The sequence below is a fragment of the Zootoca vivipara genome, chromosome 3 (assembly GCF_965207765.1).
Source record: "Zootoca vivipara chromosome 3, rZooViv2.hap1.1, whole genome shotgun sequence".
In the NCBI taxonomy this organism is placed as follows: domain Eukaryota; kingdom Metazoa; phylum Chordata; class Lepidosauria; order Squamata; family Lacertidae; genus Zootoca; species Zootoca vivipara.
The window spans coordinates 96,610,509-96,754,687 of record NC_142586.1 but is presented as its reverse complement, the minus strand read 5'-3'; the positions used below and the strand labels follow the sequence as shown (position 1 = coordinate 96,754,687).

The 144,179-nt window shown below is 45.1% G+C and overlaps 1 protein-coding gene across 1 annotated transcript; it reads right to left on the bottom strand.

Annotated features, from left to right (window-relative positions):
• Positions 1-25,149: 25,149 nt before the first annotated feature.
• PKDCC (protein kinase domain containing, cytoplasmic) lies at positions 25,150-72,240 on the bottom strand. Its single transcript, XM_035111230.3, has 7 exons — positions 70,136-72,240; positions 51,482-51,604; positions 48,316-48,587; positions 44,546-44,625; positions 43,723-43,830; positions 29,308-29,481; positions 25,150-27,922 (listed from the first exon to the last, which is right to left on the bottom strand). Exons 1-7 carry the CDS (start codon positions 70,868-70,870, stop codon positions 27,837-27,839), a joined length of 1,578 nt encoding a protein of 525 aa, XP_034967121.3. The 5' UTR covers positions 70,871-72,240; the 3' UTR covers positions 25,150-27,836.
• Between the last annotated feature and the right edge of the window lie 71,939 nt (positions 72,241-144,179).

Genomic DNA, 144,179 nt, shown 5'->3' with positions numbered 1-144,179 from the left:
CAAAACCCTGGTGTGCAGTTTGTTATGTCAGCTCGCTATTTGAAATAGTCCTCCTGATCTAGCTGTCAGCTACATGGTCCATGAAACTTATCCAACTGAATTACATTCAGCCTAGACCCGCTGAAATTAAGTTAGTAGTCTACTCATTTCAACAGGTCTACTCTGAGTATGTCTGAATGTGTTGGATACACCCCGTGCTGATTTTGGCAATAATTTTGTCTGTTAATTGAATAAACTTCAGTGCGGTGAGAGTTTCACGACACGCAAGTGTGTGCAAAGTCATAGTCAACGTCAGAGCAGCAGATCATAAAATGATGGTTATTGGTCCATCATTGGACCGTGGTTGGTTTTCTGGTGGGCCTTGAAGCTATGATGAACCCAGAATGGAAATGTTGGAAGTCTTTTCCAGAGCAATAAGAAATAAGATAAATTAAATTAAATTCTTAGTAATGTCTTGATAGACAGGCTTAGTAACAAGAATACTCACAATCCCAATGAATACTTCCCCAATCTTTTTATCCTGTACTCTCAGTAGAATTATACGGGAGTCTTGAAGGAATACAGGCCCCCATCTGCACTATACATTTAAAGAACTATGATAGCACTTTGAACAGTCACAACTTCCCCAAAGAATCCCCGGGGCTGGGAATTGTTAAGGGTGCTGAGAGTTGTTAGGAGAGATCTACAATTCTCGAGAGTGATTTAGCTGTCAATCCCTCTTCCCAGGGAATTCTGGGAATTGCAGCTATAAATTTTTCATCACATACACATTTATGCAGATTTATTTATTTCACTGTCAAGTAATTGACTTAAACCCAAAAGTCAAATCCCACTTTCAAACAACTCTGGGAACAATTCGGCCAAAGCCTTTCGCTTTGGATTTGCTATTTCCCATGTCATGTTGGTTTCAATGGGAAAGTTCAAGTGTAAGCTTTCACATCCCTACCCTGTAGAAGCATTTTATCTGCTGGTGTTACGTTATTCCTTTTTTTTATTCTTCTTCTTCTCATTCTTCTTCTTGAAACAAATGGGGAGGCAATGGTTGCAAAAAACAGTTTAAGAATAGTAAGGGAACCCCACATAAAATAAAAGTGATTATGCTAAGATCAAACCCTTTAGAGCAATTAGTAGACCTCTAAAGACTTCCTTAACTTTCTGCTGTTTTCCCCCACCTTCCTTCCACTTCATAAACTGTGCAGCATTTTTTCTTTTCTTTTAGAAGTTTCACGATCATAAATTTAAAGCTGTGGGATCTCCCATTTTCATTCTTCTGTGGCGGCACTCTTGGAACCATGTATCATGAGACTGTCATGAGACTGGTGATGTATGACCTGTGAGTATGGCACCAGCCAGGAAGAACAGGTCAAAAAGAGTTTTAATTTAATGTTTTGCAGCTATAGATGGGATAGATATACATACATAGATATGCAGATCATGATTCATGAATGGAAGAGAGGGAATATTAAGGGGAACGAAACATCAGGAGCTATTGACAGAGTTGTTTCAACTGACACACAATTAAAAAAAAACCCCTTCTAGTAGCACCTTAGAGACCAACTAAGTTTGTCATTGGTATGAGCTTTCGTGTGCATGCACACTTCTTCAGATACACAATAAGTTTTGGTGTGATGCCAACCTGGAAATAGCAAGTCCAGATAGCAATAATAATGAAATCTGGCCCAAAAACAACACCTAGTTTGCTCTTCTTCTAATGTTCTCCACCGGCTTTCTGTCACCCTACATCCCTGATTCTGGAGGTATCAGTCAAAGATGCTGACCTCATTGTGACCTCACTTGCTGGCCTCCAATATATGCTGTTCGTTGCCACCACTGCCCTTCAACTTGCAAAAGGGGGGATAAGGGGAGACAGGCTTCAATCAGGTCTGCCCACCACCCATTTAGCCCGGCCGACCCTGCATGCTGCAGCCAAGTCAGCCAGGAGCGTCACCCACCCTGTCCCCTCCCCTTAGTTGCCTTATGCCTAACCCAGGGGTCCCCAAACTTACCCAGCTTCGGGCTGGTGTCTGCTGCGCGGATCGCGCGGTGGGCCAGAGGATGGGGAAGCGCATGTGAGCGTGCGCCCATACGTTATTTCTGGTGCACTTCAAGGTCGGAGGAGCAGCAGAAATAGCTTGTGTGCATGCACACAGACCCCCTCCAACCCGTAAGTGCACCAGAAATGGTGCTTGCGCATGCACGCAAGCTATTTCCAATGCACATCTGACCCGGAAGTGGGCAGCCGCACCGCTAAGAGCGGGCGGCAGCAGCAGGCGGCGGGGGGCATCACGGGCCAGATAAAAGAGGCCTTCAGGCCGTATCCAGCCCATGGGCCATAGTCTGGGGACCCCTGGCCTAACCATTTCCTTTTCAGCTAGGAGGGCTTTACTGTGGTCTATGGACAGTTGCCATATTCAGGGCCAGGAAGGAATTTCCCCTGCACTTCAGGTTTCACTTTCCCCATAGACACAACTTTGGTGGTTTAGGCCTTGGGCGGAATCCTGTAGTCTTTCATCCAATCAGGGCACGGTGAAGTGGTAACTCACCCAACCCTTTTTCTCTGCACCTGCGATAACAGGGTACCCTGTTAGAGGGGTCTGGAGGGAAGTCTCTATCCCAAGAGTCAGTTGCTTAGTGTTAGCAGGCCATAGAGCTTCCCTCGGCATTCAGGGGCCATCCATATGAACCAGAGTTTTGCGATGGATCCATCCCCAAATAGACCCTGTCATGCCTCAGTCCCCGTGGTGATGGAGGAGCTGAGAGCGATATAAGCCCAATGCCTAAACCAAGGCTTCCTACACCTGAAATCAACAAAGTTGTAGCCAATTTGAGTCCCAGACAGTTGTCATGTCCAATTATTTCCCACACACCTTTTAGATTAGGCACGCCGGTGGGGGGCTCTGTGGCTGGGCACACAGATGCTGCTTGCTGCTGCCACCACCCTTCATCTTGCAAAAGGGGGGAATAACGATATTGACCTACCTTAAAGGGTTGTTGTAAGCACTGCAGCAAGGTAATCTGCAAGAAGTTATTTGAGCACTTGCAAGTGCTTTTGGAAGCTTAAGTGTGATTAAATATTATGCCTTGTATCATAGCAACTTCATCTCTCCTAAAAACTATTGCCCATCTCTATTTCATTTATCACATTCTACACACATCTTAATGTATCTTCCAAAAAATACCTACAAGATTATTTCCATTTTCAAATCTGTCTATGGGCACAAAAGGTTGGTGACTAGGGCTGCCATATGTCCTGATTTTCCCGGACATTACTGGAATTTCAAAGGCAGAATTGATGTCCGGAGGGAATTTCCAAAAGATTTTGTCCTGGATCTTGGGCAAGTCAATCGAAAAATCAGCGGTTGTTTTTGGCATTTTTGGGGGGAAATAACTCAACAAACCTGGGGTTTGTCAAAGAAAACCTCGACAATTTTGAGGTGTTCCTTTAAAAAAGCTCAATAATTTCAGTGGTTTCCTACCTAAAAAAAAGAAAGAAAAGCTCAACAACTTTCAGGGTGTCCTGGTTTTTATACTATTGGTGACCCTTAACCCCAGACACTAAAGCATCTCAGTTCCAAGAATTATCTTGTGAATGAGAAATCAGTCAGTTGCACAATGTCTTTCCCCATGAATGCTGGTGAAAACGCTTGCCTCCTCCTCACCCCTACACACTGGTTCATCATGCGTCACATCTTCCACTGCATAATTTTTTCTGGTTTCATATTTTCCAGATCAAATGCAATTGCTCTTCTTGATTCAGGCAGCTCTCTTCCCTTTGAAGTTTTGCACATTTGGCAAAGGTCAGGGCCCTCTCCCCTCTCCTTCCTCCTTTGGCTTCTGTATTCAGTCAAGGAACTCGGGGGTTTGTCCATGCCTGGCACAATGAATCAAGCTTCCCTCTCCCCGTCTCCCTGCTTGCAATTGCTGCTTTTCATGCTGCTCCTTGGTCTTTCATTCATTCATCTTCCCTGACACACCAAAGAAATTGGGCGGCAAGAGAGATTATTTGTATTTGAAACTAAATTGATTGCACATTATGTTTGGGCACAATCTGGCAATCCGAAGCAACACTGATACATCACAAACATTTCCAGCTCCACCGCATGTATTCATCAGGGCAAAAATCAACTTGTCTCCACATCCTACTGCTTGTCAGCAAGGGCCCCATTACAGTCTTTACAATGGTTTTGCCTTCTAGAATACAGGGTCTAAATATCATCCCTTGGTTTCTGGAAGGAACTTGATGTCCTGCAGATGTTATTGAACTACAATTCCCATCAACACCTGCCTGCATGGCCAGTTATCAGGGATGATGGGAGTTTCAGTCCAAGAATATCTGGAGTGTCAATGGTTCCCCATCCTATATAATCATAGTTTTGGTGACTCGGAAATGTAGGAAGTTGTCCTATACTGAGTCAGACTATTGGTTCCTCTAGCTCAGTATTGTCTACACCAGGATTTCCCAAACGTGGGTCTCCTGCTGTTTTTGGGCTACAACTCCCATTAGCCCTATCTAGCAGGACCAGTGGTCAGGGATGGTGAGAACTGTATTCCAAAAACAGCTGGAGACCCAAGATTGAGAAGCCCTGGTCACTGATCAGCAGTGGCTCTCCAAGGTTTCAGGCAGGGTTCCCTACCTGGAGAAGTTGGGGGTTGAACATGGGACCTTCTGCATTCAAAGCAGATGCTCTACACCTGAGCTGTGGTCCTTGCCCTAAACCAGGAGTGGGGGAACTCATGGCATTCCAGAGGCAGTCAAATACAACATTCCTTGTTTTCCTAGAGTGGACATGCAAGTGGATGTTTGGTCCAGCCAGTCGAAACTTCCTGTTCCTCCTGGGCTGGAGCATCCTTCCTTTGCATGTGATTGAAGGTGGGCATGACCTAACCTGTCCAGGTAACAAAATGTCGAGTTATGCAGCACACCTCTCTCTTTTTCACTTCCTTTGTCATTTGACCAGCTTTTAGCTAGGACTGCTCTGCTAGCTCTCAGCTAGAAGAAGCACTGGGATTATCCCCCCATATGGGGTAGATCCACATGTACATATTTGTAACTAAGTCTGCCTTCAGGGATCTAACTGTGAACTGATGTAAGTAAATTTCTTTTATTGACAGGTTGGTCTGCTATAGTCAGAACAACAACAAAAAATCCTTCCAGCAGCACCTAAAAGACTAATTAAGTTTGTCATTGGTATGAGTTTTCATGTGCATGGGAACTTACAAGGAATGTACAATTCAATCAGAAGACAGATTGAATTGTATAATAGTGAGAGGCTTACACAAGCCTGCAATCAGCTATCTGCTGTGCATGTAAAAGAGGAATGTAAACTCTGCTAAGTAAAGGAACTTGCTAGCGCAAGTTAAGAAGGATATTAATAAACAATATATCCTCTCCTGCCACCCTGAACATTCCCACAGGTAGTAGTTGGAGTCCACTAACATCTGAAAAACCACAGGTTCCCCATCCCTTTCCTATAGAGAAGCTGCAGGAGTTAAGAAGTATAAGACACCCCCACCAGAGTGGTTCCACTCATTCTTAGCAAGGTGGCCCCAAAAATAGTGAAGGGCAATCACACGTTATCTGATTACAGTCTTCCGTGTAAGTTGCTGCAAGGTACCAACTTATTTCTCTTTCTGCTCTCTTTCTGCAGCTCTCCTTCAAAATTCACACTTGTCCACATTTAATGGTGCAGTTCTCCAACCCCAAAGTGAAGGGAAGTAGTAGAAATGTGCTTTAAATGTACAGGATGGGTGTAACTAGAAGAGGGAAGGAGGGAGAGAGACAATATGAAAGGATGACTAAGGCTGTTCCCTTGTATCTTGGTACCTTGAAGTGGAAAATCCAAATTAATTCAGACAGAATCTACCAGGAAATTCTCCGGCACGGATGCTGGCAAAATGAATTCAAACTTCTGGCAGCACAAAAGCTATTCATCAATTTGTTGGCTCTTGATGAGCAACATGAAATCATCCAGCTATGTTATATTGCTTCTAGTGATTCATTTCTACAGGTCAAGAGGCAGTTTTATGGAAACATGATGGCAAGTGAAACATATCACACATCTGTGTTCAGCCATCATTTAACAAAAGGGTGGGGAACCTTTTCAAGTTCCAAGGCTGACCCTGCCAGGGGTGGGTGTGGTCAAAACAAAAGCCAGGAGGTGGCAAATCCCATCTATAAAAGAATGGGAGCAGGCAATTTGGCATAGGATTCTACTGTATAATAATATATACAAATGAGAATGAACTTTAGGCAAGTGCAAAACTCATTAAAATCTTGGTAAACATGTAGCGCTTATTGGCACAATAAAGCAGAATAAAAATAAAAAATCCACAAATACTGGGCAAGTTGTCTGAGAGTAAAATCCCATGCTATAGAATCATTAAATAGAAGAAGAAGAAGAAGAAGAAGAAGAAGAAGAAGAAGAAGAAGAAGAAGAAGAAGAAGAAGAAGAAGAAGAAGAAGAAGAAGAAAACACCATACACAGTGCTTTATTCAGGGGGTACTCAAGGGTTTGATGTTTTGTTTTTTATATATATATTCTGTTGGGAGCTGCCCAGAGTGGCTGGGGAAACCCAGCCAGATGGGTGGAGTATAAATTATTATTATCATTATTATCATCTTCATCATCATTATTACCGGCACCTCTCTTTTTTTGTTAAAAAGTGTGGCACTTACTGTAACAGCTTCATGGTGAGTACCAGCACCTATTTTTCAGGGGCGGGGGAAAACACTGACCATATGAATAACATTTCCTCTAGTACTGTCTAGAAGAGGGGTAACCAGCCCTGCAAAAGCTGTTGTACTCCATGTCCCATCATCCCTGACCATTGGCCATCCTGTCTGGGGCTGATGGGAGTTGTGGTCCAACAACATCTGGAGGGCATTGCAGAACAGCTACCACGCTTCTTTTCTCTTTGGCTCTTTATTCATTTATCAAGATTGTTTTCCTGTTAACAGCGAGTTGTTTTAAACTGGGCTTAATGTTGTGTTCTAATGCTGTAGCCCAGCCTGGGTCCTTGGGGTGAAGGTTGGGTAATTAATAGTAGCAGAAGTAATGGCTCGCACATGCTGCAAATGCTTGTGAATGTTAATTTATTGTCAAAAACTAAAAGAAAACAAGCATAGGTGGTGCAAAACTAGCTGAGATGAGCTGTCCATGTGCCGGGCCACCCCACAATTTCAGACACACGCATGCACCATACACACATGCAACAGAAGCGTATGTGCATACACACACCAATACACACACACACTTACGGACAACTCCATTATAGACCTGTAAGATCCCTTGGATCCACTAGATAATTTTTTACACTGAGCTCTACATGATATCACAGAGGGGATGACCCGAAAAAGGCATCTCCCACCATTGTCCCTGCATTGTGGGATCCACTTCATTCTGCCATATGTGAAGCATCAGCCATCAGTTGCTTCATGTGTCTTGAAAAGACATATCTTTTCACCCCAAATTTCCCTGACCTGTAAGACTGGCGCCTGTTATTATATCGGAATTCCTGTTTTCTATCTGTTTGCAGAGCACTGCTTTACTGGTTTTCATGTTACATCTCTGTTTTTATGATCCTGTTTTATAGTTTCTGTGTTGCATTTCTATATACCATTTAGAGATGCTTGAATATTCAGTGGTTTAGAAACACTTTTAAACAAAGAAGTAAATAAAATACATGCGCGCACACACACACACATACACACCAGTCCAAGGACTTCTTCCACCCATAAATTTTAATAGCTACTTTTACAGTGCAGATTCATGATGGAACTTGTACAACGCAGAGAAATGAGTACTCATTACAACCATTCTATCCCTGGGAAATGAGCAACTCAGAAAAGTGTATCCTGTGGCCACTCTCATTTTCCAATTTTGACATTTCTGCAGGGGGCAGGCGAGATTGAACTGGGAAAGCAAATGCAAACCATTAACCGTCAGCCCTTTAGATAAAATCCCAAAGTTGGCAATTTGGGGGTTGAAATTGTAGACTAAGAGCATGTTTCTCATTTCAGCAAGCTGGAATAAATGGCTATTTTTCAAAGAGGCAGTTCAGAGGGGGGCGGAGAATATAACTGCACCTTTTGAACTTTCAGCAAATACAGCTAGACTTTGGAAAGCTGAGTGGATAAAGATTTTTTTGCCCACAATGTTTCTGATAAGACTGTTTCTCGCTATGATCATAAAAAAAAAATGATAGTGTGAAGTAAAGCCATGATGAATTCCCTTTGCAAAAAATATTTGTAAGAAATCCAGTTGGTCTGCATGGATTCCCATAACAAAGTTCACTTCTAGGACCCTGACTTGCTTAATTACTGCAGACCTCGAACCTGCAAATTGGTCAAGTCCAAAGCCTGGCTACACATTTGACATGTTCTGCAAGGTTTGTTCATCACAAACGTCTGCATTCTCAAAAGTGAGCAGTGGCAAACTTGTGGAGGCAAGACAGAGTGCCAAAAGAAGTTAAGTCCAAAATACGATATCATTGGCACTTCCTGACTGTTGCTATTTTGGAGTGAGATTTAGTCACAAATCGGCACATTCAAGCTGCACAGTGAATGTTGATTCGGAGCTCCCCCGCCCTGCCTAAAGCATGTTTTGGTTTTGGTTTGCAGTACGGAAAGTGACAGGGAATTGTACTGGAAAGTGTGAGATGACGTTTCTTTGGTGCAATGTCATTTAAACTCCTTCAAAACAAATCAAATGTTCAATCAACAGGTCACCTGGAGGCAACTACAACTTCACCCTTGAGTGCCCTATAATGCATTTGTAGTTCCCTGGACCTCCAGTGCCAAACTCTCCCTGGCGTGAAATGCATAATTACATCTAACGTGTAAGGTTTTTAACATGCTAATTGCATCAACTTGAGATTAGGAAAGGGACGTGGGTGGCTCTGTGGTCTAAACCACTGAGCCTAGGACTTGCCGATCAGAAGGTCGGTGGTTCGGATCCCTGTGACAGGGTGAGCTCCCATTGTTCGGTCCCAGCTCCTGCCCACCTAGCAGTTTGAAAGCACGTCAAAGTGCAAGTAGATAAACGGCGTTTCTGTCTGCTGCTCTGGTTCGCCAGAAGCGGCTTAGTCATGCTGGCCACATGACCCGGAAGCTGTCTGTGGACAAACGCTGGCTCCCTCGGCCTATAGAGCAAGATGAGCACTGCAACCCCAGAGTCGTCCATGACTGGACCTAACAGTCAGGGGTACCTTTACCTTTAAGATTAGGAAAATGAGGAGCTGAAAGGAACTACAGCAGATGGATTCACTTTTACAGTTCAGAGTAAAAAGTGTCCCCATAATCGCACGTGAACAGACCCTTTATGGGTGCTGGGAAAGAATGTGCCCTTTTGTGCACTCCCTGCCTCGTTTTCCTTCATTGTTTAAGAGGCAGCTACCAGGTGGTGAGGTGAAGTTTCCTACCATTGATGGGCCCAAAAACAAATTCCTGGCACCTGCTGGAGAAATAATTGGAGGAGCCCTTTCTCTGCTGGCAGCCTGGTTTATGTGGGCTTTAAAATCCTAGTCAGATGTGGGAGTGTTACCTTCAAAGCGTCCTGATAAATTCCATTCCTGGGTTAATTCCATTTGTATCTGTGTAATTATTTCTCTCTAATCTTCATTTAGGAAGGTTGGGTGGTTTATACACCAAAGGATTGGCTTTAAAATAATAATCAATGCCAAAGAAAAACAAATTGCGTGCTTACAGTATGCAAGCTATGGTCTTGGAATACAAGTCCTATTTTCATACTGACTTCGGCCATTGGAACCAGAATGAACCATGCTCCTAAGAGCAGAATGGAATGACAGGCCTCCTGGATCAGACCTTTGATTGCTTTAGTTTCCTCCGGGGGTGGTATCCCTGGGGAGAGGCCACATTTGGCCCCTAGGCCTGAGGTTTCCCACCCCTGCCTTACAGCAAAGATGAAGAAGGACACAACACTTCCTGTCAAGAACGCACTGCCTCACTGAGCATGATTCTCCCAGTGAGAATAAAAGGGGGGCACATACTGCTGTATCTAAAGAGCGCGTTAACAGCGCACAGGGCAAACACACTCTCCAGCATTAATCCCTACAGGCATGCCTAATGCTGTTCTTCTTTATTCACCTGAATTCAACCTCAAGTGCCCTGGGAGGTTGGGGAGTGTTAGCTGATTCCACTGGTACATTTTATTACCTGCAACTTTCAGAAGATTGCAATGGGGTTGAGCAAAACTGCTGAGGACAATTTTTTAACCGTTTTGCAAAAAGAAAAGCAAAAAGTAGGGGAAGCAGATGTTTTGCTGCAAACGAAAGGCAGATACATTAGCTGGCCAAGAATCCCGGCCAATCCAACAGCCACCTCCCTTCTTCCCTAGGCTAATCGGGTGGCTTTTCTGATTGTGGAATCAGCCCTCTTTTTGGAGGCAGGGTTGGGGTGGAGCCCCAATACATGGCAGGACTATCGCTTCACTTTACAGACTGCAGCAGATTTTAAATATGGATTTGTTTATTCCTTCTTTCCCCCTTCCATTGCAATGTTTTGGTTGCTTCTCATCCCTTCCACGACTATGTTTTTCGGGATAATCAATGGATGGCAGGTATGGGCGTACCCAGCATGGGGCAGGGGGGGCAGCTGCCCCCCTAGAAGCAGGGCAGCCGGAGAGGACAGGCAGGGATGCTGCCTGCTGTGCTCTGCCTCAGCCTGCTTGGCTGAAGTGAAACGGCAGCAGTGGCAGCGAAGCTGCCTCCGTTGCAAAAAACCTGGACCTGGACCAACTTCAGCCCACACTCCTTCAAGTCACAGCGAGCACAGCACAGAAAGTGCTGCCCCACAATGCTCCGTGGCACCTCATTTGCATACATGAGGAGCATTGTGGGGCAGCACTTTCTGTGCTGTGCTCGCTGTGACTTGAAAGAGTGTGGGCTGAAGTTAGCCCAGGTCCAGGTTTTAGTCACCGCTGCCATTAAAGGAGCGGGCAAGGCAGGAGTGCAAGCGCGGGTGGCTCCGTGTGCTGTCTTGCAAACGGCCCCCTTTCCTCTGGGGGGCGTGGACGTTGACCATGCCTCTTGGGGGGATCCTGGCCATGTCATTGCCAGCTAGCCAATCGGGTGGCTGGGGGCGTGGCTTGTGTTCCCCCCTAGCTTTGATCCTGGGTACGCCCATGATGGCAGGAGTGCCAGCTTGGCCCCACGACCATGGGTGCCTGGGGCTATGGATGCCATGCACCGTGCAGGGCCCTGGCACTGAAATTTGTGGGTGCCCACCGCCCAGCCCTTTCATGGGGAATTTTGTGGGTGCTCGGGCGCCCAGGAACCCAGGGAGTTGGCACATATTATGGATGGTGTTTCATTGCTAATGAGTTTTAAGGACTGCCCATTCCTTAATGTGTCATCAATAGTGACTCATCGCTCCCTCTCCCCCAGTTCAAGGCCCTAACATTAGTTTTCCTTTCTGTTCTAGAAGGCTCTAATCTGAAAGCAGGGTTTGCTGAGGATATCGGGAGAGAGATAGTATGTCCCCACAATGCATACTCTGCAACATGTCCAACACAGAAAGTGGGATGCTCATCTTCCAGCCCGCAGTCCCATACGACCTGCGCAAAATCAGGGCAAAATCGCAGAGCCCAAATGGCCTCCATGCTCTCACACAAAAATGGGATGTCCCAGTTTTTCCAGGACAGTTAAAGGGTATGCACAATGTCCATTTTGTTGTATGTACAACACCTCCAGAAACAAACAAACCAATAAAACCACTGAGTATTAGAAATGAAGAAGAGCCCTTCTGGAACAAGCCAAAGGCCCACCTCGTCCATCATCTTGTTGTCACAGTGGCCAACTAGATGCCCGTGAGAAGACCATTAGTGGAACCTGCACACAACAGCACTCTCAGCAATTCTCAGCAACTTGTATTCAGAAACTAGTGCTATCAAAGGTAAAAGATAAAGGACCCCTGGACGGTTAAGTCCAGGCAAAGACGACTATGGGGTATGGCACTCATCTCCGCTTTCAGGCCAAGGGAGCAAAGATGGTTGAAGGTATCACAACCTGATCTTCACTGAGGTATCACGCACTCTGGCTGCAGGAGTTCTGAGGAGTTTTCCTCCTGTATCCTTTGGGTTGAATGTCTTCCTGCTGTGTACAAGGCCCAAACTAAAAAAAGGTAAAACCTCTGTTCCTTTCTCCTCAAATTATACACTCCCTTTGTTCAGTTTGCTCAGCAAAGTGTTATCTGAATTCTTTTCCCCTGGATTCCATTCGCGGTATTTAAGTTTCTTTGCTAACACTAGCTCTCTACTGAAGGCCCAACCAGCCAAGGTCTCATTTTACACCTTTCCCCAACCTCTGCTCATTTATCATTTGATACAGAATATTTACACGATGAATACAAGCAGGTTCAAAGAATGTACAGAAACACAGGATGTTATGGGCATGAGGGTGACAGAACATGCTCTCTGTGCAGTGGCTAATGCTGCAGTTGGTTCAGTCCTTAAGTATATCTAAACAGTTGACCCACAGTTTATCTGTTATCATACACACACACACACACACACACACACACACACACACAGCCTGTCAGTTGGGTTCACTAGTGTTAGGGTACCTACTTTTCCTTCTGTGTCTCCACATTCAAGGCAGGAATACACCCTCCATTAGGTTGGTGTTGTGCATGGTAGGCCAAAGGCAAAGTCTGAGAATCAAAAGCAGTTGCAATGAGATTTCCTCATAGCTCCCATATAGTCGAGCTTCCTCCTTTTAAAAAAAAAAGCAATGGGAGAGGGAGCAAATTTAATCAGAGCAGCAGCACGCAAGAGAAAAAGTTCAATCCATAGGTTGCCAATGGGTAGCCACATGGGCATGTATAGAGGTCTTCCTTATTGCAGATATTAATATTGTGCAGCTTTAAACAATAGGAGGCATAAAAACTGACTCCTCTTGGAATAAAAATTGTCCAGACCCATAAAGATAATTCAATTTCTTACTCACAGAACTTTTTCAAAATGGAACATAAAGCAATCAATTAGTTTCAAAACCTATGTCCAAGCATAGGTTTAATATCTTCTTATAAATATTCCGAAACTCTAAACCTAAAATCAAATATCTTTCTCTCCCTACAGCCTCCATTAGCCTGTAGCTGTTTTTTCTCTCAGAGAGACTCATCTGTGCATCTCCCACTGTGGCTGAGAACAACAACAAACAAACAAAAAAACAACCAAAGGCAACTCCCTTCAAAATGGTGATTTGCAACTAAACACTTTATTCATGTGATCTAATGTTAAACATCACGTGAAAGAGCAGAGAACATCAACAGTTAATTATAAACCAATCTAAGTGCTTAGAGCAGGCATCCCCGAACTGCGGCCCTTCAGATGTTTTGGCCTACAACTCCCATGATCCCTAGCTAACGGGACCAGTGGTCGGGGAAGATGGGAATTGCAGTCCAAAACATCTGGAGGGCTGAAGTTTGGGGATGCCTGGCTTAGAGAGCTCTCCTTCGCTTTAGTGTACCCCAATATAATTTTCCACTGTTAAACCCTTAGCAATACACATACAGCCATTTTCCATTTCAATGTCAATTAAACAAATATACAGCAAACCCCCATTTCTTCCCAGCTGAAATTAAGCTTGGAAGAAACTTTGTGGTGTGGGATGGGCATTTTGGGGAGGGTCATAGATGTCGAGGCCATTACCAGTTTTTTGTTCCCTCCCCCATTGCCTATAGCCTCATCCACTGTCAGGTGCCAGCCCCAATTGACTCTTCCAATGGGTTACTGGCCCTTCATAGAATAATTTTTTCTTGGCCTTGTCATAAAGGACTGAACTGACTCAGGAGCAAACCCTCAGTAGTTAACGAGCTGTTGGCTAAACCATGAACCTATGAATCCTTCTGAATTTAATCATTGCTCTATCTTGCTCAGGATAGGCAATGTGGTCCCTTCCAGATGTTGTTGGACTCCAACTCCCACAATCCCTGCCTATTGACCATGTGGGCTGGGGCTGATGGGAGTGGTGGTGCAACAACATCTGGAGAACATATGTCGGCTACAGCTGATCTAGTCCAGCAGTGGCTCTCTAGAGTCTCAGGCATGGATCTTTCTCAGGATCCTTAAATCCTTTGATGTGAAAATGTCAGGATGCAAACCCAAGACCTCCTGCATGGAAGCACAGTCCATGCAGAGAAGGGCCATAGCTCAACGGAAGAACATTTGTTTTGCATGCAAACGGTCCCAGTTTCAATCCCCAGCATCTCCAGCTTGGGCTGGGAGAATCTCCTGCCTGAATCCCTAGAGAGCCACTGCCAGTCAGTCTAGACACTCCTGAGCTAGGTAGACCAAAGATCTGACTCCGTATGAGGCAGCTTCCTAGATTCCTACAGGTTTTGAAATATAACCAAAATGCATTGCTTTTAATAACCAGCCTACTTTCACCTTTAATAACCGGCCATAACGGAACATTGCCATGTTTCATTTTTAATAACCAGCTTAGTGTTTTTAAGGCCCCCTTCCCCTATTCTCCTGATTCACAAAGGAGACCTTGGGCCAATTCAATTCATTTCTCAGATAATGTAATTGATGCTCCTGCCTATAAAATGAAGCACAGAGAGATGATGTCTGTGGAATCAATCATTTCCCCCCATTGACAAGTCTGGTTAAATTATCAGGTTGTATGTAATTTTATTTGAGTGTAGGAAAATGAGTGTTACAGCCAAGAGCTTGGTGGGGTTTTCTTTCCTGAGACAATGATTTATTCTTTTTGGCTCCAATAGCTACAGTGTCAGGCATATTTTATGTATCTCCAGCTTTGACACTTCAAACATTTGATTTCCCTTTGCAACTTCCAAGCTAAAACATGTTTCCCATTATGGGATATTCAAGCGACTGCCATACACACACTGACTCATGAAGCTGTTTTTTATTCTCACAAAATATATAACCCCATTTGAATAAAATACAGATGGCCTCCAATGTGTTAAACATAGCAAATTTGCCATTTTCTTTTCCACCGGTCTCTCTCCCTGCCTCCCCCTGTTCCCAGCCCAAGACTTTCTGCTTGACAGCAATATGAAATCTTATCACCCTAAGCTAGAATAGATCAGAGATATAATGACAGCACCATGTCTGAAATGTCATTAATATTTTGTCTGCAGTACAAACTATCATGTATAGGTAAAAATGGGTGGGGGGGGAGAATGTGAAGACTTTATTTAAGATGTTTTGGGATAGATTCAGATAACAGGGTTCTTTTTCCACTCTGCATCAACATAAATGGTTATTGCAAATGTCAACCTATTAGAAAGGCTACAGCTCCGTAGAATAGCATGATCTTTGTGTGCAAAAGGGCCCAAGATTCATCCTGGCATCTCCATTTTAAAAAAGGAATTAGGTGTGTATGTGGCTGGGACTTTGGATGGGGGAGAATTCAGTTCACATTAAAATGCAAAGCTACCTAATTTGGGCTTTCCAGAACAACACAGAAACCGAAACGCAGAATTTGCACTTCTACGAATTTTCCAATGCAGTTGTCCAGTCAAGTAATGTGTACAAAAATGCATACACTGAGGTAGCATGCATAAAAATGCATATATTAGCAAAATAACATACAAAATTACATTGTATTATTTTGCAGTTTCTTTGCAAAAATATGTGCATGCGGGCAAATTTGCAAAGAAACATGCGCATGTTGTGAGAAATTTGCACTAAAATGCAGGTGGGTTTTCCGGAGGACTTAAAAAAAAAACAAATAAATTGCAAACTGTTGTGGAAATGTGAACTTAAGTTGAGGAAATGAGCAGCTGAGAACAACAGAAATTTCCAGGCTCACCCATCTCTACCCAAGATGCAGTTAGAACAGACTTTACTGGGCTGGTTCTAATGCTGCTATTGGGAATCGAGTGAAACGAGGTTGTCTGACCAAGTCCTGTGTACAATGGACTGTATACTCAAACATGCATTGGGCAAGCAAAATATTCTCAGTTTGTTCAGTCACGTAGTACAATAGATAATTTTAGACTCTGAACTTAATGGTCTAAAGTCAGCCTACTTCTTTACAAGGTAGCATTCATTATTTTGCTTCCTTTGGAATGTGACCAGTAAGCCCCCCTCTTGCCAATTTTGCTGAGCGGAGCCCAGGACTTCTACCCCAAATCCTGCCTTGGCATCACCACTGTGCGTAGCTAACACTCTCTGAGGAAATCCCGCCATTCCTATGAAATCACAAAATGGAAACCTTCAGTTTGATTTTACAGCTTTAGAAGGAATTTAAGGATTCGTCCACACTTTCACTTAACCTGTATTTTGATCATATTGCAAACCGACTGATTTCCCTTGGGCCCAAAACCTTTTCTCTCTGTTCCACAGCTGTGCCTTGTGAAAATCCAATCATACCAGTTGAAATGAAGCTCGTCTAAACAAAATCTTTCTTCAGGTTTTCCACATATCTAATAAGTTCTGATTCTGCGCATAAGTTTGGATTTTTCGCAAGGCACAGCCACAGAGCAACAAGGAAAGCTATTGGTCGCCGGGGGAATTGACTACGGTAGTACACAATATGATCAAAATACGAGTCAAGCGAAAGTATAGATGAGCTCGAAAACTGAATCTCTCCATTTGCCAGTTTGGGACAAAGATTAGACTCCTGCTACTTTAACTAGGTAGTGAAGTGTAACGGTTAGGCCCACTCTGCGTCTGCTATGTGGAAAGAATGATATTGGGGTCTCAATGTTGTTGTAAGGATGCTTAGGCAACATATTCACAGCTCATTGGGTATGTAAGAAAATGCAGCATAGATACTATTGTAGTGATGTCTTTAAGTCTTCAGATGAAATACATTGTACACCATATTAAACATCCAGTCAGAATTAAGAGCACAGCAAATGCGTGTGAGAGAGATAGAGAAAAAGATACCCAAGGCTTTCCCATGTATTATGTGTGGGATGGGTTTTAATAGGCAAGAGAGGATATATTAACTGCAATTTACCCCTCCAGGCGCCCACATGTGTGGGTTGAAATCTCACATGTGAGTTTTAAAATCCCATCCTTGGCAGCAAAATTTAAAACATAGGAATGTAAAACCTTGTTTTGAGCAAGTCCAGCTATGAAGTACGCTTCCTCTCCTTTTGTTACCCCACTTAATAAAGACTCAAGCGACAACTTGGGAAGCAAGTTTAAAAATAAGATTTGCTTACTTTACAACCACACATTGGTTCACAGCAAAGGCAGCAGTAAAAAACTATGCAGGCAAACTACATATATTTAGAGTATAACCAGCTTCATGCTTGTGCCTAAAAGCTAGAGCAAGTAGAGGCATGTCTACATCCAATACTGGGAGAGAGAGAGGAACAGGAAGTACTCTGTGGTCCTTCCTACTCAGCCATGAAGCTGACAGGGTGACCTTGGGCCGGGCACTGCATCTCAGTCTAACCTACCTCACAGCACTGTTGTGGGAATTAAACAAGGCAGGGGAAGAACCATTTATGCCACCTTATTTATTTATTTCTATTTTGAAAAAAAAAACCATTTATATCCTGCTGTATCTTAGAGATACATCACAACAGTTTACAACAATATAAAGCCATACAGTAAAATCATGAGTAGTTAAAAACAACTTAAAAGCAAAAGATTTAGGGGGAAAAACATCAGCAGACCATTGTAGTACTTTGAGCTCCTTTGAGTAAAAGATGAGATATCAAATCAAATCAAACTTTATTTGCATAGCCGACAGGCCATAGCATCAAAAGGACAAACACGAACAAAAATACATTACATATATGGTTACCAATAAAACCTATCGAACCTATTAAAACCCAAGGTATAAAGATGAGATAGAAATGCAACACATAAACAAATAATTAACATTGTTTTAAATTTACTTTTATCTACCCATATGAAACACTCATTTTATTTTATTTTATTTTTAAAGTATAAGCAAGGTGAGGAAAGGGCTTCTGCAGTTTTAGGACCCTTTTAACAAAATAGGAACCGGCTGGGAGCAGACAGAGGGCTTCTGGGTAGCCAAGTTAAAAATGATATCTGAGCAAGGTGTTATTTGCATGCAGGGAGCATAAAGTATCCAGAGATTGGAGCCGAGAGGAGCAGCAGGATTCAGGAACCAAAAGGAGTGTAAACACAGACAGCCCTGGACTGCAAAAAGGAATGAAGGAAATTCTTAAGGAGTTGGGAACTGAAACAGCATGAGCTGTGCTGTATCCTGATTTGGCTTTGGGGAATTAAAAATTAATCCTTCCTTGAGTCTCTGAGTGGAATTTCTGGTACTGTTTCTGTCATGCAGCCACAACCAGTTTAGCACATGGAGCAAGCATCTACCATGTCTTTGTTCGGGCCTGACTGATATATTTCTTATTTTGACACTTTCTATTCCCTTTTTCCCTTTACACATCACCTGCAGGATTAGATCTGTTTGCCAGCTTGTGCCAGAAGCATGCTTTTCAAGCACTCATATCCTCCTCGGAGGTAGTGTGCGCACATGAATACAAAGATGCTAGTCTTCTGCTGTTACGGGCAAATCCTGTGTAGCTTCCCGCACAGCTAAAGCTGCCAATGGCAGTACATTGCTTCGCCTGACTCCCCGTGGCAAACCGCTCAATATCAGCAGAGGAAGGCTGCAAAAATCGCCACAGGGATGCTGTGGGCAGTGCCTCCCTGCTGAGCACACTATGCACTATGGGAAGCAAGATTTCACAACCACTTGGAAATAAGGAGGTGAGAAGGGGGAAAGATCAGTTCAAAAGATGAGTCAAAGAACCAGTGTGACATGGTGGCTAGAGTGTCAGGCTAGGACCTTGCAGACCAGAATTCAAATCCCCTCTCAGCCATGAAACTCTCTGGCTGATCGTGGGCCATTCACTCTCTCTCTCAGCCTCACCTACCAAATTGGATCATTGTGAGGGTAAAATGAATGGGATGTCAGGGTTGGAGTCACATGCAGGTCAGCAGAAACAGTCTGTTGTCAGTGAAGTTAACTATTTATTCAAGGAAACAGCATGCGACTCTGCAACACTTCCTCTATAGAGCAGTTGCCAGGACTGAAGGTCCCTGTCTTCCACTCTCTCTGGATGTTTCCCAAGCAGTCTCAAACTGCACATGTGCACCTCTGGTCTCTGTTCTGCCTTCCTCGTTATCTTCAGTGGTGTAGTCATAGGGGGTGGGGGGCAGCAGGCTGGACAGGGCTGACCACTGCCGACGGCCGACGGACGTGCAACGCGGCCGCTGCCATGGAGGAGAAGCCCTGACGCAAGCGAGACTGCCTCACTCCACGGCTTGCTCGTGGGGTTTGCCTCCTGTCCGTCGATGCATGCGTGTGATGGACACCCCGCCCCCTGGCGGGGTGCCTTCGCATTTGCCGCCCCGGGCAGCCAGGCAGCTAGTTACGCCACTGATTATCTTGCATGTGCTTAGAGACCAGAACTCGCAGCAGGAGAAGGAGACTCCTTGGATTCTGCAGGAGCCTCTTGACACACACACCCTCCTCTGCTTCAGCCTCGGAGTCTGAATTGCTCCCTGTCACAGGCTCTCCCTGCTCACTAAACCCTGTTGCCCCTTCAGCATCTAGCCCCTCCTTCCAATCTTCTCCCTCAAGACCTCTCTTCCTCCACCGCCAATCTCATAGCTCTGAACCTTCCTCCTCTAGAGTTTCTCTTGGGGGTTTTCCGGCTGGTGCCTCCCACCACTCCTCTGCTTCCAGCCAGTCCTTGATATAGGAGGAGAATCATGCGCTCCACCTTGAGCTCCTTGGTCCTGCTTGTGACACCCCCCTAGACACCCCCCTAGGGATGTTGTTGGCCAATGTGAGACCAGGAAGCTGGACTAGATGGGCCTGATCCCACAGAATTCTTCTTACATCCCTCACCTTCCATAGTGCTGAGCAAGACATATCCCTGGTCAGTTATTCCATTACATCACTTAGTTTACTAACTTCACTTTTTGAGAAGTAATACGCCTCTGAGCATCAGTTGCTGTGGAATGAGACCAAGGGAGGGGTAAGGCTAGAAGAAGAGGAGGAAGAGGAAGAGCAGGCACCCCCAAACTTTGGCCCTTCCTGACCACTGGTCCTGTTAGCTAGGGATCATGGGAGTTGCAGGCCAAAACATCTGGAGGGCTGTAGTTTGGGGATGCCGGAGGAGGAGGAGGAGGAGGAGGAGGAGGAGGAGGAGGAGGAGGAGGAGGAGGAGGAGGAGGAGGAGGAGGAGGAAGAGAAGAAGAAGAAGAAGAAGAAGAAGAAGAAGAAGAAGAAGAAGAAGAAGAAGAAGAAGAAGAAGAAGAAGAAGAAGAAGAAGAAGAAGAACAACAACAACAACAACAACAACAACAACAACAACAACAACAACAACAACAACAACAACAACATGGTTTTTGTACGCTGCCCATCTGACTGGGTTGCCCAAACCACTCTGGGCAGCTTCCAACATAATATACAAAACAACAACACCATAGAATATCACACATTAAAAGTGTCCTGATACAGGGCTGCCTTCAGATGTCTATAGAAGGTCATATGGATATTTATCTCTTTGACATCTGACAGGAGGGTGTTCCAGGATCCGGCCCTCTTTCAGTACATGTATGACCCCTGCCCCACCCCCTCAACAGAGTCTTGGGGCAAACCTATGAATCCATAGGTCTAGTTCACCGCCGATTGGGTAGTAGAGAAAAAACCGCGAACAAGAAACCCAAAGTCTGTGACATACTGAATGCTCTTTGAACTTACAAGCTTATTTTCAAAAGATACTGGTTTTGAAAATAGACTTCTGTTAAACATTAACCTATAGCATGTGGTTCTGTGACCACAGAAAGAGAAGCAGGATGAATGGAGTGGCTCAGGAGTGGTGATTGCAGCTGAAACAGATACCAGAGGAGAACGTTGAAACTAATGAATGCAATCCATTTGGGCGCTGCAGTTTTGAATCGCGCTCCAGCCCTCTTCAGTCTTCTGTGTTAAATCAGCCACATGAACAGAGAAAGGGGGGGGGGATGAGCACACTAGCTCCCTCCGCCTCGCAGGAGTGCCTCTATTCGTCTCCTCAAACTGGAAGGTGGCTGTCTGAAGTATCAGGATTGTACATCATGCCAGGACCCTCCATGGGTGCAGCAGGGTCCCCATCTCATCTGAACGCCCTCCTCCAGCTCATGGAAGTGTAGGGTGCAGAGCTAGCATAGTCATCCTTGCTCTTTGTGTGTTGATTGAACACAGAAGATGAAGCCATGAGTCGGGCTTCCCTAACTGAGGCACTACAGGCACTTTGGAGGACAAGCAGAACCGGAACTGTTACAGGTGCTGCATAATACCTGTTCCACACCTGTAAAAAATCAATCTTCTAATGGGGTGGCACCCACACTCTGGAATTCCCTGTCTATGGACATCAGGCAGGTGCCGTCACTGTACCATTTTCGGTGCTTGCTAAAAACATTTTTTAAAGACAAGCCTATACAGACATGTAAAAAAGTTGGCATGTGTTTTAATCTGATTTATAGCTTATTTTTCAATCTTTTGGGGGATGTTTTAGATCAGGCACGTCCAACAGGTAGATCGTGATCTACTGGTAGATCACTGGATGTTTGTGGTAGATCACTGGTAGATCACTGGCTCCCCCCAAAGAAGCTCAACAACTTTGGCTCCCCAAAAAAAGCTCAAAAATTTTGCCCTGCACCCCAAAGAAATGGGGCTTTCCTTCCCCCTATAAAAGCTCTACAACTTTGACCTGAACCCCTAAAAAATGGGCCTTCCTCCTTCCTAAAAAAAAGCTCAACATTTTTGACCTGAACCCCCCAAAAGGGGGTAGATCACCACCAGATTTTAACTCTGTGAGTAGATCACAGTCTCTTGGGAGTTGGCCACCCGTTTTAGATAGATGTTTTAAACTTCTTCTTTTTACTGATAATTTCGTTGTTTTGTTCTTTTCATAAAGTGCTCCGAAGGTTCAAGTGTTATATAGATTTTATGAAATAAACAAAAATAAATTTCTCCAAATGCCCCCCCTTCCACAATCATCTGAATACCCCAGCCTTCTAATAATGAAATTTGCAGTTAAACTCCTTCAAATCAGAGCACGGCTGACATTTCTGAAGACAAAACTTTACCTTCCCCTCCACTCCCCCTGTCCCCTTCGATAAGTTGCCCGCCAGATTGCTCATTTCATAAGTTGACAGTTCCTTTTGCTCTCTGTAAATAATATCTCTGTGTTCCGATCTCAGGAATTTTCTCTCCCCTTTATCCCGAGGATCAATTGTTTAGAGCAGAGTTGGTGTCTTCTTACATTTTCCTACCTTGAAGCTGCAGGAAGTTGTTTAAAAGAAGCCAAGGAAATGTGTAAACCAGCTAGAACTTTGAACAGATGATTTTTCATACACACACACACACACACACACACACACACACACACACACACTTTTAACCACAAATAAATCATGTAGTGCTCTGTAGTGAGGGGGCAGCAACTGAACCGATCCTTCTCAAAACAGAAGGGCTTGCTGCATCAAGCCAACAGCCCAGCTAGTCCAGCGTCCTGTTCGCAGAGTAGCTGACCAGAAGCCAAGCAGGAACTGAGAGCAATTACACTCTTCCCCTCATGTAGTTTCCAGTTACTGGTGTTCAGGCACTGATAGCCTTATCCTCCATGTGTCCAATCCTCTTTCAAAGTCATCGAAGTTGGCATCTATCACTGCCTCTTGTGGGAGGGAGTTCCACAGTTTAACTCCCCACGGTGTGAATAATTATTTTCTGTTCTCTGCCCTGAATCCAGCACTGTTGAATAGGGTGTCCTTGAGTTCTAGTGGAGGAAGACAAAAACAACTCTCGACCCATTTATTTTAATTAAATTTGTTATAGACACCTTTTTTGCCCGAGGCAACTCAAAAAAAGGTAAAGGACCCCTGACAGTTAAGTCCAGTCGCGGATGACTCTGGGGTTGCGGCACTCATCTCCCTTTACTGGCTGAGGGAGCCGGCGTTTGTCCGCAGTTTTTCCGGGTCATGTGGCCAGCATGACTAAGTCGCTTCTGGCGAAACCAGAGCAGCGCATGGAAACGCCGTTTACCTTCCCGCTGGAGCGGTACCTATTTATCTACTTGCACTTTGACGTGCTTTCAAACTGCTAGGTTGGCAGGAGCTGGGACTGAGCAAATGGAGCTCACCCCATCGTGGGGATTCGAACCGCCGACCTTCCGATTGGCAAGCCCTAGGGCTCAGTGGTTTAGACCACAGCGCCACCCGCGTCCCTGAGGCAACTCAAAGCAACAGCTAAATGAACAACCCTCAGCATAAGTACATTAAAACCAAAGGTGGCAGGGAATCTTTCACCATACCGTGCATAAGTTTATAGGCTTCTATCATGTTCTCCATTACTTGCCTTTTCTATAAACTAAAAAGACCCAAAGTCTGCAACCTTTCTTCATAAGGGATTAGCTTCTGACAATCTGAGGTATCAACATTACATCTCCTATGGGCATCACTGATATTTTGATGTCCCTGGGAACCAGAGTAAGCTGTAATTAGAAACGGCTTGAGTCCATCAAATACTTTTTTGCCACTCCCACCTGATCTTCTCTATCCACAATTCTAAAGAAATATTGATTTTTACATAGGTTTCCAAGCTAAACGTTTCCGTAGGTTTCCAAGCTAAAACGTTTCCGTAGGTTTCCAAGCTTGTGTGCAATTGATCCTAGTCGACACCTGCTAGGTGACACCATGCATAACCCACCTTTCCTCCAAAGATCTCAAGGCAACATACACGGTCCCTTCCATCCCATTTAATGATCCTCACAACAACTTTGTGTGGCAGGTTAGGCTGAAAGACCATGATTGGCTCAAAGTGAGCTTCATGGTTGAATGGGGATTTGAACCTGGATCTCCCCAATCCTGGCCCAGCTCTTTAACCACTACACTGCACACACCATACCAAACCATACCAAAGTTTGACTACAATTTAATCCTGCCATCTCTTACATTATGCCACAGTCGGCAAGGGGTTTGATACGGTGTTGCAGAGGGCCTTTGGGCTATGTCCAATGCCAGGCCTAGACACATTTCCATCAGCCACTAGCCATAGCAATAAAATAAAACTTAACTATACCAAAATACATTTTGGAGGTTTACGTCAATAATCAAATAATAGATCTTATTCTAATTGCCCCTACTATTTTTATTTTATTTTTTGCAGTTTTTGATGTCAGCTGGTTATCTTGATCTGCTAGAATAAAGGACACAGTAGCAATGGTTGAGTGGCCTGGCATGGACAATAATAGAGGGGTAAAAAAAACCCTCCTCAAATCTTTATAAAGAGTGCAAGCCAGAATCACATGAGCCACTGACTCAGTGCTGCCATCTCCACATGGACATAACCATTTTTCCAGTGGAATTTTTTGAAATCGCCCCTCAAGTACAGCCGAAGGCAGAATATTCAATCCTGCATAAGTGAAAGCGCGTCTGTATTTTGGAATTGTTAAATTTTGCAAATAGGGTGCTAGCGTTGTCAAAATGACTAGGTGGGAAATAATCATACGAACAAAATTTCCTTATTGTGGCCAACTTATTCTGTCGTTCAGTATCATATGGGCACTGTCTAATTATGTGCTTTACTGAAGCCCAGCGTGAAGAACTGGTGTGGTGATAAACCGGGAAAGTAAAGCATTTGGTTGGCAATTTTAGCCGAAGCACTAAGTGTGTAACTTAGGTTCATTAGTGAACTTCATTGACTACAAGCCCCACTATACATTTCCAGAGTTCCCTGGGCAGAGGGATCAATTCTTAAACCTTTCTGTGAATTGTAGCTCTTGGAAGAGTCCCATTAGAGACAGCAAAGACAATTTTATTGATTTTCTGCCTGTATTCCATCATGGAACCCCAGGCAGCATGCATGTGGTTCCAGCTGGCCCCCCATCCAGGCACTGACCTGGCCCAAACCTGCTTAGCTTCAGCATGAAGCAGCCTAAGGCACCTTCAGACCAAATCTACAGCTCTGGAGCAAATCAGTTATAAGGATCAAAGATCCAAAAACAAAAGAGGGGGGGGCATAGCTGTCAAGTTCTCCCCTTTTTAAAGGGAAATTCCCTTATGCTGAATAGGCTTCATTGCGAGAAAAGGGAAAACTTGACAGCTATGGAGAGGGAGAGGGAGAGGGAGATATATATTAAATCACAGCAGTAGCGAAAAAACAAGTCCATCCATTTCATTTCTTTTTATTACAAAAATAAACAATTTAAGAACCAAAGTACAAAAGATTCTGAATGTACAAACTAGAAAACAGTATGACATTTGTCACTTTTAAACATTTTCTCCCTTGCTTTCACTGAAAGCATATTATTTAGACACACTCTGCCCATTTTTTTTAAAAAAGATTTTGCTATTTCTATTGCATTTATTAAGGCTCGGGTTCGTTTGCTGTCAAAGGTTATTTGTTCTTAAAGACAGGAAAGCAGCACCTTCAGAATGCAAAAAGATACAGCAGCAGAAATGTACCTTTTGTCGCAACTACTGAAAAATTGTGCTTTTTGAATAGCGGCTCTGCTGATGGGCCAGGGATACACTTCTCTGTGGCAGTCCCAATGTGACATACGGGAATCAGATGCAATGCTTTCCTTCAAGCGCTCTTCTGAACATGTACATTTGCAGAACTTTGGTCAGCATGAATTAGCTACACGGCTTCCTAGAGGGCGAGGATAGGGAACCTGTGAACCTCCAGCTATCATTGGACTCCAACTCCCATCCAATAGTGAACTCTCTTCCATTGGAGGTTTTTAAACAGAAGCTGGATGGCCATTGGTCAGGGATTAGTTCATTGCGATTCCTGCGCTGAATGGGGTTGGACTAGATGGCCCTCGGGGGGTACCTTCCAACTCTACAGCTCTGTGGTTCTAACCCCAGCCAGAGTGGCCAATGCTCAGGGATGATGAGACTTGTAGTTCAGCAGCATCTGGAGGAGTGCAGATTTCCCATCCCTATGACAGAGCGATCCTATCGTATCCATTGCAGATACCAGCAATCCAGAACATCTTCCGGAGTCAGAGCTGGCCTGGGGGATTTTGCTGCCTAAGACAAGAGTACAGGGTGGCATTCCACATACAGAAGCAAATATGGCAGGCAGCTGAATCTGACTTCAACTGGGTGATGCAGTAGTGCCTTCGCTGCACCTGAGGTAGCAGGTCTGATGAGGAAGCTCAGGACATGTGGCGGCAAAGTGGAATGGCTGGGGAAGCTCAGGAGGAATAGCCAGGGGCTGCAGATGCTGTGCCACCTGAGGCATCTGTCTCACTGTGCCAAACAGTAGAGCTGGCCCTGATCGAGTCCCCAAGAAAGCATGCAAGAAAGCCCATTATTTCAGCCTGTTAAATTCACCCAACGCAAACTAGAGACGTTAGGCCAATGTAATGAAATATCACACGAACCTAGATGATACTACTCATTGGTTTTGAGATAAGCAAACAAAACTGGGACAGGCTTTCAAATTAAGACAGCTGCTGATGAGCTTACCCAAAAAACCAGTTCCTGGGTTTTGCCTCTTGGTACTCCACTATCCTGTTCTATTGGGATCAAGCCAAGAGAGCTGTGCAGATAAGGACAGGCTTGATTGTCAATGGCTCCCATTAAGTGATATGGGATAATGCAAGCAGGATACATTTGTCAAAAACTGATTAAGGCAGGGACAATATCTTCCTCCCTTTATATGGCAATAATGGGTAGGGTTGGCTCCTAATAGCCTCAGTGCTGTCTTACACACTTCTACTTTATCCAAGAGCATGGCTCCCATTCACTTGTATGGGAAAAATAAATAGCCACAGTTAGGACTGGGGCACCATTTGATGCATTGTTAGAGACAGATGCAGTGTGTCTGTTTGATTAATTACAGGCACACACATTGGTTCTCTGTAGCAAGCGGCTCTCTTCTCCTCCATCACAACGATGGGCATCTCGCTAGTTTATTTTAAACTGAAAAATGGCTATGTTATTGAATCTGTAGATAGTCTGGCTGCAACATTTAGTCAACTAACCAATTAGATTTCTGTTTCCTCCTATATAAGAGAGGAGGGTTGTTTTCCCCCAAACAATGCCTGCTGCAACATGCACATGTATCATTTTTTTTAAAAAAAAAGTTGTCCTCTTTTTGAACTAGTGCATTTTCCCCCTCTTAGGCAAATAATGCAGATTTATATCCATTTAAGCTGACTTAACATAAGTTTTGGGGAATGTATGACAACTTTAACAGATGCTGTATCGTTCCATTGCACAAGGACAACCATAATTATTTTTGGTCTTGCATATTTGGTTCAATGAACAGAAGTACTGATTGTCTCCCAGGAGGTTTCATCCTTAGCTTTGGAACTCAATGAGGCTTTTAACAATGCTGCAGTGATTGTACTTGCCTGTATAAATATCTGAACTGGAAGTTCCAAACTCCCTGTGAAAATGAACAAGAATTTCCAACCAAAGCCTATGCAAACCCTATACATAGTGAGAAAAGCACACTAAAGGTGGCTGCTCCTTTTTAGCAACCTATAGATAGCCACACAGTGTATCACATTTTGGATTTCATTCTGCTTCTTCAAAGTCACATCTTAAAAACGTCATCCTATTGCACATTCGTCCTGGTCATTCTGGTCTCTTCTTTTAAGGTTTGATTTCACACTCTGCAGATTAGAAGGAGTGATAGTGCAATTCCCTCTCCATCCTCAGTTTCTTTGCGTACAACAGCAGTCTCTACATTGGTGTGTTGACTGCAATCATATTTTACCAGCTTGCAACTAGGGCTGCAATCCTATGCATGCCGACTGGAGAGTAAGCCTTGCTGAACTTCAAAGGAGACACTTCTGAGTAAATTTGCACGGAATTGGGACTTGTAGGCCAGGCTAGCTTTCAATTTATCACTTTCACATAGGCCGTCTTGTCATGATCAGATGCAATGGAAGTGGATCCCATCTTGAAGTAGACCAGCTGACGACCTGGGCAGAAAACAAAGAAGAATGGTGATTTTTTAAAAATCAAAACACTGGAGCTTTTTCAGATTAGGAAGTGATGGGAGTCAAAGAGGCTGCAGAGAACAAGTTCATCGCCCATGGCCACTTTGCAACAGTAAGATGAGCTCAAAACTCTGCACCCACTGGAATTCTGAAGTGCCCTGAGAATGAGGCAGAAAAATGGAAGCACATTTTGCAGAGGGTGAAAATTTACAAAGAATTGGATGAGAGATTTCAGAACAGCACTCCAAATAATACTAAATACCCAATGTTGAAATTTCAGGTTTCATGTTGAAAAGGGAATAAATATCACATGTTGCAGGTTTCCAGTACTGTGCATAATTTACCGGTAGGGTGCAATCTTGCAACCCTCTTACTTGGAGGTAAGCACCATCGAGTTCAATGATACTTACTTCCAAGTAGAAAAGCATAGGAGCTCCCTCTAAACCTCAACAGTGCAAACCTGCATGTTTTTAATTGGGTTTAACTCCTTGAAAGTTCCTCTCCTAGGCAGGAAAGAGGTTTTTTTTAATGCTAATATTTAGTAAGATTACCAGAAACATGCATGACCTCTAATGTATATCCCCACAAAGATCCCAGAGTTCATTTGAGGCTTCCCTTTGAGTAAAGTAGCATTTGTTAGCATCTGCCAGTGCCTAGATGGGAGGGCAGAATGCTCCGCTTGTCCAAGGAAGATCCTGCTCACATTTCATCCAGCTGGAAGCGGTCATCCAGCACACACACTAATCTCTATGGCACTCGTGACGACCGATAAAGGCAAGGTGCTGGAATGCATTTTGCAGGATTGCTTCTGCAGCTGCTTGGCTGCTTTCTACCTTCTGCCTAAACTGAATACAATTTCTACCCGTCTCTCAAGTGCTTCCATCAGCAACATAATGTTGTGCTCTGGACACTGCCAAGAGAGATTTTGTTATGCTCAACAGCTATATGGAACTCCTGGGAACCAAAATGTGATCGAAAGCCAGGAACATAGGTCACATTGCATAGGGTCACCATGAAGACACTTACTGTAGAAACATTCCATAAACATTTGGAATGCTGAAGAGTTCAGGGGAAATAAAAAGTTCCTCAGTGAAATTGGCACCCTCTAGGTGGACGAGACCCCACCCCACCCTTGCTTTCACCATTTTTCTAGGGGGGGGGAGAGGGAAAGGCACTCTCCATGCAGCAGGGTTAAAGGCTGCTATGGCATCAGCAGCAAACAGACCAATCACTTTCCTCTTATTTTGCACGTATGAGATCTGAAAGGAGAACAGGGCCCTGGTGCCCATTTCAAGCCAATCCCATTCCTTGGTGGCCATCTTGCTAGGAGGGAATGATAGTAACTCCAGTCTGCCGGCATTTATTACCTGTCCACGTCGTCTGATTGGTGAGCACAAAAGCTTTGCACTGGGAATGACTCTCGCAAACCTCTATGGCTTCACTAACGTCAAACACGGATAGGAGACATTCCTTGTGATGGTAGGACGGCCAACACCTGTAATTCTCATCGGTGATAGTGGCTTCAGGCACCTTTCGGTAATCTGTAGGGGGAAAGAAATGCAAATATTCCACATGTGCTATTTTTAAGGAAAGTGGGTCCTCTCCAATGTAGTCTTAGAAAATGTTACTGGCCCTCTTCTCTGTTTCTGAAATATATTGCTGGTGTGTGTGTGTGTGTGTGTGTGTGTGTGTGTGTGTGTGTTAATCATGCACAAAATATCTACCAAAAGGAATATTTTGCTATGCTCGTTTTGGTGGAGAAGAAAAGAAAGAAAGAAAGAAAAAAGTTTGCCAAGAAACTGCATCTGCCCCTAAAATTCTATCCCTCGTCTCCTTCCTGCGTACTGCAAAGCCTTTCATTTCGTCGAGCCCTTTATAGAGAGAATGTTCTACTGAGCAAACAACATCCACTTGAATGAACAGGCGACTCAGCCATCATTTGCTCTGAACAGGGGGCTGAATTGTCAGGGCAAGACCCGATCAGGCGTCTCGGGCCCTCCTTCTGAGCCAGGAGAGCGTGGCTGTTTTTCTCTGCTTTTGTGAAGAAAAGACGGGTTTTTAATTAAGCAAACTTTTTTATTTCTTCCTAGGAGGAATACAAAGGGGCAGTTTGCTTGATGGGCCCCCTGAGATAAAGGCATTGGGCGGGGGGGGGGGAAGGAATGACATGGAGTTGTTTGGGGCTTGCCCCACTGCGGCAATGCCTGTGGATTAGCTGCCCCCATTGGCTGCCGTTCAGTCTCCCTTCCTTCTCTGAGCGCCTTTCTCTGTCTTGTTCCCTGTTCAAGGCTCTAGGCCGTTTCCCAGCTGCCTGCAGTCTCCGGTTTATGAATACATCAGGCAAACCAAACTAATCATTTATAAACATTTCTACTTAGCCGATGGACTCACAAATCGCCCGTCTGGTTTTTTTAAAAAAAAGAAAAGAAAAAACCACGCGCTTCTAATTGTACCCCTTAAACAAACTGTAAGCTGAATTTCTAGTTTCACGGCCTCGTGTTTTGTTGGAGTCATTTCAGTTCAAGAGGAGGGGTTTTTTTTTTTGGTTTTTTTGCCTGCAGCTATGAAATTACAGCCTGTTGATATTTTGGAACGGGGCTTTGTTAAGGATGCTTCCAACTCGACAGTCGCAGAGTTAACTTTTGGCTGCGATTATACACAGGCTTACCTGAGAGGAGGCCTCACGTCCTGGGGACTGTGCACAATCTAACAGACAACAGATTGGTTTATATGAAAATTGCTCCCCACGCCATTAAGCATGCATTCCACACACCATCTCCTTGGAAAGTATGTGAAATATTTAGTAAACACACGTTGGTTTCACACAGCCCTTGGCTTCTTCTCCTCTGACAACGAGGAAGCAAAATGCAAAACCACATTCAGGAAGTACTGTATATTCCTGTGTATAAGACTACTTTTTAACTCAGGAAAATCTTCTTAAAAGTCGGGGGGTCGTCTTATACGCTGGGTCGTATTTCTTATACAGCTCCTAGTACGTATATTGGCTCCCAGTACGTTTCCGAGCACAGTTCAAAGTGTTGGTGCTGACCTTTAAGGCCCTAAATGGCCTCGGTCCAGTATACCTGAAGGAGCGTCTCCACCCCCATCGTTTTGCCCGGACACTGAGGTCCAGCACCGAGGGCCTTCTGGCGGTTCCCTGGTTGCAAGAAGCCAAGTTGCAGGGAACTAGGCAGAGGGCCTTCTCAGTAGTGGCGCCCGCCCTGTGGAACGCCCTCCCATCAAATGTCAAAGAGAAAAACAGCTACAGTACCAGACTTTTAGAAGACACCTGAAGGCAGCCCTGTTTAGGGAGGCTTTTAATATTTAATCCATTATTGTATTGTATTTTTCTGTTGGAAGCCGCCCAGAGTGGCTGGGGAAACCCAGCCAGATGGGCGGTTTATAAATAATATTATATTATTATTATTATTATTATTATTATTATTAGTAGTAGTAGTAGTAGTAGTAGTAGTATTATCCCAAACTCTATATTTTAACTGGAAAAGTTGGGGGGGCGTCTTATACGCCCAGTCGTCTTATACGCCGGAATATGGTAGACTTCTGCATTCTCGACAGAGCTTGGGTTTTGAAACAAAATTAAAATTCTGCACAGACGGATCTTATGGCCTGTATTAGGTTGCAACCCTATACCCATGTACCTGAGAGTAAGCCTCAATGAAAATCAACAGGACTTACTTCTGAGTAGACCTACGCAGGATTGTGCTGCAGGCTGTCCATCTTAAGGACAGTTACACACTTTGCATGCCACTTGTGGGAGAGAGACATGAAGCTATGCAGGGCGCTAAAACTCTATGCCGCCCACCCCCAATCCATAGAAATCTTACTCAAGCAGCATACACAGACACCAGGAACTGCCCACTAAACTTATCACCTGAATTCTAAGGGATGGGAATTTGCTTTTGAAGACCCCCCCCCAAAAAAAAAATATGGTGGGGAAAGCCAAGAGTTCTCATGCTGTCAGCAACCACTTTTAAAAGCAAAATCCAGACAAAAACAGCTTCACCACAGAGGTTCTCAAAATAACTTGCCTTCTTAATTCTGGACCTACACCCTGATATTTGACACCTTTCCTGGGTGCTGAGAAGAAGGATAAAATCCCAGACCTTCAGACCTTCAACTCCCAAGACCCACAAAACTCAACTAATCCTCGGTATTAGTTGCATTGCAGGGGGTTGGACTAAATGACCCTTGGGCCCCGCCCAACGTATGCCGTAATAACGACAAGAGACCCTTAAGGGGACTTAGGCAGAATGGCAAGAGCACTGAATCTGGAATTCAGAATGAGAACGATTGGTAACCTGAGTCTGGGGTTAAACTAGTACACTGATGTCTCACTGCTCCTTCCTGCAAGGAGCAGGTGAGATTCCCCCAGCCTCCTGGTCCTTTTTAACCAGCTCTGGCTCAAAGACTCAAGAGTGTAAGCTGAGCGCTGTTTTCCAGCTCATCTGACATGCAGCCCCAACTCATTCCTCACCCACTGAAGCTCCAGGTTGCAGCTCAAAGCCAAAAGGAGAAAGCTGTCATGCTAAAGCAACTCCTGTTGAATCCCAAGGAGATGCCTGGGGGCCAGCCTTCATAGAATCATAGCATTGGAGGGTCAGAAGGGGCCACAAGGGTCATCCAGTTGAACCTGCTGCATCTTTTGGTCCGGCACTCTGGTGCGAGTCAGGTGGGTCACACCAGAGTACTGGTCCAAAAAAGGACTGGCTTCTGTAATTCCTGCTTAAAATGGGGCAGTTGAATGGTATGGCGTTGCTGGGGGTTGGACTAGATGACCCCTCGGGGGACGTCCTGACCCTAACATTCTCTGATTCTATACAGTACAGTCATACCTCTGGTTACATTCGCTGCGGGTTGCATACATCATGGGTTATGAACGCGCCGAACCTGGAAGTGCCAGAATGGGTTACTCCCTGGTTCGGCGATTCGTGCATGTGTAGATGCGCCGAATGACATCACACGCATGCACAGATTCAGCACTTCAGGTTGCGTACTGCTCTGGTTGTGAACAGGGCTCCAGAATGGATCCCGTTTGCATCCGGAGGTACCACTGTATCTGACCAATTCGTTATTATCAAATAAGCAACGTCTGCATAGCTTGTACTTTTTGCTGCCATTAATTCTGGCCCTACTGCTCTGCCTGCTTGGAAATGTCATTACCAGAGATAGACTAACGGTCACTCTTCTCTTCCCCCCCCCCCCCGCCAGCCCATGCGAGTTCAGTGGTCTAAATAAAGCTCTTGTAATATTACCTAACGTGTTCTGTTCCTGCGAAAAGGTTCAGGCAAATAAAGTAAATCTTTCCACTCCTGGCAGCTTGCAGAGGTATGTTGCACAGACCCATCTGTCAAATTCCTAGAGCCCGGAAGCCACAGAGGTCTCCGGGCTCTGGACTAATATAAATACTATGTCATAACATATTTAGTAAATGGCAACGCAGGCTGCACACAAATGTGCAGAGAGGAGGGGGACTAGTTGGGTCCCGAGATGAGTCGAGAAAAAAATTTCTAGTCTCGTTCTAATGAGAACCACCCAACTCATTCCCACTTCCCGAAAACTATATGTGGAGTGAAAAATGCATCTACCCGTTGAAATTCACGCTTCTCCCGAATTTTGCATTGCAGCTCCCCAACCGAAAAACGAGTCCAGAAATGTGTGTATTAGGATTAATGTGCACGAAAATGCTATGATATTTTTTGCAGACTTCTTTTTCTTTTAATAGCAGCAACGCATGTGGAAAATCACAACTGGAAAAATGAGAAGGGGGGGCGGGGGCTGAATTTGACAGATTCATCCATCCCTACCAAGATGAGGAAGTTGCTGAACAGGAGGGGAAAGGTAGAAAGCTGCCATCTGAGAAAGAGAGAGGTTTGAGAAGCACCACAGGAGGACAACTGTAAGGGGGCCCTCTATGAGGACACAGGGCCTCTGTTTGGAACAGTTTTTGGCAGATTCTCAAGACTAGCACGGAACTTGGAAGAGCCACCGATTTCAACAGTTGTTATTCTCCTTCCGTCTGCATGCTAGTTTAAAAGAGAGACCTGTGGGAGAACGGAATGTGGTGCTCCTTCTCCAGGAAGGAGACAGTGCCCCACACAGAGCGAGATGAGTATCAGCTGACCTTGTCAACACAGAGAACATCGCCCGTAAACAGGAAGAGGCAAATGCTGTCAATGTCCCAAAACTATCTGTAGCAGGAGTTAGGAAGCCCAAATGTGGCCCTCAAGATCTTTCTATCTGGCCCTCAGGACTCTCATAGGCCCTGACCTTTCTCTGCAGGCTGTACCCCCCACCGGCCCTGCTCTTTGGCTGCTTTGATCTGGCTGAAGTGTGCCTTAAACTTATGAAGTCTGTCTTTCAACTCTGATCATTCCCATTGCTTGCCTCGGTAGAGGATGGCTGGGATTTAGTTCATTGCACAAAGGTAAAAAAAAGTCCCATCCATTGTTGTGACACCTTTTGCCTCTGGCCAGGATGGAATGTGGCCCCACGGCTGAAAGAGGTTCTCCAACCCTATAGTCACACAGGAGGTTATCTCATGCCAAACCAGACCATTGGTTCCAAGGGGTGATCTGAAGTCCCATGAAGCTGAAGCTAAACAGGGCTAAGTCTGGTTAGTACCTGGACTGATTCAGAACCATAGGTGCATCACCTTGGGTTCCAGGATGGAAGAGCCCAGATAAATGAAATGAAATATGTAAAATAGATCAGTATTATCTACAAGGAGTCGTGGCAGGTCTCCAAAGTTTCAGCCTCACCAGATGCCAGGGATTGAACTGGGGATATTTTGTACACAAAGCATGCACCGTCACTGAACTGTGACCCTTCCCCTTTAAATCACTGGTATTCACCAGTGATTTTTTTTTTGGACTTTTACCTATACAGTCGTACCTTGGATCTGAAACACCTTGGCTCCCGAACAAATCGGCTCCCAAACGATCGGAACCTGGAAGCGAGTGTTCTGGTTTTTGAACGATTTTCGGAAGCCTAGTGTCCTGCGCAGCTTCCATGGCTTCCAATTGACTGCAGGACACTCCTGCAGCCAATCAGAAGCCATGCCTTGGTTTTTGAATGGTTCCGAGAGTCAAACGGACTCCCGGAACGCATTCTGTTTGAGAGCCAACTGTATCTATTCGAGAACGACTGAATCTATATGCATGGGTTTCTGGCGCTGCATGCTGAAGTCCTGACAACATTTTCACAAATGGATTGTGGAAGATTCAAAATCCTAAATTTGCAGTTTGAACTGCAGAGCAATTACTAATGTTTAAAATCAGCTTTGTGAATAGCAACTTCCCTAGTTGCTTATGGCAAAAAGCAGGTAAGTCCAAGTGAGCATGCAAAACTCTACAGTGGAACCTCAGTTTACGAATGCAATCCGTTCCATGGAGGCGTTTGTAAATGGAGGCATTTGCTCCCCGAAGGCATGCTTTTGCACGTGTGCGAAGTGCCAATCTGACACCGCAGAACCTGGATGTAAACACTTCCGGCTCCGTGGCGTTCATAAACAGAGGTAGTTGTAAATCGAGGTTCCACTGTAGTTTATTAATTAAAAAGTTAAAAAGCACAGGTCTCAATAGCAATTCTCACTTTCTATTTCCCCATTGTGATATGACAGGAACTATCTGCACTTTCTGGAAACAACTGATGACATTTTTTGTTCCAGCAATACTTCTCAACTGGATGAATGGGTCTCTCGAGCATGGGTGCCTATTTTGAATCTTACACTGTTTTATTCTAAATATATTTGCTTTTTTATTATTGTACTGTCCATTTTTTCCTGCTCTCTGCTTCCTGTTTCTTAACCACTTCCCAGTCCTAACAGGACCTCTCCTCTTATTCCACGACTGCTAAGCTGACTCGCGGGGCTTTCTCAAAAGCTTTTTGAAAAGCTGCTTTCGAATATCGCAGAGGTGACATAAGTCTCCATCACGGTCTCATCCAACGAAATCAAGCTCAGTAGCACTGCTCCGGAACATCCTGTCACTCACTGAAGTGGGGAACCACAACAGCCTTAAGAATCTGTGAGGTACCTGCTCATTGTTGCTTTAGCAACTTTCTAAGATGGGCCTGCATCATTCCCACTAAAATGATCTGCCAAAGCCCACCCACTGAGTTCATGGCTGAATGAAGGTCTGAAGTCAGGTTAAAGTCCAGTACTCTGTCAAGTGGACCACACTGGCTGACAATTGGCAGAACACCCGGTGGAGGAAAAGAACGCAACATTATTTGTCCTCTCTGTTTTGCTTTGCTTTGCCTTGCCAGAGAGGAACGGAAGAAGCGAGTGGAGAGCAGGCCAGCCAATGGAAGAAACACACACACACACACACACACACACACACACACACAAAACGCACTATGCAGGCTGGAAGACAAGGCCCAGGGGATCCATAAACCCGTCAGCACATGCTAGAAGCCTTGACGCACAGCACAGATGGATGCAAACTATTAGACAAAGAGAAAGAGATGCTGGCTGTAATGGCTTCTTAAGAATTAGGCCCACTTGAAACAAGAGCTTTATGAAGAACTCATTAATATCACTAGAAACCTATGGCAAGTGTGCCTCTTGGGCCTTGGAGAACTATACTCTAGTCGCATGGGTATTTAAGGTATACAGAAAAATTGAACGGGGATCCTTTGTGGGTGGATAGTACATGCAATTAAAGGAGATAAGTAGGTTCAGACTGGAACACCAAAAGACTAAAGTAGGCCGCTCTTCACAATCCACACTTCCTGTTCCAACCTGGCTGTTGCCATAGCAACAGGTGCCATGGCACATGGACTCTGGGTGGTGGAATATGTGGTCTTCCTGTCTTTGGTTTCATCTAAATCCAGCAACTTGAGTGGGTATTTGGGGAGGGGGGGGTGTATAAACTCTACTACAGGAGTTACAGACCCTCCTGTCCCTGTTTTCCAGGGGTGTCCTTGATTTAGAGAAGCTGTCCTGGTTTTGATTTGATCCCTTAGGACGTCCCTATTTTCACTGGCGAAATATTGGAGGGTATGGAGTTATCCAACCCTCGAGCCGTCTGAAGTTAATTTTATCGTTTAAAGCAGGCACGTCCAACTCCCAAGAGACTGTGATCTACTCCCAGTATTAAAAAAATGGCAGTGATCTACCCATTGTCATTGGAGGAGTGTGCGTGGGGCGGGGGTAGATTGCCCAGAGTTATTGAGCTTTGGGGGGGGGGGGTAGGATTGCCCAGGGTTCTTCAGCTTTTGTTAACTTTCGGTAAACTTTATTTAATCCTACAATCAATAAGGGTCCCACGATCTACCAGGATCAGCCAGGGATCTACCAGTAGATCACGATCTACTGGTTGGACATGCCTGGTTTAATGTTTTATTATGTTTTTATATATGTTGGAAGCTGCCCAGAATGGCTGGGGCAACCCAGTAAGATGTGTGGGGTATAAATATTAAAATTATCATTATGGAACAGAACGTCCTTATTTTCATCGGAGAAATGTTGGAGGGTATAGAGGTAGAGAAGCAGAAACTGTAATCCTGTTTCTGTATGTGTCCCTCCTCACTTCTGAACATGCCCCTCGGGCACAGTTCTCACAAATGACAGATGTGCAACGCCTGTGTAATTCTTTGTAACTAGACTGTTCAACTTCAGTCTAGAAGCAGGAGTTCACATGATATCTGAAGATGGCAATCGTGTCACCTTTTAATCATCTCTTCTCTAAGCTACACATACCCCTTCAACTTTTCCTCATAGGACTTAAATTCCCAAATCCCATATGATCTCACCATCTTTGCCGCTCTTCTCTGACCACATTCCAGTTCGTCAATATCCATCTTTAACTGCAGCCCTCAGGACTGGACACAATGGTCATGATGATGGCAATGGACTGTTAGTTTAGGAAATGCTCTCCCCAAGAAGGCCTGTCTGGCTTCACCTTTGTCAGCATTCTGGCACTAGCATTTCTTTTCATAGACCTTTGGGCAAGACCAATGATTTGGTATTGCATTGTTAAATCTGTTTTGAATATGTTGATGTGATTTCAACATTGTATTTTTACTTGGTTCTAAATTGCTTCGGGACATTATTAAGTGGGAAGCAATACATAAACTGAATAAACCTAAAACCATATTTTCTTCTTCAACTATTATTTCACCCCAAAAAAACTCCTGGTAATAGGATGCCATTTGGCGACACAGGCCTTATTTCTATTCAATGTACTCAGAACTAAATTTAGGAATTCCACCACAATCACCCCACTTAGAAAGGTTTGGTTCAAGCCAGGATTGTTTTGTCTCGCCAAAACTTGAAACCTGCTCAAATGGTGTCCATGGAATTTGAAGACTCCTTGTAGCAACTCACATCATAAAAAGGTCAAAGTTCTGCTCAATTTCCAGACTAATGGCGTTAAATACCTATAAATAACCTGCCTAATACTATAACAGTGGCAATAAATTCACACATTCAGCTACCTACACACACACACACACACACACACACACACACACACACACACAGTTTGGCATGGCATGGCTTAAAACTACCACTGTAATGTCACATTATAGAGATTACAATGTATTCATCATCCTAATCCCAAACTCTTATTTCTGCCTAAAACTATTATTGTAAAGTTCACAAGACAATCAATGAAGTGAGGGTACTCCCGCAGTGCCAAAATTTGCCCTCCAATTTCTCAATAGTTTCCATTTTCCTAGCTAGCAGACCCTCCAAGTGTTCCTATTTTCCAGGGACAGTCCCAGATTTACAGGAGCTGTCCTGGTTTGTGATTTGATCCCGGAATGTCCCGCTTTTCCTTAGGGCATCCCTATTTTCATCAGAGAAGTGTTGGAGGGTATGGAGTTATAGGACCCTCGAGACAAGTAACTATACAACCTTTAGAAGACATCTGAAGGCAGCCCTGTATTGGGAAGCTTTTTCAATGTTCGATGTTTTATTATGTTTTTAAATATGCTGCAAGCCACCCAGAGTGGCTGGGGCAACCCAGTCAGATGTATAAATAATAAAATTGTTATGTTGTTAAATAGGACTCCCTATTTTCATCAGAGAAATGTTGGAGGGTAGGAGCTAGTTCTCAGGACAAATTAAGAGTTTTGAACTTACCGGGAGGGGGGCGGTGGCGAGAGAGCAGCAGTGAGATGCCTTTTTCTTCGTCCACCATTGGTTCCAGCCACGTCTTCCACTGGCATGTGGCCTCCAACAGGTTAGTATCAAGAGAATGCGCCCCCCCCCCGGCAGTGAAAACCGTTCCCCCCCACACACACACCTGGAGGCAGAGACACCATTCTCGTCATCTGTTTTTAACTGGTATTGCTGGGGGCTGAACTTGGTGCCTTTTGCCAGCCCTGTTGTACCCCATCACAGTGCAGCAGTCTCTCCCTCTTCTTACTGGTAAGCCAAAAAGCCACCGTGGCTCTCTGCGCTCAGACAGGCATGCCAGCCTCTCCCCAGCCTCAGTCGCAAGCATACGCTCTGGGGCGGCAATTTAATATAAATTAGGTAAAACAGGTTGCGGTTTCGTCCTTTTAGCTTGCTCGAGTCACCCTCCACCTGAATTTAATCAGTCCTAATGGCCATTTATTTCAGCCGCAGCAGCCCAATTGGGAAGGGGGGGGGTTATGTGTGTTTTACTACCAACTGTAGCTACCAGTTGGAAAGCTGCCCAGTCTGCATTTCTATTTATCACCTGCCAATATGCCCTGGTCCAGGGACACAGCTGTGGCAACGGGGAGCCTCGACAAAGAAAACGATTTACTCTCCCTGCCGCCACCCATCTGTTGTAATGGCAAATTAAATACCAACAGCAGGGCCCAAAGAGAGAAGTGGAAGTGATTAGAACTTATTTGCAGAATGGCACAACATTATAGCTAGGGTAGCCGCTGAGGCGGTGCCAAAAGGGATGGCAAGGATTTGCATAATAATAAATGTTACATATGCTAACAGATATGCCTAAATACAAATTCATAAATCATGTGACTAGAAACACAATGCATCTCAGCATACAGGGAAAAGATTGTGACCAGGTGGCCTGCTCAGTTTGCTGGTGGATGGGCAACTTCAATGTCCTCCCAGCTCTCCTTTCTTAAAGAATCATAGAATCATAGAGTTGGAAGAGACCACAAGGGCCATCCAGCCCAACCCCCTGCCAAGCAGGAAACACCATCAAAGCATTCTTGACATATGCCTGTCAAGCCTCTGCTTAAAGACCTCCACCACACTCCTCGGCAGCAAATTCCACTGTTGAATAGCTCTTACTGTCAGGAAGTTCTTCCTAATGTTTAGGTGGAACCTTCTTTCTTGTAGTTTGAATCCATTGCTCCATGTCCGCTTCTCTGGAGCAGCAGAAACAATATTTCTCCCTCCTCCATATGACATCCTTTCATATATTTGAACATGGCTACCATATCACCCCTTAACCTTCTCTTCTCCAGGCTAAACATACCCAGCTCCCTAAGCCGTTCCTCATAAGGCATTGATTCCAGGCTTTTGACCATTTTGGTTGCCCTCTTCTGGAGATGATTTCCATCTTCAAGGTGGACTTGCACCAAACAGCCCTTCAAACAGTGGCTGCCTCAAAACAGAGGACTGCCCTCTTTCTGTGAACCAGGACACATGGCCACCCTATTTACAGCTACTAGCTTCCTCTGGAGTAAAGAGTGGAAAGACTTCAGAAACAGCGTCTGTAGCAGTGAGAGCTAATCGACGAAAACCTCTCTCCTCCTTTTCCGTTACAGGATGCCACTATGGCAGTGGTTTTCAACCAGTGTCCTGTGGTAACCTGGGGTGCCTTGAATGCTGGTTGGGGTGCCGCAGGAAACACTGGCCTCTGTGCCTCTTTCCCCTTCCCTTCGTCCTCTGATGTCCTCTCGTGCTTCTGCCTGCCAAAGGCTTGCACAGCTGTTTATTGCAGCAGCCCTGGCTGCTCTCTCTTGGCCTGATCCAAAGCAGCCTGCTGGATCAGGCCAAAGGCCCATCTAGTCCCTCATCCGGTTCTCACAGTGGCCACCCACTTGGCTATGAGAATCCTGCAAGCAGAACCAGGATGCAACAGCAGTCACAAACAGAAAGGTTTCTCCCATGCTTGGAAGGGCATCTTCAGATACTGCCCGTTAATATCAGGGAGATGAATTTTCCAAATGGAAGCAGTATTGGCAGTATTTTCTAAATAAATATACATAAAAGCTACTCACAAGCCATTTTTGCCAGTATACTCCTGTTGATACTATCAAGAGTAAATATGGGAATAAGCAAAATAAAGAACTGGAACCCTTGTTTCTAAAATTTGGAATATCTGTTTCTAGCTGTTGTGCCACCTATAAATATATTCAAAGGCAGGTGGTTTATATTTTGATATACAGTCTTGTTTTGCTTCAGAGTTTATTGCAACCTGTATATTTTTTATATTAAAAAAAAAACCGTAGAAGAATTCTTGAATTCAGCATCATTTTAAATAGCCCAGCATCCAGATAACAAACTTCAATAATGGGATGATTTATGATTAGGGAAAACACACAACTATTAAAGTCCCCACCCCCACCCCCACCCCGGCCACACACACACACACTTTGTTTCTGCGTCACTAAAGCTAAGTCCAAAGTAGAATACAATTTATGGCACTATAAAAAGTTTTACAACCAAAGCACAGTGAAAGCTTAAGACCCAAGTCCTTCTGTAACATGACCAAGATTTATCTTGTTAACGTTTATTTATGGGAAAGCTCAGATTGACAAGAACTTTCATGAAGCTGCTTTTCCACTGACACTTTCCCTTACAAACTGGGCATGGGAAAAGGCTTTGGGAAACAGTTCAGGCTCAATCGCGAGGCTCTTCTAAGCAATTTTTACCTATACAGTGGTACCTCGACTTACGAAGGTGATCCGTTCCGTGGCGCTCTTCGTAAGTCGAAACCTTCGGATGTCGAAGCGTCCATTTTGCGCATGCGTGAAGCGCAATTTTGCACTTTGCACATGCGCAGAATGCGCACGCCGCTTCTGCGCAGGCGCAGAACACGCGTGCGGTGAAAATACTTCTGGGTTAGACGACTTCGTAAGTTGAAACCTTCGGAAGTCAAGGCATTCGTAAGTCAAGGTACCACTGTACATTGATAAAGAACCTTCAGTCCAGCAGCAGCAGAGGGCATTCTAGCGTCGAACAGGAAAGGCAGATTTGCTGCTGCCATTTATATAGATGGGATAGCCTGCATGATAGCAGGTAGGATTCTGGACCAGGGATGAAATGTGCAGATAATTAAAAACTATTTTGATTTAAAACCCAGCCTCTTCTGGCAGTTCAGGGAGAACTATCGTAATGGTTTCTAAACAAAATGGATCTCAGCCAGTGTCAAAGCAGAGGTAGTTGGATGCTAACAAGTTGCTGTTACATGAGGTACAGAATAAGAAAAACCAGGTCGGAATAGATGTTACTCCAGCTAAATATCATTGTAGCTTTGCTCCATCTTAACAGGCCAACACACTGTTTCTGTTAGAACAGCATTCTAATGATGCTGTTAAAACTGGATTCAGCAGACACCCCAGAATAATTCCCGACATCCTGGCACTCTCCCAACAAAGGATGGATTGTGCAGCTGAAATGCAACTGGGCCGTGTTGACACTGTCACTCAGCAAAGTGCGTGATGGAAAATGACAAAGTTAAAGGAGCACCTGTACCAGCCTTTCCTGCCAGTTTCTTACTAAGAGGTTGACCCTGGAGGTGTCCACACTAGCAAGCCTCATCTCCTCCCTAAGTAATTATGGAACCAAATGGAAACCCAGTCAAGAGCTCTGGACTTTCCCTTTTAGCCTGAGGGTGGTTTCAACCCAAAGACCAGGATTGGAACTACTCCCACAACAGCCCCCTCCCTTACTGAAATTTCTACTTTGTTAATCCCTCTGGTCCTTACCCGTACACAAAGCCTACCCATAGAGTGGTTGGGATGCTACTTGATATTACTTCTGTAGTTCTGCTACCCATATGATAGCACCACACAGCCAAGAGACCTCAAGCCAGGATAAAAAGACACAGATAGATTGATGCTCAATCACCATTAGGAGTCTGAGACCCCAAATCCAATGACACCTTTACCAACCCCACCCCTGAGCTGTCAATGAGCTACCAGAAGGTGTATTGGAAGAAGCAAAGATCACCAGTGTTGAAGCAATGATTCTTCGACGTCAATTTCATTGGACTGGTCATGTTGTGCAGATGCCTGATGATCGTCTTCCAAAGCAACTACTCTATTCCGAACTTAAAAATGGAAAGCGTAATGCTGGTGGTCAACAAGAGTTTAAAGACTCTCAAGGCAAATCTTAAGAAATGTAGTATAAACACAGACAACTGGGAACACACTGGCCTGTGAGCGCTCCAGTTGGAGAACAGCCTTTACCAAAGGTGTCATGGACTTTGAAGATACTCGAACTCAGGACGCAAGGGAGAAACGTGCTAAGAGGAAGGCACGTTTGGCAAATCCACACCGTGATCAATTTCCACCCAGAAACCAATGTCCTCACTGAGGAAGTACGTGTGGATCCAGAATTGGTCTCCACAGTCACTTACGGACTCACTGTTAAGACTGCGTTCATGGAAGACAATCTTACTCGGCAACAAGTGATTGCCAAAGAAGAAGATGACCAGAAGGTGATACTCCTTTGAGTTCTCACCCTCCATCAAGACCCATGTGGGATTGCAACAAAACAACCAGGCCCCTAGCCAGAAAGGCAGTATGCAGCCATCCTGAGTCAAGACTAATTTGCTGCCCCGCAGGGAGCGATTCTTTACCTGACCGGGGTGTCCGTGTAGAATTCTGGAGATACACGCCACTCTTGTATAAATGCAAAACTCTTTCAAGCTGAGCAGCCGTTTCGTCTATTCCCCACTGAAGTTCTCCTATAACAAGGGAAACAGCTTAGAGACAGAAAGAAACCTTGTGTACAGCAACAGCTAGGGGAGCTTTAGAGAGGAGAGGTGGAGGCTAATAGGGGGCATTGTAGAGGCTAATAGGGGGCAAAATGACAGAAGTCAGGGGCAATAGATGGGGCAGCAAGGGAGAACAAATGAAACTGTTATTAATCACACTTCTGTCTTTCTCCAAAGAGCAGCAAATGGGGGGCCCTGGCAAGACTCTTCCTATGTTCTTAACTTTCACGTCCCCCCCCCCACTGCATTCCAGTTGCTGGAGGGTGATAGACTTCTCTGTTGCCTTCAAATCCTGCATCCGGACTTCTTGAACACAAGAACAGCCCTGATGGATCAGGCCAGTGGCCAACCAGGTGCCCATGGCCACAAAGCAGGATTTGAGCGCAGCAGTGCTCTCTCCCCCCCCCCCCCCCCGTCATTTCCAGCAACTGGTATTCAGAAGCATTACTGCCTTTTAAAGTCGCCCATGTTGGCGGCCATCACTGTGCTTCCTGTGGGAGCAAGATCCATAGTTATAACTTTGTGCTGCACAAGTCTCTTCCCTGTTCTGGATCTTCCAGCGCTCAGCTTCATAGGATGCCCATGAGTTCTAGTGTTCTGGCGGAGGAAGAGCATCGGATGCAGGATGCTGGAGAGAAGGGAAGCTTTTAGTTTAATCCAATGGAGATCATGACACATTTCTTACCTGTAGCATTGACAATCGCATCGAGCAACGGCCTCAGGGACGGAGGGGCACTGTGCGGCAGAAGATAAGTAAAGAAAAACCTACAAAGAAGTGAAAGCTGTTAGTTTTGCGAGTTTAGTAACCACAGGACATCATAAATGAATAATAAAATTCCAGTAATTTACAAGTCTCTGAGCTATGCAGGAAATAGAATCATATTCTATAATTAAATATAGAGCTGCGGCTATATTCACACAGCTGCTGGGTGAAGCATAGACAGAGCTGCTTTGGACAAGGCCACCTTGTAACTAACTACCTGTAAATACTTTATTAATGTAGAAATTTGCTGTTAAAAAACACACAAAAAACCATGGATTTGATCTATTTGTAAAGCTGTCTGTCTCTGCTTGGACAAGGTTTTTTATTTATTTAAGGACCGTAAATTCAAAACGTCTTTCACGTGTCCAATCCCAAAAAGCAACCAGCCAGATTGACATCAAACCACTAATATTTTTCAGTGCTTTTCCAGCAAAAGTATCGCACATATGACACAATTTATGCAGGGAGCAGAATTCAGTCGACAGAACTTGGTTTATAATTCCAATTCACATTGTTAGAATTTGAGTTACAATGCCTCAAAATAGTTTTCTTTTTTTCCTTCTCTCTTTTTTAATTGAGCCCATTTTCATTAGCGGCTCTGCATAATTTGCTACACAAAGGCTCCAAAGTCAGGCAATAACTTTATTTGGACCAATCAAAATGTCACTAAAGTAGCAATTAAACTTTTTTGAGTTGTCCAGAACTTTTCTGGAGGTTTGATGTTAATCAAACTTGTGGGCTGAATAGGAAAAGTTGAGCAAGATTTGTAAGCTGAAAGTCTGGAGCTTATAAAAGTCTCAAGATGGGGTGCAGGTAATGTTAAGCAGAATCAACTAGACTAGACTCCAGAAGAAGTATAGATACAAAAACTGATGGAATATGCAGAAATGGCAAAACTTACTGGAAAAATAAGAAATCAAGATAACAAACTTTTTATAAAAGAATGGAAATGGTTTATTGAATATTTACAAACCAATTGTAAACGGATAAAAACATTGGCAGGATTATTGTAATAACCTGCAGTTTCATAAGAGTATATATTTAAAGCAGATGAATGAATGAACAAATTAAGTTAATTAGGATATGCAGAAACTATTAATAATAAATTTAAGGAACCGCAGAAAGAGGGGGAAGGAAGTCACGTTTTGAAATGTTAAAATGGCTGTAAAATTATTGAAATGTATAAACCTGAAAATTCCAAATAAATAAAAAAGATTAGACTCCAAGTTCCCATCTCCATTGTGTGTTTAAAGCAGTGTTGTACAGCTTTAAAGAACCATGGCTTCCCCCAAAGAATCCTGGGAACTGTAGTCTGTTAAGAGTTCTGAGAATTGTTAGGAGACCCCCTATTCGCCACACAGAGCTACAATTCCCAGAGTTCCCTGGGGAAAGTAATTGTTAAACCACCTTCCACTCTTGGTTGGGGTGAGTGGCAGCGACTCCACTGCTCTGTTCCAGCTTCTCAGCCAGAAATAGGATTACTCTGTGGGAAGTGCCCTGCTGGATTAAACCAAAGACCCCTCTGATCCAGCATCCTGTTCTCACAGTGGCCAACCTTATGGGATGCCCACCAGGAGAATCTGAGTGCAACAACACTCTCCCCATTTGTGAAACCTAGGAAGTGGCATTCAAACACATGAATAAAAGAGGGAGCGGGACGCTGTAATTTTTAAACCACAATGGCATGATTTATCAAGGGATATGAAGTTTGAATTTCTTCTGCCAATTCCATACTACCATTGCAGTCTATCAAGTCTCCTTTCAGAGTGATTTTTAACAAGACGGACAGTATAAACAAACCCATGAGACGTAAATATTAGGTCATGGGCAGATTGGAAACATAAATAGGACATTTCAACGGATGCTGCCCTGTCCCTACGTCTGTCCTGAAAAGTCAGGAAGAACATTTTCTCTGCATACATAGATCCTGCTGTCAGTCATATTTAAAAGTCGCTCACGTCCAGGGGAGAAAATATAAACACTTGCTACATGTGTATTAAATGATTCATTGGTTTGCAAATAGAATACGGAGCTGGGTTCAAGTTAAAAGTCCTTCTCAGCTCTGATGAGTGGTTTTGTATGAGCCACACTATAAAGAGTTGCTTTATTTTATAGGGTTCCCAGGCAGTCTCCCACCGAAGGGACTGACCAGACTTAGACATGCTTGGCTTCAGTAGATTGCTACATCGCATGCCTTCAAACCATGCCTTGAGAACATGAAGACACATGGGGAGTAAACTCAGAATCCTGATCAACCAAATGAACCACAGAGAGTCAAGGCCAAACTACACTTTGCAATACTCACGCTTTAAAACAAAATGCTTTTTCAAAAAACATTTTCAAGAAAAATCAGCTTCAAGGCTCATGTCCAGAACATGTACCCAATTACTCACTGCTGAAAATCACCCAGTTGCTATTCCCCTCCCCTGCAAATTGTACTGTTTGTGGCAAACTTCACCTTCAGAAGCAAAAAGCTGTGGGGGGGGGGATTTTTTTCCCCAGCAAAAATCTGTGGCTGTTCCCTATTTCGGTTTGGGAGTATGTTGCAGATCAGCGCCCTGCAGCTGGTTTTTCTTCAAAACAAACAGCTTGAGGGTGTTTTTTTGGAGAAAGTGTGAGTAATGTCACACATTAAATTTAGCATTTATTTGGCCTTCAGAGACAGGCTGTGTTTGCTGTGCGTCTTTAAAAGACATCCCTTCCAAATGTGGTCCTTCTGGATAATCGAGAAGAAAATAAGTCGTGAGGAAGTTACGCCCCCTGTCCTAATTTCATGCAGCCCACCAGACACTGCGGGGCTCTCCAGGCCACTCTTTTTCCAGGGTCTCTTTCTCTCCTGTGTTTTGTGTGAGCAGAGGCGCAGAGTTTCATGTGAAATGGGGGAGAGCTTGTCGTGTGTGTGTGTGTGAGAGAGAGAGAGAGAGAGGTCAAATGTATTGAGGGGAGGCCACAAGGCCTATCATCACTACGACCGGGCCCTCAAGATTCAGGGGTGGGGGGCTCAGCATAGCTGCCAAGTTTTCCCTTTTCTCGAGGAAGCCTATTCAGCATAAGGGAAAATCCCTTTAAAAAAAGGGATAACTTGGCAGCTATGAGGCTCAGTCTGCATACTTTGGACGGCTGAGCTGTCATCACAGAGTTGGTGCCTATGTGTATAAGAAAGTAGGTGAGAAAGGGGTGAGACCAAGAAGGGAATATGACCGCTCCATAGTGAGTCAGATAGTGAGCCCAGTGTGCAACATTACCCTGGAGACAGATGAAGCTGAAATGGGCAGGCTGGTGGAAGGTGAGGGTGAGAGATGAGATGGCACAGAAAAAGAGGGGATGCACTATGCAGTGGTGCCCACTTTGGGATCTGGTGTTGCTGACTGACAGCATGCAGGTCCTAAGGCAAGAGTGGAGAACCTTGGTCCTCCAGGTGTTGCTCATCTATAGCTCCCATCAACCCTAACAAACACAGTCAATGGGCAGGGATGGTGGGAGTTGTTATTCAACAACATCTGGAGGGCCACATAGGGAATGTAACATATGATAGGGTTCCCCACTCCTGAAATAAAACCATCTCTAACATTTGGAAGGGCTCTGGAGTTGGATCCCAACACTCCCAAGGAAATGTGAACCCCAACAGGGGGGAATCAAAGGTTTCCCACTCCTGACAGCCCATGGCCATTCGTTTCCAGCTGCTTCGATACCTGTAGGCATTGTAAAGATTCCTCTTCTCGTTCATACTTTGGCATTTGCCCTCAAGAGAACAAGGCAGGCTGAAGTTTCTCGCCGGGAACTCCATGAAACAGTCCCTGCTGCTCGTGCAGGAGGCTTCCTCAATGCTGGCGTCATCCAGATCCGTCACCTTGAGCTCTCCGTCCACAATCACAAACTGCCGGGGTCGGAAATCCAAGAGAGTCACAGAGCCAAGGGGTGAGTGGGCCAGATAATGCAGAAGCTGAACTAAGCTGAAGCAGATCTGAAACAACAAAAGCCACGTCGTCACGCCTGGCTTCCCTAACAAGGCCGTCCTAGAAGGATCTGTTTATTGTTGCAGAGCATGAAAAAAAAAAGACAACAGCTCTTTCATCATTAGAAACAGATTGGGTGGTTACAAGATCCAAGTGCACACACAAGAGGATCTCTCCAACATTTTCCCTGGTCTTCAGCACACAGGTTTGTCCCCTTAGATGTCCCAGGTGGAAATGTAGGCTTACTGCATAAGTGCACACATGAATCGTTGGAAAGCTAACACACCATTGCAAGACCTGTTGCAAATCCCATCTCTGGGCTTGGCTTACTGGAGGAGTGAAGAGCCAGTCATGACCCATATATTGTTGGACTACAGCTCCCATCATCCCTGACCACTGGCCATGCTAGCTGAGGCTGGTGAGGGGCTGGGGACCCCAGCAGCATCTGTAGGGCTAGAGCAAGGTTTCCCAAACATGAGTCTCCAGCTGTATTTGGGCTACAGTGCCCATCATCCCTGACCTGCTAGCTAAGGATGATGGGAATTGTAGTCCTAAAGCAGCAGGATACCCAAGTTTGGGGAAACCTGAGCTTGAGCTTTGGAGGAAACTGCGGAGGCACCACAGTTCAAGAAGGATACTGACAAGCTGGAACGTGTCCAGAAGAGGGCAACCAAAATGGTCAAAGGTCTGGAAACGATGCCTTATGAGGAAAGGCTTAGGGAGCTGGGCATGTTTACCCTGGAGAAGAGAAGGTTAAGGGGTGATATGATAGCCATGTTCAAATATATTAAAGGATGCCATATAGAGGAGGGAGAAAGGTTGTTTTCTGCTGCTCCAGAGAAGCGGACACAGAGCAATGGATTCAAACTACAAGAAAGAAGATTCCATCTAAACATTAGGAAGAACTTCCTGACAGTAAGAGCTGTTCGACAGCAGAATTTGCTGCCAAGGAGTGTGGTGGAGGTCTTTAAGCAGAGGCTTGACAGCCATCTGTCACGAATGCTTTGATGGTGTTTCCTGCTTGGCAGGGGGTTGGGCTGGATGGCCCTTGTGGTCTCTTTCAACTCTATGATTCTATTATTCAGAAGCAGCATCCTCAGGCAGCTAGGGGCTCCACGTGGGGCTCCACGTGGCCCCCTTGCTGTGCTGACACTTGCCCTCGACCCTCTACATCAGTTAGCTAGGAGCTGCCATTAAAATTGCCCACAACACAGCATCACCCAAGGGCAGGGGAAGCCAAAGGTGTACCCTCCAGATGTTTTCGACTACAATGCGCATCAACCAGAGCCAGCATGGTCAATGGTCAGGAAACATGGGAACTGGAGTCCTCAACATCTGGAATGCACCACTGTGGGAGCTCAAAGTTGCTCCATGCTGATCACAGTGCTGCCACTTGCCATTGTTACGTAAGCCTGATATACGAGAAGGCCCAGCAGAAGTAGTGCTGCCACTTCACCCAACCGGCTGCCTTTGAGATAGTTTTGAGACAGCAGATGTGATTCTCAGAGCTGACCCTACCATTGGTCAAAGTGAGACAACTCTCACAGGGGGCAAGTGGCAGCCTCTAGTCTATTCCTCCTAGGGCCACTTTCCCTCTGTTGGAAGACGCAGCTCTGTATGCTTTATGGTCTGTCCCAGCCACCCCAAACCATAGCTGCCAAGTCTCCCGTTTTTCGCGGGAAACCCCCGGATTTTAATCTGTTTCCTGCTGTTATCCTGAATAGAAAAAAATCCTGTAAATCCCCCGGTTTCCTACCTGCCAGGGAGGCTCTTTCTGCGCATGTCCGGACATGCACAGAACCGATTTCAGGTGCCGCTCTGCCCATGTCTGGGCACCGAAAATTGGGCAGAGCAGCACCGGAAGATGCTTCTACACATGTCCAGATATGCGTAGAAGCAACTTCCGGTGCCGCACTGCTGCTGATCCCGGATTTTTCAACAGGAGACTTGGCAGCTATGCCCCAGACCAGGGGTTCCCAACAAAATTTTCTCGAGGACCCCTCATCGAGCCGCTATTGTGACAAGGACCCCCATTAATTCCTAATCCTAAAATTAAAAAGTGAGGGCCAAATTAAGAGTCTTTTTATATTTTATATTTATACGTTTTTTACAGTTACGATTTAGGTTCAATGGACACTGACAAGATCGGTTCGAGAGTCACTGACTTACTTGCTTGAACATCAAATGCATTATATTCCTCTTCATCTGTAGGCCTTTGTCGTTTTAACGAACCACTTTTAAACCAACGGTCCATTTTTAACTACGCGAACTGTAGCTTCCGCGAAAAACAACGCTTTGTTTACAAACACTACTGTATTGCAAAGAGGCAGCGTGCGCCAGGGAGGAGGGAGGGGAATGGAGTAGACAGGGTACCTGCGCAGTAGCGCACAAATGAAGCCGACGCACGCAAAGCATCTTGGGGAGGTGAGCGTTAGTAGAATGCGCGCGCTGCCTCTTTGCAAAACAGTAGTGTTTGTAAAGCACCACCTAATGGCATACAGCAGAACTACTGCCTCTATCTAATTCTAGTTTTGCGCTAGACTCTGCTCATGCAGGAAGCGGCCAAAACAAAAAATCTGTTATCATACAAAATATATTTAATATATTTTTTATTCTAATAGCATCTTGCGGACCCCTCTGGCACAGCTCGCGGACCCCTGGGGGTCCCCGGACCACCTGTTGGGAACCACTGCCCCAGACTATCATGCTGCCTTAGGTGCAGTGATGTTATCCTACCACAGGGGGCAAAGTAAGATTGGGCTGCCAGCCCTGCATGGAGTGGGGAGGGGGCACCACCCGTCTTGCACTGTTCCTGGGGATCCTGCTCCACTCTGCACACATATTCTGAACCTCCACCAAGGGTGAATGCCTCTTCAAATTGCAGCTTTGAAACTCTACTTACGCGGAACCTGTCCTCCCAGGAAATCTGTAAAAGCTGGATCATCTCCAGGGGTGAGCCCAGTTCTGTGATGGCAGTCAGGGTGTCTGCGATGTCATTGCTGTCTTGGTAACAATATCCGTGAAGCTGCAAAGGCGGATGGGGGGGAAAGCAGGCATTAGTACATTATTTGAAAGTATGCATGCTTTTAATTATATATATATATATACCATCAATGCATTGAACTCCCCCTCTGTGGTGTATTAGAGACTCAGAGGCACTCACCTGACAGTATGACTCTTTTGGTATACTTCAGTTTAGGCAGAAGGAAGGGGGGTTGTTTGCTTAAATCTGCTGCTACCCAAAAGGCCCCCCCCCACACACACACAGGAAGAAAGCTAGTATCTCAAGGAGGGTGGAGTGAAGGCTAGTCTAGAAATTTTAAGTGCTTAGATGCAGAGAGGTTTTTTTACAGGGGGAAGATAAGCACCATCAACTTACAGGCTGCATCTAGAAGGGATACCTTCCCACATGTTAGGCGATACCCAGCACATTAGCTCAGAGCCTTCAGCCTCCAGATGTTTTGGGCTACAACTCTCAAGCAGCTGTGCTGTCTGGAACTTATGGGAGTTGTAGTCCCAAACATCTGGAAGGTAAAAGTTGGGTGAGGCTGGACTAAATAATAATAATAATAATAATAATAATAATAATAATAATTTATTTATACCCCACCCATCTGGCTGGGTTTCCCCAGCCACTCTGGGCAGCTTCCAGCAGAATATTAAAATACAATAATCTATTAAACATTAAAAGTAAAATACAATAATCTATTAAACATTAAAAGCTTCCCTAAACAGGGCTGCCATCAATGAATCCCCACCCACCCCAAATGCAGGTTGACAGACAAGTCACAAAATTTATTTATTGATATATTTTTCAAAATTTAAAAAAGAACCCAAAGGAAAAAAAAACAAATAAAACTTGTGCTATGTTCATGCACTGGTATAATACAGGAGGGAAAAAAACTTCAACAGCAAATAATTTATAAAGGATTCCCCTTAGATTGATAGTGGGGTGTTTTTTTTTCCTTTTCAAACAGCATGTCAAGAAACCCTGGGGTTTGTTCAGAAGCGTATCTGAAATTCCTCAATGAGAAGATCAGCATTTATTTTCTAAAAACGGTTATCTCCTGCCTTTTCAAAAGTTAGGTCCTTGGTACGGTTTGCTGACATAATATGAAACAAGTGGAACCCACAACGAAACCTTGCAGTGTGCAGGGCTTCCTGTTCAGTCCAGCCCATCCCCCCCCTGCTTTCCTATGCCCCTCAACATTCAGGTAGCATTCTGGGACCACTGAACATGCTCAGATCCCGCTGAGCTGTTGTGGGGGTTCCCTCCCCCCATAAACCTCAGGATTTTGCCAAGCCTGGCAAAGCCATTTATACATACATACATACATACATACATACATACATACATAATTGGGAGGGGGTGTTTTGGGAGTGCACAAAAAAGTGGGGAGTCAGAATTGGACCATGTATAAGCCACCTCTATTTTAGATACAGTATTTCAATGCGGTCTGACCTATTTACAATCCTGAGCAATTACACAGTACTGGAGGAGATTGCCAGTAGAACCAGGGAGAGAAAGGGAAGGAGAAGCCGCCACAATCCTTCCTTCTGTTATAGCAAGAAAATTTTACCATGAAATGCTGTACAAAGGGGTTTCTGTGTCCCCTCCCCTCTTTTTTATTGCCCTAGATACTTTTATACTTTGCCCACACACATTTTGACACACAGCCCTTTGGGTAACTGATCAAGTTTTAAGGTGGCACTCAGTCTGAAAAGGTTAGCCACCCCTGCTATAGATGTCTTACTCAGAATCAAATGTTTCCAGTGGAACTTATTCCCAAGTAAGTGTGCACAGGACTTGCAGCCGCTTTAAAATGTGCAAATGAACGTTCTCCAGCTTTGACTCTTGCAACCCCCTGCCAGAGATCTGTCACTGTCTGGGGAAACCGAGCATTTCAAAAAATGCATGGTTGTATGAAGTAATTACTCCTTGTCCGAAATAAGTGCCTTTGCACATCAAAACACTGTTTTTAGGAAAGGGAGCATCGGACAAATGGGAATGTTAAAGGGGGGGGAGGATACTGAAACCAGCAAGAGACACTTTGGCATCAGATCTGTACTTGTGGCAGTTTTCTTACACCTTAATTTCTGGGGCAGAGAACTGGGAAGGGAGTGTTAAGCCAAGCAAGCGGGGGGGGGGGGGAACAAAAGTCAAACAGAAGCAGGAGGTAGCTGGCCTTTCAGGTGGGGAAAAAGAAGAACATTAGCAGTGGGAACTGTGTTGAGGAATTGCCTGGAGTCCACCAGGACAAATTAGAAGTGATGCCAATTCTGGGATGGAGGCCTACATATAACAGCATGAAGATTAGCCATTAATTCCAGTGATTCCTACCAGTAGCAGTTTTCAATGCCAAACGCTACTTGTTACAACAATGTGAAGAAGGCAAAATCCTTTGGCAGTGTGCACTATTTGCAGTGACCCCAGATTGTCAACCTTTGTTCTGGAGAGTTTGTTGGGCGTAGTCTGCCAAGGGCCGAATTCCAGTGGGCGAAGCTTGCAAACCTGCATCTCGCTCGCTCGCTCTCCCTCCCCCTTGTTAATTTAATTTAATTATTATTGCATGTATATTCCCCCACCCTTTCCTTCAATGAGCTCAAGGTGGAATATGCAGTTCTTTACCCCCTCCTCATTTTACCCGCACACAACAACCCTGCGAGGTAGGTTAGGCTGAGTGACTATGGCTTCATGGCCAAGTGGGGGTTCAAACTCTGGCCTCTCAACTTCACTCTAACCCAGGGGTTCCCAAACTATGCGGCCCAATCACCTTCTCAATCCGGCCCGCGGACGGTCCGGGAATCAGCGTGTTTTTACATAAGTAGAATGTGTCCTTTTATTTAAAATGCATCTCTGGGTTATTTGTGGGACCTGCCTGGTGTTTTTACATGAGTAGAATGTGTCCTTTTATTTAAAATGCATCTCTGGGTTATTTGTGGGGCCTGCCTGGTGTTTTTACATGAGTAGAATGTGTCCTTTTATTTAAAATGCATCTCTGGGTTATTTGTGGGGCATAGGAATTTGTTCATATTTTTTCCCAAAATATAGTCTGGCCCCCCACAAGGTCTGAGGGACAGTGGACCGGCCCCCTGCAGAAAAAGTTTGCTGACTCCTGCTCTAACCACTATAGCTCTCATTTCCACCACTTTCCGTTGCATCCAATTCAGGGTGGGTCTTTTTTTCTTCCTCCCACCCTTCCCTTCTGCTTCCCACTCATCTAATTCTTCCTTGGGCACATCCAAGCAGTGTCTATCGGCCACATTTTACCACTGCACCACTAGCCAGGCCTTTCCCGCTCCTTCAGACTTCTTTTGAAGGTGGGAGAGAACGACAAATGACAGCCACGAGAAAGAACCCTTTTTCAGACGCCGCCCCCCCCCCGCCCAAACAGAAGCCAAAGGTCAGACAGGACACAAAACCCGACATGTTCGAAACACAAAATAAAAGACCCCTAGTAAGCTGTCCTCAATGGGTAGAGATAGACAAACAGAAAACGCTTTCTGGCTTAAGTGAGATTTCCAAAGCTGGATTTGTCGAAAAGAACACATGCCAAGAAAAGGCCTTAGCAAAAGTGTTGCTTTTCTGTGCCCAGAGAGGAGGAGGAGGAGGAGGAGGAGGAGGAGGAGGAGGAGGAGGAGGAGGAGGAGGAGGAGGAGAGATGGACAAAATGTTCCAAAAAGAGAAACAGTTAAAAGCCAGCTTCTATGTAGCAAGGATGATGCAAGTCCAGAATAATTCACAGAAAGGCATTTTCCCTATAATCCAACCCGGCACTGCAAGGAGATGTTCTGCTCTACTTACCGCCTCTGACCACTCTCCCTCGCTGCTCCAAATGCCTGGAATTCCCCCAAGCCTCTACTCTCTCTCTCTCTTCCAACCCAACCTTAAAGCCTACCACATCCACAGATGCTTTGGGCTTAACTCCTCAGCTTTCTTCCCCCAAATGAAACAAACCTCGAGACTGGGACCTGGGAGACTCAGGGTTCGAATCCCCACTCTGCTGTGAAGCTCACTATGTTAGGCCAGTCCCTGCCTCTCAGCCTAACCTGCCTCACAGGGATGCTGTGGGGCTTAAATGAGGAGGGGGAGAGCCATGTACGCCACCTTCAGCTTCTTGGAGAAAAAGGTGGGATAAAAACACAATAAATACTCAGAGTAGACACGACTTAAGCTAAGTTCACTAATTTCAATCATTTGGTTACCTATACTAGTTTTAAATGTTTCCCAGATTTTATCTGCATGTGTTTTCGTTGCTGTACAGTTACATCAATGGTTTTGTGTGTATTTTAGCTGTGTTTTCTTGACAGTTTAGTTGTGTACACAGCTTAGAGAGTTCTGACCAAGTGCTCAAAAAAATCTTGCTAAATGAAAATAAATACACACTTGCACACAGTGTAAATTTCAATGGTGAACGCCTGCCTTTTGCTTATATTACTATGGAAGCGTCATTTATTCCAGTGGCACTTTATAAATAGTAATGGAACTAGGGAGGTCTGACAAATTCCAGAGGGTGGGGAGGATCCACTATGAATCTGCCCTGCCCCATAATGCTGAGCCCCAGTTCTCCTCCAAATTGGCTCACGATCTGAGCCACGGAAGAACACCTTGGCTGTGCCTAGGCACTCCCTGCTTAGCCTGGCTGCAATACCGGTGACAACCCTAACGTAAGAACATAAAAATAGCCAATGGCCCTTCTAGGCCAGGATCCTGTTCTCACAGTGGCCAACCAGATGCCTGTGGGAAACCCGCAAGCAGGATTCAAACACAAGAGCCCTCTCCTCTCCTGTGGAATAACAGCAACTGGTATTCAGAAGCATTACTGTCTCTGACCGTGGAAGCAGAACACAGTCATTCAAGTTGCTGGCTATCACTGCCTCCTGTGGGTGGGAGTTCCACAGCTTTAACAACGTGCTGTGTGAAGAAGTCCTTTCTTTTATCTGTCCTGAACATAGCTGCCAAGTCTCCCGCATTCCCTGGGAAACCCCCATTTTTCCAGCCGTTTCCTGCTGGCAGCCCGGATTTTTAAAAACCCCGTAAATCCCCCGGATTCTTACCGGCCCAGGGAGGCTCCTTCTGCACATGTCTGGAGTCTCTGGACATGCACAGAAGCGATTTCTGGCACTGCGGCAATTTTGGGAAATGGGCAGAGCATGCGTAGAAGCAACTTCCGGTGCCGCTCTGCCCAGTTCCAAAATGGCCGCAGCACGACTTCCGGTGCCGCTGCCAATCCCGGATTTTTCAATCTGGGAGTTGGCACCTATGGTCCTGAATCTTCCAACAATCACTACCTGGACTGGAGATGCCAGAGAATGCAAAGCAGATGCTCTAGCACTGAGCCACGGCCCTTCCGCATGTTTGAATAAAGGGCTTAGCAAATGCCACTGAAAAATCTTCTATTACTCCACTTCACATACTCCAGCACTGAGCCATCCTGGCTCACCCTGAGAGGCAGCCAAGTTACGAAAGATGCAAGGATGTTGTTAGAGAAGAGCGAGAACATTTGGCCCGACTCGGCATTTCAGATCACATTCTTTATTTGGATAATTATCTCCTGCCTTTCCAAGAGGGAATCAAACTAAAAAGGTGGCTTAAAATAAAAATAAGTTGTTGGGTGTGTTTTTTCATTTAAAAAAATCACAAGAAAGGAAAGCTAACAAAGAGCAGTTAAACAGCATCACATTAACTGTAGTCAACAGCAGCGGATGAAAAGCCTATAAGACATGTTGCTATTCCTCAAGATTTTCTCCCTGCTGCTCCATCCGCTGGAAATCCGTCCGGCTAACTTCCTGATTCCCCTCACCTGAGCCGCTGCTGTTGCTCTCACTGGGCGAAGTGCTGGTGAACAGGAGAGGGGGAGGTTCCCTGTAGGAAGGTCCCCTGACACTTCCCAAGAAGCATTTCAAATATATTTAATTTCATTAAATTTAAAGGTAAAGGGTAAAGGGGCCCCTGACCATCAGGTCCAGTCGTGTCCGACTCTGGGGTCCCTCTATAGGCCGAGGGAGCCGGCGTTTCTCCGCAGACAGCTTCCGGGTCATGTGGCCACCATGACAAAGCTGCGCACAGAAACGCCGTTTACCTTCCCGCCGGAGCGGTCCCTATTTATCTACTTGCACTTTGATGTGCTTTTGAACTGCTAGGTGGGCAGGAGCTGGGACCGAGCAATGGGAGCTCACCCCATTGCAGGGATTCGAACCGCCGACCTTCTGATCAGCAAGCCCTAGACTCTGTGGCTTAACCCGCAGCGCCACCTGGGTCCCTAAATTTATGTGCCGCTTAATTGTAAAAAAAAAAAGCTTAAAAGCAGTTCACAAGAAGGATAAAACACAAGTATGAAATCATCAGTAAAAAAATAGTTGAAAGTAACTATTTAAAACATTGAAAACATAATTAAAACCAACAATAAACAAAAAATATATTAACACGCCTGCCGGCATTCTACATATCTTGCCAGAATGAAAATGGTTTTTGCAGGTGCCAGAAAGAGGACAGTGAAGGCGCCTGACGGATGTCAATAGGCAGGGAGTCCAAAGTTGCCACACTAAAAGACTCATTTTCTTACAAATGTGGAATGAGTGTGATGTAGCACCTGGAACAGTTGTCAGTTCCACAGATTCAAGCGGTCAAGTGGGCATCTATGGGGTAAGGATGCAGTTAACAAACTCCAACGCCCAGAAACCTTTGGGGGAAGAAACCATGTATTCTACCGCTTTAAATGTGTAGCGTAGACAGAATCATCGCGAAAGTGCAAAGAATTCAGAGTTAGGAATCCCTGGCTCTCCTTGCATAACTTCCTACAGTGCTCAGTGTTCCCGGGCTGGCGAAACGGAATGATCTCTTCAACCAGCTCTTTAGATGCAACCCTTTACATCTTCGGCCTGTTCCGACATAAAACTGCCTTCTGTCGTAAACCTCCGTTGTTTCGGAAGGGTACTACTGAAATTAGTCACAACGGGTCCAAGAACAGGCCTTTTGTGGTGTGGATTTTGAAGAAAAAGCAGATGAGGGTTGCAAGTCACCAGCTCCTATTAAAGAAACAGCAAACTGGAACAGACCCCTTAGGGAGTGATTTACATGAGACGAATAATAGAGGGTGTCGAAAGACGCAACTTGATAAATTGGGCTGCATTTATTTTGAGAAAGGGCAGTTTGGAAAGGGAGGGAGGGAGGGAGGTGGGGCCTCTTAGCTAACATTATCGGGTACATTTTTACCCCCTTCCTGTTAAAAACTACACCGGGCCTCCCCTCGCCTCCCCCAATTTCCCCCTAAATCGGAATTTGCAGTCCAGCCCTTTCAGAGCAGAGACCTCCGGCACTCGTCTAATAATGACAGGGATAGTTATGGCTGGTTTGCAATTGTATCAGCTCTGGGCTTCCAACAGCAGCAGAGTTCTTGCTAACAGATCCTTTCCTCACTCTTAAAGGCTCGGGATAACATCTGGGCCTTTGGGGAAGCATTCTCGCAAGAAAGAAGCACTTTGTGTAATTCATCTTTCCACACCAAGCTGCATCTGTCTTCCCCTTCAACCCACCTCCTGTCTCCTGCCAGCCCCCTCCAGCAACCTTCCTTGGACCGTGGTGGAGGGAAGAGAGGACAACCACCTCCAGCAAATTGCCAGGAGCTGGCATTGCTTTGACCTCACCATCTTGCTTCACCCTCCATCAAGAACCAACCAGGATAATAATAATAATAATAATAATAATAATAATAATAATAATAATAATAATAATAATATACAGTACCCCACCCATCCAGCTGGATACATGCATCACCTTGAGATGTCTTGTCCACAGCAAGAAGACAAGCAACCTTCAGCGAGAAAGGTTCTGCTGGGGCCATCATGAGTCAGTGCAAAGAAAAGAAGAAGGAGGAGGAGGAGGAGGAGGAGGAGGAGGAGGAGGAGGAGGAGGAGGAGGAGAAGCAGCCTGCAGATGCTCCAGTGGGTTTAACTCAGGCACCCCCAAACTGTGGCCCTCCAGATGTTTTGGCCTACAACTCCCATGATCCCTAGCTAACAGGACCAGTGGTCAGGGAGGATGGGAATTGTAGTCCAAAACATCTGGAGGGCCGAAGTTTGGGGGTGCCTGGTTTAACTTCATGGTTACTTATCACAGAGAATTTAACTACATTACCACCTACTTTTAGCATCTTTGTTCCCTGTCTTTTCTCCAAGGAGGTCCAAGCAGAACATAGGGCGTCGACCCCACATTTTGTCCTCATGTAACCATGGGAGGTAAGATTAGGATAATGATTTATCCTCACCCTTCTTGAATGAGCAGAGATTTGAATCGGCATGATAACACGCCTATTCATGACATCACAAGGGGAGCAATAGTTTGATATCTAGTCTGTGGTTGGACTGGGCCCTATGTGTGTGACTTTATTGGCAAATCAGAAAAACATTTATCGTATTTAATCAGTAGCTATTCTACTAATACAGGCATCCCCAAACTTGGCCCTCCAGCTGTTTTGGGACTACAACTCCCATCATCCCTAGCTAACAGGACCAGTGGTCAGGGATGATGGGAATTGTAGTCTCAAAACAGCTGGAGGGCCGAGTTTGGGGATGCCTGTACTAATATGTACCCCAAGGAGGCTTTCAGCAAAACAAAAAACCACCACACTAAAGAAACACAAAGACAAAAATTATGACTTTTTCCATTTTTTCCCATTCCCAGCAACATTCCAGATGTATACATCTAGGGTTGCCAAGTTCAGCCCCTAAAAGCTGGAAACAGATGAGCAGAAGCCCGTTTTTATCAACATGCACCAAAGACACACACACCCCTCCAATAAAGTCTTCACTGGCCGGTGGAAAAAAAGCTGGTTGGACAGACCCCGTTCCCAGGGAGCCTCTACAGAACCCTAAGAGATATACACCACATTTCCAAAGTCCCTTGACGGTTGCAATCAGCTTTCCTTCCAGTTGGCTCTAACATCACAAGAAGAATTGTTTGAGACGAGCTGTTTATGACCGGCTGAGCCCACATGAGGCTTATAATTATGTTTGATTACAGTAAATCAAACATCGCTATTGTCTCTTTACAATCACAGCCATTGTTTGAAATTAACAGCTAAGTTACTGCAGTTACCACCATGCAAAGGATTTCTCTGTCTCCCCCAGACTGGGAGGTGGCGGCAGGTACAGAGTCAATATATGAACATGCCCACTGTTTTCCACAGTATTATATATAATTTTTTTTAAAAAAAAAATCCAGGACTTTGGTATTCTGCCCCCTCCCCTCCCCACAGGAGAAAAGAGATAGACAGGCCATCAGCGGAGTTTGATGGAGGAGGGCTGCAAAGCAATTAGTGGGGCTTCTAAATCTTCAGATACAATAAGTCAGTGACCCAGATCCCCCCCCCTTTCTCAAATGCCCCTCATTATTAAATCAACCTTAATGAGAGACTCTCCTCCGCTGCTGCTGCTCCTCCACCACCTCCCTTCATTCCAGAACAAAAGACATTCTCATTTTGATCTGCAGCTGCCCATCACAATGGCTGGCGGGGGTGGAACCACACTTGGTGCGAGATGTGGAGGAATTGAAATTGACAAGCAGCTTGAAATGCCCCATAAGAACACTTTTGTTGTTCTTATTTAGAAGCAGTTGTTGTTATTTAGAAACAGTAGCTGTTAAGGGGGCGAGCCAGGTCATGTATTTTCTTTGCAAAGATGTGTTTTTTTGGTACAGGCAGGCCTTCCACAGCTGAAGTCTCCCCCATATCCCTTCATCTTGTTCTCTGTCTTTCTTCCGATTTTCTCAGTGTCAATGGGTCTGAGAGCAACGCCCTTATAAGAAAAGGCATGGGCTTGTTTAGTTTAGAAAAAAACAAGGCAAGTAAGCGGGGGACATCACAGAGGCGTGATTCAACTGGATTCTGTTTTTCTCCCTCGTAATACTAGGACTCTGGCCATCCAATGTTGGAAAACTTAGGACAGACAAAACCAAAGAGCGCATACATAAGTCACAGGGTCTGCTACCACAAGGTGCAGGGATGTTGACAAAAACCGTGGAGGATAAAACTGTCAAGACAATGGCTAGCCTTAATCAATCATAGTTGGGATGGTTATGGATGACCTCTGGTGTCGGAGGCGATATGCTTCTGAATACCCCATGGCTGGAAGCATAAGTGGGGAGGGCGCTCTTGCCCACTGGCATCCGAGGAGAGGATGTTGGGCTGGACAGGCCATTGGCCTGATCCATTGGGGTTCTTCTTCCATTCTTATTTGGCACATCTGGACTCCTGAAGGTGAACGCTTATTTTTTTTTATTAATATAGGTTTGCGCCTGTCAAAATTTAGTGCACAGAAAAGGAAAATATGGTGGAATTCTTTCTTTTTTAAAACTCACTTAAAAAAAAAACCAAATCAATTTGCTTACATTTTAGGGTCATCATTCGACTAAAGGCATCCATGCTGATTCAAATTGCAATCGATCACTCAATTACATTTTCTTATAAATTAAACAGCTGTTCTGAAGCATTTGTGCGTTCAGTCTATTTATATCCCATTAAATGCTTTAAGAAAAAAGGGGGGGGGTGAAAGACTTTATTTTTAGAATATGAACTAGCTATTATTACCTTTAAGAAAAAACCCCAAGAGTCAAAAACAGACATTTATCTGCCTGTCTGCACCCCAGCTGAAAAACAAAAGCGGTTTGTCCATGTTTGCATAATGTGACATTCTAATTTCTAGGCGCCAGGCAAAAAACATTCCTCTTTAACCAGGCCTTTGGTTGACTGACATCCTATGCCCTTTTAAAATGGGGGGTGGTGGTTTGCGGGGGGTGTTATTGGGTTGTTTTTATTTTGATCATGTATTTTCCGGTTTTATATTCTGATTTAATCCTGTGAACCGCCCTGAGACCTGCAGGTATATGGTGGTATATAAAATCTAATAACAATAACAATAATACATTTATGCCTCCTGTCATCTGCTGCCATTCCCAGCTGGCAAAAGAGGTGTTTGGATTTAAAAGAAATCCACTCTTCTGTGAAGAATCACAGAAAACGTATTCAGCCAAAAGTCAACCTAATGAAACTGCTCTTGAAGCCAGTCTAATCTCTGTTGGTAGGAGATTACAGTTTTGGAACTGCCACTGTGAGTACCCAACCCTAAGACATCTTAGTTTGTTCTTCCTGCAAATATAGACAGCCCATATATTCAATGATGTACCTTGACAGGTGAGTGAACTCATGTGGATTATGGGGAGAGAGAGAACATCCTTGAGATACAAAAGTCCCAGGATATACAAGGCCTTCAAAGTTCAAACATGCACTTTGAATTGGGCCCAGGAGCAAACTGGTAACTGTCACAGAACAGGATGAGTATCAGAAGGCATGCAGCAGTTTTCTGCACCAGGTAAGGCTTCCAAGTCACCTTCAGGGCCAGCCCCACAGAAACTGTGTTGCGGTGATCAAGCCTCGACCTTCCAGAGGCATGGGTCACCAACAGAGCAAGAACTGTCACGTTCAGAAACAGTAAGGTAAAGGTAAAGGGACCCCTGACCATTAGGTCCAGTCGTGACCGACTCTGGGGTTGCGCGCTCATCTCGCATTATTGGCCGAGGGAGCCGGCGTACAGCTTCCAGGTCATGTGGCCAGCATGACAAAGCCACTTCTGGCGAACCAGAGCAGCACATGGAAACGCCGTTTACCTTCCCGCTGTAGCGGTTCCTATTTATCTACTTGCATTTTGACGTGCTTTCGAACTGCTAGGGTGGCAGGAGCTGGGACCAAGCAACGGGAGCTCACCCCGTCACAGGAATTCGAACCGCTGACCTTCTGATCAGCAAGCCCTAGGCTCAGTGGTTTAACCCAAAAAGAATGTCAACCTACCGCTGAATTTACTATTATATTTTCACTGTGCAAGGAAGGATGCCACGTGGATTTCAAAACTCATGTATGGGATTGTCTGGAGCCAGTGCTGCTTGAAGGGAATTGAAAGGGTAAATAATTTGTGTTGAGTGATCCTGTGTATATATATACTCTGAGATTCCAAGCCACGGGTTCTGATTTCTGATTGGAGATTATAGGCTGCTCCAGAATAAGGGGCTATTTGTGGATAAATAGGCTAATTCACTAATGCTTTGGAGGCCCGTGGCAACCCGTCACTCACCGTAGATGGATGTGCTGCTGAGCTGGAGAGAAGAGCAGGAGAATGGGTGGTCTCCAGTGTATTCCCTGCACTCAAGGAAGCAGTAAAAGGAAAATGAGCTTCTGTTCTTGAAAGCTCTCTACACTTTCTCTGGACACTAAGAGCTTTGCTTTAGGAAGTTCGCCTAAACAGGTTGGGTTTATTTAGAAAGGCTGTCCCCTCCTGTCAAAATTAAATCAGAAGCCAGAAGGGCCTGGGTTAGGGGGTGCCAAGGGATGGAGTTTCAAGCTTTCCCAGAAATTTATATAAAGAGATCAGTGAAGTGATGCTTTTTGCAAGAGGCTGGTTTTGCCATTATTAACTTTAGAGGACGAAGGATGAAATCAGAAACTAAGATTATAAGGCAGAAGTAATGTTGTCACACAAACGCATGCAACATTAATCTATGGCCAGAAACTCAGATGGGGAAGAATGAGACAAATTCATGAAGGAGAGGCTAATATTCATTATTGTTCAAATTATTATTCTTTTCCTTTGTTTGTGTGTTTATATTATAATATTTGTATTGCATCTTCTTTTGCCAGGGTGGTTTTATAAGAAATAAAATAAAAGCAATTGAGGGAAGGGGAAAACAACATGTAAAACCAAAATAATATAAACTCAAGCAAAACCGCTAAAAAGGTCTAGAAAATATGAACGACTCCACTGGCACTGGAAAGATGGACAGAGTACTAGGTACCAGGTGAATGGCACCACCACCAAGAAGGCCCTGTCTCACTCATTGCTAGTATACACCTTAACTCAGATGTGGGGAGCAAACAGAAGGCAGACTCTGAAGAAGGCTTGGCAAGGACCAGGGGCAGAACATCTGCCTGGCATGCAGAAGGTCACAAGTTCTCTAGGTAGGGCTGGGAGGGTCCCTTAATCTGAATCACTGCCAGCCAGTGTCAACAATGCTGAGCTTGACAGACAGACAGTCTGTCTCAGCATAAAGCAGCTTCCTAAAAACTTAAACACAGACAGGCTTATATGAAGGCAGGCAGTCCTAAACTCCAAGTTTAGAGGACCCTCTTTATGCTGAGGCAGAAGCGGAGAGGCAGTTTGCAGGGGTTGCTGCCTTTAACAGTAATAGTAGTAGTATTTAATGAAATACTGCTTGATGCCAAAAACAGGCTTCTAAACGGCTTCCAAAATATAAAGGCCAATTGCACAAACATTAAGATATAGACATTCGTAATTAAAATACACACTAAGCCTAAGCAACAGTGCAGCAATTAAAACAGGGTGCTTTGAGCCGTGCTGGGGGCTTCCCAAAAATATTGGGACTGGCCAGCATTCAAAGTATGATTCTGGACTAGATGGAACTTTGCTGCAATCCAGCAGGGCTCTCCATAGATAGCATCCTTACAGAATCCAGCTTCCAGCTTCCAGAATGGAGACGAGCCCAGTTGAAAAAGAAAACCCAGTTTAAAGCTAAAACGGAATAAGACCCGCACTTAAACCATATTCCAAAACCTCTCAAGGACAGAACAGATTCGGCCTTCTAGACTCTTAAATGGATTTTGGCTTGTCTGGGGGTTTGTTTGTTGGAGCGTGCCATTAAATCCCGCTCAGTTTTAAAATGGGAAACTCTAAAGCAGAGGCTCCCAAACTGTGGCCTACAATCTTCATTCAAGGGGCCCCACAGTGTGCCTGCAGATCTGTGGTTGAAGCGGAGAGACGGCACATCCATTTCACTGAATATTTGATATCAATTTTTAATGTACGTTTTAATTGCTTCTTTTCTTTCTTATATTGCATCTGAAGTCTAAGGGATTACAATTGGTACAACGGGCAGAAAAATATTTAAGTGGTCCACCAGGACCCCCAGTAATTTTCAAGTGGTCCGTGGGCAGAAGGGGGGGAATTTGGGAACCGCTGCTCAAGAGCAATCTTCTGTAGGGTTCTAGACAGGTCACTGCTCACTATTTTGGAGAATCAGACTGGTAGCTTGATACAACCCCAAAGCCCACTGAAATCCTTTTGGGGGGGGGTGTTCTAAAAAGCATGAATATTGAATACACAAAACTGAGAGCCGCACTCTGGTCTTACCCTAAACACCCCCTGAAAAAGCTGTTTCAAAAGCACACAGAAAATATCCAGCTAGATCTGCTGGCTTCCTTTTTATTCAGATCCTTTGCCTGTAATGCCTTAGGAAGCATTTAGTGCATGTCTGCATTTCACCAGGATTTTTAAAAATGAAATTATGCCTTCCCTCCAGTGTGTTGGGGATCCTGGTCGAGTACGGTAAGCCTTACTGAACCTCTGAGGAAGCCAAAGCAATCTAAACCCCATTGGCAAATATGGCTCTGATTACTTAAATGAAATTTACTCATAATTGGGGTGGCACTTAATCCATGAAGTCGTAATTGACCAGGCGGGAGAAAGAGGCTCTGAAAGGAGGTAACTAGATGGCCCTTGATTCTCTTTCAGGGTCCTCCCCATCAGGATATTTGCTCACAAAAGGAATTGGGGAGGGGGGAGGGAAGATAGGCATTTCTGAGACCTGCTCCATGGAATTACAAATAAGAGGAACAGATCATTCTGCCTCCTCTAATTTTCATGGGCCTAATGGAAGAGACTTGCTCAAAACAAATCTTTTCTCTGCAGAGCGGCTGGTGTCTACATAGAGGCCGAGCTTTCATTGTGTGAGGAGCCCAGCCAAATTCTGTATGGGTCCCCCCACCCCACTGAAAAGTGCACAGAAGCTCTTGTTAATAAGCACAGTCCTTAAAGAGGCCTGAAAGCGATGGCTACAGCTTGAGATGAAGTCAGATCCTGGCGCCCCAACGAATTCGCCTCTGGAATTCTCTAGGGCTGGTATTCATCGGCATGCTTACTTGGGGCAAGCCCATTTCAACTCAGCGAAACTTCCTTCCCAAGAACAGGTTAGATTTTGCCTTAAGACACCCAAGACACTTTTTCTCAAAACTTTTTATCAAAACTGGAGCTAGTTCAAAGAAGTGGCTCTGTCCTGAGTGAGGACCTGAAAAGGGATCATCTGTATGAAATCTAAACTGTCTGAATGGGAGGCTGCATGGGTATTGCTGGGGTGGGGGGAAGAGATGAGGGATTTACAGTCAGGTTTGCGCATGTTGATTTGGAAGGCAGATCAGCAGATTCACTGTGGATTATTCCCAGGTACAGGATGGCAGCCAAACAGTGGCAAGGGAGGGAAGAAGGGGTACAAACGGGGAGTCTCTCTCTCTCTCTTCATCTCAGAATATGACATTGTCGACAGGCCCAAAGGGGAAGAACTTGCGCACATCCATCTCCAGCGAGAAACACAAGGTGAAACAAAGTCCTCTTTAAAAACAACAACAGAGAGGAATGGGGAGGGAAGCTTTAACTGTCAAGCTCCATCGACCGCCTTGTCTGCGCTTTTGACAAGACCAATCTGATGTGCTCCCGAGTCAAAATTGCTAACAGAGACCTCCTTCTCCTCTCGCTGCTGTTTCTGGAGGGGGGAGAGATCTCTCTCACACGAACGGGTCATCTCCCCTCCCGACTCCTCACCGCCCTCGCCCCCCCCCCCGCGGCAGAATCGCAGCTATGAGCCGTTTCTTTCTCCTTCCTGAGCAGGAAGCGATTGCCAAACCGGGTCAAAAAAAAAACCTAGAGCGTGTGCATTTCGCTCTGTTTTACGCCCTGATTCGAAATTGCGAAGCCTGCCGGGTTCCTCCGAAGAGACTCAGGCTAGAGTCTCTGTTCCCAGGGGCACCCAAGCCGACTGGAACAGGCTCTTGCTCAACTGCTTTGCCGATCGCCGCCTCCTGTTACAGAGCAAGGGGTGTTTGGCATCGAGGTCGCCAAGGCTCTTGTTTAGACAGATTGCCCCCTCCACACACACAAGTACACAGCAGTATTTCATTTTGGTGGTTCTGTATTACAACTATATTATAGCGGGTGGTTTTGTTGTTGCTTTTTTGAAGAAGAAGCTATAAAGCTCCTCTCGTATACGAACTCCTATCGACTTCCGCTGTGTTTACCCGCGAGTAAGCGGGAACAGGATTTCCAACTTAATCGTTTTCAGATCCCATGTCATTTCAACGGGAGAAAGTGGAGGGTTGATTTAATGCATCCGCGGCGGGGGGGGGGGGGAGTGTTTGTGTGTGAAGTTTGCAAGTGCTTCAGTCTGCCAGAATACGGTGTGATCTATTACCCGTCCCGTAGACATCAACTGATAGATATCTGCACAAAACAGGAGAATGTATGAGATGCCTGTCCCGAGGAGCACCGGGAACAGACATTCGGGCACCATCGGGAGGCTTGACATCCGCGAGGAAAAGGGGTTCTTTCTAACACGAATATTTAAAATCCCGAATTCAAACCTGCTCGTTCTAAGATCGGCCGCGATGCCCTCGCCGGCTAAGAATTGTTGCTGCTGAATGTTATCGAGGCTGAACGCAGACACCAGGTTGACTATCCGCAACTTAAAGCGAGCATTCACGGCGCTAGTCCTCAGGGTGCGCTCGTGTGCCGCGCTGCAAAATTCAGGCAGAATCCCACTGTGCGCCGCGCTACTGAGAGAACCGACGTGGCGGAGCTGTGAACCCCGCGACCCCCTCATCTCAGAGAATATTCACACCGATTCGACGGGACGCCTAACCTCCCAACAGTTGTTGAAAGCTTGCCCGATTTCTCCCGGGTTTCTGGCACTCCCCTGTCTCCAGCTCAGAGTGAGATTAAAACGGAAGGCTGGTTTGGGGATCTACACGTCTCTGCCTCCTTTCTGCTGCTAGAACACGCCCGCCCACGTCTATACAACTGTGGCACTCCCGGGTTTGAACACCGTCGCGGCTTACTCACAACTTCATTCCAATAAGCGTTTCCCCCAACCGATGTACGAAAAGTCCTATTTGTCTACCCCAACTCCTCAAGTTTTCTTCTCGGTCCAAATGTTTAGGCTGTTAACACAGCACAAATCATCGAGCAGCAACAGATAAAGAACTCTGTGCGACTCCCAAACTTGGCACGTTCTGCTCTCGACAAAATTTCATCTAAGCCTCCACCTCGCTAGCTGTGTGTCTCTGTGTTACGAAGCTACCTTAAACCAAGGCAGACCATTGATCCATTTAGTTCAATATCGACTCTACACTGAGCTGCAACATTTCAGGCGGGGTTCCCACCCCGGCTCTACTTGAAGATGCTGAGGATTAAACTAAAGACCTCTGGAGCGCAAAACAGACTGTACCAATGAGCTACGGCCCTTCCCCTCTTTTTAAAAAACTGGTTTTAAGCAAATTTATCAGGAGGCGAGGTCTTAAATCCACTAGAATATTTCGAATTTGGGCTTCCTCATGATTGCGACCCTCTTTAGCACAATAAAAGCAGCCAAATATTTCTGATTTATCCAGCATTCTCCCCCATCGGCTTTGAATTTCCGAGTTTTAGGGGACATATGCCAGAACAGCTGTCTCAAGCATCCCGACCCCAAAACACACGGAGGAACAGCAATATCCTATGCATGTATACACGGACGGAAGTCCCATTGAGCTAAGTGGAGCTTCCTCCCAAGTCTGTGCGTTTAGGACTGCAATTTAATTGGCACATAAACGTAAAGAAGCAAATCTCATGGAGAACTACAGAAGTTCCTTTAGGCTGCATTTTATGCCCGGACTCAAGTACAGGTATAAGAACACGTTCCAGGAAACTCACTGGGACTTCCTTGTGAGGAGACAGCGTTAGGTGTCGAGGATCGGGAAAGCAGTCTAACCAAAATCACGAGACATGATCCTGATCCTATTCACTTTTCCCTGTCACACACAAAATATCTCTCTAGGATTTATCTCCAAATGAAGTTGGCCAAAATCGGTGGCCAAAATGGGCTTTAGAACTAAATCTTGGGTTGGAGAGCATGGCAGCGCATGTTTGCCTTCGGACAGATCGCATCGCAAGGGAACTTCCCAAAGCAAACGGGTCTCGGATCTGCTGCCAGACGGCTCGATCCCAAATCAACACTGAAACACCTAGGTGCCATCTTCACCTTGGGAGGAGCGAGCAGCAACACCGAGAGGTCGCACGTGGCCGGCCTCGCTGGTAAACTTCCCTAACTTGACGCGTCAGGAGGACTGGGGTGCAGATTAACTCTCCTTCCACAAACCTGCCAGTTCCAAGAGAGCCCAATTAAAACATCATTATTCCAGAAGCAAAGAATACAGCCCCGCCGGGAATTGGCAGTACAATGGCTTCCTTCCCAAAATTCCCCTTTTTTCCTAATGCAATTCACATCTAAACAATTTTGCCCATGAATAAGCCAGGATCTCGACAACAAAAAAATCCAACCCCAAGGTTTAACTAGGTCCCTCTACTTGATCGCTCACACAATTATTATAGAATAAAACCAGTCTGTCTGTCTGCGTCCCTCTACCTCCCCCCACCCCAATTCTTCATACCGGGGACCCCCCCCATTTACCTGGAGGATGTTGGGGTGTCGCAGCCTCTGCAACAAGAGCATTTCCTTGGCGATCTTATAGGAAGCTAGGCGGTAGCAGCCTTCCAAGGAGGCGTACAGCTTGACGCAGTTGTCGATGTCGTGGCCGCCGAAATCGACGGACTTGAGGGCCACGGCCAGGCTCCGGTTGAGCACGGCTCTGTAGACGGCCTTGGTGTAGCCGGAGCCCAGGTAGTGCACGTTGCTCACGTTGCCGATGTCCCGGCAGCCGAGCGCCAGCGGGCCGAGCGAGAGCTCCAGCTGCGCTCGCGGGTGGTCCCAGGGCGCGCCGCCCCAAGAAGGAGCCCGGGGTCCGGGCAGTTTGGGGCGGCTGCTGCTGCTGCTGCGCTCTGTGGAAGAAGACGACGAGGAAGAGAGCCGCTGCGGAGCGAGATCCATGAGCCGCCGCTCCAGGGGTCGCACTGCCAGGCGAGCGCCGGCGGCAGCTGCCTCCCGAGGCGGCTGGTAGCGCAGCACCTCCTCGTAGCGCTCTCGGATCTGCCGGGCGAGGTCCTCGGGGAGGGGGTTGCTCCTGCTGCTGCTGCTGCTGGCCGCCTCCCCCGGCGAGCCCGCCAGCGAGTGCGTGACGCCCGCGCTGAGCTGCTGTTGCTGCTGCTGTTGGGGATCAAAGGCCGGGATGAATAGGACGTTGAGCAAAGTGCCCAGCAGGAAGGACATGCAGAAGCCGGCGGCCACGGCCAGCTTGCGCCGCTTCATCGCCCCGGAGAGCTCGGGCAGGGCAGCGATCGCGGCTCGCCGCTGCTTGCCTCCGACCTCCTCCGCTGCTGCTGCTGATCAGCTTGGCTGCTGCCAGCTCCTTTGCAACATTCCAGATCCGCAGCAGCAACGGCCAAGGAAATAAAACCACCAGCAGCTCTCTCCAAAAAATAAAAACACCCACCAGCCGCCTCTTCACGCTGCCCAGCCGCCGCTCCGCTGCTCTGCCACCCGCATGACACTTGCCTCCAGCGCCGCCTTTATAAAGCCTCCCCGAAGCGCTTATTATTAGCTGCACCCCTGCGAGGAGGGAGAGGGGAGTTTGCATTTGGAACGGGGGAGGGAAATGTATTTGGAATCCTCGGAGCGTTCTGCACACATGGTGACGCCGCCTGATTGGCGGCTCGGCACCGCCCGTGGAACGCGGAGAGCAGCACGGGGGTGGATGGGAAACGTAGTCTCCCGCTCGGCGCGGAGAATGGAGAGCGTGGGGAGGAAGGACTACGTGTCCCAGAGGGAGCTTCTGCGGCGGAGAGGAAAAGGGGCTCCTGGTGGAGGCACTGCTGACTCGATAACGGTGTCGCCCGCAGAAGACAGCGGTGAATGGGACTGTGTATAGGGCCCCTTCTTGCCCGGCGGCTGGTTCGCTGCGTCGCCGCCTGACCCGCAGTGCAGGGAAGGGCAGGGAAGGGAAAGGGGGGGGGGGTCGTCGGAATGCGGAAAGTAGAGCTTGTAAGTTAGGAAAGCGTCAGGACTCGGAGGGCGGGAGGTGGGGATGGGTGTCTTGGAAGGTTGTTTCTCTGCTTCGACCATTCTGGATTTAGGGCTCCGATTGCCCCAGGCAGGGTGTCCATCTGAAGGCAGGAGTTCATCCCTCTGCTCTAGTGCACGTGTTGTAGCCGGACGAACTGACAGCCTCTATCTTTCTCATACCGATAGCTCTTATTTTGAGGATGCTGTGACGGTTCTATCTATGATCAAGTGGTGATTTTGTGGGTGGATGGGGTGTATTTTTAAATGCTTCAAGAGCTGTCCAGATACGTGCGTCGCTTTCACCCTCCCGCCGCGCCCCTTCATCTGCCGCCCTCCTGGCATTGTCCCATGAATCATATGCGTGAAGGAGCCTCTGTGGAACAGGCAGCGCCCACGTCGGAATACCGATGTGGGCGAGGGAAGTGGGCAGCAGAAGAAGGATGGGTGAGACGAGGAAAGTTGCTGACCTTTCAAAAATATGCCCCAAACAGAATATCCGCTTCAAAATTGCATGGGGTCAGTTATTCTTTATGGCAGCGCTGATGAACCGCATTCCCTATTAATTTTTACATATTTAAAGCTATGAACAAATGCCTGCTTGTAATAAATAGGAATAAACGTTTGTTTCAGACTATGCTTGTGTGACACGCTCGCAGCTGGCCATTGTACTGCTAGAGATCAATATCAAATATTGATGGTTACTTACGTGAGAAGGAAACAAGGTTCACGGAACTCAGTCGAGTTTATTCCCGTGTAAACATGGACCAAACTGCGGGAGGCAGTGGAAGACAGGAGTGCCTGGCGTGCTCTGGTCCATGGGGTCACGAAGAGTCGGACACGACTGAACGGCTAAACAACAGTGGGTAGGATCCAGACTTGGTCCCGTTTAGGGTAGGCCCACTGAAATCAATGGGTCTACTCTAAACATGGGGTCACGAAGAGTCGGACACGACTAAACGACTAAACAACAACAACTCTAAACATGTCGGTGTTCAGAATCACCGCTCAATACAGGTTGGTATTTTAAGGCCACTGAATGAAGCTCAACCTTACTTTACCTCCCCTACCCCACTCCCCGCCAGCCAGCCCCATAACACCTACAAATTATGGGTCGTTTGGAAAGCCATTTGTGTAAATGGGAGGCGGGGCTCAGCCATCGGCACTGAATCACCTTTGCCTGGAGGGACAGACATAAATCCGATTTAAAATACCCACTTGCAACAATGCCGCGATAAATCGCCGCGATTAGGTTGGCCGAGGGTGTTAAATGAGGCGAACAGAAAAATTCTTTTTCCGGACTTGCGAACTAGGCAGAGGAAAGAGGCGAGTGTTAAATTCATTAAGGCGCGTGAATATTTCAGATTTCCCAGCTCAATCCCCTGTGTGCCTATCTACTCAAAAGTAAATCGCGTTGAGGTTAATGGGATTACCTGATAATGCAATCCCAGACACACTTACCTGAGAGTAAACCCCACTCGACACAAATGTTATGCTAGTAATGGAACTGAGATGCATCCAGCGGGACTTATTTCTGCATAACCATCAACAAAGGATTGTAAGGTTTTATCTCATGGTCGGAGGAGCTACAAACTTTCTCTGAGCGACAGTGTTTAAACCGCTCTCTTCAAATATTGTGCCTTGATCGATTTCTCTGGCAAGGCGTCTGGCAGCTGCAAAGGAATGGAGAATTGATTCCACACACAAAAACCTCGGTTGGAGGGATGGGGTGTCCGTCCTGTGTCGTGACAAGAAAATAAGTCCCCAAAAATGGTCTTCAGAGAAAGCTGCAATGCTAAACCTACAACTCTCGGGCTGGGGCTGGCCTTGATCCCCCGGCTCAGCTAGGACGTGAATTGCAGGGCCTGGGTGCTAATGGTGCGCTTATCCATCAAGGTCTGAATGACGGCGCTGTTAGCAACTAATTAGCAAACACAAAGGGCTGGGGAGAAGGGCGGCTCCACGCAGCCGGCTAGAATCCAGTCCTCGGAGAAAAAGGACTGGAGGAGTGTGGTGCCGCTCATGTCACCCACACAAAAGAAAGTGCCGTTGAAACTGTCATTTGCCACCAGCGGGAAGATCTGCGGGCAGCAGAATCAATTAATTTCACCTCCTGAGTTTTTTGGTCTTCGGTGGAAAGGCTCCTGGCAAGAAAGGAAAACAGCTCCATCAGCAATGCATTCCTCTCTTCAATTTTTATCAATTGTGGCTACTATTATTTTATCAATTGTGGCTATTTTTTATGAATTCAGGTGGCTACTGAAGCGGGGGGGGGGGGCTTCTCAGTGCTGGCACCTCGCTTAAAAAATAGTCTCCGCAGAGAAGCTCACCAACCTCCCCCTTACAATATTTTCCATACGTACTGGGTTAAGACTTGATTACCCACCCAGGCTTTTTAAACCTTTCTTTTAAAACAAATCAAAGGCCTTTGAAGGTTTGTTTAAATAAACTTTATAGCTGCCATTAATTTAAATATTATATTATAATATATTATAGCATGTATATGTATGCCAAAATAGGCTTCTATCACTGAAGGCGAAACCCACAAGAACCCCACAAGATTCACCAGAAGTGTGAACTGTGGGTGCACATTCACGCCTTCACTTTTGCCACTTTGATGTAACCTCCAAAGTTAAGCTTAGGTAAAGGAGACTCTGGAGTCCCCCCCCCCTTTGTACTCTGCTGCCTCCAACCTAAATATGTTTGTGTGCATATGTCCTTTTGATTTTGAGAAAGTGTATTTAGCCTCACCATAAAGATCCCCTAATGACTTGGGAAGAAACCCTGTTTATTTCTGCTGGACTTGCTTCCAGGTAAAAAAAAAAAGGGTGTCTGGGATGAGACAACACAATTTGGGAGTTGATTTAATCTACATCAGCAGGGTTGAGTTCTGTGTGGTTTTACAATTAAGGCTGAATTTGACTTCTTTGAGAAAGTCATAAACCTATATTTGCTTTCAGGGACAAGGAGAAATGTATGAGAGGCACATATGTGTGGTCTGCCATACAGAACACAGACACTTATTTGTATGAATAGAGATAAATAAAATGGATGGAGATTTACAGTGAGGAGACAGTGACTTATCTGTCTGTATAGAAATATTTGGAAATGACTGACTCATTGACTCACTCAGGGGGATAACAAGATTTTATTATTATTACTTTTTAAGGCAGCTGTGTTGGCCCATAAGGGGAGAGGGCTCTAAAATCCATAGCTGGACAATATACCTGTGCATGCTCACAGCCGGACCAACCAAAATGTAACAAAACGGTGCACAAGCTGTCAAGTGTGCCATAATTTTTCCATTGGGCTAGAGATGTTACCCAAAGCAGGAGTTAAGGGGAATAAGGTACGGGAGGTTACAAAAATCAGGCAGGATGTTGAAGCCTTGAAGTCTGCAATTAGACTGGATTAATCTTTACTGCATGCTTGCCCGTATCTGATTAAACCTAGGGTACTGGGATTATTTTTGGACAGTAATGGATTGTCAGAAGGTGTAGGTAGAGAGCCAGTGTGGGAGAGAGAGCCAGTGTGGTGTAGTGGTTAAGAGTGGTAGACTTATAATCTGGGGAACCGGGTTCGCGTCTCCACTCCTCCACATGCAGCTGCTGGGTGACCTTGGGCTAGTCACACTTCTCTGAAGTCTCTCAGCCCCACCCACCTCACGGGGTGTCTGTTGTGGGGGATGAGGGGAAAGGAGATTGTTAGCCGCTTTGAGACTCCTTCGGGTCTATCAAATCCAAACTCTTCTTCTTCTTCTTCTAGCTGGTGCAGAATGCAGTGGCCCGACAGCTGATGGGAGCATCTGGCTGAGAACATGGGACACCATTTTTACAGCATCTGCACTGGCCGCCTATCTACTACCAAGCGGGGCTCAAGGTTCTCCTATTAAGTTATAAAACCCTGAACAACTTAGGTCCAGGGTACATCAAGGACTGCCTGAGCATTTATATCCCAGCTCAGTCACTGAGAGCATCTGCAGGAGTGTCGTTGCTCATTCCCCAAGTTGGCAATGACAATTTGACAATAACAAGCAACTGAGCTTTCTGCTTTTCAAAAACACAACTCTCAGCTTTGGGGGAAATGAAAAGCAACCCACGTACTTTCTCCAGGAGCCAAAACATCTAGGGGGAAATGAAACATAAGAGAGTTTTGCAAACCACACACACAAACAAGCAGATGAGTTGAAATGAGATGCAAAGCATTTGTGCTGGGGTGAAAAACCCAACAACAGTAAATTTAAAAAAAAAATTAAGGGGGGGGATAAAAACCCAGTAACAACAACCTAAATTCTTTAGGGTTTGAGGGTTTTTTGGGTGGTGATGGGGAGATGAAATGGGATGATTACCATATATAAAATTGTTATTGTTATTATTAATTAAATTTGTATAACTTCACCAAAGATCAAAGGCTGTTCACAGCATAAAAATACAAAATGAGAACATAAAATACGCAATACAAGAACAGAACAGAACAAAAATAACTCCTCTCCCACAAACACATTTAAAAAGACATACAATGTTCAATCAGCCAAAGGTGTGGTAATAGAGAAACATTTTCACCTGGAGTCAACAACTCCAAAACTCGAGATGAACCCACTCAGTGGTTTCATGTAGATGCTAAACAACATAGGGGATAAACCTGAACCCTGAGGAACCCCCCACTTTGAAGGCTCCATGGGGCCAAAGAAACTCCCCAACAACATCTGTGGAATACAGTACCATGGTGGCTATCCCTGGATGTGAGGGCAATCTGGCTGCGACATCTGTCACCCCATTGATCGCCAGGGTTGATTCAGCTGATCTGGCTGGCTAGGCGGGTGTCCCCTTCCTCCCTCACCGCTCCATGTGCGTCCCTCCCGAAGCTGCGCGCTCGGTGGAAGAGGACGACCTTCCCAGATAGAAGGAGTGTACCGTTCTTCGGTCAAGGGTATACGATAGCTGCGCTCCCCTGCTAGAACCTCCATTTAGTGTCATAGACCGAGTATTGTGGAATTCTCTGCCATACGCAGAGTAGACCAATGAGCCTACTTGGGTAGCACTTAGGTGGCTACACAACCCAATTATTCTCTCTAAAATAGTGTATATGCCAGGCATCCCCAAACTTCAGCCCTCCAGATGTTTTGGACTACAATTCCCATCATCCCTGACCACTGGTCCTGTTAGCTAGGGATCATGGGAGTTGTAGGCCAAAACATCTGGAGGGCCGCAGTTTGGGGATGCCTGGTATATGCAATGCATATTATTATTATGTACTGTATTATATCCCACCTTTCCTCCAAGTGATCTGCATGGGTCTTCCCCCGCCCCCTCGATTTTATTGCCAAAACAGTCCTGTGTGGTATGACTGACTACCAGGGTTTCCCAAATTCTCCAGCAATTTTTGTACTACAATGCCCATCATCCCTGACAACTGATCCTGCTAGCTAGGGATGATGGGTGCTGTAGTCCAAAAACAGCCAGGGACCAAAGTTTGGGAAACCCTTGGCTAGCCTAAAATAAGCCAGTGAGCTTCATGATTGTGTGGCAATCTATGCCTGGGTCGATACAGTCTTTGTCCATCACGCTAACCATCGCACGGCATATTTTATCAATTTGATATAGTACATGTACCAGAAAACTCGCCGCGCCTCTTTTCTGGTAGGATCCACATCTCATCCAAGACTCCAGAGCCACAGTGAAATTCTAGTGACAAGCTGAGGATGCCAAGAGTGAAGCTGAATCTGAACTCCCATCAACAATATGTTCCTGATTTAAATGTAATATTCTTTTAATTGGACGGCATGTAAACCATGAAGCGGTAATTAAAAGAGGGTGGGAATCTGGTAGATAACTTGCAGAGAGAATCTGAAAGGCAAGCGGGCAGACTCATCCAAGACCCTCAGGGTTCCCCCAACCCCTCAGCCTTTTCTAACTTTAATAACTTCAAGTCTTCAAATAGTATTTTTTAAATGAAGCACTTATGGATGATACACTCAATATGCTACGTATTAATTAGACAAACATGAAGGTTTTAGATTACACATGCACAGCCCTCAGAAGAGGTTGCCGATCTCCCCCTTACCAGCATTTACAGTTATTTCCTTTTCATTATCCTTTGCTCTGATACCCAAATTTAAGCACTCTTTAAGCACTCTTGATCAAACTCTCAGTGAACTGCGCCCTTGGTCCCATAAGCTCATCCCCACTGCCCCCTTGGTCCCATAAGCTCATCCCCAGTGCCCCCTACCCCTGTTAAAAAAACATGGTTCAGAATAGCACTTTTCACAGCCCACTAAGGAAGATAGCAACACTATAAAATCCAAAACAGGAACAATTAATTGCACTAGTTACAAGTAGGTAGCTGTGTTGGTCTGCCGTAGTCGAAACAAAATTTTAAAAAAATTCCTTCCAGTAGCACCTTAGAGACCAACTAAGTTTGTCATTGGTATGAGCTTTCGTGTGCATGCACACGAAAGCTCACACCAATAACAAACTTAGTTGGTCTCTAAGGTGCTACTGGAAGGATTTTTTTTACTTTGTTTCAATTAATTGCACCTTTATTCAAAATCCACTTTAAACTATTTCCTTTAATCAGTTCAACAAAACTAATGAACTTAGCAGCTTTCTCAAAGTCTGATAATCATTGACACCCCCAGAGCCCCCCCTGCTGCCTCCTTGCTTCTTAGTGCCCCCTAGGTAATCCAGCCATGCCCCCCATGGGATGATGCCACCTACTTTGGGAGCCACTGAACTAGATGTTTGAGAGTCAACACCATCCCAATGTCTTTAAAGTGAGTTTCAAACATAAGTGGGAGGTTAAATGTGAAAATGCCGGAGAATCAGCTGTACAGTTAAGTTGGGTCCTGAGACCTTGCGCTAGGAATGGAAAGGAACAGTCCACTTACACAAATTAAATAGGTAAAAAAAGGCAAAGGACCTCTGGATGGTTAAGTCCAGTCAAAGGCAACTATGGGGTAGCAGCACTCATCTCACTTTCAGGCCGAGGGAGCCAGCATTTGTCCGCAGACAGCTTTCCAAACCGCTTCTGGCACAACAGGACACAATGACAGAAACCAGAGCACATGGAAACGCTGTTTACCTTCCCGCCACGGTGGTGTGGGTATATGCCAGGTTCTGCCCCATGTCTCACTAGCCCCTGGGCATAGGCAAAGCAACTGGAGCACCTTCAGCATTCCTCTGTAGCCTGGACTCAGAACTGCGATTGGGAGCACCAACTCAACAGTAGCGCAATAGTGCGGAAAGTTTGTTGGAGGTTAGAAGCATACCTCAGTTTATTTACAAAAGCTAAACTACATGGTACTATACAATAAGCTTGCTTGCACGAGTGTTGCCGCTCTCATGCAGCCATCTTATCAGTACAAGATGAAACAGAAAAAGCTCACACAGTCAGAGACGGAAGAAGAGAAGAACAGTTTCCTCCCCCTCCTTTCTCTAAGAATCAGACCCCTCCTTTCTCTAAGAATCAGACCACCAGATTCCCACAATGGGAGGGGTGAAACTATCAACAAGCGGTACCTATTTATCTATTTCCACTAGGTTGACACTGGTGTGCTTTTGAACTGCTAGGTTGACAGGAGCTAGGACAGAGCAATGGGAGCTCAGCCCGTTGCGGGGATTTGAACCGCCGACCTTCTGATCGGCAAGCCCAAGAGGCTCAGTGGTTTAAACCACAGCGCCACCCGCATCCCATTACAAGTTAAATAGCAGCCCAGAATGAGGATAATAATACATCAGCATTAAAGGGCTCCCATCTGAGAGACTTAACAACCCGGTAATGTCAGTGGTCCCAATGAGTACAGTTTGTACATCTCATGGTGCTCCGATACCATCCTTGTGACAGATGCAAGGAGGGAGATATGAAGGAGAGCAGAAATGGACACAAGAGGCTCAAAGAGGACCAAGACACATTGAGATGTCAAACCCAAGAGCCTACCAATAACACGCCACCTGCTGGTGTTTGGTGCGGCCAGCATTTTCCAAAGCAAAATGCCAAGCCACCCACCTTCTGTGATCATCAAGAATGGTTAGGCAAATTTTGGGGGTTCAGGCTCCTGCTGCAGTTTATCTGCCACACGCACAAGACAGCTTTCTGTTGCTTTGCCAATTTTAACATGGCAGCTCCTGTTCTCCGGAATTCCCTGCCTATTGAATCCTAGAATTGTTGAGTTGCAAGGGATCCCGAGAGTTGCAAGGAATCATCTTCTCCAACCCCCTGCAATGCTTCATTGTACTGTTTTCAGCACTTGCTTTTAAAAAAATATATTATTTAGGGCCACCCTGCCCAGGCATGCAATATTAACAACAACAACAACAACAACAACAACCTGCTGGTGTTTGGTGCGGCCAGCATTTTCCAAAGCAAAATGCCAAGCCACCCACCTTCTGTGATCATCAAGAATGGTTAGGCAAATTTTGGGGGTTCAGGCTCCTGCTGCAGTTTATCTGCCACACGCACAAGACAGCTTTCTGTTGCTTTGCCAATTTTAACATGGCAGCTCCTGTTCTCCGGAATTCCCTGCCTATTGAATCCTAGAATTGTTGAGTTGCAAGGGATCCCGAGAGTTGCAAGGAATCATCTTCTCCAACCCCCTGCAATGCTTCATTGTACTGTTTTCAGCACTTGCTTTTAAAAAAATATATTATTTAGGGCCACCCTGCCCAGGCATGCAATATTAACAACAACAACAACAACAACAACAACAACAACAACAACAACAACTTACTATTTGTACCCCGCCCATCTGGCTGGGTTTCCCCAGCCACTCTGGGCAGCTTCTAACAAAAATTTACAAAAAAAAAATGTCACACATTAAAAACCTGCCTGAAAGGGGCTGCATTCAGATGTCTTCTAAATGTCAGGTAGTTATTTATCTCTTTGACATCTGATGGGAGGGCATTCCACAGGGTCGGTGCCACTACTGATAAGGCCCTCTGCCTGGTTCCCTGTAACTTTGCTTCTTGCAGTGAGGGAACCGCCAGAAGGCCCTCAGAGCTGGACCTCAGTGTCCGGGCAGAACAATGCGGGTGGAGACGCTCCTTCAGGTATAATGGACCAAGGCAGTTTAGGGCTTTAAAGGTCAACACCAGCACTTTGAATTGTGCTCGGAAATGGACTGGGAGCCAATGTAGGTTTTTCAGGACTGGTGTTATATTGTACTTTTTACCATCTGCTGCACTATTTGATACTGAGTCTCCACCCCACTTGGAAGAAAGGTGTTCATTGGTCAGAAAGATCCCCAAACTGTTAATGTTGTTAACACAAGTGAGTCTGTGATGAGTCCTTGCCTGTCAGAATGCCACATTCACACCATACTTTTAAAGCACTTTAAGCTTCCCCCAAAGTATCCTGGGAACTATAGTTTGCTGAGGGTGCCAAGGAGTTGCTAGGAGACACCTATTCCCCTCCCAGAGCTACAATTCCCAGCATTCCCTGTGAAGAGGAATTGACTGTCAAAGCACTTTGGGAAATGTAGCTCTGTGAGGGGAATAGGTGTCTCCTAGCAACTCTCAGCACCCTTAGCAAGCTACATCTCCCAAGATTCTCTAGGGGAAGCCGGGACCATTTAAAAGGGGCATCATAGCACTTTAAATGTACAGGGAATCAGGCAGAGGGCTTTCTCAGTAGTAGCAGAACACCCTCCCATCAGATGTCAAGGCGATAAAGAACTACACAACTTTTAGAAGACATCTGATGGCATCCCTGTATCAGGAAGTTTTTAATGTTTGACATTTCATTATGTTTTTATATGTGCTGGAAGCCACCCAGAGTGGCTGGGGAAATACAGCCAGATGGGCGGAGTATCCTCCTCCTCCTCCTCCTCTCCTCCTCCTCCTCCTCCTCAAAGGCAGTTTCCTGTGTTCCAGGACAGAAAGTGGAAGAGGGAAATACATATATTCTTCTATAAAAGAAGAACATACTTCTTAGCAGATGTGTGTACGGTAACATCCATGTTACCAAGAGTTGGCAGATGCAAAAATAAACAAACAAATTCACTTTTGGGTTCCACATGCAAGAACACCCTGACCATCTTGTTAAATCCCTTCCAGGAGACAAGTTGTTGCAACAGGGATAAGTGTCCTGCTCCTGATTTTTTTATTTAAAAAAATGTTTTTTATTAAAGATTTACTTTGTTTACAAAAGTAAGTGCATTGTCTCTTTCTTCAGGTTGTGCTTTCATCATTTTTTAAAGCAGTGTGGAGAAGGATCACTTTATCAGCTTCTTTTACCTAGTAGAGCTGGCTTCTTCACGGGTTATAATTTCCCTTGATGGCTGGCATGGCTTCCAGACACCTAACAGCTATTTACCCATCCCTCCAGCTCTTAATCACAGAACCCATTTAGAGAGGGATTAGCAGCTTTCACACATAAGCAAAGAGAAAACCTCCCATTGAGAACACAATGGAAGCTTCTTTCCCCTTGGTGGTTTCTTATCAGATAATGGAGCAAACTCTGCCTTATTGGAAGGCTCTTGTTTAGCCAGGTATTTTGCATTACAATGTTACCTGAGGTGGTTCAGGAGCAGGACTGTCAATAGGCCAAGTTGTGGGGGAAGGGGGACGAGCAGAAAACAGCCAGGAGAAGAGGCTGTTTTGAAGACCACATGCTGGTAGCAAAATGAGTTGCTGTTGTTTTTAATTTAGTTTCTTCCAATTAAGTAGGCAAGAACACCCTCCTTGAACAGAGAGATCTGCCTAATCCAGAAACTGCTCACAGTAGCCAGCTAGGCTGCTCAGGGAAATTCAAGAATGGAGTATGAGAGATTGCTGAATGGAGAGAAATCAGCAGAGCGTGAGACTCTTTATCTCTTAACCCCTCAGGGGCAGGGGTTCCAGCCCCACACTGTGCAAAAGATTCCTGCATTAGAGGGGGTTGGACTAGGTGACCCTTGTGGTCCCTTCAAACTCCACAAGCCTATGATTCTATGAAAGCAATATTTACATAGCTGCCAAGTTATCCCTTATTTTAAGGGATTTTCCCTTATGCTGAATAGGCTTCCTCGCGAGAAAAGGGAAAACTTGGCAGCTATGAATATTTATTTCTGATCATTCCCACCCACCTTAGTATCTGCTTGATGATCTGATAGGCCCCCTCCTGCATTTGATGAGGTGACTGCTTCAGACCACGGAGGTTCTGTCTTTTAGCTATTCAGATATGCCATCATTAATTTCTCTGGTTCTTTAAAAATTATAATATTCCATCTAAGTTCATATAGCATCATGTCTTAATTTAAAGTCATATTAAACATCTAAAGGGCTGTCACGTTGAAGATGAAGCAAGCTTGTTTTCTCTGCTCCAGAGGGCAGGACTTGATTCAATGGATTCGAGCTACAAGGAAGGAGATTCGGACTAAACATCAGGAAGAACTTTCTGACAGTAAGAGCTGTTCCACAGTGGAACAGTCTCCCTCGGGAGGTTGTGGATGCTCCTTCATTGGAAGTTTTTAAGCCTAGATCAGATGGCCCTCTGTCATGGATGCTTCCATTGAGATTCCTGCATTGAAGGGGGTTGGTCTGGATGACCCTTGAGGTACCTTCCAACTCTACAATTCTGTGATTCTATGAAATGCTGGTAAGGACTGTGGCTCAGCGATGGGGCATATACCTTGCATGTAGAAAGCCCCAGGTTCAATCCCTGGCATCTGGGCTGGGAGGGGCTCTGAGATGAAATGCTGGAGAGTTGCAGCTGCAAATTAGCACAGAAAACAATGAGCCTGTTAGAGCTCATTTTGGTCTGGCTGATTTTGAGTCCATTTCCAGTCCAGTCCAGTATTGGAATGATGGGGGCAGTGGTATAGAGGATGGGGAACTCACTTTCAGGCCCTTTTTTCTATAGAAGGAGCAATTACATCATCTTTTTGAGTACCAGGGTAGTTCATGGAGCTCGATCTCCCAGGAGGCAGTGATGACCTACTGTAAGGTAAAGGGTAAAGGGACCCCTGACCATTAGGTCCACTGGTGACTGACTCTGGGGTTGTGGTGCTCATCTCGCTTTACTGGCCGAGGGAGCCGGCTTACAGCTTCTGGGTCATGTGGCCAGCATGACAAAGCCACTTCTGGCGAACCAGGGCAGAACATGGAAATTTACCTTCCCGCCGGAGCGGTACCTATTTATCTACTTGCACTTTGACGTGCACTTTCAAACTGCTAGGTTGGCAGGAGCTGGGACAGAGCAATAGGAGCTCGCCCCGTCACAGGGATTTGAACCACCGACCTTCTGATCGGCAAGCCCTAGGGCTCTGTGGTTTAACCCACAGCGCCACCCGCGTCCCTGACCTACTGTAGATGGCTTTAAAAAAGGATTAGATAAACTGATGGAGAGGGCTATCACATGATGGCCATGTTCTGCCTTCACAGTTGGAGGCAGCAATGCTTCTGAATACCAGTTGCTGGAAACCACAGGAGGTGAGAGGGCTCTTGGTCCTGTTTGCTGGTTTGTCATAGAATCATAGAATCATAGAGTTGGAAGAGACCACAAAGGCCATCCAGTCCAACCCCCTGCCGAGCAGGAAACACCATCAAAGCATTCTTGACATATGCCTGTCAAGCCTCTGCTTAAAGACCTCCAAAGAAGGAGACTCCACCACACTCCTTGGTAGCAAATTCCACTGCCGAACAGCTCTTACTGTCAGGAAGTTCTTCCTAATGTTTAGGTGGAATCTTCTTTCTTGTAGTTTGAATCCATTGCTCCGTGTCCGCTTCTCTGGAGCAGCAGAAAACAACCTTTCTCCCTCCTCTATATGACATCCTTTTATATATTTGAACATGGCTATCATATCACCCCTTAACCTTCTCTTCTCCAGGCTAAACATACCCAGCTCCCTAAGCCGTTCCTCATAAGGCATCGTTTCCAGGCCTTTGACCATTTTGGTTGCCCTCTTCTGGACACGTTCCAGCTTGTCAGTATCCTTCTTAAACTGTGGTGCCCAGAACTGGACACAGTACTCCAGGTGAGGTCTGACCAGAGCAGAATACAGTGGTACTATTACTTCCCTTGATCTAGATGCTATACTCCTATTGATGCAGCCCAGAATTGCATTGGCTTTTTTAGCTAATAGGCATCTGGTTGTCCACTGTCAGAACAGGATCGTGGACTAAGACGGGCCATTGGCCTGATCTAGGAAGATGTTCTTACTTGAAACCTACTCCCCTCCTTTCCAAAATTGGACCTTTTTACAGTGAGGAAAGCAAGGGTGGAAATGCAATGGACAGTGTGGGGTAACAATGCAGTGGCTCATCACACACACACACACACACACACACACACACACACACACACGAACCAATTGGGATATATGTTCAGTAAATGGTCAGAGTCATAAAGCCTGCCCGGAAACAAATCAGGATGACTGCTCCATAACCAGGTCGCCTGGAAGCAACCCAAGGAACACAGGGTGGCATTTTGTCCTCAAAACAGCCTTATTCATTAAGGTGACAGATGATGCCATTGGTAACACAGACATGCATACCCCCAGTCTCATCCAAGTACAAAGCACTGGGCTTCCTTATATCAGATTGGCTTTCTTGCTGCATATCTCCCAGCAAACCATTTGGCGAGTTAATGATGTGTTTGGTGAGGATGAGCTTCCCTTTCTCTCCCTGTGTCTGGAGGCAACGGGCTTCCTTGGATGACCCCCAAGCCTGAAGGAGCTGAGGAAAAGGAGGGGGGAGAAAGGGAAGTGTGGAGGGGGATTTCCATTCACTGTCTGCACAATGCTGACTGAAAAGGAATGGCAGTGCAGTAGCCAATGAGGTAGGTAGGCAGGCAGCTCCCTTATGCTGAATCAGAAGATTGGTCCACATAGTTCTGTGATGCCTACACCAGGGATGGGGAAGCCGTGGTTCTCTAGATGTTGTTGGATTCCCAACTCCCATCAGCCTCAGTGCAGGTAGGGATGATTGGGAGGTGTGGTCCCGCTGGATCTGGATAGAGGTTCTTCATTCCTATGGCAGCAGCTCTTCAGGTAGGAGTCTATTCCAGGCTAGGGCTGCCGCCTGTCCTGAATATAATACTGTAGAGGATTATCCCATATTTCAATGTAAAATGCTACGTCCTGTAATGATATAGTTTTGTCCTGTATTTCAGGTCTTGTGTGTGTGTGTGTGTGTGTGTGTGTGTGTGTGTGTGTGTGTGCACCAAGTTAGGGATTGTCTCCAAATGCATATATTTGAAAGAGTGTGTGAAAGGTCAAGTATTTAAGGTCTGGGTAGCCAAGCACAGATAGATTTACAAACTCGTGTGTGTGTGTGTGTGTGTGGTCCAATTCCAGAGGGGCCGTCCTGTTAGGCTGCAATGGATTGTAATGGATTGCTCTGAAGTCACTTCAGCACCAGATGAAAAAATATATATCCCCCAACTGCCCCACTCCACCCTGTATTTTGTCGGAACAAAGGTGGCAACCCTAATTCCAGCCCTACCTGGAGATGTCAGGGATTGAACCTGGAATCTTCTACATGGAACGCAAATGCTCTACCAGTGAGCTATGTCCAATGCCACAAGTCAGCAGTGGCCAGCCTTCTTTCTAAGAACACACACTGTCCACATTCACACCATACTTTTAAAACAATATGATAGCATTTATGGAGAGGAAATGTATTGGCTGGGAGTATGACAGATTTCGAACCAGGGCACTGCCTAACAGTGTAGCAGCTGCATTCTATACCAATTGCAGTTTCTGGGATGTCTTCAAGGGCAGCCCCACATTGAATGTCTTATAGTAATCCAGTCAGGAGGTTACTGGAGCATGGATTACCATGACCAGAGATTATCTCTATCTAGGAAAGACTATAGCTAGCAAGCCAAAGTGTCCCAAGGCACTTCGAGCCACTGAAGATACATGGGTTTCTAGTGACAACGTTGGATCTAGAAGCTTCCCCTTCCCTCAGCTATGGACCTGAGAACTGTCCATAGAGAGTACCTCCATGTTGTCAAGGATCAGTCTCATTCATCCAGTTACAGTGGCCAGAAACCAGGCCAGCATGTCCTCAAACAATAAAGAGGAAATATAGCTGGGTGTCCTCAGTATATGCTGACACCCAACTTCAGGTTGCATGATGACTTCTCTTGGCAGCTTCATAAATCCCTTGCCTGTACCACTCAAGTCTCCATGCACAGAGAAGCGGGACCATTCAAATAGAGTGTGCCTAGCACATTCTTTCGGTGAAGTGAAAGGCTCCTGGGGAACTGACTCATCAAGGCATGAAATTCCACAGCAAATTTAACCCAGGTCTGCTGGACTCAGCTTGGGTTGGGGGTGACCTCAGTGATAGTTGAGGTTATTTTTCTCTAGGCTGAGGAATCTGATGTAGCCACAGATTAATATGGAATAACAGATGGGACAAGATAGCTCAAATGCAGGCATGCTCAATTTGTGACTCACTAAGCTGAACACACATCATTGGTTGTGTATTGTTGCCTGCCAGATGGCTTAACCTCTTGATTGGTTTGGTATGTGGACTTTTGTTTGGTTGTTGTTTTTCTGCAGCCATGGACAGCAGTAAGATCTTTAGGCTTAACAACCTCTTGGCTATCTAACCGTGATTGGCTTGGTGGGTCACAAGCTGTGCAAGTCTGATCTTAAGGATACCAAATTCCCCTGCCCACTGCCTAAGGATCATCTCTTTTCAGTCTTGGAATGAAGGGATCCAAGTGTTCCAGACCAGCCAATGAGAAGGGGAACAGGCTGTGGCAGCCAGGAACATAGAGCTGAAAGCTGAACAAACCAGTCAAGCATGCTTACGCATAAAGGCAACATGTGAGCATGGTAACTGCCAATGATTTGTTCCACTTCTTGCAACACTAGGTCCATCACTGTCCATAAAATTGTTGGACAAAGTCTGATGCAGGGAGCCTGCCTTACTCCTGGAGACTCCCTGTGTGATATAGAACTGTACCAAACTAGGATTCAGCCCCAACAGCTCTGCTCACCAATACCCTTTACATGGGAGAGGCATGCTCCAACAGAGCTAGGGGTGACTTAATGGAAAGTCTGAGTTAAACTATGGAGACGTCAGTTCAAATGGTGACTCAAACCTGAGCCAGTCGCCATCTCTTTGCCCAACCTACCTATACAGGGTTGTTGTAACGATAAAACGGGACAGCATCATACATTATCGCCATTATTTTATGAATCGCCTTGTACAGATAGTGGACACCTGTTGCATCTCAACCATAAGCTCCCTAGAGAAAGAGTAAGATATGCATGTACTCACTCAATGAATAGAACAATTGCTTTTATGATCTGGGACAATTCCTTGTGGCTGCTTTTCTATGGGTTTATGGGGTGATGAACCTTTGACCATTGACCAAGTTTGACCATTGACCATGCTGGCTTGTCAACCACAGCGGCACTGCCCAATTCCTGCAACACTGACAGCCTATCAGTTCATAAGAGTGCAGGTTCCATAGGGGGAAAAACAATGGTCCCAAGACTCCTCGTTCTAAGACTGACACTAGCGAACAATCCTATGTATGTTTAAAGGTAAAGGTAAAGGGTTCCGGTCCCAGCTTTCTATGTGTCTGTGTTTAACTGCATAGAGCAGGCATCCCCAAACTTCGGCCCTCCAGATGTTTTGGACTACAATTCCCATCTTCCCCGACCACTGGTCCTGGTAGCTAGGGATCATGGGAGTTGTAGGCCAAAACATCTGGAGGGCCGCAGTTTGGGGATGCCTGGCATAGAGGATATATGCATGATTGCATTGACAAATGCTGCAGCCGAGACAGAAATGGAACTGCCAACACATGAAAGTGGGCCACAGATTTTGTTCCATTTCATGTCATTCTTCGCTCTGGGCTCCATTTGAAAGTCTGTGTTCGTCCTTCAGCATATCAGTTCCTGACACATCCCACAAAATACTTCACTCCTTTCAGTCTGGAAGCAGGCCTTTGGAAGACAACAAATCTGGAGAACTTTGATGTTCAAGACGTGCTTTTTCAAAAGACAGAAAACATTAGCGGGTCCACGTTTCCTATTGTGAGCCCCTTTTGGATCTGCAACTGATCAATGCCTTTTCTTACCTCTGCCTAATGGACTGGGATGGCTGCTCCAGACACCTAACTCAAAATCAGGAGTGCATTTGCACCAGCTGTCTCAAGTGTACTTAATTATACTAGTCTGGAAGGAAAATCAACAAGCATTTATAAACAAAGCTACTGGCTGGAGTTAACAGAGAGCAGCAAACACAGTTCCTAACACATCAGGAATATGTGTTTGCTACCACAAGGAAGGGTTAGATTTAGGTGAGGAAAAACAACAGCAGCAATTTCAAAGTCTGCATCCAGGTCAGGCAGATGAAATATTGCTAGATTCTCCTAAACCAGGTCTCTCTTTCTCAGTTCCAATGTAAATTAAATGAACAGATATTATCTTGTTTTTGCTTTTGCAACATATGGAAGACATAGTCAGATTTGGGCGGCTTCTGCCTGCTCTTTGTTCATGTTAGCCTTTTATTTATTTATCGGAAGATAACATTTATTTATCTCAGCATGCCCCTTTAGAAAAGCTGGAGAAAGTGAGCTGTTCAGGTTTTGTAAAAAGATTTTAAACATTTGCTCCTTATTTGATCTCAACAATCCCTATTGCGACCAGTGTTTAACAAGCCAAGGGAATTAAATGCAGAAAAATTAAAACCAGGCTCCCTTCCTAAGCATGATCAAGTTTGCAGCAATATCTCAACTTCCCTTTAGGGAAAATAATTTGTCGCTTCCCAAATGGCAGCATTGAGAATGATAAAGAGGAACACACCTGTGATCATCAACAAATGAAACAAATTGGAGATGAGAGTTAGGTCATATCCACACCAAATATTTAAAGCACATTACATCCCCCAAAGAATTCTGGGAATTGTAGTTGCTGGGAAATGTAGCTCTGCGGTTCCCATGATTATTTGGAGGAAGCCATGTGAGTTAAAAATATCGTGTGGATGTGGGTACACCTTTATTTTGGGTGCTCTGGTCTGAAATTCACCAAGAACATGGGTGAACACATGGCCTTAACTCCATAATTATTTTTTAATCAATATTTGAGGGAGTAAACCATAATATTAAATATAAGGTACAGTGGTACCTCGTGTTACGTACCGTCCCCCTTACGAATGCTGCGGGTTACGCACTCCACTAACCCAGAAGTAGATGCGCCTTGTTGCGACCTTTGCCCCGGGATGCTAGTGGAAGTCGCGCATGGCAATAAGTATTTCAGAAGTAGAAATCCTTGGAAGTTCTAGACTTTAGACTATTGTTCGGACTTTTGCACTCTTGGGGGAGGGGAGCCGCACACAATATTTGACTCCTGAAAGGTGAAGAAGAACCACGGAGCTTGCATGCCCTCTGCAGGAACTTCATTTCATATGCTCCCAATGACAATATGCATTGACACCTATGAACAGCTGTCTCATAAACATGGAAAGCAAGAGGTGATTTAGACCTTAAATTTATTTTGAGTTTCTTGCACCAACTTATACTAATTATTATTTTATTTCCTGCATATAATGCTTTGGGGAAGCCTGAACTGAAAACGTAAATCAAATTTATGCGATTTATATATTCTGTTAAATAAAATATACTTTCTTAAAAGCATATGTAAATCTTTGGTTAGTAGTAAGCATGGATAAATCCTCTCCTACTCTGTGGATCTATACATGCACAACTCTGAGAAAAATTATAGATTTTTCTTTCTGGTCCAGAACTGTACCTATGTGCTCTCAGGGCCACTAAAGCTCATGGTGAACCAGCCTAGCTCTTACTTTACTTAGCTGTTGAAAGAGGCGGGGGTGGAGGCATCAGTGCCTTTAGTACAATTTGTTGGTTAACATATCACAACAGTTACAATTAAGTATATATTGCAGATGTACCCAACATGCAAATCAGGCTCTTTCACAGTGATGCATCTTGGGTTTCTTGCAATAAGAATCCACTACCAGCCTTCACCACCAGGTGGCTTCTGTTTTTCTCTTCAGCTGTTCAAGCAAGAAAGTAAGGAAGTGGTCAGACTCCAGCTGTTTGGATATCTGAATCCGTGGAGCAAGGTTTGGGCATAATTCTTCATGTTTGGATAAGTGAATTTTCACATAGTAGCATGCCTCTGCATTTTTGTACCCATTACTTGGCTGGAAGACTGTATGGCAAAATTTGGAGAAGAACAAATCTTGAAGGGTTGCATATTGTTTCAGAAAGTGGGGAATTGGTAGGTTCATCTTTAAACACACACTGAATCAAATTTCTCCCATTCCTAATGGACACACAGCCAAATAGGCATGTGGGATTCTTGTGCTTGGTGATCCATGCATGATTAGCATACTTTTTTCTTACATAAAACGGCTATCCGTGTTGGAAACTTGTCGCATCTGAAGCAGTTCTTTGACCCAGCTCACAAGTTTTGAGATGTAAAAACTGGACAGTTCTCGGCGAGGAGGGTCATACAATCTGGAGAGAATTATAAGGCATCTAAGCACAAGTAAATCGTAAGGACAAAGAGGCACAGTTTATGAAAGAATAAATCTTGTCTGCATAACCTTTTGCAGCCCTAGGAGTTAATAAAATAGTGGCTGAAGGAAAACCATGGGATGTAATTTATTTAGACATTTAGAAGGCATTTGGTAGATCTAACTTCACAAGAGGTTATTAAGGAAATTTGGTCACCCCCAGAGAGTGAGAGGTAAAGAGCTGTCATAGAATCAAATCTACTTATAATTAGCTGGGAATAAATGGTCAATTCTAGAGATTGAAAAAGATTAATAACAAGGTACCCTAGAGATCATTATTAATAAGCTGGAAGAAAGGATGGATTGTGAAGTGGCAAAATCGCCTGTCAGTATGGAATTCCTTCAGCGTGGCAACAGAGAGATTTGTGAGGAAACTGGAGAAAGTTTAATAATAAAAAAACTACAGGCCTGTGTCATCTCTCCCATAAAAATGTGCAGCAGAAGAAATAAACTGAGCATTGTCTTCAGGATATTATTTTAGACTTCCCCCCTGTTTCGTCTCCATCACTTTAACCTCATCACCATCACCTGCATTTGTTAGCCGCTTTATACAAAAATGTCTCAGAGCGATGTAACAAGATAGACAACAAGCAGATAAATGCAAGCAGATAAAAACAATTCTCTTTCTATATTTTCTGCACGTGCCCATGGCACTCCCATGGAACCTGCAACAAAATGCTGCAGTTCATTGGAGGTTTTTGAGCAGAGGTTGGATGGCCATCTGCCTTGGATGCTTTAGTTGAGATTCCTGCATTGAGGGGGCTGGACTAGATGACGCACGGAAACCCTTCCAAATCTACGATCCTATTCAAGATTCCAGCCACTCCACACCATTCTCTACCCTCAGTTTCCCATCCTCCCTTTCTGCTACACACACAAAAAGAGAGAGAATGTATACCATGCACACTGAGCATGCTCATTCCTCATTGGGCTGTTTCAGGACTCCTTTAGAATCCCCCCTGAATATTTTTCTTTTGTACTTGTATCAGCCATGGGGTTCTTCTATGTCTGCTAGGGACACGGGTGGCACTGTGGTCTAAACCAGTGTTTCCCAACCAGTGTGCCTCCAGATGTTTGGGGACTACAACTCCCATCATCCCTAGCTAGCAAGACCAGTGGTCAGGAATGATGGGAGTTGTAGTCCCAAAACATCTGGAGGCACACTGGTTGGGAAACACTGGTCTAAACCACTGAGCCTCTTGGGCTTGCTGATCGGAAGGTGGGTGATTCAAATCCCCGCGACTGGGCAAGCTCCCGTTACTCTGTACCAGCTTCTGCTAACCTAGCAGTTCGAAAGCATGCCAAAAGGTGCAAGTAGATAAATAGTTATGGCTGTGGTGGGAAGGTAAATGGCATTTCCGTGCACTCTGGTTTCTGTCAGAGTGTTCTGTTGCGCCAGAAGCAGTTTAGTCATGCTGGCCATGCTGGCTCCCTCAGCCTGAAAGCAAGATGAGCGCCGCAACCCCATAGTTGCCTTTGACTGGACTCAACTGTCCAGGGGTCCTTTACCTTTACCTATACAGTGGTACCTCAGGTTACAAACACTTCAGGTTACAAACTCTGCTAACCCGGAAGTAGTGCCTCGGGTTAAGAACTTTACCTCAGGATGAGAACAGTAATCGCACGCTGGCGGCAGCGGGAGGCCCCATTGGCTAAAGTGGTACCTCAGGTTAAGAACAGTTTCAGGTTAAGAATGGACCTCTGGAATGAATTAACCACTATCTGCTACAGTGGTACCTCAGTTTACAAACACAATTGGTTCCGGAAGTCTGTACTTAACCTGAAGCGTACTTAACCTGAAACGAACTTTCCCATTGAAAGTAATGGAAAGTGGATTAATCTGTTCCAGACGGGTCCGCGGAGTACTCAACCTGAAGCGTACTTAACCTGAGGTATGAGTGTAATTGGTTCAGGAAGTCCGTACTTAACCTGAAGTGTACTTAACCTGAAGCGAACTTTCCCATTGAAAGTAATGGAAAGTGGATTAATTCATTCCAGACAGGTCCGCAGAGTACTTAAACTGAAAATACTCAAACCGAGGAGTACTTAAACCGAGGTATGACTGTAATACCATATTGGTCCAAATATAAGCTGCACTTCCCCCCCCCCAAAAAAAGCCAACCGTGAAAAGTAAAAGTGTGGCTTATATTCGCAACCTGACAGTATGCAACCAGGAGTGTGGGGCAAACAGCGCCCACACTGTGGCAAAGCAGCACCCACCCCATGCGTAGTCCCCGGTCCTCTCCCCCAAGACCAGGAAGGAAGAGAGCGAGGAAGGGGAAAGGCCACTGGCAACACAGTGTGGCTCTCCCCCCCCCCCCCAGTATTCAGCCAAGAGCAGCGAGGAAGGGAGCGGCTTATATTCGGGTATTCTTCCTCCCCCCCCCAAATTATAAAGCTGCGGCTTATATTTGGGTGTGGCATATATTTGGGCCAATACGGTATCTACCTCTTGGGTATGGGTGGTGCTGTTCTGGCTATATAAGCCATGACACTCACCACCTGACCTCTGAAAATAAAGGGAATGATGGTTTCATTTATATACCACCCTTTCTCCATATGTTACGTTGCACAGTTTTATCCTCACAATGTGGGATAAATATAAGAATATGTTGAAAAAGAGGACACCACTTTGGCTTCTTGCCGTTAGAAGCAATAGCGGTGAAAAAGAAAAATATGATAGAAAACTGGGCAAAAATTTAGGAATTTATTAAGGGAGGAAGGTGGTGAGCTCAAATTAAAAGGCTTTGAAGATATATCAGGAATGTTAACATCTTGGTTAATATCATCAGTTAACTGAAGTATTTAAAAAGGGGGATATGAAAATCAAAATTTTCAATTCAAGAGAGAACTGCTGGGATGAAATGTTACAGTAATGTCTAAAATGTATAAGATGCTATTAGAATGGGAAACAAAAGATGAACAAGTAAAATATGCAATGATACTGGATATTGGTCAAAATATTGAAATGTCGGCATGGAAGCGGTTGTGGAACACAGATTTAAAGTTATGCTTTGAGGGAAAACTATATGAAAATGATGTATAGAAGGAATTTAACAACCAACAGACAAGCAGAAATGTATAAATTGGAATCAAATATTTGTAGGAAATGTAAAGATAAGGGAGGTACAGTACCTTTTTCTATACAGTGGAACCTCGGTTTACAACTACCTCTGTTTACGAACACCGCGAACCCGGAAGTGTTTACGCGCAGAAGCGTGCCTTTGGCAAGCAAATACCCCGACGAGCGAATGCCTCCGCGGAACGGATTGCACTCGCAAACTGAGGTACCACTGTATGTGGTGGACTTGTAATGAGGTAAAAGCCTACTGGGAAATGATATATAATGAATTGGAAAAAATGTTTAATATAACTGTGAGGGACAAGGGATACAGGGAAGTCCCTCCCATCTTAAGTTCCAGCCCATCCCCAAGCGCTGGAGAGAGCAAGGAGAGCTCTGCCTCCAGCGGAGAGTCAGGAAGTAGTGTCCGAGGCTCAGGCAAGGTTGCGGAGCCCATGCCCCAGGTGGGACAGGAAGATGGGAGCAGGGGGGGAAGGCCAATTCCCCCAACTCCGGAATTGCGACGCAAACGTAGGGGGAAGAGGTTGGGTCTTCCAAAGCTTCTATGCTGGAGGAAAACGCGCCAATCGCCATTCGGAGGTTCTGACACCTCACCTTAAGGATGTATATTAACCGCTCTGAACACTGTAAATAATTAGCACTTAATAAAAGCCTAAAAAGACCATGCTGGAGTCGTTACTCTAGAGTAGCCACATCAGGCCCTCTGACAATAACCTTCACTAAGAAACCAGAAGCCTTTCTTTTGGGAATCATGGGATAGAGTTACCTAGATAATATAAAAAATTATTTATGTGAGACCACTGCCACTCAAGTGATTTTTTGCCCAAAGATGGAAAAAAGAAAATGTCCCAAATAAAGAAGAATGGCAACAGAAGTTATTAGAGAACTCGGAAATGATGAAATTTACTGGAAGAATAAGAAATCAAGACAATAAACTCTTTAATGTAGAATGGAAACCATTCATTGAATAATTACAAAGCTATTGTAAATAAAATAGGACATTAGCAGGATTAAAGTAAAAAAGCACAGTGACAGAAAAACATAGATTGAATATTTGGGATAAAGAATAACTTAGAGATGCAAAAAAAACCAGTGTAAGTGTAAGAAATTGCAGAAAGGGGGGGGGAGGAGAGTGGAAATATGATGTGGAATAATTCAAATTTATGTTGTGTGCTTGTTGCAAAAGGAAAAGTATAAATAAAAATTATTTTTTAAAAAACAATGGCTCTGCAAGATGAACCATGACAAGGCACTGGGGTGCACACAACTTTTCATTCTAAAATTAATAGAAAGTTATTGGGGTTTTTCTGCGTAGTCCACACACAATCTTGATCTATGGCAGGGGTCAGCAAACTTTTTCAGCAGGGGGCCGGTCCACTGTCCCTCAGACCTTGTGGGGGGCTGGACTATATTTTGTAAAGAAAAAAAATGAACGAATTCCAAAGCCGCACAAATAACCCAGAGATGCATTTTAAATAAAAGCACACATTCTACCCATGTAAAAACACGCTGATTCCCGGACCGCCCGCGGGCCAGATTGAGAAGGCGATTGGACCAGATCTGGTCCCCGGGCCTTAGTTTGCATACCCATGTTCTATGGCATATCTGTCATCCTGGAAAAGCACTTCTTGAGAAACTGGTTTGATTCCGAGAAGAAAAGCTCATTGCCGACAGATGACCCCCACGGCGTGTCCATTTGAAGGCAGGTAAAAATTGATGTAGGTGGTGTGTGTGTGTATCCACACCTGCCCAAGGATGTTGTGGGTATGTACCAACAGAGCACTCATCACTTCCTCCTTCATTCACCTGGGAGATGTGCATGAAGGAAAAGGCACGGATAACTAAATGAAGCCAAGGGTTTCTGTGCTACAAATGGGTTAGTATGTGCACAGCAGCCCCAGAGTGGTTCAAGGTCAGCCAGCAAGCTTGAAGGATAACCAGGGAATTGAATTTCTTTCCCTCTCTTCCTCTTTCTCTCCACTACACCACAAAAGCAAGCGAAACCTTTCTGTGAAGTCTGGCATACCCCAGTGCAGAGTGTTGTGTCTAGAACTGGAATGAACTGACAGGGAGGAATGTCAGATTTGAAACCTGCCTGTGGAATTTCGCACTTCAGTTGCCCATTTTTTGAATTCACCGAACCTAATATCTCAGAGTTTGATGTTGTGAGTAACTTTTCCAGCTCCTGGGAGACGTCTAAGATTTGGGTTGCGCTGATGTTTACATTTTAGCAATGTCTCCGATTGGAGCAAAGATTTTTTTAATTAAAAAAGTTGAAAAACAAGATGTTCCCTCTTTATCATCACATGGCTGTGTAACACTTGAGAGAAGTGAATTTGGAGTTTCACTGATATTTGTAATGCCTTCCCAAACTCCAATTGGGGCTAAAGCAAATAGGTGGGGTGGGGTGGCGGTAATCGGGTTCAAATTCAGTTGCTCCACTTTTAATTTGCATGTGGAGAGTAGGAACTTACAACAAGCATTGGTTGAATGGCCATTTGCCATGGATGCTTTTGTTGAAATTCAAGCATTGCAATGGGTTGGAATAGATGGCACTCGATGCCTCTTTCAACTCTACAGTTCTACGATTCTAAGTGTTCTTGTGCTCATGTTCTGTTCCCTGGTTTCCCACAGGCATCTGGTCGGCCACTGTGAGAACAGGATGCTAGACTAGATGGCTCCTTGGCCTGATCCAGCAGGCATTTCTTACGTTCTTATGCACTTCACTCCACAGTGTCTCCCTTGATCTCCAAACAGAATATTCACAGATATGTTACTATGGGTTCCTCCAGATGACCTATTTATTGAACATTCACCCAGTGTGGTGTAGTGGTTAGAGTGTCAGACTAGGACTTGGGAGACCAGGGTTTGAATCCCCACTTGGTGATGAAGCTTACTGGGTGACCTTGGGACTAAGTTACTTCACGGTGTTGTTATCAGGATTGAATGAGCAGAGGAAGAAACAAACACACCACCTTGAGCTCCTAGAAGAAAGGGTGTGGGGTGAAAAACAGTAAAGATATAAATAATCCTGATTTGACTCATTTCCCATGAGCCCTTGCCAGTGTGGCCAAGAATAGGCCACAGACTTCCCAACCCCTGCAGGAAAGCAAGCACAATTTCAGGATTTGACACTGTTATCAACTGCACAGCTAGGTGGAGGAATGAAAAAGGCCATTTAAGAAATATGGGGAAAGAAGAGCAGCATCCTTTTCAACTGGCAGCCAATGACAGAGTTTCAACTCTAAATCTCCATATTAAATGATAGAGAATATTCTGGGTAGAGGAACTAGGGAGTATTTTTACTATATGTACATATCTTCCCAGTAGTGATGTATGGAAGTGAGAGCTGGACCATAAAGAAGGCTGATCGCCGAAGAATTGATGCTTTTGAATTATGGTGCTGGAGGAGACTCTTGAGAGTCCCATGGACTGCAAGAAGATCAAACCGATCCATTCTTAAGGAAATCAGCCCTGAGTGCTCACTGGAAGGACAGATCCTGATGCTGAGGCTCCAATACTTTGGCCACCTCATGAGAAGAGAAGACTCCCTGAAAAAGACGCAGATGTTGGGAAAGATTGAGGGCACAAGGAGAAGGGGACGACAGAGGACGAGATGGTTGGACAGTGTTCTTGAAGCTACAAACAAGAGTTTGACCAGGCTGCAGGTGACAGTGGAAGACAGGAGTGCCTGGCATGCTATGGTCCATGGGGTCACGAAGAGTCGGACACGACTAAACAACAACATATCTTCCAACATTTTCTGATGCAAAACCAGGATACGCATCTTCCAGGACGCACTCCCGGACAAGTCACGTGACCCATGACTTGGTCTCACCCCCCAAAAAAGCACTTTTGGGGGGGGGCAGCAAGATCTTGTGTGGCACCTGAAAATGTGCACCCCAAAATGATGCAAGACCACGGCCCCGAGAAAGCACTCTTTTCAGAGAGAGAGAGAGAGAGAGAGAGAGAGAGAGAGAGAGAGAGAGACCCAAAATGGCTGCCAAGTTCTTGCAAGAAAAAAAGCAGGATGTCCCATTTTTTCCAGGGCACTTGGAAGGTATATATGGCTGCTACACTCTCTATCTGGCCCTGCCCCACCAACCTCATTCTGCTCTTTGCTGTGCCTGTATGTGCCCTGTATGGTGGGTAGCACTGCTTGTCAGTTTTCTCTACCTTAGTATCACAGTGTTGCCCTGAAGAATTCAGCAGGAAAGAAGATTGGGGGGGAGGGGAGAGAGACTAGGACCAATTCACTCTGACTGTCATTTGCTCTGGCGCCACCTACTGTTGGCCTCCCTGCCTTCCACCCTACCACTCTCAATGGTCACTGAGCGCCCCTGCTCTTCAGCCTGAATTGTCAGTGCACACTTCCACAGCGCAGAGTGCCTAAGTTAGCACAGTATTGCCTGAGTCATCTCAAGACTGCCTGCTTAGAGAGAGCATCATTGCCTCTGTGCATACACAAAGTGAGCTTCCCTCATTCCCAAACCATGACGGAAGCCGTACAATTGGCAGACAATGCTATTTGCAAGCTGGCCCTTGAAGCCCCAGATGCCCGCAAAAAAACACAAAAAACCCCACCACCTTTATAAACCAGAAACTTTCAGCCTTGGAATGGCATGTCCTCTGGGAGGAACTGCTTTCTCTCTCTTCCCAGACCTCTCATGCTTCCCTCTGAACTCTCCCAGCTCTTATAACACCACTCCCTTCAGTTGGCAGCAGTGTGTGAAGCTAATTAACCCCTCGGGCCAGGAGCTGGTAGTTGATTTATTGAGAGCCTCACCCTGCAAATACTACAGAGGACCTCAGTCAAAGGACAGCTTTGTGTTCCCTCAGACTCATTCCCACTCATTCTTTTGCACTCATGTTGGCATGAACTACTACGTCACTGCCACACGGCCGAAACACACGCACACACAACTAGTCATATGGTATCAAGAATCAAGTAGAAGCACCAAAATCTTTCTGCCTTCCCTCAGTCTTTCGAAGGCCACATTCACAACATATATTTAAAGCACTATGACACCACTTTAAACATTCATGGCTTCCCCCCAAGAATTCTGGGAACTGTAGTTTGTTAAAGGTGCTGAGAGTTGTTAGGGGGCCTCATACTCCCCTCACAGAACTAAAATTCCCAGAGTGGCTTCCTCTTGCCAGGAAATTTTGGTGACTGCAACTCTTGGACTCCTATCAGAACCCTTAAGAACTACAGCTCCCAGAATTATTTGGGCGAAGCCATGACTGCTTAAAGTGGCACCCTAATGCTTTAAAAGTAAGGGGTGAATGTGGCCTAAATAATATTCTGCTTCTCTGAACAATTATCTGACTTTTCCTCCTCAATCACTTTGGTGGTATGGGCAGGGCAGGAATCATTTTAAAAAAACTGAGAGCAGGGTGCATGTGGTAATAAGAGGGGGGCAAGCATTCGAATTTTCCCTTTGGTGAGAAACATTCTGGCTCCCAAAATACCTTTTCGCCTTAGGATCTGAAGTGGAAAACCCACAGCTGAGATACCTGAAAATGTAGGTTTCAGGATCTTTCTGCCACTACACCCAATGGACCAGCCTTCCCTAACCTGGTTTTTCCCAGATGGCTTGGACTAGAGTACAGTAAGGAAGTACAGTCATACCTCAGGTTAAATACACTTCAGGTTGAGTACTTTCAAGTTAAGTACTCCACGGACCCATCTGGAACGGATTAATCCACTTTCCATTACTTTCAATGGGAAAGTTTGCTTCAGGTTAAGTACGGACTTCCAGCACCAATTAAGTACTTAACCTGAGGTACCACTGTACATTGATTATTGCCTTCATTTTATGGATCAATGGTCTCATTAGACAGTAAAATTCGTGTTAAATTGCTGTTTTAGGGGGTGTTTTTCATCGTCTGGAACGGATTAATCCACTTTCCATTACTTTCAATGGGAAAGTTCGCTTCAGGTTAAGTACGCTTCAAGTTAAGTACAGACTTCCAGAACCAATTAAGTGCTTGACCTGAGGTACCACTGTAAGGAAAAGTTCTAGTAGATGAAGGTGAGAAGAAGTAGGGAGCGAAGAAGATGCACACACAAAAACTAGCTGGGCAGCACAGGCTCAAGACATTTTGAGATGAAACAGCAAGCTGTGTCCACCTAACACCCTCCCACAAGCCAAGTACAGTCTGCCACCTGAGGCAGAAAATCCTGCGAAGACCTCTTTCCGGTGGTAAAAATACAGTAATAATCAATTAAATTGCTAGCCATTTGCTGCTCCAGATCAGCTGCCTGGAAAAGCGGGCATTCTTTTGCCCACCCACTGCACAACGTCGGAAGCTGCCTCACATCAAGTCAAACCCCTTGGTCCCTCTTGCTTGGGATTGAGTACCTCGGCTGACAGTGACTTTCCAGTCTTCCCCAGCCCTACCCAGAGATGCTGTGGATTAGAACCTGGGACCTTCTGCATGCAAGGCAGACACTGTACTACTGAGCTGCAGCCCTTCCCCACCTCTGTGACCCACATTCCCTGCCATTTTACTCTGCATCTTGCAAGCACACCAATGTGGCCACCCTCCACCCAAAAGCTATTCTGCAGCTAAAAGATAGATTCCTTCTGTAACCTCACCCATGCTTGTTTTCTCTTCCTCCCACTTGCCCTACACTCAAAGCCAGCAAGAAGACAAAGACGGCAATGGCCGTGAACGTTCAAACCGATGTTTTCCCACTGAGATTTACGATTATGTTTTTAACCGACTGGTCACTTCCAAGGACCGACTTTGGGAAGCCATGAAAGATGTTAGAGATGTTAGGAAAACAACCATTTTTAAAAGACAGCATGACAGTGGAAAAGAGATAATTTAAAGCACTGTGGCCTTCATAGGCCTTAATAGTGAGTATAGATTAACTTTTAAATTCTCCCACTGTCACTGCCTCCATCTCAGCATCTTCTTCTTGGTGGGTGATGGATCTCCTACGCTTCATAGGAAGGCACTGCAAATTAGGCCAGGTTATTCATCTAGCTACTCAACTATTTATTTATTGAGTATTGCAATTACTGTATTTTTTGTCTATAGGACGCCCCCATGTATAAGACACACACACCCCATTTTAGGGGACTCAATTTCAGGAAGATGAGGGGAGATGGCCCAAAGTTGTTGAGCCTCTCCCCCCACGGAGCTGCAGGCACACTTTCCCCCACATTTCCTAGACCGTTTCCCGTGTGCAGCGGCATCAGGGGAATTTGTGCTCCCACCAACCACTGTGCTCCGATGCCGCCGCATGCGGGAAACAACCCAGGAAGCGCCCACCACATGTGGTGGCATCGGGGGGAGTTGCACTCCTGCCAACAGGTTGGCTGGCAGCGCACAGCTTTCCCCCCCCCATGTAACTGCAGGCAGGAAACACCCCCCAGATCGCTCCCCACTTGCTGCGGCATCAGGGGAAGCCGTGCTCCCGCCAATGAGCTGGGTGGCGGTACGGCACTTCTCTCCCCCGCCCCCAATGCCACTATATGTGTATTGGATGACCCCAGGTTTATTTTAATGATTTTTGAGTCAAAAAACCTCATCCAATACACAGAAAAATACGGTATATCCCACCTTTTGATCCAAGGAGTTCAAGGTGGCCTAAATGGCTATCTCCCTCCTCGTTTAATTCCCACCACAATCTTAGGTGAGACTAAGATGCAGTGATTGGTCCAAGGTCACCCAGTGGCAATCATGGCTGTGAGTGGGGATTTGAACCCTGGTCTCCCAGGTCCTAGTCTGACACTCTAACCACTACACCACATACTGTCTACCCTCTTGGCAACAGTTCTTCAGGGTCTCCAACTGAGGTATTTCCCGTCTTGGGTCCTTTAGCTGGAAATAGCAAGAATTGAGCCTGGGGATTTCTGCATGAGGCAACAGGCAAAGCAAGCCAGACTATAAGAAATCAGGGTAATTTATGCTGGGGTAAATGTTGGTATAGCTCCCGTTGCTATAGCTATAACGTTGGTATAGCTATAACGTTGGTATAGCTCCTGCCAACCCGTTGCTATAGCTATAACGTTGGTATAGCTCCTGCCAACCTAGCAGTTCTAAAGCACATCGAAGTGCAAGTAGATAAATAGGTACCGCTCTGGCGGGAAGGTAAACGGTGTTTCTGTGTGCTGCTCTGGTTCGCCAGAAGCGGCTTAGTCATGCTGGCCACATGACGCGGAAGCCATACGCCAGCTCCCTCGGCCAGTAAAGCGAGATGAGCACCACAACCCCAGCGTTGTTCACGACTGGACCTAATGGTCAGGGGTCCCTTTTCCTTTACCTTTAAACGTTGGCATAATTCACCCCTATGCCAAACTTAGGCCTGGCAGAGGGAGAAAAAAGCCTTTTAGAAAGCATTTAACTTGCACCACCCTATTTGCCAGTGAAACTACCGCTGGCTTGCTAGGTCATGTGACAGGGCTGAACAGCATTTGGGATGGGGGTACACTTTCCCCTACCACACCTCTGGAATACCTCTTCCCCTGAAATTTGGTGAATGTTGACAGCCCCAGTTGTCAATAAAAGGCAGTTTAAGGGACAAGCAACTAGCAGACAGTTCTGTGCTAACTGCCTAGCCACATCCAGCAGAAAAGGGGGGGGGAACCAGGTAGAACATGCAAACAAGAAGCTTTTAATTAAAGACACAGGAAACCTGGAGTACCTCAAAAGAATTGTGTTTCTCCACACTGGGCAGGCTGGTGTTCAGAGTGCATTGGCATTTAATAAATCAGGTCTGAAAAAATATGGGAAGGCAGCATAGAAAATACTACAATGCAACAATTTGTCAACTGTGTCATGCAGATTCACCATAAGAAAGAGTGAACAGAGAATGGCAATTCCAGAGAAAAAGGCTAATTTCTCATTTAACCTACAGGAATTGGTTGAATGATGTGCAGCTCATTTCCCCCCTGCAAATGCAGAGGACATTCTTCACTTTGCACACCCTGCTGGGCAGCCAATATTCCCACATGGTTCATGTCGACTGCTAAGCTACTGCTCCAAATTCACAGAAATTAAACTTTCCATCATCTGGTTTTTATATTTGGAAAATGTCAGCTATACTTCCTATCATTGTTGCTTCAATGGCTGTGGTGAATTTCAAAACACATAACTCAGCTCTCGAGCATTTCTTTTGTAAATATTGATAATGGTTTCAAGTTCTTTATTAAATAACTTCTTAAGGAGGTTGAGGACAAGGCGCTATTTTTTCATGCGCTTGTGAAGATAAGAATCATAACAGATCTATCCATACCACAAAACACATGGGTTCCAGGACTTTGCTGTGAAGGGTAGTTTCCCCCATTCTATTATAAAAGTTCAGTTTGAAACACCCTCTCGCCCGCCCCGCCCCCCCCAAAAGCAGTTTGAAGATGCCAAAATATTGCAAGAGGCTGTAAAATGTTTGAGAGCATATTCAAACTCCCATTGTGTTTGCAATTTTTTAAAAAGCCATGTGAAAATATATCCTAATATTTGTTTTTTTTTTTGTTTTGGGGTTTGTTTGTTTTTGCAATTTCCCCTAAGAAGTGTGTGTGTGTAATCTTGCAAGGAATGCCCACAAATAAAATGCATTTCTGTAAGTCCTGCTCATTTTTATCTAATATACTTTTTTTTTTTTTTGCTTTTGCAGGGCTTGGAAATATCCATTGCTAAACGCAGAGAAGACTGAATTTAAAGGACAGCTGTGTATTGGTTTGCATATGGATTTGGAAAGTGCAAATAAGTTATATTCACATTAAAATATGCACCAAATAAATTTCTCCTCCAGACTTAATTTTGCCTTAAGCACAATTGAACTGATTCGTTAGGTAGTGAAACTCATCATCACTGGTGTACCTAGTGGAGCGTGCAGAATTTATTTGGCTCTGACTAAATGTGCAAAATGTTATTTTCCATGTTATGGAATTTTGGTGAGTTGATCTGTAGTTAGCCAAGGTATTTGGCAATAATGGCTTTTTAGCAGCCTGTTAAAAGGTCTCTGCAGAACTGTGCTGTAAACTTATTATTTTATTGACTGTGTCTTTTACCAGAGAGCATCCCTTTGTAGTGGAGACAATAAAATATCATGGAGGAGTTCACAAGAGAAAGCTTATTTGGAGACAGAGTTTCTTCCCCCTTCCAATTAGATTACCGGCGTATTGAAAAAGGGCTTCCTTTAAAGCCAGATACAGAAATTGGAAGGAGGGTGTTTTTAATGGAATGGCAATAGGAAGTCTTTTCGTCTGCTTTGGAAAATATTAACCCACACGAGTTTTGACCTCTGTCTCCTGCATTAAATCTGGAGAGTGAATGTTTACTTGCAGCATTCATCTCTTTCAGAAACTGCACAGTGTCAATTGCAGTTATTTTCCTTTGATAAATTGTATTTGGGAGTCCAGAGATGTGGTCCTACATTAAAAGCAGAGCTATTTGGGCCTTTTAAATAAGTGATCTACATCTGAACTTGAAAAAGCTGACATTAGGGATTAAAGCAGACAAGAAAAGTTTAAAAACAGAGAGGGGTTTTCGTTGGCCTTCTCGGTCCATCGCTGACTTCTGTAGAATGAGGAAAGGGCTTCCACAACTTCACACCTATCTCTGAGCCCCATCCCCAGAGGTGGGCTTTGGTCTCTCAAATTTCAGTGGCACCCTGTGTGAGGCCAAAACCTGGTGTGTCCCCCACCTCTCACCTTCCATTCTGCTCAGTTCACTACATCAGGGATGTCCAACCAGATCGACTGGTTGATCCCCAGCAGCTAGCAGTTGATCGTGGTCGATTGCAGGCTCTATTTCCTCCGTGGGGGGGGGGGAGAAGATCCGCCCCTGCCCCCTCACCCCGTCCTTCATTTGCACACGATCGCAAAAGCGGCAGATGGTGGTATTGCTGCTAGCAATCTTCTGGTGAGCGACTTATGAAAAGCTCAACAACTTTGACCTCTCCCCCTAAAAAAAGCTCAACAACTTTGGTGTCCCGCCCCCCCCCAAATAGGTAGACCACTGCCAGCTTTTTATTCTGGGAATAGATTGCAGTCTCTTGGGAGTCCCTGCACTACATCATAGGCTCAGTGTGCAATGCAGCGGAACTTGCCGCGTCCCCCTAAATCCACTTCTGTCATTCCCCAGCATTGCCTCTCTTGGCCAGGGGTGAAGCTGTCAACTTCAGTTTCTCCTCTGTTTCTCATTTCTGCAATCTCATTTTTGCACATTTCCACCTCAGTTGCCCATTTTTTCCTTAAGTCCTCGTGAAAATCCATCAACATTTTAGCATGATCTCCCCTATATGTACTGCATTGTGGTATTCCATTTTTGCCTAATAGGCACGTATCTGCAACGCAGCGTCCCCTAATATAATGCAGTTCTGCACGTTATGTTCACTAATACACACATTTTATGCGCAGGCTAAGTTAACTTAGCACACTATGAGCTAAGTTAATGGTAAATTAAGCTTTACAGTGGTACCTTGGTTTATGAACTTCATCCGTTCCGGAAGTCCGTTCTTAAACCAAAACCGTTCATAAACCAAGGCACGCTTTCCCTAATGAGGACTCCAGCCACCGGTGCCCTTCCACTGTTTGGATTCCATTCTTAGACTGAGGTAAAGTTCTCAAACCAGGGCACAATTTCTAGTTTGGCGGAGTTTGTAAACCGAATTGTTCTTAAACCGGACTGTTCTTAAACCGAGGTACCACTGTATTTATGATGAGCCATGGGAGCTTACTCAGAGTAGTTGCGTGTTCAGACCTTTAAACCTCCCCCTTAAATAAATTCAGACAAGACTCAAAATTTGGTTTGGTTTTTGGCAGAATTTAGGCCACAACTTTATTGATTACAGCAAGTGAGTGGTTGCATAGGCTCTGGTTCGACTAGCTCCCTGCACCGTGGCAGGTAGCGCTGACCCAGAGCTCCATCATAGGTCAGCCTAGGGTGACCACCTGGAATGGCAGAAAGCCGGGGACATGCTATGTCCATCACCCAGATGTCCCCCTGGACTCAGGCACAGGCACAACCCCTTGCAGGGTTGACCAAAGGAGCCCCTGGGTTCCTTTAACGGAATACTCCTTCACATTGGGATGGCGAGGGCGTTCCCCCATCCCTATCACCTGAACCAGAGCCTATCCACAACCTTACAAGTTGTGATGATTTGCTATGTGGCAGGCAAAACCCAAATGGGACCAGCCAATCAGCCAAGTGGGGGAAATTCCTGCCGTGCCCCTGTCCCAACAACAGACGACACACGATGGCGTAGCAAGGTCAAGCGCACAAGCCCTAGGAGAGGTGGGTGGGTGTTCTGATGCACTGACCAAGAGAGAAAGCTCAGGGTCACGTGCATTGGCATATATAGGTCCCTTGATCCATTTTGGCTAGTGCCCATTGGTCAGACTGAACCCAGCATCAAGGGACCTACCAGTCGGGTGTTGTGGCTATCCAATCATACCCACCCACAACACAAGGGTTTGGTTGCAGGTCTCACTGCAACACATGCCCTCTTTGAGGGAGGACACGATAAACTAGCTTCTCTAGCCAGCTCTCCAGGAGCTGGCCTCCTGGGTCATAGCTGTTTCTCTCAGGGATGTGTGCCAGCTGTTTAATTCATAGAAACGTAGAATTGTAGAGCTGGGAGGATTCCTGAGGGTTGTGAAGTCCAAACCACTGCAGTGCAGGAATCTCAACTAAAGCATCCATGACAGATGGCCATCCAAGCTCTGCATAAAAGCCTCCTATGGGGGAGAGTCCACCACCTTCCGAGGGAGTCCGTATAATGACTGTGTTTCAATTTGTGTGTTGTTTCATGAAGTGTGGATTAAGCAGGCTTAAGGAGCCAGTGTGGTGTAGTGGTTAAGAGCGGTAGACTTGTAATCTGGGGAACTGGGTTCGCGTCTCCGCTCCTCCACATGCAGCTACTGGGTGACCTTGGGCTAGTCACACTTCTTTGAAGTCCCTCAGCCCCACTCACCTCACAGAGTGTTTGTTGTGGGGGAGGAAGAGAAAGGAGAATGTTAGCCGCTTTGAGACTCCTTTGGGTAGTGATAAAGTGGGATATCAAATCCAAACTCCTCCTCCTCCTCCTCCTCCTCCTCCTCCTCCTCCTCCTCCTCCTCCTCCTCCTCCTCCTCCTCTTCTTCTTCTTCTTCTTCTTCTTCTTCTTCTTCTTCTTCTTCTTCTTCTTCTTCCTCCTCCTCCTCCTCCTCCTCCTCCTCCTCCTCCTCCTCCTCCTCCTCCTCCTCTTTAAATGTGAACTGAATCAAATGTCTTACCCATCCCTGCTCTTGACCCTATTGAATGATACTGATCAGATGTCACAGTGAGCCTAGGAAAGTGGAAGTGCCAACGCTTAACTTGTTACCATTGACTTAATTCTTCTCATGTCATAGATGAGTTGGGTAGCCTTGGCCCAGACTCAGTGTTGGATTTACGTATAAGCTAAACAAGCTATAGCTTAGGGCCCCACTCTCTTGGGGCCCCCAAAAAAAATTATAGAAAAAAACTGGATGTACAGTTCCAAAATATAAGATAAAAAACAAAATAAAACCTACAAAAAAATAAAAAAATAACAAAAACAGTGTTTTGTTTTGTTTTGTGTTGTGTAGGCTCCTATGATGTAAGTAATGGGCCTCACCTGCTAGCTATTAATATACTTCTCCGTAATTGTATTTCAGTTCAACAATTACTTTGATAAAATACATCTTTGGTTATGTGCAAATGGCTTTAGATACCTATTAGGTCCATAAACTACCATATAGCATATGTTCAACACAAAAAACAGCGACAATTTGTTGCTGACAAAGGACAGCTGCACATATAAAGGGCCCCATTACCTTCAGTAGCTTAGGGCCTCATCAAACCTACCTTATATCCAGCCCTGCGCAGACTGTTGACTGATGCAGCTAACTTGTAACGCAGAAACTTATTGTTAAACAAGTCATCTATTGCCTACCCACTGTGGGCTTTTAAATGACACTGGGCTGGTTTAGTTCTGTGCATAGGACTCAACTGCTTATGTTGGTTTTATCTACTACTGTATATATTTTGTTGTTTCTTCACTCTGTGCTTGGATACCTCTTGAGATGTTGTAACCAAATTTTGCACAATGTTTCCTGAGATGGATAAGTAGTTTTTTGTCTATGTTTGGATACAATTGAACAAATTCAGTCAAGATGATGGCCTGAACCTTTCAAAACTGCACTGATTTTTTTTTTTTTGCTTTCTTAGAATTCCCATGTAGCACCAGGTACGAGGCTGTAGTATTTTATATTTTACAGCTATGATTTTAACTACCAATGACATTTTTAATGTAATGTTTATTCTTGTTTGGAACGTTATTTTAATGCTGTTGTTTCAGTAGATTTCATTTTTCATGCACACCTCTATTTCATGTTTTGCTAAGCTCCTTGAGAAGGTTCTGACTTTTGAAGGTGGTAAAAAAATATCTTAACTAAACATTTTCTAAAAAATGTTGAATTATAAGTGTGCATGTTTACATTAAAGTCATAGGAACTACATCTAAGGAACGTTAGTGGGGCAAGTCCTCTCTTAACTTCTACAGGATTATTTCATTTCATTCTATGATACTAAGTACAACCTAATTAGTACTTTCATAGAATCATAGAGTTTGAAGAGACCACAAGGGCCATCTAGTCCAACCCCCTGCCAAGCAGGAAACACCATCAAAGCATTCTTGACATATGCCTGCCAAGCCTCTGCTTAAAGACCTCCAAACAAGGAGACTCCACCACACTCCTTGGTAGCAAATTCCACTGCCGAACAGCTCTTACTGTCAGGAAGTTATTCCTAATGTTTAGGTGGAATCTTCTTTCTTGTAGTTTGAATCCATTGCTCTGTGTCCGCTTCTCTGGAGCAGCAGAAAACAATCTTTCTCCCTCCTCTATATGACATCCTTTTATATATTTGAACATGGCTATCATATCACCCCTTAACCTTCTCATCTCCAGGCTAAACATACCCAGCTCCCTAAGCCGTTCCTCATAAGGCATCGTTTCCAGGCCTTTGACCATTTTGGTTGCCCTCTTCTGGACATTCCAGCTTGTCAGTATCCTTCTTGAACTGTGGTGCCCAGAACTGGACACAGTATTCCAGGTGAGGTCTGACCAGAGCAGAATGCAGTGATACTATTACTTCCCTTGATCTAGATGCTATACTCCTATACTTTACCTTATTAGTACTAAAGTGACAAATTCAGAAGTGGAAGAGCCCTTTCTGACCATTCCAGACATACCCCCTTCTTATAATTATAAAGGTAAAGGTAAAGGGACCCCTGACCATTAGGTCCAGTCGTGACCAACTCTGGAGTTGCAGCGCTCATCTCACTTCCAGGTCATGTGGCCAGCATGACTAAGCCACTTCTGGGGAACCAGAGCAGCGCACGGAAATGCCCTTTACCTTCCTACCTATTTATCTACTTGCATTTTGACGTTCTTTCGAACTGCTAGGTTGGCAGGAGCAGGGACCGAGCAATGGGAGCTCACCCCATTGTGGGGATTCGAACCACCAACCTTCTGACAGACAAGCCCTAGTCTCTGTGGTTTAACCCACAGTGCCACCTGTGTCTCTCTTATAATTATACAAGGCTAATAATTACATCTACTACTTTCAGCCAGATCTACTATTTATTGTGCACATCCATGGGCAAATGAGTTTGAGTACTCTAGTCTCTTCTTTCAGGGTGACTTAAGTTGTCTTTTCCTTGAAATTTCAATGTACATAACAGAAGATGCACATTAGTCTCTTGAAATTGAATCACCTTCTGTTTTCAGGGTTTTTAAATGCTTTGTTGTTGTTTATTAAATTTATATACCGCCCTTCGTCATAAGATCTCAGGGTGGTTCACAGAATAAAATACAGAGCATATAGTTTTGGGATTGCAGAACAACTTCTGCTTGGTGCTCTTCCTCCAGAGTGACCCTAGCAGCCAACCCTCACCTCCTTTCACTCTGATTGGCTCCAATCAGCACAAAAGGTGATATTTCTTCTCAGTGGCTAAAAAGCTCCGCTTCCATGCTGATTGGGCAGCTCCAGCACATTGCAGGCAGAGCTCCTGCTGCAGAAATACCGTAGTAACAGGGTCTTCAACTCCACAAACCCAGACAGCTACACCTCTGATCCTAATCCACAAACGCACACATGCCACCAGTCATCAGCACAGCAATAGATGCCGCTATTATTAGACCTTATGGATGTTCACATATCTCTATCTTCTCTTGCAGATGTGAAAGTGATTCCATTGATGAGTCTAATGCTGGACTGCAGCATCCCTGGATGGAGAAGAGTCAGATCCCAGGCTGTGCATATCATGTTGCAATCTATACCCTAAACGCCAGCTCTTACCAACACACTTTCACTGTCTGCAGCATCGGCCGATACAGCCCTTTCGGCAACCCTCGTCATTTTCATCACCGCAGCAATCTTGTGAGGTAGGTCATTATTCAACGATACCATCTGGGGAGTAAATAGAAAGGGTGGAATTTGATTAATGGTGACCTCCCAAGTTGACAGAGCGTAATGGAGTCATCATGATCGGAAGTAGGCTGCCGAATAAGAACATGTGTAATATCATGTAATTATCTCACATAAGATAATTGCCTCTCGTTCAAAAGTGTGGCACCCCCTTTCTCCAGAAAAGAAAGTAGGCTAGAAAGGAAATACAGGTATAGGGCATATTGGCAGGCCCAGTGTTGACACCCAGTATGCTCAGGCAGTTCCTAAGGCCCCATGGGCCCTGCCAAAGCCATCAGCACTGACACCTGCTCCAGGTGCCATGTATTGAGCAACTGTGTCTGCGAGACACCTTTTCCTAATTTCCACAAACATCCTGGAGCAACATGACATTGGGGGAAATTCAAAATGATGGCTCTTAGCCAGATGCCATTGCTACCAGGTAAGGTCATCATCACAGGACCACCAAGGTCAGAGGAACTCAACAAACTTCAGGAAGATCTGAACTTAGTCCAGGTCTCCCCCAAACCTGGAGCTGCCCTGTGTCTTAGGGACAAGTTGCTCTCCACGGACCATCTGGAACAGATTAATCCACTTTCCATTACTTTCAATGGGAAAGTTCGCTTCAGTTTATGAACGCATCAGTTTATGAACAGACTTCCAGAACCAATTGTGTTCATAAACCAAGGTACCACTGTAATGGAAAGTGGATTAATATTAATCCGTTCAAGACGGGTCCGCGGAGTACTCAACCTGAAGCGTACTTAACCCGAGGTATGAGTGTAATTTGTTCCGGAAGTCCATACTTAACCTGAAGCGTACTTAATCTGAAGCGAACTTTCCCATTGAAAGTAATGGAAAGTGGATTAATCCGTTCCAGACAGGTCCGCGGAGTACTTAAACTGAAAATACTCAAACCGAGGCGTACTTAAACTGAGGTATGACAGAGGAGACCCAGAATCCTTTTCAGCCTGAGGACCTCATTACTTCTGGGGCAACTTTCAGAGGGTCACATGCCAGTGCGGCCAGAGGGAAAACTGGGCAAAGAAATGAATGTACATTATTTTATTTTATTTTATTTTTTGTACACTGCCCTTCATCCGTAGAACTCAGGATGGTTCACAACATAAAATTACAATATAAAAAACACATAATAAAAATAAGAACAAAACCAAACTGATAATTCCCCCTCCCACAACAAATTTAAAATATGTCAATCAGCTCAAGGCCTGGTTGAAAAGGAACATTTTCACCTGGCACTGAAAGGTGTATAATGAAGGCGCCAGCCAAACCTCCCTGGTTGCCAGCAGTATGCTAATGGCACACAGCTCTACTTCTCCTTATATCTACAGGTGTGGCAGTGGAAATGTTGGACCATTATCTTCCCTCGGAAATTGACTGAATGAGAGCCAATAAACTGAAGCTCAACTCAGATAAGACTAAGGCACTGCTGGTGGGCGGTTCCCTAGACAGGATGGCTAGGAGGTTGCCTGCTCTCGATGGGGTTACACTGCTTCTGAAGGAATGGGCATGCCGCTTGGGGATACTTTTGGATCCTTTGCTATCATTTGAGGCTCAGGTGACATCGGTGGCCCGGAGTGCCTTTCATCAGCTTTGGCTGGTGACCCAGCTATGCCCCTATCTGAACAGGAATAGTCTTAACTTCTGCCGCCGATGCTCTGATAACCTCTAGGTTAGATTACTGCAAAGCATTAAAAGTGGGGCCACCCTCGAGGAAGCTTAGGAAACCTCATCTGGTGGAGAATTCAGCGGCCAGGTTGTTTGCCAGGGCAAGACATTTTGAGCAATATAATCCTGGCCTCACTGCATTGGCTGCCAATTAGTTTGCAGCCCCAGTTCAAAGCGCTGGTTTTGAGCTGCTCTGAAAACTTCTTGCCTGAAACCCTAGAGAACCTCTGTCAGTCAGAGTAGGCAATACTAGATGGACCCATCAGTCTGACTCAGTATAAGGCAGCTTCCTATCTTTGATGGCCGTAAATGAGTCTCATAAGCAACTCTTGGGCAAGTCTGACTTAGTTTAATGAGGCTTAAAGGTAAAGGTAAAGGGACCCCTGACCATTAGGTCCAGTCGTGACCGACTCTGGGATTGCGCGCTCATCTCGCATTATTGGCCGAGCGAGCCGGCGTATAGCTTCCAGGTCATGTGGCCAGCATGACAAAGCCGCTTCTGGCAAACCAGAGCAGCACACGGAAACGCCGTTTACCTTCCCGCTGTAGCGGTTCCTATTTATCTACTTGCATTTTGACATGCTTTCGAACTGCTAGGTTGGCAGGAGCTGGGACCAAGCAACAGGAGCTCACCCCGTCACAGGGATTCGAACCGCTGACCTTCTGATCAGCAAGCCCTAGGCTCAGTGGTTTAACCCACAGCGCCAATGAGGCTTACTCCCAGGTAAATGGATATAGAATTGTAGCCGCGAGAGCTTTAGTTGTTAAAAATATATATATGACAAATTTCATTATTTCCAAAAGAAGATTGGGATGGATGGACTGTTAAGACAATCAAAATGTAAAACTATTGTTGGTGGGAAGGGGGACTGAAGATAAGCTTTCCTGTGCTGTTCTTCACCACAAAATATGTTGGACAGATTCCCTGAGCCAGTTTTTCCACAAAGGACATCCAAAAAGCTGAGTCAAATAGAGTTCTTAGTCAAATCTTGGGTGCCTTTCAGTGGAAAGGTGGAATATAAGCATCTGCATGAAAGGAATATATGAGATGAACTTCTGCCACTAATCCAAAAATAATAAATTAAGTTTCCAGCTCTAGGCATCAGTTTTTAAAGACCTAGAATGTTGAGTTGATCTGCTAACAAAAATACACAATTTGTTTTACTAGAGCTAGCCTCATTACTCTAGGACCCAAAATTATTTATATTTATTTATACTTATTCATTTATGCAATATACACTTCGCCTCCCCACCCGACCATCCTGATAGCACTCATCTGGGGGAGAACTGTAAGTGGGTTCAGCCAAACATGCTTGCAATCCCATTTCAGACCTTCCCACTTAACACGGAAGGTTGGGGGGCACACACAGTTGGCTTGCACCATCCTGCTCCCTCTCAACCCATAAAATTCACAGAACATGAAAAAGAGGTCATCTTGAATCCCATTTTTGTCTTCGGTGGCACTGTCATAGAATCTTAGAGTTGGAAGTGCAGAACCTGACATTTACCTGTTAAAATTCACCTGTCACCTGCAGATTCCATGAGCATCCACTCAATACCTTCATCCAAGTAATTTATAAAGATGCTGAACAACAACAAGCCCGGGACCAGGGCCGTCTTTATCTGGGGGTGCAAGGGGTGTGGGGCACCCGGGCACTGAATTCGGGGGGGGCACCAGGCGCCCGCCACTGAAGCTGCCTAAGCTCTTAGCTATCTACCTGTTATGAAATAATAAATTATTTTGATCAAGCTAGAAAAACAAAATACATATATACCTAGGTATCACCAAAATGTATACCTACTGTTTCACTAAAGGACTTTCGACTTTGTGTGCTCATTTACCAAAAAACGCGCCACGCTAGCAGCGACGCTTGTCATTCACAACGGCAACGCTTGTCAGACTTGGGGGCGCAGGCCAGATCTTTGCACTCCGGCGGCACATATGCTAAAGACTCCCCTGCCCAGGACAGGACCCTGCGGTACCCCACTTGTCACTTTCCCCCAGGATGATGAGGAACCATTAGTGAGCCGTCTTTGGGTTTAAGTCAGTCAACAAGCTACAAATCCACCTAACAGTTACTTTGGCCAGCCCACATTTTACCAGCTGCTCCACTTTGTCAAAAGCCTGACTGAAATTATGATACATTACTATCTGTCTGATTCAATAGAAGGCAGCTTCCGATGCGCATACGAAAGCTAATTTCATGGGTGGCAGGCCCATGAGCTTTCCAAAAGCCTCCAACTAGCTCTGCTCCCAGAAGCACAATATTGGGTTAGGTGAGGGATGGGAAACCTGTGGCCATAGCTGCCAAGTTTTCCCTTTTCTCGCGAGGAAGCCTATTCAGCATAAGGGAAAATCCCTGTAAAAAAGGGATAACTTGGCAGCTATGCCTGTGGCCCTCCAATTATCTGAAGAAGTGTGCATGCACACGAAGGCTCATACCAATGGCAAACTTAGTTGGTCTCTAAGGTGCTGCTTGAAGGAATTTTTTTATTTTGTTTCAACTACGTCAGACCAACACGGCTACCTACCTGTACCTCCAATTATGGTTAGACTACAGCTCCCATCATCCCCGGAGTTTGGGCTATTCTGGCTGGGCTGGTGGGAATTGGAGTCTAATGACATCTGGAGACCCACAGCTTCCTGCTGGATGTGGTGAACCCTTCATCAGACCCAGCAGGACTGCTTTTATATTCCTAAACTAGCCTTCCTGCTAGCTTTATTCACTTTGCTCCTACAGTAGCCTTTTGGATAGAGCTCCCCAAATACAGTACAAAACAGACACATGCACCCTCATCATTCCACGTAGCTACATGCAAATTGCCTGCCTTTTTGTTTTTTTTCCAGCCGGAGAAGTGCTGCCCACGCGGGGAACATCCAAAGTGGCTGTTAGACGCGGTCCGTATTATCTCCTACACCTGGGATGAGCCCCCTGAGACCGTCCTCTCGGAAAGGCTTCCTGTCTATCCTCCCCTTTGCTTGCTGGCAGGAAGAGGGAAGGAGTCATTTGTTACAGGTCTGTGAGACCTCAGCGTCACTCGCCTGCCAATGAAGAAAGGGGGTGTGGGAGGAGAGGCAGGGGTCTGGCCATTCGCTGCCTCTTTACTCCATGGGGAAATAAGCGAGCAAGGAACATCTGCTTACTCTTATATATATATATATATACACTGATTAAAGCCAAGGCAGACTGTACAGTTGTGTGTGTGTGTGTGTGTGTGTGTGTGTGTGTGTGTGAGAGAGAGAGAGAGAGAGAGAGAGAGAGAGAGAGAGAGAGAGAGAGAGAGAGAGAGAGAGAGAACTGTTCTTTCCTTTGTCCACTTGCTGGAGTGATTCATGTCACAACTTAGTCCCTGCAGATTTTTTTAAAAAAGTATTATTAAATGAACTGCAGACTGGAATTGCTGGCAAATTCCAGAAATATTGGCTGGGTGATCTCCAACTAAGTCATACTCAGGCCACTGATTTCAAAGGGGGTTTACTTTGAGCATGATTTAACATAACAAGAGCCTGCAGGATCAGGCCAATAGCCCATCTAGTCCAGCACCCTGTGCAAGGTCAAAATCTGACGCCGCCCACCTCTTAACTTCCAATTCACTGCATCATAGTTGCCCTCAGTGCCCAGAACAGTAGAACCAGTTTCATAGCCCTAAATGCACCTCTCTTCCATCTTGTGGTTTCCGGCAATTGGTATTTAAAAGCATCGCTGCCTTAGTAGTAGCCTTTAATGGCTAGTAGCCTTTAATAGCCTTCCTTGAATCCCCCTTTAAAATCCATTTGATTGATGGCCATCACTGCCTTCTGAGAATAAAAAGAATAAAGCAATAACATTATCGGTGAAAACAGCTACAAACAACTATTTAACACAGGAAAAAGTAAAATAAAATCAGCAATAAACTAAATGCAGATATAAAAGTATACATTGACATTCCGCATGTTTGGGAAGGCTTGTCTCAACAGAAATGCTTTTTTGCCAATGCTGAAAAGAGTGCAGAGAAGGTGCCTGTCTGATGTCAATAAGTTCCAAAGTATAGGTACAGTAAAATACGGCTTTCTTAAAAACACAGAATGGGTATAATGCGGATATGTGGCACCTGCAGCAGTATCAGTTCTTGGCAAAATAATAATACATTGGTGGTGGATTTATACTGGACCCGTTTGCATGTCATTTTATTAGTCGTTCTACCATGAGCTTCCCCAGTGCTATCACATTATCACTGTCTGGAGTGGCTATAGCACAACAGAAGCAGAAGAAGGGAGCAGGGGGGAACCCCCAGACCTTTTGTGGTGTGAAAATTTGTGTGCATTTCAACAGGAAGTTACAGGATATGCACTGATTGGAAATGAACAAGTAGCGTTAAAAGGAGGATTGTGTACGAGTGCCCCGCAGGTGTCGTGAGCACAAATCACCATAGAAGCATAACTAAAAGGCCATTTTGAGTAGGGTTAGGGAAGAAATTCGATGCGGTTTGCATTTAAAGCCAAGCATATCAAATTGGCACTTTCCGAAACAATTCCAAACCAAAACATAGCCATCTTTCAAAATTCACACTTATCCGAATTATGCAGTGTAGTTGTCCAGCCAACCACTGTTTTTCTTTTTTTAAAAAAAAAATGCATGCATTAGGTAAAGTGGACATAATGTGGAGAAATTTTCCCTAAAGTACTGAAGAAGTTTCACGAGGATTTTAAAGAAGAAATTCAGCAAATTGCAGCAGAAATGTGGAGAGTCCAATTTAAGATGGGGAAAATGAGGAGCCAAGGGGACCGAAAGTGACAAATCCTTCCGTCTGTAATTTGGAGGGGCCCTAAATCTCTCAGAAGTTGAAGAGATTTTTTGCCCAGTGCCTCAGTCCTCACTTTTCCTGCCTTGATGTAAAATCACAGCCTACATGCAGCTCTCAAATTAGCAATCAGTCAGCGGAGCTAAGAGCATCCAAAAGATTTAGCAAATTTGTGGCAGCTGTTTTCTCATTAGGGAGGATCTCAGAAACATGAGTCAACCCTTCCTACAACTTTTTATTTCCCTGATCCTTGAAAAAAAAACACCACCAAGCATTGTTTAACTATAAAGAAGCTCCTATGCCTGGTGGCTGTGAGCTTTCCCCAAGTTTCCTCTCTGAGTGGTTTCCAGTCGACGGAATAACCTAAGGCAGTGGAATAGTACTGCTACTCTATAAATGTTTTAAGCCACTGAAGCTGGTAGTGTATACCCTTATTTGAATTAAATTACCTCTTTAAGAGAGTCTTTTAAACTGGATGACTTCATGTAACTCATTACGTTTAAGAGGTGGTTTAGCATGGCATGGTGTGTGTGTTTTTCCAAAAAGAATAATCTATTACATTACTGGGCAATTTGTTAGGCCTCTTAAAACAAAATGCAATTAGCAAGAAGGAACTCTGCCAACGCCCTTATGAGACTCGGTGAGGAAGGGACAGCTTCCTTGCCTCTTCTGTTGACTGATTGATTTTGAAATATGTATATAAACCCCATCTGATCAGCACCTGCTTTCAGGGCAACTTGAAAATCTGAGGAATCAATCTCTGCAAGAAAATTTTAAAAGACGCACACGAACGAATGCAATACCGCAGCGCAGTAAGATGTAGAAACAGCAGAAAATTAAAAGCCATACGTGTAAAGCCATACGTCTCTGAAGAATGCTGGGAGTTGCGATTGACACACAAACCCCTCTGAGCCAGTGGCAGACTTTGGACTCTCATATTGCAACCTGTGTGACACTAAAATTTGGTGCGTGCCTCGCCTCTCATGCTTCGTTTGACAGCATTGCTGAGATGCCCCCTGCGGTGCAGTGCCCAGTGCAGCCAAACCAGTCATGCTGCCCTAAAACCGCCCCTAACAGAGTTACAATTTCAAGTATCTTTATCAAACTACCATTCCATTCATTCATACCCATCAACTGCCCTGGAAAAACTGGGACATCCCACAGGAGCCCGGCAACCATTTGGGGCAACTTGCTCCCGTGCAATTTCAGGCCGAGATCTCGCCCTGCAAAAAGCGTGTTGTCTCCCCCCCCCCGGTCCATGATCTTGAGTGGCACCCCAAAATGCATGTTTTGAGGCACCGTGCCTGAAAAATGTGCCTTTTCCGGGTCCACAGTCTCATGCAGGTTACATAGCTCACACTGGATTTTGTACCCAGAAGACGGTGTCCCAGATTTGTGCTGTGTTGCATGGGAGGGTATGCAGGTACCAGGATTCTGTGGGGAATGCCCTGCGCTTTAAATGTATGGTGTGTGTGTATGCAGCCCAAACAAAACCCAATATATTGGTCTTCAAGCGTCCAGGCCCAGCTGCAGCAAACTGGCATAACTGCTGGTTGCTTGGATGGAAATTGGGTACCGCAGGGTGGCAGCAAGCTCAGGGATGGATGGTTGCACCGGCGGGACCACCACCATAAATCTGGCGCTTCCACCAATGTAATTCTGTGGTCCTGAACATGCTGCTACCCCACTTCACCCCACCCAGGTAAGCAGTTGTGGCCTTGACCTTGGCCCTGCCCCACCATTCTGCTGCTGCTCAGGTTTCGAACTTGTGGGTGTTGTGGGACATGTGGGAGGAGCATGGCAGCAGCAGGTGGGATTTGTTGTTGTTGTGCTGTTGTTTAGTTGTTTAGTCGTGTCTGACTCTTTGTGACCCCATGGACTAGAGCACGCCAGGCACTCCTGTCTTGCACTGCCTCCCGCAGTTTGGTCAGACTCATGTTGGTAGCTTCGAGAACACTGTCCAACCATCTTGTCTTCTGTCGTCCCCTTCTCCTTCTGCCCTCAATCCTTCCCAACATCAGGGTCTTTTCCAGGGAGTCTTCTCTTCTCATGAGGTGGCCAAAGTATTGGAGCCTCAGCTTCACGATCTGTCCTTCCAGGGAGCACTCAGGGCTGATTTCCTTCAGAATGGATAGGTTCCAGCACCATAATTCAAAAGCATCAATTCTTCGGCGATCAGCCTTCTTTATGGTCCAGCTCTCACTTCCATACATCACTACTGGGAAAACCATAGCTTTAACTATATGGACCTAGGTGGGACTAGACCAGCGAAAATAAGATTTACTACATGCAATGCCGGATTTATGTATAAGCTGAACAAGCTATAGTTTAGGGCCTCACTCTCTTGTGGGTCCAAAAAAAAAAAAATTAAAGGGGAAAAAACCTGGATGTACATTTCCAAAATATAAGATAAAATAAATATTACTTTGATAAAATACATATTTTGTTAAGTGCCAGGACCGGCTCTAGGTAGAGTCCCGGTGGCGCGGGGCGGTAGGCAGGGCGCTGCGCGGCAAAGTCACGCGGAAGCCATGCTGTGCCCTGCGAGGGGCGCCAGAGCGATCTCCGCCCCTCAGCGCCAGGGTGCGCGACCTGCTTGAGACTGCCCTGTTAAGTGCAAATGGCTTTAGATACCTATTAGGTCCATAAATTACCATATACCGGTAGCGTATATTCAACACACAGAAAACAGTGACAATTTGTTGTTGACAAAGGACAGCTGGACATATAAAGGGCCCCATTACCTTCAGTAGCTTTGGGCCTCATCAAACCTAAATCTGTCCCTGACTGCATGCTGTTCGCTGAAAGAAAATTATATGAAAATGATGTATTGTTGGTATCTAACACCGTGTAAAATTGCTAAAATGTACAAAACAACTTCTAAACTGTGTTGAAAATGTAAAGAGAAAGAGGGCACTTTTTACCATGTGTGGTGGACATGTACATTGGTAAAGGCTTTCTAGGAAATGATTTATAATGAACTTAAGAAAATGTTGAAAAATACATTTGTTTTTTTAAAAAAGCCAGAAGCCGTTTTACTAGGTATTACAAGTGAAGAGTTTCACTAGGTATTACAAGTGAAGAGTTTCCAAGAGAAGATAAAAGACTTTTTGTGTATGCAACAACGGCAGTGAGAATGTTACTAGCCCAGAGATGGAAGGAAGGAGAAATACCAACAAAAGAAGAATGGCAGATAAAACTGATGTGGAAATGGAGAAAACTGACGGGGAAGATCCAAAACCAGGAAGATCACGTATTTTCTAAAGACTGGGGTAAATTTGTAATTTACTTAAAAGTCCACTGTAAACAGTTAAAATCTTTGGCAGGGATATAAAGACACTTGTAATGTGGAATTGTTTTAATGGTAATTGTGGTTATATAATAGCTAGGTAAAGGTAAAGGGACCCCTGACCATTAGGTCCAGTCGCAGACGACTCTGGGGTTGCGGCACTCATCTTACTGGCCAAGGGAGCCGGCGTACAGCTTCTGGGTCATGTGGCCAGCATGACTAAGCCGCTTCTGGTGAACCAGAGCAGCTTATGGAAACGCTGTTTACCTTCCCAGTGGAATGGTACCTATTTACCTACTTGCACTTTGACATGCTTTTGAACTGCTAGGTTGGCGGGAGCAGGGACCGAACAACGGGAGCTCACCCCATCACTGGGATTCAAACCACCGACCTTCTGATCGGCAAGCCCTAGGCCAGGCATCCCCAAACTTCGGCCCTCCAGATGTTTTGGACTACAATTCCCATCATCCCTGACCACTGGTCCTGTTAGCTAGGGATCATGGGAGTTGTAGGCCAAAACACCTGGAGGGCCGCAGTTTGGGGATGCCTGCCCAAGGCTCTGTGGTTTAAGGGTAAAAGATAGATAAGGGTAAAAGATGCATCTTAAAGATGGAACCCATGGAGGGAGGGAAGGAGGTCTAAGGGTTCGAAAGCACTCTGTATTTTAATGTTTGAAATCGCTATGTTTTATATGTATAAATTTATTTTCAAAAACCTTAATAAAAAATTATATATTAAAAAAAAATAGACCAGCGGTGTCTGGTGCCCATAAAGACCATTGAGGGCAACAGTTGGTGGAGCCAGAGCCAACTCATTCTACTTTTGTCCCCATCTTCCTCCCTGCTGAGTTCTACAAGGGCAGAGGGTGGGGAGGCAGAGTGCCATTCGCCCTACTGGGCCAACCTGCACCGTCCTTGACACGTACCCACTCCAAACGTCCTTTTGGCATGTGGAAGAGGTCATGTGAAACTCCGTTCCCCTCCCTGCCAAAGGTATCCCTCTAAGTGGTTTCATGGTTGCAAGCCAAGCCAACAAAGTCTATATCTGGCCACAAGGATGTCAATTAATGCCAGTTATATTGTTAGGAATGTATGGATTCCAGTCACTGCTAATTCCACAGTCTTCTCCAAAGAGACAGCTTGTTAAGTGAGAAGTGTTGGCCAGGAACATGAAATGTTGTGAATTGCTCCTCTCTAATGGCGTGAGAACTGGGATCCTTGCGGAGGCACTGCTAAAGTGATTAAAATCTGAATTTACACATGTCTGAGAAGCAAGATGTGTGTTCTGCTGGAGTGAATTAAGGCAAGCAGATTTCCAACGACACTTTGATAGTGTGCCAGCTGCTCTCCAGCCATTCCTGACACCCTTCTTTATTTCAGATGTTAAAAAAAAGAGGGAGAGAGAAAAGAACTGGCAATGCTTTTATTTAAATCCAATAACGGTCCGTGTTGGTTGAAGTGTAATCGAATAATTGTGCTTTAAAAAAAGGAAAATGTCGGGGGGGGGGCGTCATGGCAGTAAAGACTTTGTCAGTAGCCTTGTCCCCTGTAGACAGGGCCATGACTTGTAGCTAAATGATGGGAAGAAGGCTTAATCCAGGCCCTTGTCCAGAGAATGCCAGTTGCATTTCATCTTGGCTGTCTTAAAGCTCCCTGAACCTCTTTAAACCTGAGTTTCCTTGTCGCTGTTGCTGCAAGACACCCTGTAAGCCGGTGCTTCTTCACTCAGACTCTGTCACAGGCTGAGCAGATATAAAGGCAGGGATCACATCCTCCCATCCCACCAATGCAATTACATGCATTCCAAAAGTCAAGGGCAGTGTGGCTTTTATGGTACAATTCCCTAGTAAATTACTCCCATTTGGGGAGATTTTTTTTTTGGGGGGGGGGGTGCCATTTAAATATACTAGTGGAACCAGAAAACAAACAGGCTGTCATTCTTCAGCTTTTTAGGTTTTAGTGTTCCTTACTTCTTGCATTAATGAAAAAAAACAGGTAGAGGTTCTCCAGCCTTCAAACGATGCATTGATCTTGTTTATATTAGTTGGCATCATTGCGGCTTGTTTCAACCCATGTGTTATTACTTCCTTTTTCTAATCGATTGATCAACATGCAGCATTCAACCTTGTAAAGGAAGGATACAGGTCAATTTCACATGGTATTTTTTTTTAAAAAAAAATATCATTAGTAGTTGCATTTGTATTAGCAATTTCATTAGTAGTTACATTTGTATCCCAATTTCTTCCACCTCTCCACATCACAACTTTTCTTTGGCCTTCTTGTTTTGAGCTGCTAATCTTTGCTGAGCGCTGTTGTTTCTTGCAACCTGCACAGCTGGGATATTTACTTCCTGGATTGAATTCTAGTGTAGCTGCTACACTAATCCTTAAATAAATCTTTTTCGGTTTAACTCTCTTCCCTTAACCCTATCGGCCAATGTTTACACTAATTTAAATGGGCAGGATATTAGATTAACGTTAATTGATGGAGTCAACATACTAATCCAGTTTCTACAGGTTTGCACCTTTGAAGAACATATTAAGCACAGCCACATAAATTACCCTTTCTCATGGACACAGTAGGAGAGAATATGTTTAGAAAGAGGCCTGCTATTAAGTTTTGGAAACCAAAGATGCTTGTATTGTGTGCTTCTCAAATCTGGTGAAATATAAGCCAGCTCACATTGTTAAACTGCATTCAGTTTCCCTCGCACACTCTGTGGCCTTGAATTCCAGAAGGTCATTTGAAATGAGCTGGCGCAACCTTTTTACACTAACAAATGGCATATTTCAGAAACTCAGTGCCATATTATTTGGTTTCTGGGGGTGGCTGGGAGACAGTGATAAGAATCTTAAGCAATGCACTGGTGTGCTTTCCATCTAAATGAAGGAAAAGGATCTAAATTACAAGCCACAAAGTAACTTTTAGTGACTCATACTATTGTTGGGACTGCAAACAAAGGTTGTAAGAGTGTATTTGCTTTTTTTTTTTTAAAGATACCATGATAGGCGACGACCATGTGTCATGCTTTGCAGAAGACAATCTTCTGTTTGAAGGGTTGTCCAATGACAGTCCACTGTTTGAAGGACTATCCAGTTCAAGTCTGGCTAAAAGATGAACCAAAAGAAGGGAGATCAGGGTCCTTGGCATAGCTGTCAAGTTTTCCCTTTTCTCGCGAGGAAGCCTATTCAGCATGAGGGAATTTTCCTTTAAAAAAGGGAGAACCTGACAGCTATGCCTTGAAGTTGTCCCTCAACTGCCTGCACAGGTCTTCTTCCTTATTCTACTTACCAATCCTACACATAGACAAATGCAAGTTTGCAGCTCTATATACTAACTGTGAACTCATTTATCACAACTGCAGAGCAGGTGTTATATGGCATCTGTAACAAGTGCCAGTTCAGCATATCAAAATAGTCTAGCAAGGCCATATGGAGTAAGGCAACCCCACAAGTAAACTAGTCCCAAACTGTTAAAGGCTTTATACAGTATACCAATAGTAAAGAGAGACGTGGGTGGCGCTGTGGGTTAAACCACAGAGTTAGGGCTTGCCGATCAGAAGGTTGGCGGTTCGAATCCCCGCAACAGGGTAAGCTCCTGTTGCTCGGTCCCAGCTCCTGCCAACCTAGCAGTTCAAAAGAACGTCTAGATAAATAGGTACCGCTACAGTGGGAAGGTAAACAGCGTTTCCGTGTGCTGCTCTGGTTCGCCAGAAGCGGCTTTGTCATCCTGGACACATGACCTGGAAGCTGTATGCCGGATCCCTCGGCCTAAAGAGCAAGATGAGCGCCGCAACCCCAAAGTCGGTCATGACTGGACCGAATGGTCAGGGGTCCCTTTACCTTTACCAATAGTAACACCTAGAACCTGGCCAGGTAGCAAGTGCCGATCACTGAGCAGAGTTGTGCCAGGCTCTCACACTTGGCAGCAACCATGCTGCAGCCTTCTGCACTAACTGCAGTTTCTGGGACAAGTGCATGGGATAGAGTGCATTCCAGTAATCCAATCTTGAAGTCTCCAGGGCCTGTATATACGAGGCTGCATTCAGTTAACCCTGATTTCCTTACAAGGCGGGATCTGCAGCGCAGCTGAACCATTTGTATATCGGCGTAATAAAGTTAACAGCTTACTATTAATTCAGTTACAGTCCTAAATGGGGCTTTGTTGTTAAATCCAAGGCAACCCAGGGCCCAGGTTACAGCCGTTCCCCTACAGGGTAGGTGTTTATGGGAACGGTAGCACCAGAAGTTTTCCTGGAGCCCGCAAACCTAATTTAGCTGCGGCAATGTGAAATTACTGACTCAACACTCCTGTAGCAACGCATGTTGCAAGAAATCGCAGGAAGACAGATGGAATGCTTAGCAGTTTAACCACAAAGGAATGCTTGGATCTGATTACCCTTAACTGTTAATCTGATGATCATCAGTTGTGGCGTACAATAGAAGTCAAACCGCCTTGTGACTGTACTGGTGAATAATACTATAATGTTACTAGGAGAATTCTTGTGTACTTTTGCCTTAACTCAAGAGCTCCCAAATTTTAATTAAGGAGGACTTTACTTGGGGAATTTGGGCTTCGTTTGCACTCAGCTTGCCAATCCATTGACATTCCACTGCAAAATGATGTTCTTTCAGGGCCAAACTGCACATGAAGTTAATCACATTTCTCCGCCGTTAAGCACAGAGTGGTTTTTTTTTATAATAATATTTTATTTTTCCCTCTACAGAAAGTTACATTTGTTACTCAACAATTATACTCCAATTAAACAAAACTAGTGAATTCCCACTCACCCAACACCAATGTTTATAACCCAAATGACATACAATTGCGTTTTGAGGTTCTGTCTTATCTAATTTCATCCTCTCTAACACGTTCTGCTACTTTCTTACACTTCAAACCCCGCTGTGGTCTTCACATATGGGAAATAACTTTTTATATAGACTAGAAAGGGTTTCCAGTCTTCTTTAAAATATTAGAAATTTGCATCTTTTATCAGTGCCATCAATTTTGCCATCTCTGCATATTCCAAGATTTTCACCAAGCCATTCTTAGTGCAGGGTAGGTTTTTTTGACACCCAGTGTGAGGGCCAGGTTTAGATTAGGACCCTAGTGCGGGGGGGGGGGGTTAAAAGGACTTTACCCTTTGTTGTTCTTGTTTTTTTATTATTGCTGTAGCAGTAATGCTGACCCCGCCTAGTGATCTACATTCAGAACCTTGGGATGGAAGGAAGGAGAAAATATTTTTTAAAACACAGATACAAGGCGAATCTCGAGAGCCATGTACACTCCTATTGTCTTGCCTAAGGGGCTAGAAACTTGAAGGAAGGAGAAACAGAAGGAGTAGAAAGGTGGACTGAAAGGAAGTATAGCAAGAAAGAAGGGAAGAGATAGGAAAGAAGAAGAAAGAAGAGCACATGTTAAGCTATCAAACTTGCCCCCAAAGGAGACGGTGGTGGCCACCAAACTAGATGGCTTTTGAAAATGATTGGAAAAGATTCATGGAGGTTAAGGCTATTGATGGGTACTAGCCATCATGGCTATAACTCTGCCTCCATAGTTAGAGGTAGCAATTTTTCTCTGAATGTCATTTGCTGGAAACCACAAGAGGTGCTCAAAATTTGCTTGTGGGTTCCCCACAGACATCTGATTAGCTACTGTGAGAACACAACGCTGGACGAGATGGGCCATTGGCCAGATCCAGCAGGCTCTTCATATGTTCTAAGGAAAGGAGAAAATAAAGGAAGATGAGACCCGCATGATGTCAAATTGGTTGTCATATACCAAATCGTATGCACCTAAATTATTTGTTTCGTTAAAATATTTGTTCCAGGAACTATAGTCAACGTGCTTAGCGATAATGGTAACATACACCATAATAGCAAAGATAAAACCATTTAAAACAACTACTAAACATTAAAAGAGAGAAAAAACAATAAAAGATCAGGACAAACTATTAAGTGGATTCAGCCAAAATCGGAAGAGGACAGAAAGGTTTTTTGCTTTGAACAGTAACGCCAACATAGGCTTGCCAGAAGATTCCTGACATGTCCCGATTTTCGGGTGTCGGGCAATTTTGCCAAAGCAGCAAAATGTCAGGGCAAACCCGGATGTATGGCAACATGATGAAAAAAGCAGCAGAAACAGCTCCAAAAGCTTAAAATCACTATTTGGGGGGGAGGTTTCCCAACAATTTTGGTGGGTTTCCTAAAAAAAAAAAAAAAAGCTCAGAGCTCACCATCACTACCACCACTCTGTGGGTTGAAGTTGGTTTGTGGGAAATGCTTCAGGGAACAAGGGGAGTGAATAGTCATCTTCTCGGCTTCTAGGGAAAGTTGAGCAACTGAAAAATCATCAGGTTCCCTCCCCTCCCCCTTCCTCTCCTCCTTCCTCTTCTTCAATTCCCTGGGAGCAGAATTGTATCTTTGGCAAGTTTTAGAAAAGTTGATTGCTAGGCAGTGCAACGGATGAGTAAGCTTGTCTACTGTTGCCAACCTGGACGCAACTTTCTCTTCTCTTCTGGTGATATTTCCCTCTGGTATAATTGTCAAGGAAAGGGCTGTGTGCTGGTTGTTGCTTCATGAATAATTGTCTTTCATCTTTTAATGGGAAGATTTCAAAACGGGGAAGATACAAATGATTTGCCACGGCTGCAAACCACCGCCACCCCCTGCAAAAAAAGGGGGGGAAAACAACAACACATGGGTAAAGGAAGATAAAAGAGAAATGTCTCCATTCACAGCTTAACCTTCCAAAAGAGTATATCATGACCCCAGTTTTAATTACAAGGTATGATAATGAGTTTCATCCAGAAATAGCCGGTCTAATTAAATCTCTAACTGCAGTTTCCATTCACCCTTGGTGTTACGACCTGAGGGGAAAGGAAAATACTTGAAAGGACTAGCATTGTAATACCAGCACCTACTTCTCAGACTTCTTAACCACAAACAAAGATTGAGTGGAGCAACAACTTGAGGCTGCATGGGAGAATGGAGATGCTTTGCGGCTAAGTGTGTGTGTCACCTCCGCTATTTGTTTATCTGTTCCTTTAATGTCTCTGCTGCCTTACTACCCTTTCAGGCAGGGAGAAACTGAAGCCCCATTTTAATGCACATCTAATTCATACTTCTCAGGACAGTATGCAAGATATCCTTTGACATTCGCACTTAGGAACATGGGAAGCTGCCGACTGAGTCAGACTGTTGGTCCATTGAGCTCAATCTTCTTCTTCTTCATTTTTGGCGATCACTCGTAGCCAAGTAAGATTGTCTTCCATAAACATGGTTTTAACAATGAGTCCATAAATGACCCACACATACTTCCACAGTGGGGACCTTGGTTCCTGGGCAGGAGTTGATCACGGTGTGGATTTGCCAAGCGTGCCTTCCTCTTTGCACATTTCAGCCTTGCTTCCTGAGTTTGAGTGTCTTCAAAGTCCATGACACCTTTGATAAAGGCTGTTCTCCAACTGGAGCGCTCACAGGCCAGTGTTTCCCAGTTGTCGGTGTTTATACTACATTTTTAAAGATTTGCCTTGAGACAGTCTTTAAACCTCTTTTGTTGACCACCAGCATTACACTTTCCATTTTTAAGTTCGGAATAGAGTAGTTGCGTGCCTGGCGTGCTATGGTCCATGGGGTCACGAAGAGTCGGACACGACTAAACGACTAAACAACAACAGTTGCGTGTTCAGACCCAGAAACCTCCCCCCTAAATAAATTCACACATGACTCAAATTTTGGTTTGGTTTTTGGCAGAATTTAGGCCACACCTTTATTGATTACAGAAAGTGAGTGGTTGCATAGGCTCTGGTTCGACTAGCTCCCTGCACCCTTGCAGGTAGTGCTGACCCAGGGCACCAACATAGGTCAGCCAAGGGTGAACATGTGGATAGGCAGAAAGAAGGGAACAAGCTATGTCTGCCACCCAGATGTCCCCCTGGACTCAGGCACGGGCACAACCACCTCACAGGGTTGGCCAAACCATTTGAGTCCCTGGTTTCCTTTAACACAAAACCCTTCACATAGGGATGGTGAGAGCATTCTCCCATCCCTGTCACCTGAACCAGTGCCTATCCGCATAGCAAGGTCATGTGCAACAAGCCCTAAAAGTAGGGAGAGATGGGCAGGTATTCTGAATGCACGTACCAAAGGAGGAAGCTCTGGGACACGTGCATGGGCATATATAGGTCCCTCAATCCGTTTGGACTGTGCCCCATTGGCCAGATTGAACCCAACATCGAGGGACCTACCAATCGGGTATTGTGGCTGACCAATCTTACCCACCCACAACACAGGGTGTCAGTTTCCAGGTCTCACCGCAACACGTACTCTCTTTAAGGGAGGACCCAATTTGCGTGTTCAGACCCAGAAACCTCCCCCCTAAATAAATTCACACATGACTCAAAATGTTGACAAATCAACTAATAAATACAATATGAAAGCCACCTTCACAAGTAAAGTTTATTGACCCAAACAGCCCTTTGAGGGGGAAATAAGCTGAAGTTTGGCATAGTGCAAGAGCCTTAGCTTCCACCCTTCTCTTCCTCTACTGTCAGAGAAATTATGCCTCTGAAAACCAATTGCTGGAAATCACAGGCGGGCAGAGGATTTTCTTATGCTCTTGTGTGGAATGCTGATCCTGCACTGTTGCAAACACTGAGAAACACAAGCTCATGAAAAACATGAAGTCTGTTTCAGTTGTTGTGCCATCGGTAGCAGACACTCGCCCACCTACAATGGGGCGCATGGCATCGCGGTCTGCACATGACATTCAGGCGATCCTTCCTTCTTGAAGACATTGTACATCTTGAGTGGGAGCGCATAAGGATTTGTGTCTTTCCACCATGGCTGAGGAGGTGGATGCAGTTTGTCCCCCATATATGCAGCCCTGTTCTGGGGCAGAACAATAACTCAGTCAGTAGAGCATGAGGGTTAATCTCAGGGTCATGGGTTCAAGCCCCAGGTTGGGCAAAAGATTACAGGGGTTGCACTAGATGACCCTAGGGGTCCCTTCCAACTCTACGATTCTATGAAACCCTCCATCTGCCCCACTGAATGGGGTTTGGAAGGAGCAGAGGTTGCCTAGGTTCCTTCCCAGCTCTGATGTCTATGCCGGCAGGAGAGCTCTGCCTTTGGCAGAAACCCTGGTGGTGAGGAGCACCACAGTGTGTGTGCCCAAATGGCAGGTGGAAGCTACAAGCAGTGACATCCGCTTCACTGGGAGTGGCCAGCAGGAACCCCTGAAGCGGGCATTTCACAGGTGAGGCTGGAAGCAAAAGGCGCAGCAAAAGGCAATTTCCTCCCTGGCTGTGGGTGTGCTGCCTCATACAGCCCCATGACTGCCGGCCAGCACTTAGGACTGAAGTCGTAAGCACTTTTCGCAGAATACCTTGAATACATCGGGGGATCTGGAATCATACGTCTAATCCCATTTCCCCCTGCATTCAACTGGCTGTCTGCATAGAATCTAGGTACACAGATCGCAGTGCCCGACATGCAAAGCCCTTCTTATCCTTTTGGGATTTAGCCTGACTCCTCTTTGGCAGAGAGACAGAAGAACTGACAGGGCTTCTAAATTGGCCCGGTTAAATAAATACAAACTAGATCTTGATGTTGCATGGATAGACATAAGAACACAAGAAAGAGCCCCGCTGGATTAAACCAAAAGCCCATCTAGTCCTGTTTCTCAGTGGCCAGCCACATGCCTGTGTCAATCTCACACTCAGGTCTTAAGGGCAACAGCACTTTCTCCACTTGAGATTGCCAGCAACTGGTATTCAGGGCATATTGCCCCCAACACTATGGGTGGTACATAGCCATCATGGCTGGTAGCCACTGGAAGCCTTATTGTCTATTCCCCTTTTAAAGTCACCCACCACTACATCCTGTGGCAGTGAATTCCACAGCTTAACTATGCACCAAGCATAGGTGCCAACTCCCAGATTGAAAAATCCGGGATTGGCAGCAGTGCGGTACCGAAAGTCGCGCTGTGGCCATTTTGGAACTGGGCAGAGTGGCATCGGAAATTGCTTCTACGCATGCTCTGCCCATATCCAAAATGGCCACAGCGCCAAAAATCGCTTCTGCGCATGTCCAGACTCCAGACATGCGCAGAAGGAGCCTCCCTGGGCCAATAAGAATCCAGGGGATTTACGGGGGGAGTTAAATCCGGGCTGCCAGCAAGAAACGGCTGGAAAAACAGGGGTTTCCCGGGGAATACGGGAGACTTGACAGCTATGGCACCAAGTGATATCATTTGTCTGTGATGAATCTTCCAATATTTAGCTTCATTGAATGGCCCCACGTCTAATATTATGAGAGACAGAGAAAAATTTGCAGAATTTTGCACATCTCTATCATGTTTATCCCCCTACCTTTTCTCTAAACTAAAAAATTCCCAATTGTTGCAACTTTTCCTCATGGGGGGGGGCGTTCCTCCAGCTTCTCGGTTGCCCTTTTCTATATATTTTTTCTAGCTCTACAATATGCCTTTTGAGGTGCAGTGACCCAAACTGCACAAGAAATGAAATGACACTTGTTTGAATGTATGAATTATTTCCAACACAAAATAGTGTGGTTTGGGTATTGTGAGAAACTCAGTCTGCGGCATCCTATCAGGAACAACTGTTTTATAACATTCCAGATAATTCCGTCACACAGATCTGCTGTGTGATGGCATTGTGCCAAGAAAAGCCATTTTAAAGGAGGCCATGGCAGCCATTTTGTCTGCTCTGACACCAAGCTGAAATCCCTTTTCTCTCCCTGCTCCTGCTCCCCTCAAAACCTCTCTCAGCCCAAACTTGGCTCATGCCTGAAAAATATCTCTTCATTTGTCATGAGTTGTTTGACATCATTTAACATTCACCCCTTCACTCAAGATGCTAATAGGGACCATCCTGTGTCTGTGTGCAATCAAACCTTCGGGTTACTGTAGGTTTTTTTTTCTGAAATAAAGAATTATCTCCCCCACAAATAAGTTTTATGGTGCTTAATTTCTAGTTTCTGTAACCACTGGTTTTCTTCAGAAATAAGGTGAGAAGAATCTTCTAGACCCCACTGTATGTCACAAGAAATGTGTTAAATACTCAGCCTTGTGTATTGACCTAAGGTAAATACTCAGTAGCCTGTATAAACAGCCAGCAGTTAAGTCTGGGCTAAATAAAGTCCAAAAACGATGTTTAAAGAGTGAAAAAGCAAACATCTAATACAGGGTGTTTTTTTTTCATGTTGTAACCTGTTGTTGTTATTCCTTCCCAGAAGGATCCCTTAAATCATTTCTCAAAGTTCCAACCTTTGGGCGGCAGCCAATTTTCCAAATGAATGAGGTGTTGGGGGATGTCACAAATGGAAAAGCAAGCTGGAAATTTGAGGGGTTTTTCTTTGTTTGCTTGCCTTAATTATGCAGCATTTCCACACGAAGTGGGATCCTGTACAGTTGATTTCCAAAAGATCCTGCCACTTCGACTACAGTTTCCTTTCTTAACAAAGAGCTAATCTGTCTAGAAGAGGACAAACAATTCCAGAAGGAAGATTTGTATGTGGCATAAGTTTTCGTAGAATAGAGTCCACTTCATCAAAAGTATGACGTGTATATGAAGCTGTGTGTAGGTATGTACAGTGGAACCTCAGTTTATGAACACCTCGGTTTATGAATTTTCGGTTTATGAACACCGTGGACCCATCTGGAACGGATTAATTCATTTTCCATTACTTTCAATGGGAAAGTTCGCTTCAGTTTATGAACGCTTCAGTTTAAGTACCCCGCAGACTGTCTGGAACAGATTAATCCACTTTCCATTACTTTCAATGGGAAAGTTCGCTTCAGTTTATGAACGCTTCAGTTTATGAACAGACTTCCGGAACCAATTGTGTTCATAAACCGAGGTACCATTGTATAGAGAAAGATATATTAAAAGTCGTGCCAAAGGCCAAGAAATGCAAGAAGTATAAATGATATTGAAGTGCCCATCTGAACCCACAATAGTTAAAAGTTAGGATGGGACAAGGAATGTACATGCCACCCCCCAGGCCTCTTTCAACTCTTGGCCAAGTCAACTGTTTGCAGCAGCTCACAACTGGAGGATGGGGTCCTTTAACTGGGGGAACACCCTTCCTGAAAATGCCATTGTAAGTTTGAAATTGAATTCTTGATTCTACTTCACGATTCTCCTGCCTAAAGCAGGGGTCCCCAAACTAAGGCCCGGGGGCCGGATGTGGCCCAATCGCCTTCTAAATCCGGCCCGTGGGCGGTCCGGGAATCAGCATGTTTTTACATGAGTAGAATGTGTCCTATTATTTAAAATGCATCTCTGGGTTATTTGTGGGGCCTGCCTGGTGTTTTTACATGAGTAGAATGTGTCCTATTATTTAAAATGCATCTCTGGGTTATTTGTGGGGCCTGCCTGGTGTTTTTACATGAGTAGAATGTGTCCTTTTATTTAAAATGCATCTCTGGGTTATTTGTGGGGCATAGGAATTCATTTATATATTTTTTCAAAATACAGTCCGGCCCCCCACAAGGTCTGAGGGACAGTGGACCGGCCCCCTGCTGAAAAAGTTTGCTGACCCCTGTGCCTAAAGCATCCGGAGCTGTGTCAGACATGCAAAAAATAGGTTTCCCAAGATGTGCCACAGAGATGTATTTCATGTGATTCCTATTAAGTCTGTTAAGCCCTGTGGCTACACATTTCACCCAGTACGTACAAGTTCATCTTTATCTTCTGACAAGGGTCAACACACAGAATTGTAAGATCAAGCAGTTATTAAGAAAACATGAGTGTAAATTCCACCTTTGTCCCCTGTGTCTCTCTGAGGTGACCAGTTTAAATATGCTTAACATGTTTTTATTGCAAATAATTTTCAGTTGAGCAGAGGTGGGAAATTTCTGTTAACTATATTTCGGGTTTATAAATGGATTTTGAACCATTTGATTGGCAGATGTGTATACTAGATATCATACAAATGTTTTTTTTAAAAAATGGCCTCTGTTAACTATTGCAGTTTTTTTTTTTTAAATCATATACATTTTTCACTTTTCAGCCACCCAATGGAATCAGTTCCTGGTCTTGTTTCATTAGCTATGAAACTCAAAGTCTTTCTCCAGTGGACTCATAATGCAGCAACGGGGATTTCTTATGTTGAGCTGGAGTAATAGCTAAAAACATGAACATGTTCAAATCTCACTTCTCCCATAAACTCATTGAGGTTCTTAGGCAAGGTCATTTTCCGTCATCTTTTATGATGGTCTATCCTACAGGGCTGTAGTAAGTATTACTGAAGTACTTACAGTGGTACCTTGGTTTGCGACCGCAATCCATTCCGCGGAGGCGTTCGCTCGCCGAAGGCTCGCTTCTGTGTGTGCGCGAAGCACCGATAGAGCCCTTCTGCACACACACACGCTGCGCAGATCACTTCTGTGCATCCGGCGCCGCGGAACCCGGATGTAAACACTTCCAGGTCCGCGGCGTTCACTCGTTGAAGCGTTCGTAAACGGAGGTAGTCGTAAACCGAGGTTCCACTGTAGTCTTTAGGCTACATCAATGGCACACCACTGTGTAAATGCATGAGGACACACAGGGGAAGACTCAAGAGTGAATAGCAGTCAATTCAAACATATACAGTATTCATATTGATGGAGGAGCTAAGGTTTGAAGAGGATGTCAGGAATTCCACCACATCCTTACCTAGCAGCTTTGTGTTGTTCCAAATTTGGCCATGATCCAGCAGGGAAGAGTGGTGCATCCTTAACTTGTAACAAGTTCGACATAATTTAAGTGTGGACCAGAGCTCAGTGGGGGTTTCCCCCCCCAAAAAAATTGCTTTTGTTAAAGATTTTCTTGGGCTTCTTGTCTCTATTTTCAGCTCATAAAGTCCCTTCTACAAATCAGTTATATTCAATGTGATACTTTACTGTTGCATACAGCCTTTACCAAAAGTGTCATGGACTTTGAAGATGCTCAAACTGAGGACGCAAGGGAGAAATGTGCTAAGAGGAAGGCACGTTTGGCAAACCCTCACCACGATTTAACTCCCACCCAGAAACCTACCGTATGTCCCCCACTGTGGAAGGATGTGTGGATCCAGAATTGGCTTCCATAGACACTTAACAGAACACACAATGTTATGAAAGATTTCCCTTCTCCAACACATACAAGCCCAGGAAGGATTCGTGAAATGTGTTTGATTTCTCAGAATTTTAATTCTGGTGTGTCTGAAGCAAAACAGTAAGACAGAAACTTAGAAAAATCAAGCTGGCAAACCTTCTTTGAAATCAATTATTGCAAGAATAGACCGGGGTTTTTTTTGTTTGATGTATTGAATAAATCTGTTAGACACACAAAATGGATTAATTCAAGAGAAAGTTCTAATCTGGCTAGTAAAATAAAAATATTTACATATCAAATCTCTTTTTTTGTGTGGAGAATGTTTCTAATTTGCATAGGTAATCCTTTGAGTTTGTATGCAGATTATACCAAACATATGTGCCATATTCATGTCAGATGCTTTAGATTAAAATTATAGAGAGAGAGGGCATCTCCACAGATTTCCAGTTCCATTTTTAAGCTCATTTTGCAAGTATCAATAAAGATAGCCCATCTCAGCTCCAATTCTGGATTGCCCTGCCTTCTCTCTCTCTCTCTCTCTCTCTCTCTCTCTCTCTCTCTCTCTCTCTCTCTCTCACACACACACACACCTTTTAAAACAAAATAGTAATAGCAATATACTTAAGAAAAATATCTGAAGAAGTGTGCATGCACACAAAAGCTCATACCAAAATAAAAACTTAGTTGGTCTTTAAGGTGCTACTGAAGGAATTTTTTTATTTTGCTTCGACTCAGACCAACACGGCTACCTACCTGTAGCTTAAGAAAAATAGTAATACACGGAGGAGGAGGAGGAGGAGGAGGAGGAGGAGGAGGAGGAGGAGGAGGAGGAGGAGGAGTCTACATGTTTCTACCATTCTAATGGGAACACCCTTAAAACCTGGACATTTCATTTAGATTGTTTCAGACCGATCAAGAAGTGGTCATCATTTGGAAGCAGTATATGAGCAACCCACAGGACCATTTATAGACATTAACATTGCTTTTTACAGACAACTACTCAACTATACAGCTTGTTAAATCTCTGAAGTAACAGGAACCCAGCATTAAAGGTCCTTATGGAATAATTACCCGGAACATAGGTGCTTAACAATGATTTAAAAATAATAATGGGAGAAGCGTTTGCATGTCTTAACATTAATGGATCAGGGTAATGGATTAAGAACTGTTCATCAAAAGGACATGGCCTCCCTGTTACATTTGGAAGATAAAAAAAATCTATCAGTCCATGGCAAGGACACAAAAGAAAACAGAGTAAGAGAATTAAACACATTCTTGCCTTCAAGGCCAGGTCAATTGCTTACTAAACAACAACAATCCTCTTGTGACTGTAATTTGTTTTAAACTATTCAGTAACACAGGTGGTGCTGTGGGTTAAACCACAGAGCCTAGGGCTTGCTGATCATAAGGTCGGCGGTTCGAATCCCTGTGATGGGGTGAGCTCCCATTGTTCGGTCCCAGCTCCTGCCAACCTAGCAGTTCGAAAGCACGTCAAAGTGCAAGTAGATAAATAGGGACCGCTACAGCGGGAAGGTAAACAGTGTTTCTGTGTGCTGCTCTGGTTCACCAGAAGCGGCTTTGTCATGCTGGCCACATGACCTCGAAACTGTATGCCGGCTCCCTCAGCCAATAACGCGAGATGAGTGCCGCTACTGGACCTAATGATCAGGGGTCCCTTTACCTTTAATGCACTGAAATGGTTGTTGTTTAGTTGTTTAGTCGTGTCCGACTCTTCATGACCCCATGGACCAGAGCACGCCAGGCACTCCTGTCTTCCACTGCCTCCCGCAGTTTGGTTAAACTCATGTTCGTAGCTTCGAGAACACTGTCCAACCATCTCGTCCTCTGTCATCCCCTTCTCCTTGTGCCCTCCATCGTTTCCAACATCAGGGTCTTTTCCAGGGAGTCTTCTCTTCTCATGAGGTGGCCAAAGTCTTGGAGCCTCAGCTTCAGGATCTGTCCTTCCAGTGAGCACTCAGGGCTGATTTCCTTCAGAATGGAGAGGTTTGATCTTCTTGCAGTCCATGGGACTCTCAAGAGTCTCCTCCAGCACCATAATTCAAAAGCATCAATTTCAAGCACTGAAATTACCATTACCATTATCATACAATGATAGCAAGAAGGTAGATGAAGTTGTTCCAAACAACAGCAACAACTTAAAAAGCGTTCCTGCCTCCCTTCCTGCTACATTGCATTGCTGAAAAGGAACGATTGAGAGAAAACCAGGCGTGGATTTTTGTGTGAGCTTGCCTCTGGTACTGATCACAAATTCCTAGACTGAGCATGTACACAGAGGCATCTAGGTCCTTAATTTTTAGCATCAGTCTGCCTGGGAGAGCCACTATTTTGCTCCTAACATTAGGTTCTAACAAAGCAGATCCTGCAAGTCTCAAGTCTGTCCATCCCTGGTCTAAACTACACCTAGATGAAAGGGAGAGTCATCTTTTGGGAAAGGCAATTTATACAAACTTCCTATCTTAGTCAGAAAATTTCATCCTTTTCTTTCCTTACTGTGTGTGTGTGTATGTACACATATGTGTAATTCAGTTGCTAAAGGCCTGAATTGTCAGGACTGATCAGGTCTCAGGAACCGACAGATGGTTTGAGTTTATATATAAAAAAGTTACCTTGATAGAAATAATGAGCTGTTTTCATGAAGATTTGAGTCCATTTCACGTGAAAAGGGGGGGGGAAGTATCTTTTTATATTGCTTCCATACAGCAGCTTGATCCCAGAATTTCTCACAAGGGTTAGGAGCAGGGAGGGAAAGGGGGACAACCATTGGTTTTTTGTTCCAACAGCTGCCATTAATAATCCTTTTAGAAGGTGCCCAGAGAGTCTTATGATTGGCGCTATATGAATGCCTAACACTTCAGTCTTAAACATTTTGCTCACAAACTAGGGCACTTAGGTCCACTGGGGGCCAAACTGGAAGTAACGGGGTGGTTCTCAACTGGGATTGTGTGGGTGGGGAATTGAGGAGAGGGGTTTGTGGGAAGGTAGCAGTGGATGGGGCACTCCTCAACTTGCACACCCCATATGTGGTTAAAACCAGACAGCAATTGCTCCCTTTGTATATCACCAGGACAGAGCTGGATTTAAATACTACTGTCTAAAGTTTGGGCATGAAGTAGTATTGAAATAGATGGGTATCCCTGAATCAGTATCCCTGATTCATTATTGGACTGTGGTCTTTACTGGAAAAAAATTGACAAAATTTATGTCTGGGTGTTTTTAATAGACAGCTGCCAGTATAGCAGTGCTTTAATTTACACTATCAGGTTCTGCCGTGTGAAATTCTGGTTGCCACATCTCAGAGAGAATATTATAGAACTGCAAGAGGTGCAGAAAAGAAAGCAAACTCCTTCAAATGTTTAATGGATGTGTGAGGTGTTAATTGAAGATTACTGTTATTCATACCAATATGGCTGATTTCAAAAAGCTTAAGGAACTACTGGGTGAGATCTTATGGTCAGAAATACTCAAAGAGAAGTGAGTCCAAGATGGATGGGAGTTCCTTAAAGGTGAAATGTTGAAGGCACAAATCCAATGAGAAAGAAAAGTGGGAGGCATCTAAAGAAACCAGTGCAGCTGCATAAAGAGATTAAAGATGAGCTGAGAATTAAGAAGGGCATGTACACAGTATAAGAAATGGAAAGGGAAAATCACAAAGGAAGAGTAGCCAGTATTGCAGGGAGAAGGTCAAGCAAGCCAAAGCTCAAAATGAGCTCAGGCTAGCAAAAGAGGTTAAGAATATTATTATTATTATTATTTTAAAAAAGGTTTCTTCAGCAATGTTAGATACAAGAGGAAGAACAAGCAAGTAGTAGGTCCTCTGTGTGGAGAAGATGGAGAAATGTTGTTGGGTGACAAAGAGAAGACAGAACTGCTCAACAGAACTTTGCCTTTGTCTTCACCTAAAAGGAAATGAGGGGGTGCCATAGCTGCCAAGTCTCCCGTTTCCCCCGGGAAATCCCCATTTTTCCAGCTGTTCCTAGCTGAAAAAACAGATTTTTTTTGTTTTTCCCCGGTTTATTCTGGCACGTCGGCCATTTTGGAACTGGGCGGAGCATGCTCAGAAGCGACTTTTGATGCTGCTTTGCCCAGTTCCAAAATGGCTGCAGTGCAACTTCTGGCGCGGTGGCCATTTTGGAACTGGGCAAAGCAGCATCAAAAGTCACTTCTGAGCATGCTCCGCCCAGTTCCAAAATGGCAGCAGCGCTACTTCCGGTCTGCTATTTCCGCCCGGTCCCTTATTTCTCTGACAGCAACTTGGCAGGTATGGGGGGTGCTCGTCAAATTTGCAGATGACACCATACTGGGAGGGGTAACTAATGCCTCAGAAGGCAAAATCATGATTCAACATGACCTTAACAGGCTGGAGAACTGGGCAAAAGTAACAAAATGAATTCTAATAGGGACAAATGTAAGGCAGGAAGAACCAGCTGCACAAATAAAAGATATGGGACGCCTGGCTTGCCAGGAGTACATGTGAAAAGGATCTAGGGGTCTTAGTGGACCACGAACTTAATATGAATCAGCAGTGTGATGCTTCAGCTGCCTTTGCAGCTGCAGTGTGCTCCTTGGAGGCCAGATGATTCTGACTCCACCTCAGCACTCCTCCCGATGCTGCCTCTACAGCAGCCTCTTGGTGGCTTCCCTCCACCCTTGTTGCAAATGTAGGTCTTTATTCCCCTCTCGTTCCAGATAATGTCTCTTGCTGAATTGGTTCCTTTTGTATGGCTAGGTAAAAGTCTCAACTCTGGTGCCACCTACCTTTTGCTCTGTTTCCTCTCCTCCACCACCAATGGTATGTGGCCTCCAGAATGTTGTCCATGGGAGAAAGCTGAAAAAGATCCCTCCTCCCTGATCTACAGGTCCTTTTAAAGGCACTGGACATCCCACAGACTGAGTATTCATTTGAGGGGTTTTTTCCCTCCACACTGTGTCAAAGCTATGTTGTTTTTTCCCACTCGGAAAAAGGCTAGGTATACATTATATTATTGGATTCACTTGAGAAACACAACGCCCCTTCAGCAGATGGAATCCTCTTTACATGTTTCATCAACTATGTACTAAAAACATCAAGTACAAAGCTAAAAGTCGGCAGCTGAGGCAGTAAGTATTGCTTTGTTTCTTTTCTAGCTGGGGCGATGGGTCGATTGCTTCGACCTTCAGCCTTGCTCTTAGCTAAGCGATTGGACTGGCTGGGAGTGTGGGGGAAAAGAGGAAGAAAGGATTTATTGGTCTATAACATTCCCTTTAATAATGAACTCAGATTGTGAGTGCCGACGGAAATGTAATCAAAACAGCGTAGGGAGGAAACATAAGGAAGGTATCTGCATGCTTGGGGGAACGCTGATGTTTGCAGAAACACAAAAGCTGGAAGAGACATGAAGGACCATCTAGTCTAGTCCCTGGTGTTTGCAGGAAACCCAGAGCTACCACATCCCTAATAGCCTCAGCTCAAAAACCTCTAATGAAGAACTGTTTGTTTATTCTGAAAACCTACATCCCACTCCGCATCCTAAGACCCCAACACTTAATATAGAAAACAATACACATCAAAACAACATAGAATGTCAGCATTACAAGGAAAGTCAGTTTGCTGGAGGATGCATGGTGGGGTATAAAATTTAAAAATAAACAATTTCAGTACCCATTTTTCAATGTCCTGTCAATGGTGTGTCAAAACTACAAAACTGTGTGCCAAAAGCGCTAAGCTGCAGAATGCATTGATGCAGAAAATAAATTAAATTAGCCAAGTCCTCAAAACTGGTAACAAGTGTGATTCCATTAAACCCAACCAACATGGGAGCTGGGATGGGGGGGATGAGTCTATACCCAGTCTGTGTCAGTCCATACATTCCATTCTTAAAGATGCATTCCTATGCATTCTAATCCAAAACATCCACTTTTATGTGCATTCTGATACTTTCGGAGCCTAGAACTGTATTGCAAAATTCAGAGAAGTGCAAATATCGAAGGATATCTCCATTCCGATCTGCATATTGGTCTGCAAGGTGCAAATAGCGTTGGCTCACTGTAAAATACAGACCTAACAAAACCCTCAAGGATCCTGACGTAGGGGCAGCATGAGATGCCTTCAAATTTCCTTCACCCTCTGATCACCCACTTCCCATTATATAGGGAAGAATTCAACAGCACGTTCTTCTGATAGTTCCGTCAGTGAAAGCATTTTGGCTTGCCTGGTGGAATGACCAACCACTCCTCCTCCCCCGCATGTGCTGCTTTGCGGGTTCTCCCAACACCCCCCAAGCCAATTTTGGGGTGCTGGGTGGGAGAAAAGTGGGGGGAAGCTCCAGTGCACAAGTGGAAGTCCTTGTGCAGAGCTTCCCACAGTGCCCAGCAGCTCACTTCTCATACAGGATATCTAGCCCCTCCCCAAAAGAGTGGGGATATATTATATTATATAATATTATATTATATTATATTATATTATATTATTATATTATATTTATTATATACCATACCATCTTTATCTTCCAAGGATCTCAAGGTGGTGTACATGGTTCTTCTCCTCCCCATTTCATTCTCAACAAACCTGTGAGGTAGGTTAGGCTAAGAGTTTATGACTAGCCCAAGTGAGTTTCATGCCTGAGGGGATTTGAACCCTGCTCTTCCAGGTCCAACACTCTAACCATTACTCTACAGCATGGGTAGGCAAAGTAAGGTCCATGGGCCAGACCAGGCCCAATTGCCCTCTGGATCCGGCCCACGGACGGTCTGGGAATCACCATGTGGATCACCACAGCGTGCGTTCTTTTCTTCTCCCTCACACGGCGGTGGCGGGGCCACCTCCTCCCTCCCTCCTCCTGGCTTCTCCCCGCCCTGCCTAGAGGAGGAAGGGGGCTGGGCTTTGTTGGTGCCAGCAGCAGCTGCGCTTGAGTGGCCGCCATTTTAAGCAGCCCCTCTCCGGAGCCCTTTCACACACCGCTAATTGTCCCTCCACCGCCAGCCCCTGCCGCTTGCAAGACACAGGTAAGCAGCCACCAGGGCTCGTGGTGCTCTTGCATCATATTTTTTTTAAAAATATAGTCTGGCCCCCCCCCACAAGGTCTGAGGGACAGTGGACTGGCCCCCTGCTGAAAAGGTTTGCTGACCCCTGCTCTACAGGTTATCTTGCTTATCTGAGTGGAGGATGGAGCTGGGCGCCTGAGGGTGTGTAGTAACTAGCTTGCTGTACAAAGGTCAAGTTTTCAAGCATTGCTCTGCCTATTTTTCGCTCTGGCCCTATGCAGCACTGGCAAGGTTCCCCAGAAGGCAATGTGGCCCTCTGCCTGAAAGGGTCCCAGGAATCTCTTCCCACAAATATGGGCAAACAAACATAGAATTGTAGAGCTGGAAGGCCGTCTTCTTAAAACGCCGTCAGGAGCAGATGTTCTGTCTCAGAACAGGAGCTTGGGATCTTTGATCCACGGAGTCCCTTTTGAACAGCACATCTCATGATTTCAACTAGGGAAAACCAGATAGGGATGAAAATGTCTCCCTCCACAAGGAATGTCCATGCAGCATCCCATAAAAGGAAAGTGTTTCCGTACACCAACCATAAATGTAACCATATGTGGTTTCGCATACAGGTTCGGCTATCCAGAGAGGCCGTCCAAAGATACTGAGAAACTACACATGTTGACAGCCCTTTAAACCATAGTGGGAACAGAAATTGTCAAGCTGATACCTGTTTGGCATCATTTAAATTGAAATATGGACCATCTCCAGTCTTCAAAGTAGGGGGCTCCAGATGATAATGATGGATTAACAATGAAGGGGAAATGCCACAGCAGTCTGTTATTTAGATTCTACATTTGAGAAAGAAAGAAAGAAAAAATCATTGGGGGCACACAACGTTTTTCATAGACCTGTCAATTGAAGACAGCTGAGAAATGACAGTGCTGGGAATGTTACAACAACATGACATTTTACCTTCCCCACTCCACTCCCTGATCCCAACGTTTTGGGGGTTGGGGTTGGAGAGAAGCAAAGCATCTTTTGTTTTCCAGGCTGCCTCCACACTCTTGTAAAAACATATAAGAATTGTGTATTTTTAAACCATCAAGGATTGCAAGTTCAAAGAGCGGCACCCTTCACAGTCAATTTCTTATAGAATCACATGAGTGCCATTTACAAGGCAACTCTGCTGCTCAGAAGATTAATGTAGTGCCCTTTCAACTATGGATGCCATATTCAAATGTGGTTCCCATTAGAGTGATTTAACAGTATTCCAAGATCGAGCCGCACGAATCGGTGTTTTCAGTGGTTCAGTTCTGGAATCGGGTGTCTGCACCGTTCGGTCGTTTGAAGGAGCTATCCAGCTACGTAGCTTGCTCAGCTGTGCAGAAGGCTAGATTATCCCAACCACCTTCCTTTTCCTGATTCCTTGTTGTTTGTGTTCCGCAGCCCATTGGGGCATTCAGGGAAGTTGATTCACAGATTCCTCAACACCAAGCAGTTCTGAATGGTGAACAGGGGCAGCCTTGCAATGAGGCAAAGTGAAGCAGCTGCTTCGGGCAGTAGATGCCAAAAGGTACTGAGCAAGACAAACCTGTGTGTTTGTACCTGTCATGCAATACGTCCTGAAACACCTAATCTAGCATGCCCCCTCCAGTGCAGAGAAAGATGCTGAAGATTAATCAAATGCCAGCAGAGTTCAGCAAATCTGTCAATAGATGTACACACTATTTGGCCTGTAATTAGGGATATTAGGGATGGGGAATATGTCACTTTCAGTTTCTCCTTTTTCCAACCATCAGTTATTCACATTTCCACATCATCATCATCATCATTATGTTCCTTGTGGAAATGTATTAGGATTGCTGGGGGCAAGGGGTGAATTTCTCATGTTTTCATGCAAATTTGCCTCATATACACATTATTTGGCCTGTAATAAGGGATGGGACAGCATGTCAATTTCCATTTCTCATTTCTCCAGTCTTCAGGTCAGTTCACATTTCCACATCAGCCTATGGCTCTTCGTGAAAATGCACCAGCTTTTTAGTACAAATTTGTATGCAATTTTGCCCAATAGCCACATTTACCCACTAGTGCCTCTCTTCTATTCCTTTGCACTGAATTTGGGAATATAAGCAACCACAGTCTTTATGTTCTACTCTTGAAACACATGTGTTGTTTCTTTAAGTAGCCCCAAAACTGAATTTTCTAGCAATAAACATAAATTTACCACTGGAGGGTAGACCAATTCATTATTATTATTTTATTATTTATACCCCGCCCATCTGGCTGGGTTTCCCCCGCCACTCTGGGCGGCTTCCAACAAGTACCAAAATACATTAAAATATCACAGATTAAAAGCTTCCCTAAACAGGGCTGCCTTTAGGTGTTTTCTAAATGTCAGGTAGTTGTTTATCTCCTTGACCTCCGATGGAAGGACGTTCCACAGGGCGGGTGCCACTACCGAGAAGGCCCTCTGCCTGGTTCCCTGTAGCTTTGCTTCTCGCAGTGAGGGAACCGCCAAAAGGCCCTCGGCGCTGGATCTCAGTGTCCGGGCTGAACGATGGGGGTGGAGACGCTCCTTCAGGTATACTGGACCGATGCCGTTTAGGGAGTCTATCAATGGATGCTAGTCATAGTAATATGCTGCCTCCAGAGGTGTCATGTGTCCAAGTTCCTGTTGACCACACGTAGGGAGAGTGCTTTTGCCTTCATGCCCTGTTTGTGGGGCTTCCCGTA

Excerpts from the sequence above, each read along its gene's own strand:
- PKDCC (XM_035111230.3), bottom strand. The coding sequence starts at position 70,870 with ATGAAGCGGCGCAAGCTGGCCGTGGCCGCCGGCTTCTGCATGTCCTTC. Across the intron at positions 51,605-70,135 it reads GACACCCCAACATCCTCCAG|CTTCACGGATATTGTTACCA; the intron begins GTAAATGGGGGG and ends CCGCCTTTGCAG. Across the intron at positions 27,923-29,307 it reads CAATCAGACGACGTGGACAG|GTCGTCAGCTGGTCTACTTC; the intron begins GTAATAAATGCC and ends TTTTCTGCCCAG.